Below are 124826 nucleotides of genomic sequence, written 5' to 3'. Positions count from 1 at the left end.
CAGGAATCCCAAATGCCTCGCTTCTGTGCCATCCAGAATTGTAGCCTCGCCTGCAGCATCCCAGAGACGGACTAACCAACTAATTATGGATTCATCAGGTCGTCGGGTGTAATCCTTCCGTAAGCCATGAAGGTCCTTTAGGGAAAAAGACCCAATATTTGCATCTGATCTTGCACTGGCTGCTTTGACTCCTGATTTTATGTCAGGAGGCACTGAGGTTCCTTCTCCTGCCTCATCATCATCATCATCCCCTGGTCGATTGGTCTTGTCCGTGCATTTCTCACTTCTAGTACTGGTAGCAGCAGCCATTGGTTTAGCTGCTGGCTTAGGCTCGCTATCTGGTTTGGCTGCTGGCTTCGAGCCTGGGCTGTTGGCTGCAGCCTGAGTGACTGGGATAGCTGCTGATTTATCTCCCTGCCCCCCTGCCTCTGTCTGCTGTCCTACAGTCTCCAACAGAGTGTGATAAGCATATGCCAGGGCCCAGCTCACTGCAATGACCTTTCTCTCCTTAGGCTCATCCTGGTATTTCTCTTTCAGATATTTCCCCCCTCAGCTGGTGTCTGAATTTGTTAATGGGGAAAATCCCAGACTATAGGGTCAGAGAATTCCTTCAGGATTTGGCCCATATCCTCCCATTTCCCACACCACTCAGGATGTTCCACGCCTGGGTCTACTCCTGAGTCAGGGGTCTCATCAGCCCGTCTAGAAATCTCAGCCCTCATTCTGGAGAAGCAGCAGACTGTATAGAGGAAGGTTACCAGGTTGAATACCAGAAAGATGGTTTCTTTAACATTCATGGGAAACTGAACATCCTTCACTACTGATGCAACCGATTCATAGGAGAAGAAGGAAAGCAAAGGCTGAAAAGCCTCATTCCCTGCTGCTCCTCCTCTAACAGACTGGATGCATAACCATAGACAGGAACCATTCATACCTGGAGCAGACCCCAACATGTTTATAAACTCCTTACAAATCATTACCACCAAGCCCAGCAGGAGAGCTATTCTGGTCACTGCCCCTCTGCTGTAAAAACTACCTATTAGGGACAATACTAGAGCTGTTTCTGGATAAGATAATAAACCTAGGGACAGACCATAGAGGTATTAAGATCTCAAAAAACCCTAGGGACCAGAAATGCATGCAAGCCTTCACCCCAATAGACATTATGACTTCAGAAAACATGGCGATTAACTGCTATATACCAAGATAGAATAATGGCAGCCAAAATGTACTCAAAGCAGGGTTTTTCCACTCTCTCTTGAGCCCCACGCGTTGGGCATCAAGATTTTGTCCTGGTTTCGGGCAAATTTGGTAGAGAATCTCCAAAAGGGGGCCCCTCCAGTAAGCAAACCCACATGGCCCCTCCCCCAACCAGTTTGGGAAGAATTCCTCAGAGAGAAGTGGAAAGAACCTGTTTATTTAACAGGCACAGCACCCCCCAGCACACAAAATGAAAAATACCAGGTGACACCACTCTGTCACCGCTCTGAAAAAAGATGACAAATTCAGAAAGTCTCTCTTGGAGGTGGTCGCTCTGTTATCAGTCCGTCCTGTGCTGGGGTAGCTGCTGCAGGCCACAAGGTGCAAACTCTTGGTGCTCCCAGGTCCCAGTCCACAGCAGGTTCAAGCTGGTTCAAAAAAGGAAAGAAGAAACAGTCCAGGAAGAAATTTGGACTGTTTAGCTAAACTAGCTAATGAGCAGAAGCAAGAGCAAGCAGAAGCAAGGAAGAAGCAAGAGCGAGAGAGCAAAGCGAAAAGCAAAAGCAAAAAGCAAAAGCAGCACCATGTACTGCCCTGTCTCTGTGTCCTGCCAGGTTGATAAGAAAACCCAAACAAAACTTTCACTCTTCAGAGTCAGTCTTAAAGGCACAGAACATAACAGCCAGCATAAACAGAACACATGAATGGGGATACAAGCATCATAACGTCACCCTAGGACACACGGGGACAGGGGCCAGGGCCCTGGGGGTGGTACAGGGGGACAGGAACCCCCCGGCAGCCTCCCCGTGTCCCCCAGGGCCAGAGCCTGGGCCAGGGCTCCTTCACCCTGCTACCAACGAGGCCTTGAGAGTGCTGAAAAAATCCCCAGCAAGGGAGCAGCAAAAACCAGATTTAATCTTAAGGGACAGCAGCACAAAGTTCCTTGGCAAGAGTCATTCTGCTCCTGACTGGGCACTTCAGGCACACCAGGGAAACAAAGCAACAAGAAAACCAAACAGAATCCAGGCAATCAAACCAGAAATGAACCGAGAACTGTCCCTCTGTGTGTGTGTGTGACAAAAGGACAGAGAGGACAGGGATAAAAGGAATACAGCCTAAAAGCTTAACAGAGCTCAAACTTAACCTATACTGATACTTTCAACTTCACAAATTTGCAAAAGAGCAGAGTGTAACAGCATTTAACCTAACTTAAACCTATGACTTTGCAAATTTAACAGAGGAATAACTCTTTACAATATTTAACTTAGCTGATAACTTATATTAAAGGTAACAACTTAGCAACTAAGAACAACTCTTAGCAGCAGGTAACTTCACTTAGACCTTGTGATTTAAGCTTCCCTACAGGCCTGACTGACTCAGCTATCCAAGGCACTCCAAGCCCTCAGAGAGCAGCATTTCTGCCACATTTCCCCAGCACAGGCACTCCTGTGTGCACACAGACACAAAGAGTCAGTGCAAGGCACCTGGGAGCAATTCCCCTGAGGGCAGGGAATGCTCACTGCTGATGCTTTGGCATCTCCCCAGCAGGCAAAGGGTTGAGCCTGGAGGAGTGGGGGGATCGGCCCAGGCTCTGTGCTTGTTCAGGATCCCCGAGTGCAGCAAACGGGAGAGTTCCCGGCTGGGAGAGGCCCCGCTCAGAGGGAGTCGCTGGCCCAGGAGAGCTCCAAGGGCTCCTTTTGGAGCGCTGTTTGCAGGGCCCCAAGAGAGGGGCTTCAGTCCCAGCAATGGCTCATCCTGGCCACACTGGGCACCAACAGCTTTCTTTGGCAGGGTGAGAACAGGGATCGTGTGCCACTGAGGGAACAAAACCAGTTCCCAGGGCTGCTGCTAAAGGAACCAGGAGCTGGTTGGGCAGCAGCAGTGCCTGGAGCAGACAGTGTTTGTGATGAGCTGCAGAGGAGCTGAGCCCAGGGGCTGTTGGCCAAGGCCGAGGCCCAAGGAGCATTTCTCATCTGGCAGGGCGGCCTGAGAAGGGCAGGGGGGAATGCACCAGCACAGGGCCATGGAACCAAGGGAGCATTGTGACACTGTGGGGCCTAGTGACACCAAGGGACCATTGTGACACTGTGGGGCCCTGTGAGACCAAGAGACCACTGTGACATTGCTGGGCCTCATGGAATCATGGAGACTACTGTGACATTGCTGGGCATCATGGAACCAAGGGGACTGTACTGACACTGTGTGGCTCCATGGAATGTAGGGATCATTGTGACACTGAGAGGCCTCATCAAACCAAGGGTCCATTGTGACATTGCAAAGCCTCATGGCACCATGGAGACCATTATGACACTTTGGGGTGTCATGGAACCAAGGGGCCATTGTGACACTGCAAGACTCCATAGAACCAAAGGTTCATTGTGACATTGCAAGGCCTCATGGAACCATGCAAAGTCAATTAAGACACTTTATAGCCTTATGGAACCAAGGAGCCATTGTGACACTGAGAGGCACCATGGAATCACATAGACCATTGTGACACTGAGGGGCACCATGGAATCACAGAGACCATTGTGACACTGAGGGGCACCATGGAATCATGGAGACCATTGTGCCCCTGGGGGTCCCCACAGAACCAAGGGCCCATTGTGATATTATGGGGCCTTGTGAAACCAAGAGGCCTTTGTGACACTGCAGGGCTGCATGCAACCAAAGGTCCATTGTGACACTGCAGGGCCTCATGTCATCACTGGTCCATTGTGACACTGGGCAACCAAAGGAGACCATTGGGACACTGCAGGGATGCATGGAACCAAAGCTCCAGGGTGACACAGAGTGGCCTCCTGTCATCGATGGTCCATTGTGACACTGTGCAGCCAGAGGAGACCATTGTGACACAGCAAAGCCCCAGGGTCCAAAGGTCCATTGTGACATTGCAGGGCTCATGGAACAGAGGAGTCACGCGACATTGTGGGGCCTGGGGAACCACGGAGACCATTGTGACACTGCAAGGCCTCATGGAATCCTTGGGACCATTGTGACACTTCGGGGCCTTATGACACCTGGGGGCCACTGTGACATTGTGGGACCCCATCGAACCTGGGGGCCAGTGTGACACTGCAGGTCTTCTTGTAATCAAGGGGCCATTGTGACAATGCTGGAACCCATGGAATCAAGTCACCATTATGACACTGTGGGGCCCCATGGATCCAAGGCACCATTGTGACACTCTGGAACCCCTTAAAACCAAGGGAACACAGAACAGCTCTGGCTGGTTTGGCCTCCCATGGGCTGCCTGACTGCTCCAAGGGACCTTTGCATGTTGAGGGTCACTTCTCATCTGCTCCTGAAACACTGGGGCTCTGTGCTTTCCTTCCCAATGGAAAAGAACTGTCCTTCTGCTCCAGGCACCCATGGCCAGTACTGGGATTTCACCTCCAAATTTCCTTCTATCCAGGGATTGTTCCATAGGAATATTGCCAGGACAAGTCTGGCTGGCAGTGGTTTCACAATGGTCACCTCGCATCTGTCTCCAAAACACTTGGGGAGGCTCCATGCTCTCCTTCCCATGGGAAAGAACTGTCCTGCTTCTCCAGGTGCCCATGGCCGAGATTGGGTTTCCACCTCCAGAATTCCCTAAATCCAAAATCTGCTATTACTGACAAGTCTGTCTGGCCTTGGCCTACTGAGGCTCTCACCTGCCTTCCAGACCTTGGGGATCTGTGCTTTTCTTCCTATGGAAAAGAATTGTCCTTCTCAGCCAGGTGCCCATGGCCACAATTGGGATTGCACCTCCAACATTGCCTGTTGTGACAGACTGGAGGAGATTGTTGGCTCCAAACATTTTGTGTGTGGCGGAGGAAGGGGCAGGTCGGGCCTTGCCCTGCCCTGTAAGCCCAGCCCTGCCCTGCCCTGTGACCCCAATGCCCCCAGGGGCCTCCAGTGGGTTTACGGTTTCTACCTGAACCGCGGCACACTGAACCCCCAGCACCGCCGTCCGAGCCTGGGCACTGGGGCCCTCTTGGCTCTACTCAGTGCTGCTGCTGTACTCGGGGCACCCCAAACCCCGGTAGGGACCCGTGTCCCCCCACTCCAGGGATTGTGCGCACACCACCGCTCCTCCCGGGACGGCGTGGAGGAGAAGGAGGTCAGCTCTGTCCTCCAGCAGAGCTGGGTCTTCTTTCCTCACAAGAGTCTCTGAGTAGACGCCTATTGGTTTCAGGTTCATAATCTTTATACTGCTCTTGGCCCACTCTGGTTAGGGTGATGAAGGCTAAAAGTTCTGACCAGGATCTTTGATATTGTCTTAGGTTCTCTTTGTTTAGAGGTGTTATTTTGATCCTTTATTTGCATGGTGGTTCGTTGTTCTAGGAGTTTTTGTTATGTAATCCTTTTCTGCTAAGTCTTATGGGAGTATCCTATTTGCTTATTAGGTGATGTAATCATCCTCTTTATGGTCTTGGTTGGTTTGCCATTTTAGATGAGAGTGGGAGCAGCGGGGGTACCGGCACTTTACATAACTATAAAACATTAAACAAACAATCTATACCTATCATTGGAACTTTCTATTAACTCCTTTACCAATGTATTCTCTACGACACTCTGGGAAGTAGTGGAACCAAGGGGATCATTGTGGCACTGTTGGGGCCCATGGAATCAAGGGGCCAGTGTGGAAACAAGAGGCCATTGTGAGCCTGTGGGGTGTAACAGCCCAGAACACTGAAATGCTGCAGGTAACCAAAGGCTCCTTTACTCGAGTCGGGTGCACAGGAGGAACACCAGCCAGATATTCTCAAGAGGTCAAAATGACACAGAATTTTACTGGCAAAGTACAAAAACACAAGAAACTTTGGAAAAGGATTTCATGCAACATCCAATTACACAGAAAACACTTTTCATAGCAGTAACTTCATTAACTTAGCTCATTTAACCTAGAAATCATTGAGCACGTAAACTGCTGAGGTACCCAAAAAATGTTGCATATAAAGAGCATTAGAAGGAGAAGAAAGAGAGAGAGACAGAAAGACAGAAGCTCTATAGAAAGACATGCATATGACTATCAGTTCCTAGGGTTCCAGTGTGGGTGAGACACAAACCCCAGGAGAAGGCAGAGTCCATACCAGGGGCTGACCTTGTGCTCCGTGTTTTTAAGCCCCCGGGCCTTTGTGGGCCTGCCCCCAGGTGGGATTTCTGATCGCTCAGGCAATCAGGGCTGGGTTAGCACTGTCCCCACTGTGTGACTGACTGACAGCTCATCCCACGGTGTCTCAGGACATTGATCTCATCCAGCCTCTGACAGTGACCATGGTGACACCGCGGAACCTCATGGAACCATGGGTCGGTTGTGACCAGGTGGGTCCAAGGACACCATGGTGACACTGGGGAACCTCATGGGAACAAGTGGCCATTGTGACGCTGTGGGTCCCCATGGAACCAAGGGAACATGGAACAGGCTGATGCCTTCAGTTTTAGCTGTCATATCTCCAGATTCTGTACTGCATTAGTCTGTAACTCTGGATTTCATACAGTGTTAGCAAGTTCTCTTCACAGTGTAGTCAGACAAAACAATCCTTTTCCAGCCCCAGAACCAGATGCTGTTGCAGCTTCAGGCCCCAAAAGGGCAAACAACAGCAAATTGAGGAGAGCAAACTGGGAGGATGGGACTGCATCACCTGAAGCTGTAACTGGACATTTAGCCCCAATATTTAAATGGACCAAACCTTATAAAAGTGGGAAAACTCCTGACCAGTCATCCATTTTGAGTGTAGCCTTGGCTGGGCTCTTGTCCTGCTCAAGGGGAATCCTTTGAACGCCTTTTAATAAATCCCTACTTTATTCCTTTAACTCTGCCCAGCCTCTGTTCCAGGGAGCCTCTCCAGGCATCAAGCTGATCAGTGCCCGGAGAGCAAAGGATTGCTCAGGAAGTCTCCCTCACCCTCGGACAGTCCCATCTGACCCGGGCAAAAATCCAGTGGGGAGGAGAACATTATCTTGGGCCCTGGAAGGTGTGTTCTGCCTTTGCTTTGCACTTCCTTTCCTTGGACATTTGTGACATCCACTTTGAGGAACTGAGGCTCATGGAGTTGGCACCAAATCTCCCATGGGGCTCCTCAGAGTGCACAAAGCCCAAAGGAGCTGCACCTCGACCAGAATTATCTTCAAGAATTAGTTTTGTCAGGAGTGGAATTAATGAAAAAGATTTCAATGAGCAATTACATTAAATTTTTTTTCCCCCATTTTCAGGATTTTCTCTCATTAGTTTTCTTTTCATAAGAAGCAATATAACATTATTTTCTAATTGATATAGAAGCAGGGTGTTCCCTAAGGAAGTCTTGATTGGTAGGAAACGTCTTCCTTGAGGTCAGGCATTGCCTCTATGGATAAAACTTTGCTTCTCACATTTTCAATACTGCCATTTCTCTCCTGGACCTCTGGGCACCTGCATCCCTTTTCACCTTCTAGAATGCAATGATCTGCGTCTCAGCTGCTTTTATTTTTTGGGACAGGAATGATGTTTTCTGTGGGGGTGAAACAGCAGCCAAAGGCCGACAAACTGAATCCTGACCTGAGCCGACAGAAGCCATGAGAAAGCTGACAACTCTTTGTGAGAACAGAGTTGTGCAGCAGTGAAAAACAACTTGTTTTTCCTGAAAAAGAGCTCTAGGACTGTGCAAAACAACCGACTTTCCCTGAAAAAGAGCACTAGGACTGTGATAAACACTAGCCACCCACATAAACTGTTTTTTCACTCTTAGATAGAAAAATGAAAACTATCTCTCACAAACAACTTTTCCTGCACTTACACACCAGGGGATTGAGTGACCAATCAATCACCTGTGGGTAAACCATCTCCAAACACATTCTGCACAGGAGCCCAACACAGGAGAAGCAAATGAGATAAGCATTGTTTTCCTTTTTCTCTGAGGCTTCTCAGCTGCCCAGGAGAAAAATCCTGGGCGGAGGGATTTTTTCAGAGAATGTGAATGCCCCAGTGTTAGAGATGAGTAATGAGATGGTTATCTCTCCCAATTAAAGGGTGAACATGATCAGTATGTTAAGAGAAGTTGTACAGATGTAGAGTTCTGTTACTGCAATGTGTCCCCCCGCCCAGCATTGTTATCCCGGGATGATCTTGGTAGTGCGGGCATTTGGGGAAGGGCAGATTGTTCCTAAGAGGCACGGCTTAGCAACAGCTGAGCTCCAATCCAGTTCCAAGAAAGCAGTCTGCACCAATGGACAGCGACCAAGAGTCAAGAGACAGCCTTTGGGAGGAGCTAGGGCTGCCTGTTGCAACAGCAAGGATATAAAAGGGAGAGCAGCCATTGTGTGGATGAGCCAGCCACGTGGTTACCAGCCACAAAGTGGGGGAGGCTCCCAGCACTGTCACTTTTTCCTTATTTAGTCCCTTTGTTGTAAGTTTTGTTAAGTTTTTAATAGACTTTTCAAAATTTTGAGACGTGAACAGTCATTTCTCACAGGGAGAAAAGGTTTTAAAAGAAAGGGGTTTTTTTTAATTTTTTTTTTTCTTTTAAACCCAGGCCATTCCGACTTCTCTCACAGTGAACCACAGCCTTTCTCAGCACCTGCACAGCCACCCCTCCACTCAACCCACTCCCCCTGGACTCTGCACAACTCCCAACACACCATTTGTCTGGGGGAAAGCACAGACTGTGTCAAGGCAGCAGAGCCCAGACCTGGCCTGACTTCCCCAGACCACTGGAGAGGAGGAAATCCAGACCCACAGACACACACACGGACACAGAGCAAAGCTTTGCTCAAAGGGTTTATTGACTATTGATTGATTATTCTTCAGGGGAAATGGCCCAGGGCTCAAAGGGTTCAGGGGGTTCCTGCAGGGATGATCATCTCCTCATGCCACTGGAGAGGAAAAAGGACACTGGTCCTTGCAAGCCTAAAAGACAAAGCCCAGAAGGTGACCTCTGGAGCCCACTGGGCCATGGCTGGGCTTTGTCCCCAGCCCTGTCCCTGCAGGCACGGCTCACCTAGGCATCCAGAGAGGCAGCCAGGCGCTTCTGCCGCAGGAGAGCCCGCAGCTCTTCAGCCACAGGGGGCTTGGGACAAAGGCAGCGTTAGAGACACACTGGGGGCACTGGGCTGCACTGGGAGGCAGGGGAGAGCAGGGGCGCCTTGGGGAAGGGGCTGTGGGAGCAATGGGGTGCAGGAGCTGCTGTGCTGCTGCCCAGAAGCACTGGGCTCCTGGCCAAGAGGCACAGCTGGGGCAGGGGCTGCGTCCTGGCTCATCCAGGGGCTCCTGGGCTGACAGGGATGGGAATGCAGCAGGGCCCTGGGCAAAGGCTTCCCTGGGGAGCAGCCCTGGGCCAGGGCATTGTCTGGGCTGTCAGGAGGGGTGCACTGGGCTCTGCTGGGACAGACTGGGATGGCCTGGGCTGTGCTGGCCAGGCAAGGGGAGGCTCTGACAGCAGCAGAACTCGTGGTACCCACCAGAGGCGTCTCCAGGACCGCGACATTGTCTAAATCCAACTGCAGAGAGACCAGGAGACCTCGCTGGTCACTGGGATGTCCCCGGTGCCAGCAAGGGATGGGGGGACACCACTGCCCCCCAATGCCCTGAGGGGATGCCCTCCCATGCCAGCAGCCCACTCACCTCCCGCAGATCATCTTGGGTTCCCTCCAGGAGTGCCTGGAAAGGAGAACAAAGGCTGGGTCTGGACTGGACCTTGTGGGGCTGGGGGGGACACGGGTGCAGGGAGCAGGGTGCAGGCAGAGGGATGGGAATTCAGGGCCTCCAAGGAGATCTGTTTGAGGTGGGGGGACACCCAAAGACACTGATCTGGGGTCAGTTGAGGGCCCAGGGGACAGGGCTGGGGGTGTGGAAGGAGCAGGGTGTGAAGTACAGGGGAGGAGAAAGGAACTGAGGTGTAGGGACATGGGTGGGCAAGGGAGGGACTTGGTGGTGACAGGAGAATGAGGACAGGTGGGGACAAAACCAACGGGACTGGGAGATGGTGTGCGAGTGGGGGTGAGTCAGGGAATTGTACAGGGGGACCCCTCTGCAGTGGCCAGGAAGAAAAGCAAAGGATTGAGGGGGGACATGGAAGGAAAGGCCTCAGGAATGGTCAGTGGGAGGGCGTTTGGGGACCCTGAATGGGACCCAGAGGAGAGACCAAAAGGGTGGGAAGGGAGGCCAGAAAGGGCAGGATGTGGGGACAGCGTTTGGCTGGTGCCTCACCTTGGCCTGTGCCGGGGGGCACAGCAGGATGGAGAAGAGCAGGGCCACGCTGAGCACAGCCACCTTCATCTTCCTCTGGCTCTGGGCAGCGCTGCCTGAGGCTGCAGCAGGTGAGGAGCACCTTTATCCCTGCCGGGACTCCTCCCTGCACCCTCCCTGCCAGCCCCCAGGCCAAAGCCCGGCTTGGCACAGCCCCCAGCCCTGGCCACAAGCCCAGCCCTGGCACAGAGTCCACCCCACCCCACCTGTGGCACGGATCCAGCCCCCTTGCCCGGCATCCCTCCAGCTTCCTGCACGGGGCAGCTGCCCCTGGAAGGGCCCAGGCACCTGGGGGGCCAAGGGGGGCAGGCAGGGAGCCAAAGGCACCTGGGGACCCTGTGGGCACAGCCCCCAGTCCAACACAATCCATCCTCCAACAGCCCCCAGTGCCAGATCCCCCATCTCCTGCTGCCCCTCCCCTGCCAGAGCTTTCCCCGGGGGACACCCCAGAGCTGAGCCCGGCCCCAAACCCAACATGTGGGAGAACAAGGGGAACAAGGGACATGGGATCAGGTGGCTGATTGGCATCTCAGTCACTGCAGACACTGGGCAGCACTGGGCAATGCTGAGCACCTGCAGACAAGGCTGAGGCCTGGGGAATGCCTCAGGAGTGACAATTCCCACATCCACACAACCCGATATCCCTTTCCCTGCAGATGCCAAACCCCACCAAGCTCCATGCCCACAGCACTGTCCCGAGGGGAATATGCCCTGCCCTGCCCCTCATCCTGTCACACCTGCAGCCACAGAGCCCTCCCAGAGCACCTGGTTCATGGCCCCGGCTCTGGGCCCAGGCCAGCACTGGCCTGAGCAGGATGTGCCCATCCCAGGCACATGGGGAAGTGGGCACCTGTCCCCAGGCAGCCACTCGGAGCTAATTGGGGTAACAGAGGTGCCCTGTGAGGAGGAGGGGTGTTGGTGCCCCGCCAGCCTCTCTGACAAGCCCTGTTTACCCAGGCCCTGAGGCACCAGGAGCACGTTCAGACATCTTGGGCTTCCAGGAAGGAAAATCCACAGTGAAGTGGTTCCTGAGACCTGTCCATGGCTGTGAATCCTGTTTGACATTCCAGGGCATTAGTGAAGGGTTCTGCACATCTCTTTCCCCAGGGACAATGTGCATCCATCAGAGAAGTGTTATGGCCCAGCTGGGAAAACATTTCAGGCCACTGCCTTGATTGTTTGCTCTGGAACTCACCCAAGGAGGCGCAGGGCCCACGGGGGAAAATTTTCCTCAGGGATTTTGCTGCTTTGTGCCCTTGGAGGAGAGACCAGAGTGTCCTCGTGGGAGATTCTTGACCAGATGGACAAGAGCTGTGATGTCATTGGTTTTCTGAGGTCAACTTGGAGAGAAATTGAGGAAGTGTCTGCAGGACCCTCAACAGTGAATGAATGGATGAAGGAGATTCTCACTGTCCTGACCCACTATCCAGCAAAACCCCAGCCAAGGGAAGAGGCCTGGTGGAATCAGGGGGGGAAGGAGACCTTGTTGAGCCTGGTGCACACTGGGCACTGTGGGGTGATCCCCTGCTGGTGTCCCAGCTGTCAGTGCAATACCACTGCTCTGGTAAGACTGGGTCCTTAAGAAACAAAAGAAGTGTTCAAGCTCAGGGGAGGAGGGGATCTGGTCGCACTTCTCTTCCCTGGCAGTTTCTCTCCCAGGGGGACATTACATGAGAATTGGGATGCGGTAAAGGACAGGGCTGAGGGCAGCTGCTCCCTCTCTCTCTGGGCTTCGCAGGAGGACGCTGGGAGCTGCTGCCTGGGAAAAGGAATTGGTTGCTGCGGGTGGCCAGAGCAGCTTCCCCAGGCAGGCGCTGTCAGGCGCCTGCAGCACCGAAAGCGTCTCCACTTGGGGCTGCCTTGACAACTGCCCCAGCCCAGCAGACGCCTGAGCCCGGATGGTGCAATCAAAGCCTCACCAGAGGGACGAGAGGACTCCTCGCAGAGCAGATCCAGCCGGGTTTAGTAAGGGAAAATCCAAGGGCCCAGCTGAAGTGAGGGGGAAGAGGGAAACAGGAGCAAGCAGGAACACAACCTCTGCTGAAGGGAACCAGAGGCAAAGAGCCAGGAGCAGGGCTGGGGCCAGGGTATATAACTGGAGGAAGGCAGGAGGGCTCGGGGTACAAATTATCCAATGGGGAAGGGAGTCAGGGCTGGAGTTAAGGTGGGGTGACACGGGACGCACCAACGGGGGAGCAGAGTGGGAGGGGTCTCTCAGGGAAAGCCAATGGAGGAACGGGGAGTACAGAACATTCTGGAACTGGGGGATGAGCAGCAGTCGATTGACAACAGCACATTCACATTAACAAGCAAAGAACCATGGGGAATTGCACCAGTCTCTCACCTTAACTTAAACAGTGGTGTTCTCCAATGACATCCCAGGTTTGTCTTCTCCATGCCTATGTCTCACATCTCCCCCTTTTTTATTTATTAAATAAACATTTCCCAGTCTTTTGTGAATTCTTTTCTTAAAACACATCAGTGCTGCTCAAACGATAACAACTATGAGAAGGACGCACAATAAACTTTTAAGAATGGGGGCACCCACACAGGGAGGCTCCACTGCATGAGAATTTTGTCCATCATGTCCACAACTTTATTTTCAGTAAGGGTCTTCATTTGCTCTGGCATTTGTTTGATGGTGGCCTGGATCGATGTGCTTTTCCATGACAGGTTAAAACAACAAAGTCCTTTGAAATCTTCACAACCATGGCCACGGGAGAGGCGCAGGAAGTCAATGGCCGCTCTGTTCTGAAGGGTGGCATGTCTGGTGCTTTCCTCGTCCACTAGAAGGTCTGATAAGGCAGCGGATGTAGCCTTGGTCTGCTTACTAAGCCAGCACTCCAGGTGAGAAAGCTCACCGAGGGCCTTCGAGCTGCAACCCATGGTAGAAAGATGGAAACAGCGACCCTCTTCGTCTTGCCCCAATTATAAATTTGGCCATCACAATTTTGATTGAATTGGGAGTACGATCTTTTCTGGGGTGCCAATTGAGTTTCTTGTTTCCAATTTTTAATTTGGGTAGTGTTTGGGGTGAGGGTAGTAAGCTGACCAAGACTGCAGGGGCCCCCTTTGATCTTCGAGGGGATCCCTGCCCACTCCCTGTCACTACAGATGAGAAACACTCCCTTGGGAAGCACTCTGGGAAACAGAGAGGACTTAGATAATGTTTTGGCAGTATAATTGCACCAGTCAACATCATTGTATCTCTTATCATTTGGTGATCTATCTTTTCTCACTATCATCTGTGGTTCAGATTTCTCATGCCAATTTTGTTGGGGTGGCTTGTCGAAAAAGTTGACACAAGAAGTCGCTTTGAGGAGCCCGGTAGGTCTCGTTCTTGGAGGTCCTGTGGTGCATGGGGTAAGATCTTCATCCACTCGTCCCAGGTGTCTACCAGGGTGGGCTTCTTACCTGCACAGGCATATTCATTTGGGGACAGGGGGATTCCCACCAGACATGTAGACAGCGGGTTTTTGCACCTCCCATGGCCGTGCAAAAGTTATCCTGCTTGAGAGATTTCCCCAGTGTGACCCATAGGTTTTCTGTTGGTTGTGGCACGACCCATCCAACCGCTGTTTGGATGCACAGGAGCACAGTGACGGTGGCAGCAGCTGTTAAGGTATTTCGGGGTGTCCTGGGAGTGGCCATCTGGTCTCCAGTGAGTCAGTTATCGACTGTTCGAGCACTGATAGAAACATGAATGGTCAAGTTAGTTGTCACTGTAATTTTCTTCGTTTTGTCCCTATGGAAGGGAGGGCGAGGGATTGGCAATTGGGGCAGGTGGAGACAATTGCCTTGGCTTGGTCTCTGGAAATCTTAAATTGACCTACTAAAGCTGGAGCATTCTGAGGGAAGAATCCATGGCTTAGACAAGCCTGTTGAAAGACATGTGGTGCAGCAGGGGAAATGTGGGTGGCACTTGCTGCCATTGCTAACAAGTCTGCTCTCCGCTTGCCCTCAGTGATGTATCTTGGCAGCTCTGTGTGCGACCGGACGTGCAGGATGTGATAAGGTTGCTCTCGTTGGGAGATGAACCAAATTAATTCAGAGAGCAAGCTGTAGAATTTTTTATTTTGGACTTCCTTGATCAGGGCACGCTCTGCCCGCTCTGCTATCCCAGTGGCATATGCAGAATCTGTGACTGAATTGAAGGGTTGTTGGAATGTTCGAAACACCCTCACAGCTGCAGCAAGTTCTGCAGTCTGGGGGGAACCTTCAACAACCTGGATATCAGACTCCCACTTCTGAGTGTCCGGGTCCCTCCAGGTGAACACTGACTGGTGAGATTTGCCTGAACTGTCAGTGAACTCCATGATAGCGTTTTTGAGTGGAGTTTTACTTTTATCTGATTTTGGGGCCAAATGCAGTGAATCTTTAAAAAGTCTGTGTTTAGGATAATGAATTGAAGTTTTTCCAGGATAGCTGTCTAATGGAATTTGCAGATGTTCATCTGTTTGTAATAGAGAATCCAATTGTTCCAAAGTATAAGGGAGGAAAATGCACGCCGGATCGCAAGCTGCGAGGGTCTGGAGGTGATGTCGGCCTTTAATAATAAGTTTGGCTACAAGTTCTGGTGGGGTGGTAACTGTTTGATGTGGTTGGTGCGGCAGAAAAAGCCACTCGATGATGATGAGTGGGGTTTTTGAAGTGTCATCCCACTGAAAGAGCAGCACATGGAAGTTTGGGCACTTACCAAAAATACCGAGGCTGAGGGGAAGGCGATGTGCCTGGCGGTGTTTGATGGCGCTGGCGACTCTCTGCAAAGCCTCCCAGGCTTCTGGCGTTAGCGAGCGTGGGGAAGCCAGGTCGCCGTCTCCTCGTAGAAGGTCGAAGAGCGGTGCCAGTTCTTCTGTGGTGGGGCCCAGGAGAGGTCGGATCCACGTGATGATGCCGCACAGCTGTTGCGTGTCTCTTAATGTCTGGGGGTGCTCGTTGATGGACAGAGTTTGAGGCACGACGGTCCTTCCTGTGATTAAAAACCCGAGGTACTTCCATGGGCTCCATAGCTGGATTTTTTCCTGAGCTATCTGAAACCCCACGCTTTCGACAGCTGCGACAGTCTTGGAAAGTGCTGCGTCTGAGTAAGACTTGGTGGAAGCACAGATTAGTACGTCGTCCATGTAATGTAGGTGTGAGACTCTGTCCAAAGTTTCTCTCATCTGCCTCACGATCGTCATTGGGGACCACTGAAGAAAAGCCCCTTGTCTGAAGTTTCTGGCCCTGGTGGAGAAAGTTACATGCCAAGGGCCCCGAGACCTGAGCACAGCTGCTGGCATTGCTAAGCTATTGTTCACAGGTGTGTTTGCTGTATGCTACACTGAACCCAATGAAAGGAAGAAGGGGCCCCTTGCCTTTTTGCAACAATAGCCTTGGAAGTTGTCCCACCTCTCAGCCTGGCTGGACTTCTCCTGAGTTTTGGGTGGTCCCCCACAGAAGACCCCTCACTTGTCTTACAACGGCCGTGACAGACAGACTGAGATGTACAAGGCCTCTCCATCAAAGACCGAGACATGAAATCCCTATGTGAAAAGGCCCCCCCACACTCTTTCCAAGGACTGGGACTGAGACCCCTAACCTGGGGGAGGTGTGTGGGGGAGGCAAGCTAACCAAAGCAAGATGGATGTTGCAGGTGCGAGCAGTGGACCAAGAAGACAATGGCCTTCGCCCACTGCAGAGAACATGGACTGTGTGTACCCTTCTCTAAATACCATTTTTTCTCCCAAAAATACAATAGACTACCTTTGATTCAGTTTCAAGTTTTACCCCTTCCCCCATCAACAAAAAGAGTATAATAAGAGTTCAGATGAACTGCAACCCTGAGATCTCCCCAGACGTGACCTGGTGAACTCCATTGGCGGGACATGAAAGGACTTTGCCATTTCTACGTTTGGTAGCTCTATACCTTCCTTCCTCTTCCTCCCTCTTTTTCCCTTTTCCCCAATTCCTCCCCAATGCATTCTCTTGTGGTTATTCAATAAAGGTACATTTGTTTTGATTATCACTGCAACCCCCTGTACTGTGTCGGTGTTTTTTGCACTCTGAGATCAACCCACGAACCATCACGAAACCCGTTCGTAAGGATGGATTGTGACACTTGCATACATACTATAGAAACCTTCTATCAAACCTTAAAAATTCTCTACAAATTCATTTCCAACATTACTGGGTCTGGCACCGCCCAGATCTGGTGTTTGCTGCCACCTCCAGTGCCCAGATCTGGAAATTCCCTTGTTCCGGCAGAGCCAAGTCCAGCAATTTTCTGGTAAAGAAAGCCAAAATCTGGCAATTTCCCACTGACGGCACTGGCAATGCCAAGATCTGGTGTTTGCTGCCACCGCCCGTACCCCAGTCTGGACATTTATCGGTTCTAACACAGCCCAAGTGCAGCAGTTTTTTGGAAAAAGAAGACAAAACGCAGCAATTTCCTGGTGCCAAGACTGTCACCACCCACACCTGGTGTTTGATGGCACCGCCCATGCCCAGATCTGAACATTTCCCTGTGCCGCCACAGCCCAAGTCCAGCAATTTGCTGGCAAAGAAAGCCAAAACCAGGCAAATACCTGGCGCCTACATACTCCGATCTCGTGTGTGCTGACACCGCCAGTGCCCCGATCCGGAATTTTTCAGATGCCTGCACAGCACAATTCCAGCAGTTTGCTGGCACAGAAAGGTCACATTTGGCAATTTCCCAGTGCCAGCACATTCCCCGCCAAGATCTGGTGTGCGCTGGCACTGCCAGTGCCCTCATCTGGCAATTTCCCAGTGCTGGCACAACCCAAATGCAGCCATTTTCTGGCAAAGAAAGCCAAAACCCGACAGCTTCCCGGTGCTGCCACCAGCACCACTGTCTCTGTCTCTCTGGGAGCCTCTCAGGAACCCTGGGCCAGTCCCGAGTCGGCAGACACCGGGGGCAGCCCCGACACGGCCGACAGCGGGGAGACACTCTCTGTGCCCTGAGGGTACTGAGGGCACCTGGGCTGGCCGCCTTTGCAGCACAAGAGACACCAGAGACAGCGGTAGAAGAGAAAGGGCCGACTCTTAGCAGGGGTTAATCCAAGGTTTTATTCCAGGTGTCCCAAAGGAGCCCCTACACCTCAGGGGCCTCCTGCTGAGAGCCCGGGAGATGTGCCAAGGTTACATTTAAAGGGAGGTGGAAACCCAAAGTAGAGAACATTTGACTAACCAAGAAGTGCCCGTAAGGGATGGGTACTGGGGGATGGACATTTAGGACAGCGTATGGGGCAAGGCTTGGGGGGCTGACCCCTGGCCTCTGGCTCATCACTCGACATCCTGGACCGAAGCTTCTAGAGGGAGGGGATGGGATGCTGAGTGATTGACAGAGAGCCAGGGTGGGGATTTGGGGATGATCTCAGCAAGGGCAAAGGATTACACAGGGAAAGGGAGGGAGGTACCATCTGGGATGAACCATTTGGGAAAAATACGGGGATACAAAACCAAAACTATCACAAAGTATATAAAAACACACTACAACACACCACCCAGATCTGGTGCATGCTGCACAAGTGCCCAGATCCGGAAATTTCCCAGTGCTGGCACAGCCCAAGTCCAGCAATTTGCTGGCACAGAAAACCAAAATCCGGCAATTTCCTGATGCCAATACAGGCGCCCAGACCTGGTGTTTGCTGCCACTGCCAGTGCTCACATCTGGATATTTCCCCGTTCTGGCAGAGCCAAGTCCAGCAGTTTTCTGGCAAAGAAAGCCAAAATCTGGCAATTCCCTGCTACCGTCATTGGCAATGCCAAGATCCGGTGTTTGCTGGCACCACCAGTGCCCAGATGCGGGAATTTCCCGGGGCCGGCAGAGCCTGAGTCGAGGAATTTTCTGGTAAAGAAAGCAAAAACCTTGCAAATACCTGGTGCAGGCCCCACCCAGATCTGGTGTTTGCTGGCACTGCCAGTGCTCAGATCCAGCAGTTTCCCAGTGGCAGCACAGCCCAAGTCCAGCAGTTTGCTGGCACAGAAAGACAAAACCTGGCAATTTTCTGGTGTCAGCACCGGCACCACCCAGATCTGCGGTGAGCTGGCACCGCCAGTGCCCACATCTGGCAATTTCCCTGTGCCAGCACAACCCAAATGCAGCAATTGTCTGGCAAAGAAAACCAAAACCCGGCACCTCCCAGATCTGGTGTGTTGGGGTTGGTTTAAAAGAAGAAGGAGACCTCAGCTTAAGGCTGTGGGAAAACCCTCTTTAGCTGGGGTCAGCAGGAGCTCCCGCCCATAATCCTCTTGTTCAGTTATGCAGATTGTTACTAGAAAGTTCTGAGTTCTCTTTGCTACCATTGGTTACATTTTACTGCAAAAATTGTAATATTCATAATCCTTCCTTCCTCTTGGATCCTTCCCTCAGATCCCACCTTAACCCCTCCCCATATATAAATGGATAAATATCCCTGCAGGACCCTGGACCCAGGCTTTTTTCTGCTTTGCTCTCTGTACTGTGCACGCCGTCCTGTTTGTTGTGTTTGCCTGCATTAAAGTTCTGTTTCCAGACAAGCAGATGAAAGCAGTCTCTGTCTGTAAAGTGGCCAGAGCTGGTTCTCAGGGAAACCACTGGCCAATGGTCTGGACGAGGACCAGAAGGTTTCACTGGTGTTTGCAGGCACCACCAGTGCCCAGATCTGGAAATTTCCCTATTCTGACACAGCCCAAGGGCAGCAATTTGCAGGCACAGAATTCCAAATCCCAACAACTTTCTGCTACTGGCTCTGGCACTGCCCACATCTTGTGTTTGTTGCGCCAGTACCCAGATTTGGAAATTTCCCGGTGCCAGCAGAGCCCAAATCCGGCAGATTTCTGTCGCTGCCAACGACACCACCCAGATCTGGTGTTTGCTGGCAGCGCCAGCGCCCAGATCTGAAAACTTCCTGGTGCCAGCACAGCCCAAGTGCAGTGATTTGCTGGCACAGAAAGCCAAAAGTTGGAAATTTCCAGGTTCTGGCTCCAGCACCATCCAGATCTGGTGTTTGCTGGCAGCGCCAGTGCCCAGATTTGGAAATTTCCCGGTGCCTTCACAGCCCAGGTCCAGCAATTTGGTTTTAGCTAGCTTAGGCAGAGAAGTTCCTGGGACTGTGACTTTCCTTTTTCTTGCTCTGGACTGAAAACCCAGAAAAACACCTGCAGCTCACACCTGTGGCCCACCGAGGTCTGGGACGCTGCATTCCAGCACCAGAGGGACTTAGAAGAGACCGAGTGAGCCAACTACAACCCACAAAAAAGGACTTTCTGAATTTGCCATCTCTTCAGCACTGTCAGAGGTTTTATTTAGTATTATTCATTTTTCATGCTTGTGAATACTTTACTTGATAAATAAACTGGGGTTTATTAACTTTTCCCGAGGGGAGTCTTTTTCTGAACTAGTAGGAGGAGAGGCCACTGGAACTTGCTTTCTAGACTGACCCTTTTTGGAGGTTTCCTCCCAAAATTTGCCCTAAACCAGCAAAACAGTCACAATGGAAACTTCACCAGTGGCATAATTTCCTGGGGGCAAATCGTGTGACAGAAGCTTGAGCTTGTTCTCCAGGAGAGATTCTTGGCAAGAGCAGACAGGAGAAGATTGCCGGAAAACTGAAACAGCTTTCCAGAAGCAAAATTAAAATGAAAGAAACAATCCAAGATATTTTTCTCTATTTATTTCTGTGCTCCCCTTTTCCATGTTGCACTACTCCATCCCAATAATTCCAGATGCACTGCACCTCTAAGATCAGTGGCTTAGTGATTTTTAGACACTCTAAAATACCATGAGCCATACTGAGTTTTCCTTCCCCTGTTTTTACTGGAAGGCAACACTGGAGATGTAAGTGCAGTGCTGGGCTCAGGTAGGAATCCTAGCCCAAGGGAAGGTGTCCCGACAGTGTTTGCCCCTCAGCCAGGCCAATGCAGAGCAGCAAGCGAGGGGATTGCTGTGCCAGTGTGCAGGAGTCAGGGCTCTGCACCTGGGCTCAAGGCTGCAAAGTTCCCGTGTTTGGACAGACTCAGGGGCTGTGCCCGGGGCGCGCGGGGCTCGAACGTGGGGCTCGTGGGGCGAGCGGGGAACGGACACGGGGACGAACGGCCCCGGTGCTTCAGTTGCAGCGGCGGCAGCGGCGGCGGCAGCAGCGGCGGCAGCAGCGGCGGCAGAAGAAAAACAGATAGCCTAGAACGATCTTTATCGTTCTCTATTTCTTCCTCTTTCTCTCTTTCTGTCTCTGAGTCTCCCTTTCCCGCTGTCGGGCACCCTTCTCCCGGGGTCCCTTGCCCGGCGTCTCTCTCCTCTCCCCGCCTCCCTCTCGTGTCCCCGCCTCCCTCTCCCCCTGCCGGGCCGGGCCATGCCCCCGGCCCGCCCCCGGCCCCGGGCGGGGCTGCCCCGTGCCCGGCCCCGCCCGTCCCGCCGCGGTCTCGCCTCCGCCCGGCTCTGGCCCTACTGGCGGTGGCGCTGCTGGGCGGGCATCAGTGCCTGGTGCGGGGGCGGCATCGCCGCCCTTCGCCTCCGCCTGGCCCGAGCCCGGCCCCGGCCCCGAGGCAGGCTCCAGCCCCGAGCCCGGCCCCGGCCCCGGCCCCGGCTCCTGCCGGGGCCCGCGGAGGACACAGGCGGCGCGGCCGCTGCCGCCGCCTCCGCTGCGGCTTCCCCGGCCCGAGCTCCGCCGCTCGGCAGCGCAGCCGCCGGCCCCGAGCCTCCCGTGCCGCGCTGCGAGGAGCGAAGGCCTGGGCATGGCCGGCCCGGGGCGGCTGAGGGGTGCTCGGGGGCCGTTGCTGGCCCCGGACCGAGCGCTGACAGCCGCGTCCCGCCCGCAGGGACGGCGCCCGAGGCCCTGCAGGAGCGCTACCGCCTGGGTTCGCTGCTGGGGCGCGGAGGATTCGGCAGCGTCTTCGCGGCCACGCGGCTCTCGGACGGCGCCCCGGTGAGCGGCGGGGCCGGCGGCGGGCGCAGGAGGAGGGGGCGGAGGAGGAGGAGGAGGAGGATGGGGCTGGGCAGGGCGGGCGGCGAGCTGAGCCCGCTGCTGTCCTTGGCTTGCAGGTGGCCATCAAGAGGGTGCCACGGAACCGCGTCCGGCACTGGGGCGAGCTGGTGAGTGAGCGGGGCCAGCGGCAGCAGCCGGGGCTGCCGGGCGGGGATGAGCCGAGGCCCGGCACGGTGGAAGCCGCCAGGACGCCTCGAGGGGGAGCGGGCGTGGGCCCAGCGCAGGGCTCAGAGCATCCCGGGCTGGCTCAGGGCTTCCCCAGGCCTGGCACGGCATCGGCCCCACTGAGGGCATCGTGCTCCTCCCGCAGCCCGACGGCAGCAGGGCCCCGCTGGAGATCGTGCTGCAGTCCAAGGTGTCCACTGGCTTCCCCGGCGTGGTGCAGCTGCTGGAGTGGTTCGAGCTGCCCAACCACATCGTCATGGTTCTGGAGCGGCCAGAGCGGTGTCAGGACCTGCAGCGTGTCATTCGGGCATGGCGGTTCGTGCCCGAGGAGGTGGCGCGGGAGCTGTTCCGCCAGGTGCTGGAGGCCGTGCGGCACTGCACCAGCTGCGGGGTCCTGCACCGCGACATCAAGCCAGAGAACATCGTGCTTGACCTGGCCACCGGGCAGGCCAAACTGATTGACTTTGGCTGTGGCACCTACCTGCAAGACACAGCCTACACCCACTTTGCAGGTGAGCCCACGTAAGGGTGTACTCCTGGTCCCGGGATCTCATGGCCCAACATCTCCCAGCCCAAGCTGGCTGTGGCAGCGGGGATTCTCCCTTTTGCTGCCAGTCAGGGGACTGAGTCTTCAGCTGAGTTGCTTTAGAGCGGGGCTGGGTGGGGAGCCATCTTCCAGCCCTGCTGGCAGCCTTTGCCAGCCACTCTGCCCAGGACTGGGGCTGGGCTGGGGCAGCCAGCCCGACCAAAACCCCCGTGGGTGGGGGTAGCAGAGAGGGGGGCGGAACCTGTGCCCCAGCCAGTTTGGTGTGCAGGCGAGAGGAAGGGCTTGCACTGCTCCACTCGCCCTGTTTGCCTTTGCTTCCTAATATTTTTGGGGCAATGCAGACAGGGAGGAAAAGGGCATGTTTTCCCCAGCACAGAGAGGGTTTTTCCTTTGCATGTCATGGTCAGGCTTAGCCGGGGCTTCCTCTGCCCTCTTCTGACACCAGTGGCTTCTTTTCCAAGCCTTAGTTTGTGCACAAGTCCCAGGTGCTGGCGAGAGGGCAGTGGTCACCCTGTGTGCCACTGATGCAGCCCCCGCAGGCCCAGGGATGCTGGGGCCAGGCTCTGGGAGCAGCAGCATCCCCCTGCTGAACTCCATCTGTATTCCATAGGAACACTGTCCTACAGCCCCCCGGAATGGACCCACTTTGGCTGGTACCATGGCGAGGCAGCAACGATCTGGTCCCTGGGCATCCTGCTGCACCAGATGGTCTGCGGGGAGCACCCTTTCAGGAGAGGCCGGAACCTCAGCTGGGACCAGCTCCCGCTGCCACAAGGGCTCTCTCAAGGTGGATCCTCTTCTCTGGGCACGGGGGGAATCCCAGTGCTGGGAGCCAGCAGCGGGCTCGTGAGCATCCCGCTCTGGCAGCTGCTGAGGAGGTGGCACATGTCCTGCTCTCCTCCAAAACAGGGAATGGATGGGAAAGTTTAGGCCCAGCCCTGAGTGCATCCAGAATGGCCTGGGCATGGCAATAGTGGGGCAAAGCAGACAGGAGCCTTCTCTGGCTGACCGGCACTTTCTGCTTTCTCTGCCCAGAGTGCAAAGATCTGATCAGGTGGTGTTTATCCGTGAACTCCTTGGAAAGACCCACATTAGAAGACCTGTTCTCTGATCCTTGGGTGCAGGATATTCCTCGGCCATAGAAGAAGGGAGAGAGCCACAGGCACACTTTGATCCAGGGCCCTGGTAAGTTGCAGCTCCACACATGCCTTGGCAATCAGAAGCAAAGGAACCCAGACCTTTTTGTGCTGCCTGTGTCACTGCACCGGGGTCATGGAATGGGCACACGCAGCCCTTGTGCTGGAGCTGAGCTGCTCTGCCCAGAACTGGTGGCTGCCCTCTGAGCTGGCTTTGCTTGTCCTGGTTTCCTGACAGCTGGGGCCCTGGGCAGAGCCCTGAGAGCCTGGTCTCCCCCCAGGGAAGGAGAAGGAGCCCCTGGAGAAGCTGTACCGGGTGGGAATGCTGCTGCTGCTGCTGCTGCTGCTGCTGCTGCTGCTGCTGCTGGAGACAGCCAGGATGACATCAAGGATGAGAAGCTCTTCCTCAGCCTGGCCACTGGAGGCTGAAGGTGATGGACTTTGATTCTGGCACCTTCTTCAAAGCCAGACTCCACAGGGAATTTGCAGGTGAGTCCCCACCTGGGGAAATGCTGCCAGATTTGGGCATGGCCCAGCCTGGCTGGGAAGCAAAGGTTCCCCCTGTGCTGGGGCAGATGCAACTCATTCTTCAGTCACTGCCCAGCTGCTTTTGGCAGGGCTGGGGCATGGGCTGGGCTGGGTACAAATGGGAGTGGGCTCCTGGCCCTGCCAACAGCCCCCAGCAGCCACCGTGGCCTGGGCTGGGGCTGGGGCTGGGGCAGCCAGCCCGACACAAGCAAAGCCCCATGGTGGGAGCAGAGGTGGGACTCCAGAAGCTGTGCAGGGGCTGCTTTGCTCTGCAGGCAAGGAAGGGCTGGGCTGCTGCACTGCCCTTGTTTGCTTTGGGATCACCGTGATTTTGGGGGGCAGTGCTGGGTGGAAGTGAGAAAGTGTGGGCTTCCCTCAGCCATGGCTGGGTTTTTCCCTACCATGTAGGAGTTGGGCCTTCCTCAAGGCCCTGACAGAGATAAGATTTTTTCCCGTTTTTCTTGTTTTCCCTTTTTCTCTCTAATCTCTTTTCAAGAATGTGTTGTTTGTTTTTCCAGAGGAAGCGTTCCAGGTGGTCCAGTGTGGATGGGGAAGTGCTTGGGAGCAGCTGTGGCGTGGATGGGCGGTGGCCTTGGAGAAGGCTGAGGACGTGGTTTGGGAGCAGCTTTTCTTGCAGCCGTGGCTGGCGTGAGGTGGGTCCCTGTGTGCTTGGCAGGGTGGGATCAGAGCTTTTGGGAGATGGCAGCGAGCACAGGAGCATCCTGCTCTGGGCAGCTGCTGAGGGCTGGATGTGCCGTGGCTGGCTGCAGGCTGGGCACATGTCCTGCCCTCCTGCTCTGCTGCCAAAGGCAGCAGGGATGGGCAGCTCTGGGCACAGCTCTGGGCACAGCCAGCATGGCCTGGGCACCGCAGGCCTTGGCACAAGGGCACAGGAGCCCTCAGCTGACGGGCACTTTCTGCTTTCTCTCCTTGCAGCCGGGCTCTGCGGCTGCTGAGGCTGCTCTGGGCTCTGCCAGGGCTCTGCTGGGCTCAGCCCTGGGCCCAGCTGGGCTGGCTCTGCCCTCACATTGCTCTGACAGCTTTGCATCAGACGAGCCCCTTGCGAGCACAGCGCCTGAGCTTTCTGCTTTGGCAGCTGAGTGAGACTCTGCTGCAGGCCCAGAGATTGCAGCTGGGGACACACATCCAATTGGCAAGAAGCCAAACCCTCCACAGTCCCAGCTGAATGCCTGGATCTGCACAGGGTGTTTGTCTGTCCCATTCTTCCTTCTTGATTGGCTGGAATTGTGCAATTGCACTTTCTTCCTCCTCTAGAAGTGCCTGAGTGGGCCAAAGCTGGCGAGTGGGCCGTGTTCCTGAGGCAGTGCAGTCTGGAGCTGATGGATGGAGAATTGCCCTTCGGCACTGCCAAACCAGAGCAAAAAGCCCTAAGTGGCACTTTGTGTCTCTAAGAAATCCCTGACAGTTTCAAAGGGAATGTGCAGCTCCTTCCCAGGCTGAGAAGGAAGGGCATCTTCTAAAGGATTTGGGCTTTGACAGAGTTTCCATTCCCAGTCCTGCTTGGACCGGGAAGGGCACAAAGCAATTTCCTCTTGCTTTGAGCACAATTTCAAATGACAATGTTGGAAACAAAGCCCAGAATCTTTTCAAAGGCTGCTGAGGTCAGTAAGATGGATCCATGCCCTCAGCACATTTACAATGTAAATAACTGAGTTCCCCTTTAAAAAAGATCATTTACCTCTTAATGCAAAGTTTCAGAAGTTTTTCACTAACACTTGGGTTTTGTTTTCATCTTTCACATTTTATATAGTTCTTTTTCTTTTTCCTTTTTTTCCTTTAAATAGAAAACATGTCCTAGAGAAGGAATGTCCTTTGCTCCTGGTTCCTGTGTGGAGCAGCTCCCTTCCTGCTGGCTGAGCTGCTCAGGCAGAGCCCGGCAGCTCCTGGCCCTGCAGGGCTGAGGCTTTTCCCCGTTGCTGGGCACAGACTGATGGAGCAGCACTGCTGAACACGGGCACACACAGAGGGCCCAGCAGCAGCTGCCTTTGGCCACCTGAGGCTCCAAGGCCCAACCTCTGAGCAGCCAGGGCTGGAAGAGACTGGCAGCATCTGATCCCTGACTCTGGGCCAGGGCTGCACAAATGACCCCACAGCAGCAGCAGCAGCAGCAGCAGCAGCAGCAGCAGCAGCAGCAGCAGATGGAGCTGACTTTCAGCACAGCCCCTGGCCCTGTTCCCTCCCGTGTGCAGCGGTGTCACAGCAGCCTGAGGCACCTGGGAGCCCCCAGTGCCAGCAGGGACTTGAGATGGCAGCCCTGGGCTCCTGGAGACTGTGCAAGGAACGGAGCTGGGCACTCCCTGTCCATGGGGAGCTTGCAGATGGAAAAGGCTGCTGTGCCCAGGCAGCTCCAAGGGCACAGAAAGGAGGCTCTGGAGCACTGGAGCTGTGCCAGTGCCACAGTCCTGGGCAGCAGCCAGCCAGCCCTGGGGGAACAGAGGGCACAGCAAGAGGGACAGAAGCAGGCAAGGGCAGAGACTGGGAAGAGCCAGGCCCGCGAGCAGGAACAGCTGCTCCATTGCACTCTTGGAGAAAGCTCTTGGCTGCTTCAAAGCGCTGAAAGGCGTGAAGGGCAGAGAGGAGGCCACAGCAAACAATGCTCCTGTTTGCACAGCCTCCCCTCTGCGTGTCCCAGAAGGAATTGGATGGACTGGATTCGTCTCTCCGAGTGGTCTCGTTCAGCATGAGCAGCTCAGCACCAGGAGCTGAAGGAGCTGAAGCCTCAGGCCACAGGAGCTGGGCAAGAGGGAACTTCTGGAGCAAAGTAATGCTGCTAAAATAGCCCCAGCTGAATGCAGCGGATATCATCATGGAATCACAGAATCCTTTCTGTTGGAAAAGCCCTCTGAGCTCACCCAGTGCAGCCGCTCAGCCAGCAGTGCCAAGCCCAGCACTAAAGCACGTCCCTGAAGTGCCAAGGCCTGGACAGCAGCCCTGAGTGAGGCCTGGACAGCAGGCCCTGAGCCCAAGGTGGCCTCTGGAGGAACCTTCCAAGCAAAGGTTATCTTTGTATCTGCTCCCTGCTGAGATATGCATGGTCATTAGCACTGTGATAGATGTAGCCACTCCTTAGTGAAACATGGATGGACCTTTGTGTATTTAGAAGCCAGAGAAGGCCATGAAATCTGACATCTGGCCTTGTGTGGGGCTGAAGGATCAAAGTCAGCTGCCTTGGCTCCTCCTTGAGGCCTGGCCAGGCTTTGGGAGGGAGCCAAGAGGAGGATGAAAGCAGATGTTGGCACACTAGCAGTGCTGTCAGTTTGTTCATGCAGCACTGCCAGAGCTGGGCCCTCTCCCAGCGGGCTTGGAGCCTCAGCTGGGGCTGGAGGCACCTGCAGGAATTGCCAGTGCCCAGGAGTGGCTCTGCAGCCCTTGGCTGTGACAGCTTCCCCAGCTGCTGTGTGCATCTGGGGGATGGCAAAGGCTGAGGGGAAATGCTGCTGCATCTTTCTGAATCAGTGCAGGCAATCTTTGGTGGGGATGATTGGGTGCATTGCTGAGCTGCTCCTTTTGTCATTCTTTGCTGCTCTGAACTGCAGGAAATGACACTGATTCCTCCAGTTGGAGTCTGTGTCTTTGGTGCTGACTTTGCCCACTGGTCAAACCAAACTGGCCCAGTCTGGCCAGATCCCAACCAAATGTCACTTGTTCAATGTCAATGTGAGGCATCAGTGCCATCAGAATTTCCCAGATGGGAAGCCCTTCCCTGGAGTTCCCTGGCTCTGGAGTGGGCTGAGGTGGGAGCCCCGTGGGAGCAGTGGGGCAGTCGGGTAAAAGAAGCTGCAGCCCTGAATGTCTTCAAATGCATCCAAAAATTGTACATGGAAAAGGAAAAGAACTTGTGGGTTTGGGCAGACAAAGATGAATTTGTTAAGAGTCCATTGGAAACAGCACCTTCAGAAGGAACAATTATTGTTGGAATGCTCCCACATGGAGCAAGAGAAGAAGGTTTTAATCTTGAGCTCAGCTGCATTTGTACCAGTGAAATATCAATATAATAAATAACTATATGTATTAATTGTATACTAAGACCTTAATATATATATATATAGTTGTGTATTTATATATATATATATTATATATATATATGTCTGTATTTATCTGTCTATATGTATATCAATATGTATATCTACATATGAAATAATAATAATGTGATAGGATATTGTTTTACACATGCTGCCAGACCAAATCTCCCTGTTTGCCCCAAGGGCCCCTTTGGCAAATGCTCTGATCCACGGGGCTCCATGGGAAGGCTGCTGTGACACTGAGGGACTTGCACAGGAATTGCATCCAGGAGCCTGGGAGCCCCTCAGGCACTGGGACCCGGCCCCTTCCAGCCAGAGGGGAAAGGGCCCCCCAAGCCTTGTTAGCCCCAGACAACATGGTAAAGCTGAACAGCAAAGGGCCTGGGGGCATTATTCTGGAATTCAAAAGGTGCCAGCTCCATGGACAACAGAATTCTTGTTCCTAACTCCAAGGAGATTGAGAAAAAAGAATGAAGAACGGTGTCACTGAAGTACTGCTGATGTCTGTAAGGTGTACCTTGATAGTCAGCCAGAATCTTTGTCTGCCACAAACACCTCTAGTGTTTGACCAAGGGGTTAGTCATCAAAATGTAATGATGAGTTCTGATGGATTGCTGAGCTTATCCTTTTGTAATTCTTTGCTAATGATGATGTGCTTTGCTGAGCTTATCCTTTTGTAATGCTTTGCAGCTGTGCATGATATAAATGCCACAATTCCTTCAGTTGGTGTCTGTGTCTTTGGTAGTGACCCTGCCCACTGGTGAAACAGGGCCCCCTCTTGCCTAAGTGTTACCTGGGAAGGCAAAAAGCCTCCCTCCAAAATTCCCCCCTTCCTCCTTGTTCCCCCCTTCATAGCCTGAGCATGATGTGCTCTGGTCTGGGCTGTGCCCGGGGTCAGTTGGGGTCACCTGTCCTGGCTGTGTCCCCTGCCAAGCTCCCCCGCAGCCCCAGCCCCTCCCCAGCGTGGCTGGACGAGGGGCAGGACAGGCCTTGGCTGTGCTGCAGCTCAGCAAGAACAAAACCATCTCTGCGTGCTCAGCGCTGTGCTCAGCACCCGGCCCAGCAGTGTCTCAGTGCCAGGGGCTGTGCCCTCAGTGCCTGCCAGGGCTTTCCATGGCAACTGCCAGGCCAGGTGACCTGGGTGTCCCCCCCAGTGCCGGTTGCCATGGAAACAGTGCCCAGCCCTGCCCCTTTCTGTCTGGCTGACCTGGCCTTTGGCCCTGGCAGTGCCCTTGGCTGCTGGTTCCTGGTGCCCGAGCGGCCAGCGCGGCACAGGGCAGGTGGCCATGGCACAGCCCCCAGCAAGGGATCCCCTCTGGCTCTGGGCACTGACACCAGCCCTGAGCAAGGGGCCCAGGCCAGCTTTCCATGGCCACCAACCATCACAAGGCTTTTGCCCAGAAAAAGGTACTTGGACATCTGTAACTCTTTGTTCTTATTGTCTCGTATTCTCCTAAATCCTAATTGTCCAAATTTTTATTACTTTAATTATATTACTGTTTTATAAAGCAATTTAATTGTTTTATAACAATTTTTTAAAAGTTTAAAAACAAGTGATTGGTGTTTTTCACACAGTGCCCAACACACAACATCCCATGTACTGATCTTTCTGGGGGAGCCATTTACAACACCGCGGGGTCACAGGATGTGAAAAACGCCAATCACTTGTTTTTTAAATTTTTAAAAGTTTCATAGTTAGAAAATAGCAATATAATTTGAGTAATAATAACTTGGATAATTTGGATTAGGACAATATGAGGCAATACCAAGAAAAAGTTATGGACATCTGGGTACCTTTTTCTGGGTAAAAGAAGCCTGAAAAAAGACACACTTTAAGAGAGGATTCACCCTTAAAAACAATAACCTGTTGCATATTCATACACCTCATACATGATGCATAAATTCCATTCAAACCAAGGAGTCTGTTCAGTGTCAACTTCTTCCTTTGAATCCTGACAGCGTCTTCAAGGCTGAGCAGGCAGGAAGAAGTTCGTTTCCTCTGATAGGAAAGCAATAAATTCTCTTTCTCTGAAAGATTTAGGTGTCCTGTGGCTGCTATCTTGCTGCAAGTCCTTTCTTTAAAAAAAAAGTATCTCACATAGCATAGTTTTTATTTTAACATTATGTTATACCCTAAAACTAGATTTAACACACTACTTAAGAAAATTAATACAGCATAACTTTCTGACATAAATACATATAATATTGATTTGAGTATTTGCGAAAAGCCAGTCATAAAATACGCATTTTTCACACAGGAGGACTGAGCTCCCCCAGTTATTCCCGTACAGACGGGACCTCCCCTTCCCCTCAGACCTCTCCCGCCTTCCCCGCGACGGCCAAAGTCCCGCTGTGCTGCCCCCGGCCGGCGACCACGGCGACATCGCCAACCCGCCCGGGCCCCCGGGCTGCCCCGAGACCTCTCTGGCGTCCACGGGCTACGAGCAAGCCCCGCCGATGGCCCCGATGGTGCCGATGGCCCCGCCGCTGGCCCCGCCGATGGCCCCGCCGATGGCCCCGCCGATGGCCCCGCCGATGGCCCCGCCGATGGCCCCGCGGCCGCCGCTCTGTCCGGCCGGGCCGTGCCCGGGCCGTGCCCCGCGAGCTCCGCTAGGCGGCGCCCCCGCCCCCGCGCTGAGGGGCCGCTGCCGCTTCCCGCCCTTCGCGCCCGCCCTCAGCGGCCGCCGGGAGCTGGGGCCGCTCCGCCCGCCCTTTTATCGGAGCCATGGAGAAGGAAAACCGCTTTAAATTGTTCATGCCGCCGCGCCTGAGCGCTGGGCAGGTGTCTGCGGGCAGATCCCAGGTGAGCGCTCGGCCGCGGGGCCGCTGAGGGCGGCCCCAAAGCCCCCCTCCCCGGCCGCCCCTCGGGCTGGGCTGCTCTGGAGGCCGCGGCTGAGGAGGGGACGGGGGGAAAGCGCTGGGGCCCTTCCCCGGGGACACGGGGACAGTGCTGGGCCCGGGGAGTGCCCGGCAGAGCCCCGGGCTGGAGCACACACACACCTGCCCCTTGCCCCGGCACAGCCCCGGCCTGGAGCACACACACACCTGCCCCTTACCCCGGCACAGCCCCGGCCTGGAGCACACACACACCTGCCCCTTGCCCCGGCACAGCCCCGGCCTGGAGCACACACACACTTGCCCCTGCATGGGCCGAGACGGCTCCTGCCTACTCGTTTCTGGTATATGCACAGACATCTTCGGTTTGAATTTCAAAGACTTTTGTTGTTTTCTATCAAAACTGAAAGGAATCATCTTCTCGAGCATCCGCTCTGTGCTGTAAGTCCGTGTTTGATGTGGGTAATTGAGCCCAGAGAGCGAGCAGGGCTCTATCGCCGGCCGGGCTCTGTGTACAAATCACAAACGGGACGGGACTGCTGAGGAACTGCCTTGAGCTGTTTTCTTTTCCAGCATCAGTCTCATTACGTGGTGATGACAATGGGAAGATGTCAGCAGCTCACATCCCAGGCAGCAGACAAAGAACTTAATGTTACTACTTACTTTCAAAGTTTTTTGACCAATCACACAAAGCAAAAGCATATTGACAGTAGTTCTATCCAACCACTGTAAGCACAGGTACCTTTGGTTCAAACAATGCTTGCCTTTTTTGAATACAATACCTGCTGCTTGTAAGCCTTAAAACACAATGCACAGAGCTCCATTATTAAGCTTAGAACTTCCTAATATCTCGCTAGATAAACTTCTCTGTAACTTAGGGAGTTATTCTAGACAAGCGTTAATACACAGACCATTGTTCTATTTACCCTTACTTTTCTACTTTTTAAATAATTTTTCTGCTGACCTATCTCATGGCTACTGCTTGGCTCTAATCACAGTTCTGTTGTCTCTGAGGCTGCCTTTTGCAGCTTTCCCAAACCCCTCTGATTTGATGGATTCCCACAGGCCCCACTCAGATGCTCGCACTGGTGTTGGTGTCTTGGTCTCACCAGATCAGGTGTGCAGTGAAAATGTTCTGTCCCCACACTGAGTTATGGGAATTCAACAAGTTATTTTTTCATGTCAAAGCTCCTTATGAAATATGTTGAGATTCAACAGGATATTCTCACAGCAGATGAGTTAGCTGTTTACAGGATGAACTTCTGTGACTTAAAAAACCTTGTAAAAGGGTATTTTCATGCTGAAACATAATCAGATATAGTTTAGAAGTGCCCTTGGAAGCAAAGCAAGAAAGAAATATCAACTACTGGTCTTCAAAAAAGTAATTTGTCTCCTTGAGTCCTTTGCCATGCACCAGGGCCCAGCCAGGCAGGAGCTGCTGAGTTCCCTGCATTGAAAGCTCCCCTTTGGCCACAGTCTATAAATCAAACTGCAGGACACCAACAGTTTGATCAACCACTGGGCAGGAAGAAGTGAGTTCCAAAGCCATTACCAATACCTTGGGCTTTGAAATTTGTAGGCAGTTGTTTTATTAATGACCAATTCTATTTTCACATCATCTGTAGGGATTTTTTATGGATTTTATAATTCTTCTTTACAAATCTACTCATAAGGAACTAATGTTTAAATTTGTGCAGGGTTTGAACAGATGCTCAGATGATGACTTTAAGCTGCCATTTGATGTGTCGAACCGTGGTGAAATCACTGATTCAGGTACGATTGGAATATTTGCCATGCACCTTCTTTAGATTTTTATATCTTGTCAAGGTTTAATTTTCATGAGTAGTCTCACAGTTTCATATCTGTAACTGTTAAATACAGTTTCACTGTTACTGTTTTTAGAAAGACATTGATCAAAATCTCTTCATGTTTCAGATACAATTTCACAGCAAGTGAAACTTTGCTCTGAAGTAGATGAAGAGGTCAGCTAAGTATCAACTCTGCACATCTAATTCCTTGGGGTCTTTTGAATTTGTTCCCAAACAGTGCCTAAAGCAAATTCAGTAGATATTTCAGGGCTAAAGGAAGTAGTTAAAAGGGAATAATGTTTTTTGTCTCCTGTTTAAAGCTGAATCACTTAGAGGAGATATTTGTGATTTAGTGAACATGCCTGGAAACAAATCTTTAAAAATTAAGGTGATTGCAGTATTGCTGTTGTTCTTTCTTTGTTTGAAGTGCCTGTGAAGTCCATGAGCTTTAATTAGAGTAAGATTTAAACACTTGAGTATCCTTGTGGAACTGGTTCTGAATATTCTGTTGAGGGGCAGAAGGGTTGAAGTCAGAGTATTCTTTGGAAATCTGAAGTAGATTATCCCCATTGCCTTGTCTGGCTTTGTTTTATCTGTAAAACAATGAATTCAGTGGTTTCCTCAAGCACTGGATTCTTTTGACAGTGTCTTTACCAGCAGATCTCTGCTTTAGCACAACTCAGTCCAGCTCATTTTTTTTGCAATAGCTTCTGTACTTTGCAGCTACAAAACACTCTTTGCTACCACAAAATAAAACACATTTCTAGCACTCTCCCTGCTGATTTTCATATCCCTGACAACTTTTTAGACTTTTTTAATCCTAAGCTATTAAAGCACCATCAGGACTGGAACAAAACTGTGATGCAGCCAAAACAAGGATGGTGTTTGGGGGTGTTGTAAGTGAACCAAAGGGCCCTTTGGGCTCGTGTGTTGCTCTCCCTGCCTCGACCACTGGCCCAGCACTGCTTGTAGGACACTTTCAAGGTGTTCTAAGGGCACAAGGGTGGTGGTTTTCCTTCCTGCTGCGTGTGTGAGCAGAGAACTGCTGGGACACTTGGGTATTTGTAAATCCCTGGGTCCAGATGGGATCCATGCCAGGGTGAGGAGGGAGCTGGCAGATGAGCTTGCCAAGCCTCTCTCCATCATTTATCAAGAGTTGTGGCTCACTGCTGAGGTTCCAGATGATTGGACACTGGCCAGTGTGACACCCATTTACAAAAAAGGTAGGAAGGAGGATGCTGGTAATCACAGGCCAGTTAGCCTGGCCTCAGTGCCAGCAGGTGAGATAATGGAGCAGTTCATACTGAGTGCTATCCCACAGCACTCACAGGATGGCCATGCTATCAGACCCAGCCAGCGTGGCTCTACGAAGGGTAGGGCATGTCTGACCAACCTGGTCTCCTTCTGTGACCAGGTGACCGCCTGGTGCATGCAGGAAAGGCTGTGGATGTTGTGTATCTGGACTCCAGCAGGGCCTTTGGCACTGTCTCCCCCAGCACACTCCTGGAGAAGCTGCAGCCCATGGCTTGGACAGGAGCACTCTGTGCTGGGCTCAGAACTGGCTGCATGGCCGGGCCAGAGAGTGATGGTGAATGGTGCTGCATGCAGCTGGCAGCCAGGCACCAGTGCTGTCCCTCAGGGCTCTGTACTGGGACCAGTTCTGTTCAATGTTTTTATAGACGACGGGGATGAGGGCATCGAGTCCTTCATGAGTAAATTTGCAGAGGACACTAAGCTGGGAGCTTGTGATGATCTATTGGAAAGAAGGAAGGAAGGGAGGGCTCTGCAGAGAGACTTAGATCAGTTGGATGGATGGGCAGAGTGCAGCAGCATGAAGTCCAATAAGTCCAAGTGCTGAGTTCCACATTTTGGCCACAAAAATCCCCCACAACGTTCCAAGCTGGGGACAGTGTGGCTGGACAGTGTTGAGGCAGAAAGGGCCCTGGGGGTGCTGCTGACAGCCGGTTGAATATGAGCCAGCAATGTGCCCTGGTGGCCAAGAAGGCCAATGGCTCCTGGCCTGCATCAGGAATGGTGTGGCCAGCAGGAGCAGGGAGGTCATTCTGCCCCTGTGCTGGGCACTGGTGAGGCTGCACCTTGAGTGCTGGGTCCAGTTCTGGGCCCTCAGTTTAGGAAGGATGTTGAGGTGCTTGAGCACATCCAGAGGAGGGCAACAAGGCTGCTGAGGGGTTTGGAGCACAAGCCCTGTGAGGAACGTTGGAAGGAGCTGGGCTTGTTTAGCCTGGAGAAGAGGAGGCTTAGGGGTGACCTTATTGCTCTCTCCAACTGCCTGAAGGGAGGTTGTAGCCAGGTGGGGTCGGTCTCTTCCACCGGGCAGCACTGACAGAACCAGAGGACACAGTCTCAGGCTACAGCAGGGGAGGGATAGGTTGGATATTTGGAGGAAATTTTTCACCAAAAGAATAATGAAGCACTGGAATGCTCTTCCCAGGGAGGTGGTAGAATCACCATCTCTGGATGTGTTTTTATAAAAAGACTGGACATGGCACTTGGTGCTATAGCCGAGGTGTTGGGGCAGAGGTTGGACTCGATGATCTGAGAGGTCTCTTCCAACCTCGTTATTCTGTGACTCTGTGATTCTGTGTGTGTTCATGGCAAGATCACAGGTACTCTTGGGCAAAGTCTCTGAAGCTGCTTTTACTTAACTCAGCAGTGTCTGTCAGAAGGAGAGGACAGAAATGGTGTGAAGAACCTGCTAGAAGGAATTTTGGCTTCACTGATAATTCTGACAAAACTTTTATTGATTTTGGTGGACTGCAGTTATCCATGTCTTTAAGCCCATCTATTTGGTGATGTCTGAAGGGGGTTTGGGATATTTCATTGTATTTGTTTCTCCTGTGTGCTCTGTAATGCCTTTTGATACATACATAGAGGATGCACAAAGATTTGTGCATCCTGTGCATAAACTTGGGCTCCTGATCATATATCAACTTATATCACCATCTGTAGAAAAATATTACTCTTGTGATGTTTCTAAGAGATAAATACATTATCTCCAACAGTATGAATTAGATATTATGTACTATTAATTAGATAGTATTTGAGATTAAATTGTGGAACCTGTTTCAATAGAATACAGAAACAATGAATGAATTGTTCTCAAAACTCTACAAAGAGGCTGAGAAGATCAAGCAGTGGAAACTGACTGTGGAAACTGAATTAAACCAGAAAGAAAGAAAGCTCCAGGAAAATAAAAAGACTATTGAAGCACAGAATAAAGCCATTGAAGAATTGCAGGCCAGTATTGTATAGTATACATTCAATAAACAAAGTTAAGCGCTTCCTGATTCAGTATGACACTATTATTGATACAATTAAATCTTAAAGACTGTTGCAGTTTGGTTTGTGCCTTGAGAAAATGATTATTTTGAGAAGTTGCAGGCACCTGTCCCGTGTGAGTGTTTGTCTGAAGAATATACCTGTAAGTGTCTCATTTGCTGCTAAATTATTGTTCATTAATGATTGCATCTTTCATGCAAAAGATGACTCAGCATGTAATATCAGATAAAACAGACTTCTGTCTACTGATGCCCCAAATTACTTTTTCATGAGGGATTTGAGAAGTCAAAGTGCATTTCTAATCTATTTTTCAATAACAGTGTCTTTTTGCATTTGTTCCCTATGAAATTAGTTTGAAAATTAAAAACTCCATTTGAAACTGGAAGATGAGATATGTGAAAATAAAGATCTCTTGAAAGAGTAAGTAATAGAACCAAGTATATATTCTTGTGGTGGAAAGAATCAGTTTCCATGTGGGCAGTTTTATGTAGCTGTGAAATTTTGAAGGTCATTTCCATTGTTACTCCTTAGGCACACAAAGTACTGTGCACTCCTGTGCAAACAGGATATTTTTTCCCTCCTTTAGAGCTGCTGCTTCGAGGCATCTGTGTAATGTGCTCAAGGAAACCTGCACTCGCTTCACAGAGAAGACCAGCAAACGTAAATGCTTTTTTAGCTTTTATTGATCAGAGTAAATGTACTTCTAGCTTGCTCTAAATTCACAAACAGAAGAAAGAAGAAGAAATTTCTCGTGCTGTTCAGAGAAGTTCTCCAGTTGGGATCGACTGGATGTGGCTCTCAGAGTGAAAAGTGAATTTTAAGTGGCTCACAAAATTGGAAGTGAAGCCCCAGGTCTAACAGACTTTTGGTGTGTAATGCTGAATGCAGAGGGCTTTTGAAGCCAGTGAAATTGTTTGCTGAAAGGTGCCAGCCTGGGAGCTCTTTGGGTGCCCAAACAGTGACCCAGGGTTGAGGCCGTGCCCACAGCCCTGCCTGGCCCTGGCAGCCGCTCCAGAGCAGGGCAGGGCTCCTCAAGGCTGCTCAGCCCATTGAAGGTTTGCAGGGCCACCCACACACTGGGAATCTATTAAGACAGAAGAAGTGACACTTCATGCCTGTTTTTAGGCAGTAGAATCTACTCTAAATTCCCAGCACTCTCTAACAAATTTCCAGAGCTGACATTTCCTGTTTTCAGCCATCACACATTTATGGGGAGAAAAGGTCTTAACCCCAAGGTACAATGAGTAACTGGAATTCTTCTCATGCAACTGAACAAGCCAGAACAGTTGGATAACTTAATGCAGTTTAAATTCTTGAGGTTTTAAAATATGTTCTTGATTGGAAGTTCTACTTTATATGCAATTTAGAATTGTTATTCTAATCATTAGAATTTTACTAACTTGATCCTGGATACTTAAGAAGTGTCGATTTCTTTTTAGCCTTAATTCTACAAACACTTGTATATAGATGGACTGTTCTTTTTTGATAGCTGTTTCTTTTACTGTTCTCTTTTTAATTGTTTTCTTAGGAAAAAAATAATATCAATTACAAAAGTGAAAGAAGGAAAATATGGACATGGAGTGTTGCAATTTTCTAATGACAGCTCTGTGGTTATAGGTATCTGCTGATAGGAAGAAATTCAGTGCTAAACCCTAGATTACAGTTTAGAAATACTAACAGTGTTGATACATTATTATTCAACAGCATTAATGCTATATTAATTAATATGGTCACATCAACTGATCCAGAATTAAACTTTTCACAGAAAAAAGTATCTTAGGAAGGAAATTTAAAAGCTGAGCTTGCTTAATGTTTCAATGAAATGCACATTTTCCCTAAATTCTGTAACTTTTGGCACCATGCTTCATAAGGACTTATTTAATAAGAATGGAGCTGGTAATTCCTTTTTTAATTCATTTTGCTGATTAAGTATAATGACTTGGACAGCTGGCATTCTTGTTCAAAAGAAAAACTTTCTCATATGTTCTTGCTTTGATAGATGAACAGGAAAAGGCAGAAACAATACAATTGTATGAGGAACTTCATAGCAACATAGAAGTAAGTGACCAGGCTTGATGAAAGGAATGTGAGTTATGTGAGCTGAGCTGAGTTCCATGTTTATGTTGGGATACTGTTTGTATCCATCATGTGTGGGTATCATGTCGTGTGTGATGCAGGAAGTTGGGTTTTCAATCCCTTTTCAAGAATGATTTTTGTGTTCCATAAAACACATTCAATGGAGAAAGTGCAGCAGTGTGTGGGATGTGGATCCCTGTGATCTGTGGGATGGGTGCTTAGTGCTGGGTCACTGCCACAACTTCTGGCTTCCTTTTGGGCTCTGTTTCACCTCCCTGCTGGTTCCTCAGAATGGCTGAGGTGGGCAGCAGCCCCTGGAGAAGTTCCAGGGTTTCCAGGATTGAACTTCAGATATTAAATTTTGTTTTTTTAGAGAATGACAGCGGCATTTGAAGAGCTTCGTGTGCAAGCAGAGAACGACAGATCGGAAATGAGTTTCAAATGTGAGAATTCAGTTTATTGTGTTTATGCAGCTGGCTCAATTTTGTACTTCATAGCTTGTGTTCCACATGCAGGGCCAGGGCAGACAGATGTGAAGGGCTGGAATGGTGAGCAGGTCACCCTGAGACACTGGGACCCTTCTTTTATTCAGGCAGCCTTTGTTCACTGCCTGGCCCCTTCTGTTGCTGTTCCACTGGGCCAAATTGGGAACTTTATTTTTCAAACTGTCACTCAACATTGAAGTTTTGTCTGTGAAGTACAGTCTAGAGATCAATACTTATTTCACATAGTTGGTTTATTTAAATGATAATGCACTAGTGTATAGCTACAGAAACTTTAGCTAAATGCTCTCTCTCTGTATGTATAGCCTGGTGTGTTCCTGTTTCATTTTCACATGCTCTTTTCTGTTTGTATTTTGATTATAAAATCAAACATTGCCTCAACAATTACTCTTGGGAAACAAAAGGTACAGCTGTACAATTCCAAGCAATCTTAAAGTGGAAGTTGTATTGAACTTGGAGTATATTTCAGCTAGAATGTTAACTGTGGATGTTACTGTATCTCAAAAGTAAAAGAAGAAGCAGAAAAAGTGGACAAGTTTGAAAAAGAATGCAAACTGGAAGTCAGTCAAAAGGAAAAGCAGGTTTGCTCATTTTACCATCTCATATGTAGAGCTTTGTTTGTGACTAAAGGGGCAATGCAAGAGCCAAGAAGTGTTTCTGGGTATTAGTAAAAAAGACAAAATAACATCTGACGCTGCATTTAAGTCAAATTCTGCTAAGTTTAGTGATCTTTCAGTACCTTTAGTCTACTGGAATTTATGGTTTGATTTTGAATTGGAGAACTTTTTTCTTTAGAGTAATGTGACTTGATCAATATTTGGCTAAGATTATATCTAGCCAAATATTTTCTATCTGTCTGTCTGTCTATCTATCTCTCTATCTATCTTATCTAATCTAACTTGAATGACAGCAAAATGTCTGCTTATCATACCTGGGGTACAAATGAAAATTAGCATCTGTCCCTTTTCCAGACTTCATGATGATATTTCTTGCATTTTTCTAGATTTCAGCTCTCACCATAGAGAGAGATGAAAAAGATGATGTCATAAAAGACATGAAGGCTCAGCTGCAGACGTCACAAAATAAGATTGCTGACTTAATGGAAGCAAAATGTAAGAGTTCTGCCTGCTGTGTTTAAATGTAATTGTTTATAGAATTTAAATGTAATTGTTTATGATTGTTTATTTATGATATGTAATTCTTTATAGAAGCATAGGAAACAGGGTCCTGATGGTTTTATTCTGTTGCTGGTTGGCAGCAGAATTTTGGGGCCTTGAAGGCCTTATTTTTGTTTGGAACAGGAGCTGCTCCTGTGGGAGCAGGACTGGCAGGGTCGTTTTTAGGGTGAGTCAAGCACTGAGAGCTTTGGAAGATTGCAAGGGGAAAATATGTTGCTTCAGTTTTGCAAATTTACAGTCAGGCAGATGTCACTGAGGAAACTTACTTTTCAGAACTTGATTTTCAATATTTTTAAACCATCTATATTCAAATTTTATCTATTATTTTATACTATATGATGTCAGTACCATTGGTCTTTGTTAAATTCTTTAAATGTATGTAATTTTCCATTTTTGGCAGTACTTTTATATACATATATATAAATATATTTATATATTTTTATATATTTATTTATATATATATTTATATTTGTATTTTATATATTTATTTATATTTTTATATAATATATTTATTTTATATTTATATTTATATTTATATATACTTTTATAAATATCCTATTTTTAAAAATATTAACATCTTTTTTTGTTTAGTACATCATGAAGAAATGTTAAAGGAATCCCAGGTCAGTAAAGAACATTTGAGGACAGAGCTGGAAGAGGCTAAAATGTCATTGCAAAAGGCAGAGGTACCCCTTGCTTATAGTTTTACAGTAGAAATAGACTAGAGGAGTATTTGCATCAATAATTATGGATACTTTAGACATGAAACAGCTGTAGCTGTTTGTGCAAAGCATGTTTAGAAATGATATCATGTCTTGAAGGTTACTCAAAAGAACTTGGAAACTGAGCTCCAGACTAGAGTGAAAACATTAATTCAGGTTACTGGAGAAAAGGAAGAGCAGAAGGAAGAATGTAAAAAAATGAAGGCTTTGCTTGCAGCCCTGACAGAGGAGTTGGAGACTTCTGTTGCCAATTTGAAAAGCTTGCTGCAAGAAGAGCAAAATAGGTAAATTAATGAGTTTCAATTCCAAGAGTGATCTTACAGGTTGCAGTCTATGACAAAATCAAGAACAATTGGAAATGAAGCTGAAATTTGGGGGTTTTTTCCCCACAGTGGTCTAAATGCAGAGAATTGAATGTAAATTTTTTTGTTGGTGATAGTTGATACTGGTCTATAAAAAGTAAATTTTTTGCCCCCTCCAACTTTCATAACTCTGTCTTTAAGAAATAGAGATTTCTGTAGGTATAGATTTGTTTACTTTTATGTCTACTGTTCTGAGGTTGTAAAAGTGTAATTTGATGTGTGCTGCAGGCAGATAGATCATCTGCCTGTTGAAAGGTAAATGTTCTTAAAGTGCTTGTGCTAAGACTTTGTCTTATTGTCCTTGAAGTTTCAAATGCAGTGAGTGCTTTGTACCCTACATTTGGGGTTTTTAATTTACCATTTTCTTAGATTAAAGAAATATGAAGATGATTCAAAGCTGCTTACCTTGGAGCTCCAAAAGAAATCTGCTGAACTGGGTAAGGCTTGTAGAAAGGCAGAAAATGAGCCAGGCAGTAATAAAAATGTTTTCTGCTGTTGTCTGGAAATGGACTGTCTCTAGTAGGTGGAGAAATGATTTTACAGTACCTGTACCTATCAGGAATGCCTGAATTTATTTTGACTCAGCTGATCCCTTTTCTTTGGGGGTCATTGGTGCTGGCAGCAGCCAAAGGGCAGTGCTGTGCAGAGCTCCAATAGTGAGACCATTCCTGCATGAATTCTTCTGGAGGTAATTTTGGTTTCCAGCTAAGAGCAGCAGCACTGCAGGTGCCAGGAGTGACTTCTGCAGCAGAGATAAAACCCTCCCATTGAGGTTTCTGGGACCCTCCCCGTGCTGGAAGTGGAATGATGCTGGCAGGGGTTGTCTTTAAATATCATCAATGTGATATCCTGTGCTTTCTAGGGATGTGCTCCTTAGTCCCCAGAGTGAGAGCTCTGCCTTGCTGCTGAGAACTTGCAAAAAATACCAGCACTGTCAATGTGCACATAGAAACCATTTGGAAGTCAGTAACAACTGGTTTCCTTTCTCAGCATATCCATGTGGTACCTTCAGCAGTTCAGATTTTTTTCTGGAACAATGCAGGTGCAGCAATACTTGCAGAATACTCTAGTCTAACAGTCCATGGTTTATTTGAAGCTATAATTGTGGAAAACATAGAAAGGCCCTAAATTTTATTTAAGATAAATATTTAGTTTCTCTTCCGATAGAGATTTGCTAATGTCTGAATCATTTTTCAAGTCTACATTTAGATTAAGTCATAAATTAGCTTTTCAGCTTCTTAACTTAATCCAACAAGTTTTGAGAACTGGGTATTGCAAAAGGGTAAATGTTTTATACTGCCTGCTAAATCTGAAAAATCATTTTTGTTCCATTAATTTTACATTCCATGTGCTGTAGAAGAGATGACTAAAGTAAAATGTGATAAAGAAGTGCAACTTGAAGAGCTGTCAGAAACTCTGGTAAATATTCATTTTATTAATCTCATGGCATTTGCTCTTCATATGAAATTCCTCTTGCTTTGTAAGTATCTTAAATGTCATAAATAAACACCATCTAGTCTACCTTAACATTTCTACTAAACTTTGTCACACACAATTTCAGTGTTTTCTTTGGAGAACTTTTTTATTGCCACTGTTTTTCTTGTCTACTGTGCTTTTGGTTTTTCTTGTCTCCCATGTTTTTGGTTTTCCTTCTCTAGGTTTTTGGTTATTTCCTTCTTTGTTCATGCCCATTCAAATGCCACTCCCTGTGGATATAAAGTTTTCCCGTTTGTTCTTCCTTACAGGAAGGTAATTAGCTCTGGCCTCTGTGAACCCTGCTGTACTGTGACACAGGCCCATTTTCTGTCACAGAAGTCTCAGCTATATGAAATACACTCTGAACAGAGGTTTCTTTTCATTATGATTTTAGATTTACAAGCCTAACAAGAATCCATATCAACTCAAGTTAAGATAGTGGGAAATCAGGTGTGCATTTCACTGTGTTTGCTTGTTGTTCTAATCTGTGCATTGAGTGTTCTGAACTGAGTTTCACTCATTTTCTAAAATGGGCAAATTGGAGGACCTTGACTGAAGAAGAGTCTTGAGGCTACTGTAGAAAATATGCAGAGAGGGAAAAACGTGGAGAGAGCAATGAAAATGCTCTCCAGATGAGAGTGGTCTGAAGTAGGGCAATTGTAACATGTTTTTAGAAATAGTGAAGTTACACATCATGACTTGGACACAAGTTTATGCATAAGAAACAGCACCCAGAGCAGTGTCCCACCCTAATTTTGCAGCCCAGGTAATTGAACTCACAGCAGGGGACAGACATGAACAGCACTGGTGTCACAGTTCACTGTCTCACAGCACTTCCAGATCCCAGCAGAGACTGGAAAGATCCAACCTGGATAATCCATGACATGGATGTTGTTGGGTTCTTCTGAAAGCCTTGTGCTCTTAGTTCATGTCTGATAACCTCCAGCAGTTGGAGTTTGCACATGGATACTCAAAACTCTTCCTTTTCATTTTGCAGAAAGAATTCCAGGATTTGAAAGCACAGCTGACAAGTACAGCTGAGAAGGAACAAGATTATTTAAAGCAGCTTGTGACTCTGAAAACAGATCTTGAACAAGAGGCGTATGACCATTTTGAAAATATAATATTTAATTAGTTTTGGTGGAGCTGCTTTAATCCACAGTGAAATGAACTAGGATTGTTTTCTAATGAAAGTTTTGAACCACATATATGCCATTAATTCTAGACTTACATTTCTAAATTCCACATTCTCCATTTGTATGTATTCTATGGCATATGTAGTTGTTCCATATCTCTTTGACTTATTTAACAAGAAGAGAAAGTTTCTGAATTCATGGTTAATCTTGCTTTGAACTACATCATCTTCACTAACCATGAGATTTATATAAAAGTTGACTCTGATTTTCTTTCCTTCTTCTGTCACCTTTTTACATCTCTCTGACTCTGCTGCAAAGCTTATATTTGTAGACAAAGGCCTGGACTTCTTTCAGCATGGAATAAGACTTGATAAGGGGTATGTTTAATTTAAAAGGAGATTTCAAAATGCATCTTCTTATTCCTCTTGGCCATTTGTTTGAAATTAGGTTAAGGAATGAACAACTAACAGTGTATCTCAGTAAGCTTTCACTAGAGAAAGAACAAACAGCACAAGAGAAAAATGCTGTGGCTGCAGAAGTCAAGAAACTGCAAGAACAGCAAGAGGCAAGTTGTAAACTTCCAGGTTTCATGAAAGGACAATACTCAATTTGACAAATTACTCAGTTTTACAAATTAGATGATGAGCTGCAACATGACTTGGGTCTGTAGAGTACCTGAGCTGTTTTTTGTGTTTGAGTTGGAAAGGAAGTGTATTTACACTTGTGAGCAAGGCAGGTCAGTGTGCTTTGGATGTCTTTGAATTTTTTAAGAAGTCACTTTGAATTTTATTTCTTTGCTGACACATGGGTCTTTATTTAGGATAGTAAGAAAAAAGAAGAAAATACAAAGCAGTTAGTTGAAAATCTAGAAGAGGCAAATAGCCAGCTAAGGCAAGTGAAAACAAATATTAATAACTGATATTGTGAAAGGAAGTAGACTCAAATAGTTAATTGTGTTCAAATGCTGCTTTCTGGGATTTTTTTGATTAATATTTTTTCTAGATTATATAGCTAAACAGAAACTATTCAGAATTGCTGTTGGCCAAGTAGAAATTTTCTCAGATCAGAAATACCAATTGCTGCAGGAACAGTGTTTGCCATCATTTTGTATTACATAGTAGGAGCTGTCTTGTTGTGCATTAGACACCTCAGGTGAGAAGGCAATGAAAGTGGAAGGTGAAGGTTATGGATTAAATGTGACAAGGCAAAACTGGGTAAGAGTTACTCTCTGTATCACCAGTTCAATAGACAGGCAGCTCCCATGTTTCACAGCTGCATTGCAATAGTCCAGGTGAGGATGTATTTTCCTTGGTTTAGCTGGAACATCTTTTCCTACTTCAAAAAAGTATGGACAGTTCACACATTGACTTACTGGGCATGCTGCTGCATTTTAAGAACATTTTCATTGAGCAGCTTATGAAGTTCCCATCAGCATTAGCAGCTCTTTTTAGAAAATAAAAGAAGGGTTTCTTAGAAGTACTGAAAATAAGTTAAAGGCAAGAAGGAAATATTTACTAATGCTTGTTAATTTGGCACTTAGAAATGAACTGGAGTCTTGGAAGGAGAAAATGGCAAAGACAGGTGAAGAGATGAGAAGTACACTGGATGAAAGAGAAGAAAATGTATGTCATGTGTCATGCAAATATCTTACAGAACCTGTAGGACAGCATTAATGTAAAATCTGTGTTGGGATTTTTCTGCAAAGCTCTGCCTGGGGGATGTGATCTCTGCCAGAGGTTTCTTCTCTCTCAGCTGCTGCCAGCTGTGCCATTGTGTGTGCCCATGCTGAGCCCTGGTATTTCAAAAGACAAGCACAGTCACGGGGATCTTCACTCTTTGCTGCAAGTTTCATATTAAAGATTTGGTTCTTTTCAGGCAAACAGAGAACCTGCTTTTCTGATTTTTCATATACCCACACAGTGATGGATGGGCTCTGGATTAGCTTTTTATATGTAGCATGAATTTTAGCTTAAATAGATTCAAACATTTTTACTTTTCTTTCTGTTGGTTCAAAGCAACCTGGGGTTTTTAGCAAATTTCAGAATTTCATTGTAACAGTCAAAGATTTACAATTGTCATTTCAGGTTAAGAGTACTGAAAATGAAATTTCAAGAAAGGAAAACCATTGAAGATTCTAGAAAATAATTGGGAAAATTTATTTTTTCATGGATGTAGGGAACTTCCTACAAGTGTATTTTTAAATTGTGAAGATATTGGGGTATTTTTCTTCTTCTTTCTTAATTCCATAACCACTAAGGAACTGGTTCACTGCTATTAATTAACATCTTGTGGTACTTTATGGCTAAAACTCTGATTATTCTAACATGTCAGCTGGTGTTGCAGTCCCATTGGAACAAACCAGACTGGTGCAAGTGCAGGTTTGAGAACATTTACAGGAATTGCTCACATAGGGAGTCATTTGTAGAACTTACTAATGAATGTCTGAAATCTCTCTTTCAGATGGACAATTTAAAGAAGCAGGTGGAAAATAAAACCAAATGCATTGAAGAGTTGCAGCAGGAGGTGGGTAGAGATTTTCATTTCACAAATACATAAACACATTATATTTTGGGTTGCCTTTTCAGCAGGTTTGTGTCTGCTGTGATGTCTTTAGATACACCTATGTAATTTAAAAATTCTCCTTTCTTATCCTAACCCTGAGCAAATTAGGGAGTCATCTCAGGAATCACTTGATTTGTTAAATGTGCCTTAATTTGAAAAGAGCAATTACAAAAATAATATCTTTAATGAACTTCTACTCTTTTTCATTTAGTGCATGGTGTTATTTTTGTACTTGTAATAAGTATCTCAGTTACCACTAGTAGAAAATAATTCTGCACTGGCACAAACTGTAGTAACTTCACTGTAAATATAAAGAACTTGTATTTTTTGTCATGACATCTTCACACCTTCTGTCAGCAGCATCTTAGTTGTAATTCCCATTCTGCACCTCATTTGTTATTCCCTGCTCTTGCTCAGGAGGAGCCTTTCTTAAGGTCCTGAAGAAACAGTAATTATCACAGAAATGAGTTGAACATTCATTTGTTTGAAGAATTGTTCTGGAACCTGAGCTGCACAACAGAGAGTTATTTGCCTGATGAGAGCTGGAATTTCTTGATGCAGTTAAACCATTACATAATTCTATTTACTTATTAAGGTACAGTGCTTGTTTTGTTTTATTTCAACAGAATAAGGTGCTGAAAAAGAAACTTACTGCAGAAAGCAAGAAAAGCAATACTTATGAAGGGAAGGTAGGTTTAAATAACATCCTGTAGAAGATGAGGTGAGTGTTTTTAAGTGCCACTGTAAGTAATGATAATACTTGTTCAATACGTTCTGAGCTGCTTTGGGATCTGGGATACAGACTTTGCAGGAATGAGCTCACAGTTTTTAGAAGATGCTTCCATTTTTAATCATTGGGCACTGACTGTTGGACATTTAAGAGATGGATTCACGTTGCAATTAATGATGTTTCTAATCTGTTCCTTTTTTTTTTCCTTTTGTTGATAGTGGACTGAACAGGGTTCAGCAACCTCATTGTAACAGAAAAGCATTTAAAAGACATATACATATATGTATATATATATATTACTTTTTTAAGGCTGTTCTTTAAATGTGTTCTGCAGTGGCAATCCCTCTGATGGGAATATTGTGTCCAGCTTTGGGTACTGCACTTGAAGAAAAGTGGACTTCTTTGAGGATATTCATATGATAACCTTAAAAGGAAAAACTGTAATCAAGATGCACAGCTGGGAGAAAAATGTACCATAAAAGCTGTGAAAATCTGATACAGATTTACAAGAGAGGGAATCAAATCTCCATCTGTATTTGTTTTTTTCTGAGGCATTCACAGCATTTAGGGTGACTGCTTAGGGCAGTCTTCCCCACTGGGCTGTTGCCATTCTTTCTTTGAGTATTTTCCAACTCACTTCAGGCCAAAGTTCAACTCTTTATTAAAAAAAAAGCTGAACTTTTAAATAGGAAACACTTTATTCATATACCTGAACAGTAACAGTGTGTTTGTGCTCAAAAACAAGAGGTAAGAAAAAATCATTAACACAGTAATTCCTAAACAAATAACAGCAGCAATTCTGCATTCTCAAAAGGTGAATAAATTGCAGTTAGAGATGGAAAATATGAACAAGCAACATAAGGAAGCAGTTGACACCTATCAAAAAGACATAGAAACAAGAAAAGGAAATGAAAATAAACTTCGTGAAGAGGTGAGAGGTGTTAATTTTTACTGCAATTTAATTTTTTTTAATTTAAAATGTTTTTATGAAGCTTTATTGGCCAGAGTCCTTGCTCTTCCATTTCAGACATAAATGGAATTTGTGTATACCTGTGAGCAAAGCTTCAGTACATGAGGTGCTTAGGCTGACGTATTTGAATATGTCTTTGAAAATAAGAACTCCATTAAAACTTCTTGCTTTCAAGATATAGTTCAAAGAAATTCCACCCTTGGTATAAAGTCAGCATAGTTAAATTAGATTATAACTTCTCCCATATTAGTATTTTTTCTGCCCACACTTTTTTTTTTGATGGCAATGCTAAGAAATGTTAGGGCAGAGTGCTTGAAATGGCCTTTTGGTTTGAAGTGAACTTGCCTGCCATGGCTGTACCTTTGATCCTGCCCATTTTAACAATCTGCAGAAAAGATGAGGGATTTGAAAGGGATCTGAAAAGCAAATAAAGCCCAAGTGGGACTGCAAACTTTGCACCCACAGGGGAAAGAAGAAATTAAGATTAAAAAGAAATATATGGTTATGTTGATGAATGAAATGCAATTTATTACTGACAGGTAGAAAAGATGAGGTTGCTTTGTGATGAAACAGCAATGATACAGAGAGAAACTGATGCCAGATGTCAGCACAAGATAACTGAGATGATGGCACTGATGGAAAAGCACAAGGGAAGAGATTTTCCTGCTTGCTGTGGTTTGCAGTGTGTGATACCATGTTAACAGCATGTTTATAACTTGTGATACCACGTTCATGACCTTTCCAAAGCAGAAACAGGCCTGAATCTGGGAAAAGGAAGCTGAACACATGCTGGACTTTGCATCATCTGAAATCAAATTCATTTGAAGATTTTCAAAAGATTCCTGTGGGCAGATAAATTCCATTCATCCAAACTTCTGGGATTTGTAGATTTTTTTCAATTCAGGCTTCCTTTGATACCATCTGAGTGCAATATTTTTCAGTATCAGTTTGGCTCTTTCTCTGAGATGCCTTAGTGACTGTCAGCAGTTTAGCTGACACATTTTAGTTTTCCTTTCTGTTCCTCTATTTTGCAATATCTTTAGCAGATACATTAATAAAGATGGCACAGCTGGCTCTTAGTGCTGAGCACATATTGCTGCACAGAAATCAAGCACTCTCTGCCAGCCCACAAAATAATACTTGAATTGAGCATTTTCTGGTTTACAGTTTCTGCAGAAGCATCAATGAATCTTTTCTTTCTGAATCTTAAGAGCCTGGTTTGAAAGAAATGATGTTTTAAGACTGGATAACTCTATAATTGTAACATTTAGTCACATGTTTTGAGTTTGTTGTTGGTTTGGTTTTTTTAACCCAGAATGAATATGATAAAATGGTTGAAGAAAAAGATGCAGAGTTAAAAGTCTATAAAATGAAACAGCAAAAGCAGTTCTCATCAGCAAGAGCACTGGTAAGGAGTACTTTCCAATGTTCAGTAATTCAGTGAAGGGGCTGATGTCCTTGTGGAGTGGTTTTATACTGGCTAAGGGCCAGGCACACACAACAAAAACATTCACTCATTTTTCTCTGCTGTAGTTGAGCAGAGGAGGGGAAAGAAAAATTCAAGTTGAGATTAGGATTAGGAGAAAAACACTTTGAGGGTAAAGCAGATTCAAACTTAAATAGCATCAAATATTTTATTATTAATAGAATTAAAATGGGTAATGAGAATTAAAATAAGCCTTTAAAACACCTTTTTTCCCAATCCCTGCCTCTTGCCCACCAACAGCACAGAGAGACAAAAGATGTGATCTTCAGTCAGTTTGTGACTTCTAAAAATCTTTTTTCAGGTTGCTTAGAGAGTTTCTTTTTCCTGCTGTGCTCTGGGGTCTTTCCCACCAGAGACAGTTCTCTGGGAACTTTTCCAGTGTGGTTTTAATTTTTGCCAGTAGCAGTCCCACCCAAGCTGCTGCAGCAGATCTTATTCTGGGCACTAAAAACTCCAAATGTTTCTAGAAATGAATTGGAGTGGCAGTGTGTTTGTGTCTGCTCTTGCAGACAGTGTGTCATGCTCTGACTTCCCACTTGGAATAGGAAACTTTTGTTTTAAATATTTCGATTGTGCCCTCTCAGCCCTGTTCTCCCAAGTGTTTTAAGGTCTTACCTTGAACATTTCTGATCAAGTTCCTGTTTCTTATAGTGCTTCAGTCTTTTTAAACAAGCTAAAGCAAAGCTTCAAGTATAGGGCTGAAAAGCAAATAGAATTCTCTTGTGTATCTAATGAGTGTCCCTATTAATTACTGTCTCACTTGGGACTGTTTTCTTTTTTCTGGGCTGTGCATAGTTAACCCTGTCCTTTATTTAATGGTTTGTAGGAAAATGAGCTGTCATGTTTGAAAAGTGAACTGGCCTCCCTTAAGGAACAACTGAAAGCAGAAATTGAAGAGAAGGTGGAGTTTTTTATTCACTGAGCAGTGGGGGTGAGAGGTGTGGCCTGGGCTTGTGCTGTGGGAGGAGTTGGATAAGAAATGAAACTGAACAGAAAAACAGGGACTTTTGAATGCTGGGGTTGTGCTAAACCTGGTCATATATTTGTGTGAACTTTGTAACAGTCTGTGATTATAGATTATATATAAATTAACAACAAAACAAAACTCTCCTTTATTTTAGTTAACTTTAACTAGCTAAAGCAAAAAAGTTCCCTAAACTGTAGGGGTTTTTTCAGTGACTTTTGAATGCTGAGGTTGTGCTAAACCTGGTCATATTTTTGTGTGAGCTTTGTAACAGTCTGTGATTATAGACTGTGCTCTGTAATTACACCAAGAAGATTTTTAACAACTGAATTCAAAGAAATATTTCCTTGCTGTCACATAACGCTTTTGTAATCTTGTAAAAGAGCACTCTCACAGCATGATTCCTGAAAGTGAAAAGAAACACAAGGTAACTTCAACTTTTTAATTGCTTTTAGAATTTGGTAGTGTTTATATGTGTAGAATCAATTGAAGTGCCAAGATAATTTATTTGCATTCAACAAAAGACACTGGAATGCTTTAGACTTCAAACTTTTTAAAGAAAATAAAAATTTATGTTCCTGGGACTCCTAAACCTTGTTTAAATCTATACAGTGAATCTACTCATGTAAAAATAGAAAGTCTCCAAATTATATTCCTAAAATAAAAAAGATAAAAATAAAAAATATCTCCTTCAGTGCAGGAAGCCCCTTGGGCAGTCCAACACTGAAGTTTTGTAACTCCTAACAGTGAATTTTTCTTGTTGCATTTTTCTGCCTGTATTTCTTACTTCTCTGTAGATGATTTTTTTTCCCCTGGGATAAGAAGGGATTTTAAAGGGTCCTACCATTCCATGGAGATATTAGACAGCAGTTTCTGGAAGGGCTCCCACTGTGTAATTTTTCTTGCTCCGTTGTTGATTTTTTTATGTCTCTGGAATTGTTTTACTCAGTCTTAAAAGTGTCCATTTGTAAAGGCACTTTTCCTCTATGGAAGAGAACAAAGCTGATCTAGCTGTAAAAATGGTCAAAGTGTCAAAGTAGTCCTGACTGCAGAACTTACCCTTCTTCCCTGTCAGGAGTTCACTTGTGGGTTTCATATTGGAGCAATGGAATCCAGCACCACTTTGATGTTATCTGTCTGAAAAAGGACTGCACTGGACCATTCAAGGCTTCTCAGTTTAACTTCTAGTGAAAAGACTATTTTAAGTAACACCAGTCTTGATATAGCTATCAATCTTTCTCTGAAAGCCTTTCCCTGCAGTTTTGTTTGTTCCCATTTTCTTTGATGTTTGATATAGTCCACATGTAGGGGCTACAGTTCAGAATAACCTGAATTTCTGCAGATAAGCATGAAGAACTGAAATACAATGTGCCATGAAACTCAGCTCTTCCATAGCTTCCCCTTCATTCTCCTCATTTGGCAACAAAAATAATATAAAAAATGCTATTTCCACCCCACCCCACTTTGTTTGGGTCACTGCTTCATGTTTGGATGGAAAGAGAAGAGTTCCACCATTTCTCTCAGGTGAATTCTTGGACACTCAGACTGTAAACTGGCTCCTGAGTTTGGCTTTAGATTCCATTCTTGCCCCATAAAACAAAATCTAAAAATAGAAACGTTTTCTTTCGCAGACATATGCTATCAAGACTCCTCCAATGGATAAAATGCACAGTGGAAGAAGCACAAACCTGCCTTCAGAGCAGAGCAGCAGGAAAAAGCAGAAAGTGCTTGTGCAGCTGGACACTCAGTCAGACAGCTCTGAGCACACTGACCTCCTGGGAAGAGTCAGAGAGCAAATCCTGTGCTGAGCACTTCTTTGTGCTCACTGCTGGCTCTGAGAATGAAAATAAACAGTTTGGGCTTCCACATTCAAGCCAATATTTATGTGTATATTTTTAATTGATTGGTTCTTTCTGGAATTGTATGTACATAATTAACATGCTTTTTATTGAACTGTTTTGCCTTATAATGACATCTTAATGTTTTTTATTTTTCATAGTTTAATATCCTTAGGGGGAAAGAAAAAGTAGTTTTTAATATAGTGTGAGTAAGTAACTTTTTCATTTATTAGAGCATAGTCTCGGAAGAAGAAATGTTTAAATATTTGTACAAAGATTTTCCACAAGCTTCACAACTACATTCCACAGCACCAAAAAAGGTATGTTAGCCTTTCCTAAGAATAAAGCAAGCAGTTAATCAGATTGTTTCTGAAACTAAAGGATGGCTTTATTTTCCTTCCTGGACCCCAGCTCCATCCAGTGTGAAATCTCCAGGCTCTGCTCTGAAACTCAAAACCATGAGGAGAATGCGTGAGGCGGGCTGGGCTGCGCTCTCCAAAATGGACAGGAAAAGGAAAATTAAAGATGTTGTAAAGTTCTTTGCTTAAAATGCAGAAATACCCAGTGCCCTGGCATTGCTTGCAGGGTTGTTTTTCTCTCAGAGTTAGTGCTTTGTTGCATTTTTCTGTCATACTCAGTGTGTTCAATACTGTGTTCATTCCTTTACAGATATGAACTTTATAGATCTATAACTGCAACCCCTGCAGAGCATTTTCCACCTTTCCTCCCTTGTGCTTCAAAATGTTGGGACAAAAATTGGCCAATTTTAAATTTTGAAATAAATAGAACTGCATAGAAAGTTGTTTCCAAGCTGTTTCTGGCATTAGAAATTCTGGTTTTAAAGTACTTCTGTTCTTTTAAATTTACTCCATTTTTCTTAACACATAAATCATAGTGGAAGAAATGTTGCTGTTCAATGTATGCTCTTTTACCTGAAGTCCTCTTGCTTTTTCCCGCATTTTAATGGCTGTTAGACCTGTCTTTTTAGACTGTTTTGTTTTCAGTATGTTAAAATGGTTTTGAAACTTCTAAAATTGCAGTAGAATTGCTTGTATTTAAAAAGATTTCAGCTTCATAAGGAGTAAAAGATGCACGTTATAAGATTGTGAAAACAATGTTAAGATGCCATTAAATTGTTTATCTGAAATATCAAGTATGGGACTATTTGTTATTGCTTTAAATATTTGAACACAGACAGAAATCACCCACCAGCTTTCCTAGGGACCAGCAGAAGTCCAAGGATAGATTAGAACATCTATTTCTGTATTATTCCTTGATTAATCTTGGTTTCACAACAGCGACAAACCCTACTTCAGAGCCTAGACATAACAAGAAAACTACAAGTACATGTTAAAATATAATGAAAAATCAAAAATCCCAAATGCAGGTGAAGTGGGAAGCAAAATAGATTTGTTTTCTTCTTTTTGTGTAGTCTTAGGGATAGGCCAGTAGTTTGGGCTCCTTATGTTGAGCTGTTGAGCAGCGATGTAAATGAGATTTGTTATTGTACGTAGCTAACAAATATTGTGCAGAGATCTGGAAGAATCTGCTGTGCTTTCCCCATGAGCACTTGAAAGTGAAAAATGGAAGTTTGTACTGCCCACTTCTGGACTCAAACAGTAACTAATCAGCTAGAGCCTTGGTATTTCCTAGGGACATGAATCCATGGGATATCACAGAATTCTCCTGATCCTGTGAGTGTGTCCTGTGAGGTGTTGTGTAAATCACCTGAAAAAGTACAAAAATATTGCCAGCAACACTGCAGAAAGCTTGCAGGAAATGCAAGCAGCAGGGAAGGGTGTAAAATCTCATCTGCCCGTTTCTGTGCCTGATTTTATTTATGGGCTGAGGGTGCCCTGCTTGCTGCCATGGCCACAGTGCACAGCTCCATCTCTCCTGTCTCCTTCTCTGGCCTCAGGCCCAGTTCCTGGGAGCACCCCATGGGGGAGAATCCAGGCAGTGAAAGAGACAAAAAGCCCAAACTCCTGGGCTCAGACTCAGACAGGTCCATGGGGGAAGGAAAAGCTGTGCAAGGAAGCAAAACCAGGAATTCATTCCCTGCTTCCCACGGGCAGGTGGGTGTTCATCCGTGCCCAGGTGAGCAGGGCTCCAGCCCAGGCAATGGTGACCTGGGGACACAAATGCCATCACTGCCAGCATCCCCCCCTTTCTGCTTCTTCCCCCTCTTTCCAGACTGATTCTTCTTCCACATGGTCTGGGAATGCCCTGGGGTCAAGTCAGGTCACTGTCCCAGCTGCGTCTCTGCCCCTTTCTGGTGCTCCCCAAGCCCTCGCTGCCAGGGCAGGATGAGGAACAGGAAAGGCCTCGGCTCTGGGCAGGAACAAAACCCTCCTGGAACCTTCCCTCTGTTTCCAGGCCAAATCCAAGCCCTGCCCCAGAGAAGCCCCTGGAAGGAAGTTCAGTCTCCCCAGCCCAAAGCAGTCCCCAGTGCCCATCCCCAGCACCAGGCACTGCCTTCCCCAGGGCGTCTCCTCTAGGAAAGGGATGGCTCAGCGAGCACCAGGCCGATGGCGATTGCAGCTCGGGGGGAAAACAGGCGGGAGGGGATCCCTGCTTGGAGTTCCAGGGGTGCTTTATGGGCCAACACACCCGAGGGGTCCAGGCACCAAGAACCAAGAACAAAGCAGGGTCCAGGCTTTTATATGGGACAAGGGAGGGGGAGCTTTGGTGTCGCCATGATATTTTCTGAAACTGAGAAGCTGAGAAGCCTCACAGGAAAAGAAAAACAAGAATTATCTACTGCTGTGGAATGCAACAGGTGCATCTTTGATTGGTCCATGTTGGTTGTTTCTAATTAATGGCCAATCACAGTCAGCTGGCTCGGACTCTCGGAGAGTCATGAGCTTTTGTTATCATTCTTTTCTATTCCTGCTTGCCTTCTGATGAAATCCTCTCTTCAATTCTTTTAGTATAGTTTTAATATATCATTTTCTTTTAAGATAATATATATCTTCAATAATAAATCAGCCTTCTGAAACATGGAGTCAAGATTCTCGTCTCTTCCCTCGTCCTGGGACCCCTGCAAACACCAGCGCACTTTGGGCCTGAGGGCCAATGGGCAGAGGGAACAAGGGTGGTGCAAAGGCGGGACAAAAGGGCAGCAACCAACTGGGATTCAGGGGAGGAGCTGCAGGCAATGGGAACCAATAGGAAAGCGGGAGTGGGGAACATTCTAGAACTGAGGAGGAGAACAAGGATGATGTAACTTGGGTCATCAACATGTAAGGGACATGATGCCACCAGGACACACAGCAGGGGACAATGTCACCACACCTGTGGGGACGCTGCCACCAGGACGCCTCCAGTGACACCCAGCATGGGCCCACATGGCCCCTGTGGGTGACACTGACCCTTGCCCTGTCCCCAGGGACAGTTGGGGTCCCCCTGAGCGCGGTGGCCCTGGGACACCCTGGTGGCTGTCACTCACTCCTGGGCCACTTGTCACCAGCTGAACAAGTTCCCATCCTGCCCTGGTGGGTGGTGACATTTGGCTGGGACACCACAATGGTGGCAGGGGGGACGTGGTGGCAGGAACTGCATCAGGCAGCGCTATGGCTGAGATGAAGGTGCTGGTGGCACTGTGGTGGCACAGGTGGTGGCCTTGATGCTGTCCCAGTTCATGTCCCCATCCATGTTCATGTCCTCCCATGTCACCATCCATGGCTGTGTCCCCCCATGTCCCTGTCCATGGCCACTTCCAACTCAGGTCCCCACCCAGGGCTGTGTCCCCACGTGTGCCCATCCAAGCCTTAGTTCAATGTCTTGATTTTTACCCCAATTTCAGGACTTTCAAAGGTATGAACAGAAACCTTTGTGTTTGAAGGCAAAACCAAAAGGATTTATGGGTCCTTGCCAGAAAAGCATCCACATGCTTGGGTGGGTGGGAAGAACCTTTTTGGGAGGGGTTTCCACCCCACTGTCTCCAAAATCATGGGTTTTGCCCCAGTCTGACCCGATTTGGTTGTAGAAGATGCCTGTGGGGCAGAGAGAATTAAAATGATGGATTTGTATTGGAGAAGACCTCCAAGGCCACCCAGTGTTACTTGATGCCACCAGGAAGACGCAAGAAGTGAGATTTTTCTGGGGTCAGAAGTCGACAAATCTGCTCCATGTCGCTATAGGACATGAAACAACACGAGCGCACACACCACTGTTCTCAAGGTGAAAAAGGGAAGTTTATTTCCTGACTCCAATATTTATAGTTTTCCAAAAGTGACAGTGGATCGAAGGGTGACAGTGCCACCTCTCCAATGACACTGGACAAACCAACAGTCCATCAGATTTCTTCTCCTCCATAAAAGAATGCAAAACAATAAGTTATTTACAGGAAGTATGTGAAAAAGTTTGCTACAAGAATGTAAACATCAGAAGGCTTAGAAAAATCTTCAAAAGTCAGGGCGACAGCTCTCCACAATGGATTTCTGATGTTGGTCTGTGGATGTGTCCAGGTGCTTACGGGGAGCCAGGAGCCAGCCAGGTGTCTTCCTAACACAAATCAGCAGCACCACAGATCACCAGGGCTCTGCCCAACGGGGTCACTGGGGATCATCCAGTGCTGATCCTCCAATGAGGGATGGAGCTGTGGAGCTGGAGCAGCACACAAAGCTCTTCCCGCCCTGGGAGCACTCCCACAGCTTCCCTCAGTGCTGGATGAAGCGGTCCAGCTGGAGGAAGATTGATTGATTGTCCTTCTCGGACGTCCCGGCCGGCTGTCCAGCACCGCTAGCAGTAGGGGGGCACTATCCCGATCTCCGTGGTTCGGGACAGCACCTAAGGCAAACGCTCTGTGCCGTGACAGCAGTGTTACCTTGTGGCAGGACGTGGCTTGGCTTATGGCTACAGTCAGCAGAAATGAGAGAGTGCTCTCCAGCTGTGGTGAATCCAGGTTTATTGGGTCCCAGGGGAAACTGACAACCAAAGAGAGCAAGAGGGGGAAGTTGCAAGAGCTTATAAGGAGGGAGGGACACAGGGGAGGAGTCAGTCCTTGGACGAATAGGGTTTCAGAGGGGAGTGGGATACAAAAGATTGACTTAGGGAAAACCCCAATGGGGATAACTTGAGGGTGGGGCCCCGGCCCCTGAGCCAATCACTCGACGCTCCAGCTGAAAGTTTCTAGAGAGTTCTAGAGAGAAGGGTGGGAGCGCCGAGTGACAGACAGGGCACCGGGGAGGGATTTGAGAAAGGGTACATTAATCTCCAAGGCAACTGGGGAGGAGTTGGGATAACTGGCAGCATAAAGGAGGAAAGGGAGAACCAGGGCAGAACCATTGCATGATAGGGGGAACAGAACAGTCCAACTTATACAGACAACACAACAGCTGGATGCGTTGGTGTTGGGTCAAGGCTGACCTCTGGGAGAAGCTCTTCCCACAGCAGGCACACTCATAGGGCCTCTCCCCGCTGTGGATGCGCTGGTGGGCACTCAGGTGGGCGCTCGTCCTGAAGCTCTTCCCACACTCCCCACACTCGTAGGGCCGTTCCCCCGTGTGGCTCCTCTGGTGGACAGTCACTTCATAGCTGGTCTTGAAGCTCTTCCCACACCTGGGACACTCGTAGGGCCTCTCCCTGGAGTGGATGAGCTGGTGCCTGAGGAGGCTGCACTTGTCCCTGAAACTCTTCCTGCAGTCGGGGCAGCGGAAGGGCCTCTCCTCTGTGTGAGTGCGCTGGTGATGGAGGAGATTGGAGCTGATCTGAAACCTCTTGCTGCATTCATCACACTCGTAGGGCCGTTCCCCGTGTGGCTCCTCTGGTGGAAAATCAGGTTGGATTTGGCTCTGAAGCTCTTCCCACACTCAGGACATCCATAGGGCCTCTCCCGGTGTGGACGCGCTGGTGGTGGATCAGGTTGGAGTTGTGGCTGGAGCTCTTCCCACACTGCCCACACTCATAGGGCCTCCCCCTGGTGTAGATTCCAATGTGGGAGTTCAGGTGGGAGCTCCACCTGAAGCTCTTCCCACACTGCCCACACTCATAGGGCCATTCCTCTGTGTGGATTCTCCAATGGTTGATCAGGGACGATCTCCACCTGAAGCTCTTCCCACATTCTGAGCACTTGTGGGACTTCTCCCCAACCTGAAGCTGCTCAGGGACCCCCAACTCTGACCTGTGGTCACCTTCCCGACCCAAGGTGGGTCTTTCCTCCTCGGATCCCCGTGATCCACGTTTGCAGCCCCTCCTTGTGTGGGATCTCGGGGACTTTTCCTCCCCGTTGGATTCCTGTGCCCTGGAGCCACTCCAAACGGCCTCAGCCACCAGGTTCTGCTGTGGGGATTTGTCCTCCCTGCTCTCCATGCTCAGCTCCTTCCCTGGGGGAGGAAGGACAAGGAGAGGATGGGATTTGCCTCCGTGCCACAGGGAAGGGGAAGGAGATCCCCCCAGTGCATCCCTGGCTGGACAGCATCAGCAGTGGGGCTGTCCTGCAGCCGGGGGCCGTGCTGGGCTGGGAGATGGAGCAGGACAGAGGGGGAAAGGGGCACTGACTTCCTCCTCACCTGCCTGGGTGTCCTGGGGCATCTTCTTCCTCCTCGCAGCCTCCTCCTCCACCTGGCCAAGGTTTGGGAATGGGAAATCCTGGTTTGGGGGGCAAAACAAGGGCTGAGCGTGTCGGGTTTGATGGTCCCGGTGCCCAAGTGCAGCTGGAGAAGTCAGCGCCCCTTTCAGCCTCGGGGGGCCCGGACCCCGCTCATCCCCAGCCTCCCCCACCCCTCCAGGCTGCCGGGGGTCCCTCTGCACCGGGATCGCCCCTCTCCGCCATGGATTTGGGGCGACTCCCCCTCCCCGCTCACCTGCGGCTTCCGGAGGGGGCGGAACCGGGGCAGCCGCGGCCCGAGCGGGGGAACCGCGTGGGGTTGGTGCTGCGGCTCCTCCTCCCGCTGCTCCTCTTCCTCCTCCTCTGGCCCTCCTCTTCCTCTTCTTCCCGCTCCTCTCTCTCTCTTTCCCTTTCCTTTTCCTCCTCCTCCTCCTCTGTCCCTGCTCTCCCTCCCGCTCCTCCTCCGCTCCCAGCCCGGCCCGGGCAGTGCCGGCACCCAAAAGCAGCCGCGCTCTGCCCTGGGGGGTTCCAAAGCGGCCCCGCCACGCCCGGCACTGGGAGCGATACTGGGAGCACTGGGAACGATAGTGAGAGCAGCGGGCGGGAACGGGGAGCGCTCTCCCTGCCGGTCCCGCTCTTACTGGGAGCACTGGGAGGGAACTGGGAGCAAACAGCGCCCGGACGCGGCTGCAGCCGGCGGGGGCGGGGCCTAATCTGAGGGCGTGGTTATGCAAATCAGGGAGCGATCGCGCGCTGGGATTGGTGGGCGCGAGCAGGGCGGGATTTGCACGGTCACGTGAGGGCCGAGGCGGGTCGGAGCGATGGCGGCCGGGGAGAGGGGACCGGGAATGGGGAATGGGGACAGGGAATAGGGAATGGGAACGGGGAATGGGGACAGAGAATGGGAATGGGGACAGGGAATGGGAGATGGGGAATGGGGACCGGGAATGGGGAATGGGGACAGGGAATGGGGAATGGAATGGGGACAGGGAATGGGGAATGGGGACAGGGAATGGGAATGAGGAATGGGAATGGGGGATGGGGATAGGGAGTGGGGAATGGGGACAGGGAATGGGGTCCATACTGGGAATGGAGCAGGACGGGACTGGGAGTGGGGTGACACGGGAAAAGTGGAGGAAAGGGTGGAGGGGTGCAAAGGGGAGTGACAGCAGGGAGGGGGGTATCCGCTACAGGGAACACCAGGAAGCGGGACAAGGGGATACAGGGACAGTTCTAGGCCAGGAGGCCCTTGATCAGCAGCCCCAGAATCTCCACCAGCATCTTCCAAAGCACCCGGAGCCGCTCGGCCTCGTGTCCCCAAAGCCCTGAGCAAGCCCCAAGTCCTTCCCAGGAACTCTCAGCTCCCTCGGACCCAGCATCCCCCACACCTCTGGAACAGCCCCCCACTTCTCTAGCCCCATCTTAGTTCAACATCTTTATTTTTACCCAGGTTTTGAGTGTTTGGAAAGAATGAAGAAATGTGAAAAGAAGACCCAGGCCATGAGGAGCCAGGAGGATGTGGAGCCCTCAGCCAGGTGTCTTCCCACCAGGGATCACCGGCACCACGGATCACCAGGGCTCTGCCCACCGGGGTCACTGGGGATCATCCAGCGCGGATCCTCCCGTGGGGATGGAGCTGGAGCAGCGCACGGAGCTCTTCCCACACTGGGGGCACTGGCAGGGCTTCCCTCAGTGCTGGCTGCGTTGGTGTTGGGTCAAGGCTGACCTCTGGGAGAAGCTCTTCCCACACCCGGTACACTTGTAGGGGCTGTGACATCCCAGGAACAGGGCTGGGATGGGCTCTGGTGCCTGGGACATCCCCAGCAGCAGCAGGGCTGGGATGGGCTCTGGTGCCTGGGACATCCCCAGCAGCAGCTGGGCTGGGATGGGCTCTGGTGCCTGGGACATCCCCAGCAGCAGAGGGGCTGGGATGGGCTCTGGTGCCTGGGACATCCCCAGCAGCAGCAGGGCTGGCTGTGATGCTCTCCAGTGCCTGGGCCGTATCCAGGGGTGCTGCTGGCTGGGGTTGGGTTGGTGCCTGTGCAGTGCCCAGGGCAGGGTCACAGCGGGGCAGCTCTCAGTGTCCCCAGCAGGCCACGCTGTCCAGGGCAGCCGTGCCAGCGCTCACTGCGCACTCGGGGCAGGCTGGGCTGGACGGGGCTCGGGGCACAAACGCCGCCCCCGGGGCTGGGCTCTGCCCCTGCCTCTGGGGCCCAGCCCCTGCTGGCAGCGCCTTGGGCAGGGCACGGGGCTGCTGCTGGCCCAGGGGGACAGGCCTTGCCCCCTGCCAGCTGCCCGGGCCCCTCGGGTGCCTGTGCCACAGCCCTGTGCCTCCTGTCCCCGCTACTCCCCGCCACCTCCACTGCCTCCATCAAAGCCCCACTCAACCTCTGCACTGTGACCTCTGGAAAGAACAAAAGAACAGGAAAGAAAGAATGAGAGAGAAAAAGGAAAGGAAAGGAAAAAGGAAAGGAAAGGAAAGGAAAGGAAAGGAAAGGAAAGGAAAGGAAAGGAAAGGAAAGGAAAGGAAAGGAAAGGAAAGGAAAAAGGAAAGGGGAAAGGAAAAAAAGTAAAAAGAAAAGAGAAACATGTAGCCATTTGGCCCTGCCTGGATGCCAGGCACCCACCAAAGCTGCTCTCTCACTCCCCTCCAGAGATGGACAGGAGAAAAAACAGAATGAAGGCTTCATGGCTTGAGTTAAGGACTGGGACAGATCATTCAGCAAATGCCATCATAGGCAAAACATTTTTGAAATTACAGGTATTAATTGAATTTATTTCTATCCAGATCAGGGCAGGATAGTGAGAAGTAAAATAAAGCTTCACAAACACCTTCTGCCTGTTCCTCCCTCCTTCCCAGCTCTGCTCGTCCCCCAGTGGTGCAGGCAGACAGGCACTGGGGGCTCTGCTCCGTTCATCACCCGTTGTTTCTCTGCTGCTCGGGGAGAGGAGTCGTTCCCCTGCTGTGCCAGGGGTCCCTCCTGAGACACTTCTCCATGAACTTCTGCAGGGTGAGTTCATCTCACGGACAGCAGCTCTTCACAAACTGCTGCAGCTGCCTCACTCTCCCAGGGGCTCACAAGTCCTGCCAGGACCCTGCTCCAGCGTGGGCTCCTGTCTCCACGGCTTTGCAGGTCCCTGCTGGGTCCCTGCTCCAGCACAGGTTTCTCATGGGGTCCCAGCCCCTGCTCAGGCACCCCCTGCTCCAGCACGGGCTCCTCCAGGCGCTGCAGGTGCATCTCTGCTCTCCGGGCCCTCCATGGGCTGCAGGGGCCCAGCTGCCTCCCCAGGGGCTGCCCAGGGAATCTCAGGGCAATCAGCTCCAGCCCCTGGAGCAGCTCCTGCCCCTCCTCCTGCCCTGCCCTGGGGTGTGCAGAGTTGTTCCTCTCACGTGTTCTCACCCTGCTCTTCCCTGCTCGCAGTTACACCTACACCATCACCCATTTTCCTAAATCTCTTGCCCCAAAGGTGTTACCACCATTTCCAACTGGCCCAGCCTTGGCCAGCGGCCGGTGCATCCTGGAGCTGGCTGGAATTGACTCTGTGGGACACAGAGGAGCAGCTGCTTCCAGCAGCCTCTCACAGAAGGTGCTCCTCGAGCTCCCCTTACCAAAACCTGGCCATGCAAACCAAGTATAAGCATGGTAGGGTTTTTATTACCATTATTAATTCTTCTTTTTGCTATTGTCACTATTATTGCCCCTGTGATGTCACACTTTCCCTGTGATGTCACGCTGCCCCTGTGATGTCACAGAGCCAACTCTATGTCACCTTGTGATGTCATACAGCAGTGCTGTGAAATCACAGAAGACTGATATCCCAAAGTCACCCTGTCATGTCACAATCTGTTTTGTGACGTCACAGCCTGCTCTATGATGTCACACAGCCACCAGGTGATGTCACAACCCACTCTCTCGTGCCACAGAGCCACCCTCTGTGATGGCAGACTCTGCTCTATGGCCTCATAATATGCTCTGTGACATTACAGCCAGCTCTGTGATGTCACAGCCAGTTCTGTGATGTCACCATCCCCTCAGTGATGTCACAAAACACTCAAGAACTCAGCTATAATAAAACACTGAAGTTTCTTGTACTTTGAAGAGATCCCTGTCAGGGACACAGCTGAGAAAGTGTCCTCAGGTTCCAGCTAGAGCAGAACACTGCAGGCGGTGATGCCAGGTGGTCACAAGCAAGGCAAAGGTGTCTCTGGTGCTGAGCACACCTGGATGTGTTTCAGGAATGCAAAGGGCCAAGGCCTGAGCCCCAGGGCCTGGCCAGGCAGATCCTGTCCCTCCCTCCTTGCTCAGGGCTCTTCCCGGGATGGGCACTGGCATGTGGGGATGTGCAATGCCAGGGGCAGGAGCGTGGGGCGGCCCCTGCCAGGCTGCTGAGCAGGGACAAGGAGGCAATGAGGCCCCAGGCCTGCAAGGGTCACTTGTCCCCTCCTGGCCCCAGGCCCAGCAGCCATGGCCAAAGTGCTGCCCAAGCTGGCTCTGGCAGGGCTGTCTTGCAGCTGCTGCCCATCCCTGTGCCCTGTGCAGCCCAGGCTGTCCCACGGTGTCCCTGCCCTGCGCCTCTGTCCCTGCAGGCTGTGGGCATCCCCCGGCTGCCCCACCTGGCTGGGCCCTTCCTTTGCTGACAGCTCTGCCTGGCCACTGCACGGTGTTTGCAGGGATTGAGCAATTAGGGCAAAGCTGTATCGCACTGTCTGTAAGGGGAGGAGTTCCTTAATAAGTACAGTAGGATATGATATAATATAGTAGAATAAAGCCATGGATCAGCCTTCTGCAATCATGGAGACAATGCTAATTATTACCTGGCTTGGAGCCTGCAACAACAGGCAAACACTGCAGTACTGATAAACAGAGGTAGAGCCAGGGGAGGGAGGCAGGTGGAAAAGGCTTTGTGCTGTCCCTGCTCTGAGGGGATGCTCAGCATGGCCTGAAGGTCTGCATATAGGAGAAAACAACAATGAACACAGAACAGCCAAATGATAAACAGGCACAAACAGCAAGAAGCCCAAGTTCCCTGGGGTTGGAAGTTGAGGATCTGGGGGATTTCACAGAAGAACTGGCCCAGGGCATTGCCATGGCACAGGGGCAGGGAAAATGTATTGGCCATGTACAGCAGAGCAGTGAGAAAGCCCCTGGCCCAGGCAGCTGCTGCCATGTGGGCACAAGCTCTGCTGCCCAGCAGGGTCCCGTGGTGCAGGGCTTTGCAGATGGACACGTAGCAGTCGGAGCACATGAGGGTCAGGAATGAAAGCTCTGCTGTGATAAAGAACAAAAAGAAAAAGTCCTGTGCAGCACATGCTGAGTAGGAGATGGTGCTGGAGTCCCAGAGGGAATTGTGCATGGCTCTGGGCACAGTGGTGCAGATGGAGCCCAGGTCAGGGAGGGCCAGGTTGAGCAGGAAGAAGAACATGGGCGTGTGCAGGTGGTGGCCGCAGGCTACGGCGCTGATGATGAGGCCGTTGCCCAGGAGGGCAGCCAGGGAGATGCCCAGCAAGAGGAAGAAGTGCAGGAGCTGCAGCTGCCCCGGCTCTGCCAATGTCAGCAGGAGGAAGAGGCTGATGCAGCTGCTGTTGGACATTTGCTGTGGCTGCACGTGGGCACCTGTTCATGGAGAAAAGGACAGTGAAGGGTTAGAGGAGATACCTGTAACCAAAATCAAAGCCACTTCCCACGCACCCTCCTTTGTAACACACACGGACCTGCTCTTGTGTTTCAGAGTTCTGATGTTTTCTTTTTAAGCTCCTTCCATGGACTTCCTGGTACTCTTGGATATGAGAAACCCTCAGCATTTCTGCTGCCCTCTGGTAGAACAGAGTGATTTCCCTGAGGCAAGATAATGAGTGCAGACTGGGGGCAGATGATCTGTCACTTCATTCTGTTTGCAGTTCCTCTGGGCTTTCACTTTGCTCAGCTGGAGGATGTTCACACTCCCACATTCCTCTTACAAACGCCCAGGTACTGTGAGAGCAGATGGATCCAGCACAGCCCAGCTCCACTTCTGTAGCCAAGGACTCACGTTGCTCATTCCACCAACCCAGCAGCATTTTCAGTGTCACAACACCTCTGCCTTTGACCATGGATGTTATCACTCAGAGATGCTCCAGGACAGGTTTGCATGCTGGGGTGAAGCTCCCAGCCTGGACTGAAATGTCAGAGGGACTTGCAAGTGTCCTTCTGCTGGCATTGGCTGAAGGGAGATGCAGCTCCTTCCCTGGCTGCCCTGACAGCATTGCCCAGAGCCGGGCCCTGGGGACAGCGTCACCCTGAGCCAGCTGTGCCCCTCCAGAGCCCCCAGGGCCGGGCAGCTGCTCCCAGCCCTGTGCTCTGCAGAGGGAACTGGGCCCGGGGCTGCAGAGCTGCCCCACGGCTCTGCTGCAGCTCTGCCTGCACAGGAGGGGCTGCACACCTTGGAGCCCCGGGCCTGAGGGCAGAGGCTTGGCTGGGGCACAGGAGGGAGGGGGCTTGTTCAGAGGGAGGGGCTGCACTGCAGGGGATCCTGTGCACATCTCTCAACTCTCCCTGCCACAGCATTGCTGGGTTCTGTTTTCTCTCCTTCCCTGATCTTCTCTCTGCCTCCTGGAGCTTTTCCTCCTGCAGGGGTTTCCCTGTGCCTGATCTCTCCCTGCAACAACTCACAGAGCCCAAAGCTCTGTGCACTCTCCTTGGCCTGACAGAACCCTGCCTGTTTGCAGGGCACTGCCTGGGGGCAGCTTCTCTTTGCAGCTTGCAGAAAGGACAGCTCAGACTGAGCCTGATGGCTCCAGCAAAGCTGCTGCTGCTGCTGTCCATGGGCACAGTGGCTGAAGGCACATTAGGGATCTCCTGTGAACCTGCTGGTCACTAGAAGGAACAGTTTGGTGGTCTCAGGCACCACTTGCCAAAATTCAGAACTAATAATTCATAATCATCCTTTAATAATTATCCCCCCTCCCTGCCACTCTCCAGTAGTAGGAATCTGAAGACAAAGTCTTAGGAAATTGCCTCATTTCCATCAAAATCCTTGTCTTGGAAATATTCTGTGAGTGATCAGCATGTGAGAGCTTCATGAGCATTTCAGCTCCCCTGCAGCAGAAATGCTCAGAGATGCACTCCCAGAGTCTGCAGGCATTGGGATGTTGCAGCTTTAGGAGATCAGTGCAGGAGCTGCAGCTGCATTGTCCTGCAGCCAGAGGTTGCTGTGCCAAGGGCTGGCAGTGATTGTGCCCCAGGCACTTCCCAGCCCCTTCCCAGCCCTGCCTGCTTGAAGCTCTCTGTGCCTCTGTGCTGTGCCCGGGCTGGCTGCAGGCAGTGCCCCAGCCCTGCTGGGCTGTGCACAGGAGCTGCTCCTGCCCAGAGCTGTCTCTCTGCAGCTCTGCTGCCCTTGCCAGGAGCTGCCTCTGGGCCAGGAGCCCGGCCCAGCTCAGCAGCACAGACACAGCACAAGGACTTTAGGAGCCTCTGGGCCTTTGTGCTCAGGCCCTGAACATCAGGCCCTGAGAGGGAGCTGAAGAAGCCTCTGCAGAACTCCAAGTCACAATCCAACTCCAAAGTTTCTGGGACTTGTAGTGGCTCCCACTGAGGGACACGACAGAGAAAGTGTCGCCAGGCCCCAGGCAGAGCAGAGAACTGGAGGCACTGATGGCAGCTGGGGACAAAGAGAAGCCAAGGCTTGGTGCCCTGGGGCACAGCAGGGTCTGTGCCAGCAAGGGCTGGGAGGAGACACCTTGTGCTGAGGCCCTGGGGCCTCCTGGCCCAGCCCCAGCCAGGCTGGGCACTGCCAGCCCCTTGTGCTGCCCTCTGCATCCCCCCCTGGCCCACATCCCAGTGGCCTCAAGGATCTGCTGCAAGGAGTCCCTGGGGAGCCTTGCTCAGCAATGTCCCTGGCGGCTCCTGAATGCTCCCTGCAGGGGCTGCAGCTTTTTCAAAGGACTTGGGGTTTGGCTTTGGCCTTGCAGTCTCTGAGAGCTTTGTGCAATCATGGCCTCCAATTACCTGCTGTAATTAGTCCCTGCAGGGGCTCTGTCAGTAACACCACTCAGTGGGGCTCATGAATGCTTCAAGGTGCTTCAGTTCTTTTAAGGTACTTGGTGTTTCCCTGTCGTAACGGCGGGAGAGATGCGACACACCATATGCGATGAATAGCAAATCTCGAAGTTTATTGAAAGCTTACACATTTTTATATTAGTGTTAATGAAGCTTATGCATATTGCAAAATCTGTGCTCATTATTGGTCAAAGCACACTATAATCAAACACACCTACTTCTATCTCTTAACAATTATTTTGCTTCTATGTGTACATTCTTCTAATTTCTCTACCCTGGGATAACTACATTTTCTGGCAAGCAATTTTCTCCCCCGTCTTCTCGTTTTAGAGAAGGTCACTGTGACCTTCGTCAGTAATTAGGCACCGGTTGCTCAGTTCCCAGCTTGTTTCTCTTACCCTTATCCATTGGTATCACATCGGAATGTCCTTTCTCAGCTAACCAATTCTCCAAAAAGCTCTCTACATCTCCCCTGTTTTTCTGTTGAACAAGCATAGTTTGATTAAATGCAGTAGTTATCATCTTTCTCACCATATTCTGCAAGCATATACAAAAACAAGGCAAGACTAATACTAACAGCAAAACTACAATAGCTACTACAATGCTAACCTTAATAAGTGAACGTAACCATGATCCTAAGTTTAAAGATTTGAGCCATCCATCAATACCAAGGCCTGATCTGTGTGAAGCCTTTGTTTCAGTGAAGTCTAACGTATCAACAAAGTCTTTCAGCATCTTGGTTAAACACAGGAAACAAAGAAAAATAACTCAGAACTAACTCACCTATAAAATATTAAGAAATACAAATCAGATGATGTGTTTCAGATTGGATATTTGAGACAAATAAGCAGTGTAGAATAACTCATGTGCTTGTGAATCTCCTTATGCAAACCAGTGAAGAACTTAACACATGTGAGACAAGCTACAGCTCACACTGGTTATTTTCAGAGGGAAAAAAATATAAGAAGTGATGGAGAAGTTACAAGTTGAGTCAGGTGCTTAGAGTATTACAGGTTTGCTTTAAATTGAACAGGTACAAGAAATATGTTTCTGAGTACAAAGGGACGTTACTGCTGTGGTATGATTTTTTAAACTCATATTCTCTTTCAGATTAAAATGTAAATTAAATGAGAGAATATTTTAAATGACATATTGTGTTCTCACTTAGACAAAGAAAAAGGATAACAACTAAGTACAAAATACTCTTTGTTCGATGTTACAGGAAAAGCTAAGCAACAGTTTTCCTGTAGACTGAAATCATTATTCAAACAATAGAATGAATGTTTTCTAGGCCTCAAACATCAGTGTTTATGCTTTATGTTTTAAAAGTCAATTGATGCTTAAACAGTAGGGATGAATATATTCTTTTTGGTAATTATTTATCAAAATTGTCCACAATAATAATAATAATAATAATAATAATATTAATATTATGGTTGGAAGTCTATTATATATTTTAGTATCTGTTTTGAGTGGAAGTTTTGTTGTTTTTGTTGTTTGGAGGGAGTTGTTTTTTTTTTTTTTTGTGCAAACTAATATTCAGGTTAAATTATAATTCTAAATGTTACATGACATCCAGTCCAGTTTTCTAAACGTATAAATGTATACAATGAGTAACAGTTGTTTGGATTTTCTTCCTGCATCTGTATAAGCAGTTATAGCATCCGATAAGGGCTTTAGTGATCTTTTTGGGCATTAAATCTAACTCCACTGTCCTATCACGACCTTTTTTGAACAAATCAGTTAAAATGTCAATTTTCTAAAAAAGGGTTTTATGTTATTGAAGTGGAGGAGATATCCATTCCAAGGCCCATATCTCCCCCGTTTTTCTGTTATGCTAAGTAAGTGCACCCAGTAAAAAATTTTTGTCTACACCAAACTGTCAGCTGTACAGGGAGATCAAAATCACGTCTGTGAACACTGCCTTGTGTAACACGGTCTAATATCTGCTGCAGTGTTTCAGCCCGTTCAGGGGTTATACGAACAGGCTGTGCTGGATCAGTTCCCTTTAACAAAGGTCAAAGTGCATCTAACAGTTCATTGCTCGATTCGCATAGGTGGAAAAAGAATATACAGCATAATAGAACTCTCTCTTACATAGCCAGCGTCCATTATTCTAGATAAAACAAACAATCCCAACACTGTAGCCGAGAAATGTCCTAAAAGCAAAACTCTCACAGATAATTCATCAATAATGAGTGGTCTCTTTACTCCTGTTGGGACTTTTGTGGGTGAATATTTACCAAAGTCACTGTCTGCTGCTGTTGCTAGGTCTACCCCGAGGCTCCCGGCGGTTGCGGGCTGAAGGCAGGTTTAGCCGAAGTGGTGATAGCTGCGGGCAGCCGCGGGGCGGGCGGACTCACCGGAGCCCGCTGCTCCACGGGGGGTGGAAGGCCTGTCCTGCCGTCCCCCCCTCGGCTCGGGGACGGGGCGGCTGCGGAGCGGTGCTGGCGGCTGCGGAGCGGGAGGCGGCCGCGCTGCAGCTGCTGAGTCGCCCAGGGCCGGGGCCGGCACGAGCCTCTCCGGCGGGGCGGCTGCGGGCTGTGCGCTGCGGCAGAGAGGCTGAGGGTGCGGGTCCGGAGCGGGAGGAGGCGGAGGCGGTGCAGGGTTTAACACCGGGGCAGGCGGCGCGGACGGCACGGCTGGAATACGCGCGGGGGGCCGCCCGAAGCAGGAGCTGATAGCTGCAGGGAGCTGCTGTCTGGAGCGGGAACTCGTGTCGGCAGGGAGCCTCCGCTTTAACGTAGATCCCGGTGCCGGCAGGGGACCACCGTATGGGGCAGGAACCGAAGTCGGCGAGGGGGTGCCACTTAAAACAGGCACTGATGTCGGCGGGGCCGTGTTGCTTAGAGCAGGCACCGATGGGGGTGGGGAACTGCCGTTTAGAGCAGGAGCTAGTGTCGGCGGGGACCCAAACCAGTCTCTGTAACTCCTGTTTCTTTCACGGGCTACGCTAGCCTGCTGGGCAGCTCTTTCCCCTGCTTGATATTTCAAGAATTCAGCATGCACGACCCGTCATAAATTTCCCAACTTTCTCGCGGCTTTATCAGCATCTATGACCGCCTGCCACAACTAATCCCCAAATATACGGCAGTCTGATAACGTATGCACTGTGCAAAGAGTCCGAAAAAGTCTTTGAGCATACGCACGAGCTAACAACCCATGAAGCTCTTTCTACAAATGTATACCCGTAACCGTACGCTTTTATAAAAAGCTAGGAAATAAATCATATGCTGCTTGCCTGACTTTATCCGTGTTGAACGATAATAGCGCGCTTCTTGCAGCCCTTTTCCAGCTTCGGCAGCACGTATCAGCCGGGCCCTGCTATCAGGTCGCCCGGGGCCGGCACCTTCCCTTTTTCAGCGGTGCTTATTGCCGTCCTCGGCTGCGATAGGACCTGAACTTGACTTTTACGCCTCCGACCGTGGCTAGTCCCGAAGGAACACGTCCGGGGTCACCATTTGTCGTAACGGCGGGAGAGATGCGACACACCATATGCGATGAATAGCAAATCTCGAAGTTTATTGAAAGCTTACACATTTTTATATTAGTGTTAATGAAGCTTATGCATATTGCAAAATCTGAGCTCATTATTGGTCAAAGCACACTATAATCAAACACACCTACTTCTATCTCTTAACAATTATTTTGCTTCTATGTGTACATTCTTCTAATTTCTCTACCCTGGGATAACTACATTTTCTGGCAAGCAATTTTCTTCCCCGTCTTCTCGTTTTAGAGAAGGTCACTGTGACCTTCGTCAGTAATTAGGCACCGGTTGCTCAGTTCCCAGCTTGTTTCTCTTACCCTTATCCATTGGTATCACATCGGAATGTCCTTTCTCAGCTAACCAATTCGCCAAAAAGCTCTCTACATTTCCCTTTGGATCCAGACTCTGGGAGAGCTTTGTGCAATCATGGCCCCAATTATCTGCGTTAATGAGTCCCTGGAGAGCTTTGTACTGACACTCAGTGGGGCTCATTCATGCTCTGAGACACTCAAGGTGTTGAAGGTACTTTGGATTTTCCTTTCCACACTGAGTGTCTGAGAGGTTTTTGTGCCGTCCTGGCCACCAATTCTCTCCTCCAAGGAGTCCATGAGGAGCCTGTGTTGGACAGGGACCTCAGTGGGAGCCATGAATGCCTGGAGACACTTTGGGTGTTTCCTCTGACTCCAGGCAAGGTTTGTGCAATCTCCTCCCAGGCCCTGAGGTTCAAGGGCTCAGCTCCAAATGCACAGTGAGGCTCATGAGGATCAAGCAAGTCCTGACAAACCATGGCTCTGGCTTGATTTCCCTCTGCTCCAGTGCAGTTCATTAGGAGGGTTTCCTTTGACAGTTATGGAGAAATAGTTCAAAGAGCTTCTAGGAAATATGCATTTCGATTTTCAAGGGTGTCTTTTATTGCTTTTCTTATTACACAAGAAGTGACTGCAGCATTCAGTGACTGCTATTGATGCAGGGACTGTCCTAAGGAGGTCTGGCCTGCTCAGAGAAGCTGTGCCTTGAGCTCTGAGCCAGTGTGGACAACCTTGCTCCACATTCCCCAAGCCCATGGTGTCTCTCCTCACTCACCTGGGAGCTGCTTTGCTTGGAGAAGTGGCTGCACTCAGGCAAAGAGGGATTTTCCTTCTTTGAGTTTTGAAGCCATCTAAAACTCCTGAGTTTCCCCATTGCAAGCAGACATCCTCCTCAAGTGTGTGCCAAGCCCAAGGTGGCACCAAGAGCACTCCAGCCCTGCCCTGGGCCAGCTGTGAGGGTGGATCATCATCCCAACAGGCAGTGGGCCATTGCAAGGGGCTGTTGCCATGGACACTGCAGGGACCCCAGTGCTGGGTTTGGGTGCCATGGCAACCGCCATCAGTTCAGGTTTCCTTGGAAAGCAGCCCCAGGAGCCATTTCTGCAGCCAGGTTCCATGGCCCCTTGCCTGCAGAGCTGCTGCTGCCCTGGGCTGCCATGGCAACCCTGAGGCCAAAACGGTGCCAGGGCTGTTCCAGGCACAATTGCAGTGACACTGGTTGGTGCCAGCAGGTGCCATGGCAACGGCCACGGGGACCCGTTCCTTGGTTTGGTGCCATGGCAAGCAATGCCCAGAGCCGTTGTGATGGTTGGTGGGCATGGAAAGCTGCCCTGGGCCCCTTGCTCAGGGCTGGTGTCAGTGCCCAGAGCCAGAGGGGATCCCTTGCTGGGGGCTGTGCCATGGCCACCTGCCCTGTGCCGCGCTGGCCGCTCGGGCACCAGGAACCAGCAGCCAAGGGCACTGCCAGGGCCAAAGGCCAGGTCAGCCAGACAGAAAGGGGCAGGGCTGGGCACTGTTTCCATGGCAAGCGGCACTGGGGGGGACACCTGGGGCACCTGGCCTGGCAGTTGCCATGGAAAGCCCTGGCAGGCACTGAGGGCACAGCCCCTGGCACTGAGACACTGCTGGGCCGGGTGCTGAGCACAGCGCTGAGCACGCAGAGATGGTTTTGTTCTTGCTGAGCTGCAGCACAGCCAAGGCCTGTCCTGCCCCTCGTCCAGCCACGCTGGGGAGGGGCTGGGGCTGCGGGGGAGCTTGGCAGGGGACACAGCCAGGACAGGTGACCCCAACTGACCCCGGGCACAGCCCAGACCAGAGCACATCATGCTCAGGCTATGAAGGGGGGGAACAAGGAGCAAGGGGGCAATTTTGGAGGGAGGCTTTTTGCCTTCCCAGCTAACACTTAGGCAAGAGGGGGCCCTGTTTCACCAGTGGGCAGGGTCACTACCAAAGACACAGACACCAACTGAAGGAATTGTGGCATTTATATCATGCACAGCTGCAAAGAATTACAAAAGGAAGAGCTCAGCAAAGCACATCATCATTAGCAAAGAATTACAAAAGAAGCTCAGCAATCCATCAGAACTCATCATTACATTTTGATGACTAACCCCTTGGTCAAACACTAGAGGTGTTTGTGGCAGACAAAGATTCTGGCTGACTATCAAGGTACACCTTACAGACATCGGCAGTACTTTAGTGACACCGTTCTTCATTCTTTTTTCTCAATCTCCTTGGAGTTAGGAACAAGAATTCTGTTGTCCATGGAGCTGGCACCTTTTTAATTCCAGAATAATGCCCCCAGGCCCTTTGCTGTTCAGCTTTACCATGTTGTCTGGGGCTAACAAGGCTTGGGGGGCCCTTTCCCCTCTGGCTGGAAGGGGCCGGGTCCCAGTCCCTGAGGGGCACCCAGGCTCCTGGATGCAATTCCTGTGCAAGTCCCTCAGTGTCACAGCAGCCTTCCCATGGAGCCCCGTGGATCAGAGCATTTGCCAAAGGGGCCCTTGGGGCAAACAGGGAGATTTGGTCTGGCAGCATGTGTAAAACAATATCCTGTCACATCTACTTGTTCTCACACACAATCCTTGGCTGCAGGGACACATTCCCATTGCTCCTGCCCAGCTTTCAGGACTCAGAGTTGTCTTTCCCAGGAGCTGCTCCTTCAGCTGCCTCGGGAGGGCCATTTGGCCTCCGGACCCACACTCTGGCTCCATTATTAGGACTGCTGCATCCAAACCCTTTATCTCCACAAACGGTGGTGATTGGAGCTGGAGCTCCTTTTTTCACAATCGTTCTCAAAATTGAAATATCAATAATTGTGCTACCCTGTCCTGGGGTTGAATAATCCAATCCTGGTCACTATTGTTTCACAGAACTACTGTAATTTCTCCTGGATATTCTGCATCAATTCCTCTTGCCATGACATGAACACTTTGCAAGGCCAAGCTCCAAGGGAGCAGTTACCAAAGCAAAGTGTCCTGGAGGAATCTGAATTCCTGTTTCAGTACTGATAGCTCTCATTTGCTTTGAATTCATCCTCATGAATTCCAATGCATGAAGGCCCAGCCCTGCAGCCTCTGGGCTGGCCCTGCCAGGGGCCATCACAGCCAGAACAATTTCCCAGGCAGTCCAAGTCTCACTGCCCATGGTTGGATTTGCAAACTGGGGGCAGCCGTGCACAGCCAGGGGGTTTCCATTTCCCCCGTGGGCCATTGTTCAGGGCATGGAGCACATCTGGGAGATGGGTTCTCCATGGGCAAAGGTTCCCATCTCCTCATTTTTTCAACTGCTCTTTTAACAACCCCTTCACCCATTCAACCAATCCTGCAGCTTGTGCATAGTCTGGTACATGAAAAACCCTGCAGGCTTCATCCCTGTATTTTTCACAGCAACAGACAAAGCCCTCTGCATCACAGTATCACAAAACCCTGGGGAAATAGCCAATTTCCTCCCTTCCTCCTTTTTACATTGTATACAATCTCACATAGTTGACCACTGACATGAGGGTCCTGGCCAATCCTGTTCTGTAGGGTATTTAGAGTTACATCCCTGAGCAGCCAAAGCTACCAAATTAGTATTGTCAGCACTATTTCACATTATTATTATTTCATATGTAGATATACATATTGATATACATATAGACAGATAGATACAGACATATATCTATAATATATCTATAATATATATATATTAAGGTCTTATTATACAATAAATACATATAGTTATTTAGTATATTGATATTTCACTGGTACAAATGCAGCTGAGCTCAAGATTAAAACCTTCTGCTCTTGCTCCATGTGGGAGCATTCCAACAATAATTGTTCCTTCTGAAGGTGCTGTTTCCATTGGACTCTTAACAAATTCATCTTTGTCTGCCCAAACCCACAAGTCCTTTTCCTTTTCCATGTGCAGATTTTGGATGCATTTGAAGACATCCAGGGCTGCAGCTTCTTTTACCCGACTGCCCCACTGCTCCCACGGGGCTCCCACCTCAGCCCCCTCCAGAGCCAGGGAACTGCAGGGAAGGGCTTCCCATCTGGGAATTTCTGATGGCACTGATGCCTCACATTGACATTGAACAAGTGACATTTGGTTGGGATCTGGCCAGACTGGGCCAGTTTGGTTTGACCAGTGGCCAAAGTCAGCACCAAAGACACAGACTCCAGCTGAAGGAATCAGTGTCATTTCCTGCAGTTCAGAGCAGCAAAGAATCACAACAGGAGCAGCTCAGCAATGCACCCAATCATCCCCACCAAAGATTGCCTGCAGTGATTAAGAAAGATGCAGCAGCATTTCCCCTCAGCCTTTGCCATCCCCCAGATGCACACAGCAGCTGGGGAAGCTGTCACAGCCAAGGGCTGCAGAGCCACTCCTGGGCACTGGCAATTCCTGCAGGTGCCTCCAGCCCCAGCTGAGGCTCCAAGCCCGCTGGGAGAGGGCCCAGCTCTGACAGTGCTGCATGAACAAACTGACAGCACTGCTAGTGTGCCAACATCTGCTTTCATCCTCCTCTTGGCTCCCTCCCAAAGCCTGGCCAGGCCTCAAGGAGGAGCCAAGGCAGCTGACTTTGATCCTTCAGCCCCACACAAGGCCAGATGTCAGATTTCATGGCCTTCTCTGGCTTCTAAATACACAAAGGTCCATCCATGTTTCACTAAGGAGTGGCTACATCTATCACAGTGCTAATGACCATGCAGATCTCATCAGGGAGCAGATACAAAGGTAACCTTTGCTTGAAAGGTTCCTCCAGAGGCCACCTTGGGCTCAGGGCCTGCTGTCCAGGCCTCACTCAGGGCTGCTGTGCAGGCCTTGGCACTTCAGGGACGTGCTTTAGTGCTGGGCTTGGCACTGCTGGCTGAGCGGCTGCACTGGGTGAGCTCAGAGGGCTTTTCCAACAGAAAGGATTCTGTGATTCCATGATGATATCCGCTGCATTCAGCTGGGGCTATTTCAGCAGCATTACTTTGCTCCAGAAGTTCCCTCTTGCCCAGCTCCTGTGGCCTGAGGCTTCAGCTCCTTCAGCTCCTGGTGCTGAGCTGCTCATGCTGAACGAGAGCACTCGGAGAGACGAATCCAGTCCATCCAATTCCTTCTGGGACACGCAGAGGGGAGGCTGTGCAAACAGGAGCATTGTTTGCTGTGGCCTCCTCTCTGCCCTTCACGCCTTTCAGCGCTTTGAAGCAGCCAAGAGCTTTCTCCAAGAGTGCAATGGAGCAGCTGTTCCTGCTCGCGGGCCTGGCTCTTCCCAGTCTCTGCCCTTGCCTGCTTCTGTCCCTCTTGCTGTGCCCTCTGTTCCCCCAGGGCTGGCTGGCTGCTGCCCAGGACTGTGGCACTGGCCCAGATCCAGTGCTCCAGAGCCTCCTTTCTGTTCCCTTGGAGCTGCCTGGGCACAGCAGCCTTTTCCATCTGGAAGCTCCCCATGGACAGGGAGTGCCCAGCTCCGTTCCTTGCACAGCCTCCAGGAGCCCAGGGCTGCCATCTCAAGTCCCTGCTGGCACTGGGGGCTCCCAGGTGCCTCAGGCTGCTGTGACACCGCTGCACACGGGAGGGAACAGGGCCAGGGGCTGTGCTGAAAGTCAGCTCCATCTGCTGCTGCTGCTGCTGCTGCTGCTGCTGCTGCTGCTGTGGGGTCATTTGTGCAGCCCTGGCCCAGAGTCAGGGATCAGATGCTGCCAGTCTCTTCCAGCCCTGGCTGCTCAGAGGTTGGGCCTTGGAGCCTCAGGTGGCCAAAGGCAGCTGCTGCTGGGCCCTCTGTGTGTGCCCGTGTTCAGCAGTGCTGCTCCATCAGTCTGTGCCCAGCAACGGGGAAAAGCCTCAGCCCTGCAGGGCCAGGAGCTGCCGGGCTCTGCCTGAGCAGCTCAGCCAGCAGGAAGGGAGCTGCTCCACACAGGAACCAGGAGCAAAGGACACTCCTTTTGTAGGACATGTTTTCTATTTAAAGGAAAAAAAGGAAAAAGAAAAAAAACTATATAAAATGTGAAAGACGAAAACAAAACCCAAGTGTTAGTGAAAAACTTCTGAAACTTTGCATTTAGAGGTAAATGATCTTTTTTAAAGGGGAACTCAGTTATTTACATTGTAAATGTGCTGATGGCATGGATCCATCTTACTGACCCCAGCAGCCTTTGAAAAGATTTTGGGCTTTGTTTCCAACATTGCCATTTGAAATTGTGCTCAAAGCAAGAGGAAATTGCTTTGTGCCCTTCCAGCTCCAAGCAGGACTGGGAATGGAAACTCTGTCAAAGCCCAAATCCTTTAGAAGATGCCCTTCCTTCTCAGCCTGGCAAGGAGCTGCACATTCCCTTTGAAACTGTCAGGGATTTCTTAGAGACACAAAGTGCCACTTAGGGCTTTTTGCTCTGGTTTGGCAGTGCAGAAGGGCAATTCTCCATCCATCAGCTCCAGACTGCACTGCCTCAGGAACACGGCCCACTCGCCAGCTTTGGCCCACTCAGGCACTTCTAGAGGAGGAAGAAAGTGCAATTGCACAATTCCAGCCAATCAAGAAGGAAGAATGGGACAGACAAACACCCTGTGCAGATCCAGGCATTCAGCTGGGACTGTGGAGAGTTTGGGTTCTTGCCAATTGGATGTGTGTCCCCAGCTGCAATCTCTGGGCCTGCAGCAGAGTCTCACTCAGCTGCCAAAGCAGAAAGCTCAGGCGCTGTGCTCGCAAGGGGCTCGTCTGATGCAAAGCTGTCAGAGCAATGTGAGGGCAGAGCCAGCCCAGCTGGGCCCAGGGCTGAGCCCAGCAGAGCCCTGGCAGAGCCCAGAGCAGCCTCAGCAGCCGCAGAGCCCGGCTGCAAGGAGAGAAAGCAGAAAGTGCCCCTCAGCTGAGGGCTCCTGTGCCCTTGTGCCAAGGCCTGCGGTGCCCAGGCCATGCTGGCTGTGCCCAGAGCTGTGCCCAGAGCTGCCCATCCCTGCTGCCTTTGGCAGCAGAGCAGGAGGGCAGGACATGTGCCCAGCCTGCAGCCAGCCACGGCACATCCAGCCCTCAGCAGCTGCCCAGAGCAGGATGCTCCTGTGCTCGCTGCCATCTCCCAAAAGCTCTGATCCCACCCTGCCAAGCACACAGGGACCCACCTCACGCCAGCCACGGCTGCAAGAAAAGCTGCTCCCAAACCACGTCCTCAGCCTTCTCCAAGGCCACCGCCCATCCACGCCACAGCTGCTCCCAAGCACTTCCCCATCCACACTGGACCACCTGGAACGCTTCCTCTGGAAAAACAAACAACACATTCTTGAAAAGAGATTAGAGACAAAAAGGGAAAACAAGAAAAATGGGCAAAAATCTTATCTCTGTCAGAGCCTTGAGGAAGGCCCAACTCCTACATGGTAGGGAAAAACCCAGCCATGGCTGAGGGAAGCCCACACTTTCTCCCTTCCCCCCTGCACTGCCCCCCAAAATCACGGTGATCCCAAAGCAAACAAGAGCAGTGCAGCAGCCCAGCCCTTCCTTGCCTGCACAGCAAAGCAGCCCCTGCACAGCTTCTGGAGTCCCACCTCTGCTCCCACCATGCGGCTTTGTTTGTGTCGGGCTGGCTGCCCCAGCCCCAGCCCCAGCCCAGGCCACGGTGGCTGCTGGGGGCTGTTGGCAGGGCCAGGAGCCCACTCCCATTTGTACCCAGCCCAGCCCATGCCCCAGCCCTGCCAAAAGCAGCTGGGCAGTGACTGAAGAATGAGTTGCATCTGCCCCAGCACAGGGGGAACCTTTGCTTCCCAGCCAGGCTGGGCCATGCCCAAATCTGGCAGCATTTCCCCGGGTGGGGACTCACCTGCAAATTCCCTGTGGAGTTTGGCTTTGAAGAAGGTGCCAGAATCAAAGTCCATCACCTTCAGCCTCCAGTGGCCAGGCTGAGGAAGAGCTTCTCATCCTTGATGTCATCCTGGCTGTCTCCAGCAGCAGCAGCAGCAGCAGCAGCAGCAGCAGCAGCAGCAGCAGCATCCCCACCCGGTACAGCTTCTCCAGGGGCTCCTGCTCCTTCCCTGGGGGGAGACCAGGCTCTCAGGGCTCTGCCCAGGGCCCCAGCTGTCAGGGAACCAGCACAAGCAAAACCAGCTTGGATGGTGGCCACCAGTGCTGGGCAGAGCAGCTCAGCTGCAGCACAAGGGCTGCGTGTGCCCATCCCATGACCCCCGTGCAGTGACACAGGCAGCACAAAAAGGTCTGGGTTCCTTTGCTTCTGATTGCCACGGCATGTGTGGAGCTGCAACTTACCAGGGCCCTGGATCAAAGTGTGCCTGTGGCTCTCTCCCTTCTTCTAGGGCCGAGGAATATCCTGCACCCAAGGATCAGAGAACAGGTCTTCTAATGTGGGTCTTTCCAAGGAGTTCACGGATAAACACCACCTGATCAGATCTTTGCACTCTGGGCAGAGAAAGCAGAAACTGCCAGTCAGCCAGAGAAGGCTCCTGTCTGCTTTGCCCCACTATTGCCATGCCCAGGCCTTGCTGGATGTGCTCAGGGTTGGGCCTAAACTTTCCCATCAATTCCCTGTTTTGGAGGAGAGCAGGACATGTGCCACCTCCTCAGCAGCTGCCAGAGCGGGATGCTCACGAGCCCGCTGCTGGCTCCCAGCACTGGGATTCCCCCCGTGCCCAGAGAAGAGGATCCACCTTGAGAGAGCCCTTGTGGCAGCGGGAGCTGGCCCCAGCTGAGGTTCCGGCCCCTCCTGAAAGGGTGCTCCCCGCAGACCATCTGGTGCAGCAGGATGCCCAGGGACCAGATCGTTGCTGCCTCGCCATGGTACCAGCCAAAGTGGGTCCATTCCGGGGGGCTGTAGGATGGTGTTCCTATGGAATACAGATGGAGTTCAGCAGGGGGATGCTGCTGCTCCCAGAGCCTGGCCCCAGCATCCCTGGGCCTGTGGGGGCTGCATCAGTGGCACACAGGGTGACCACTGCCCTCTCGCCAGCACTTGGACTTGTGCACAAACTTAGGCGTGGAAAAGAAGCCACTGGTGTCAGAAGAGGGCAGAGGAAGCCCTGGCTAAACCTGACCATGACAAGCAAAGGAAAAACCCTCTCTGTGCTGGGGAAAACATGCCCTTATCCTCCCTGTCTGCATTGCCCCAAAAATATTAGGAAGCCAAGGCAAACAGGGCGAGTGGAGCAGTGCAAGCCCTTCCTCTCGCCTGCACACCAAACTGGCTGGGGCACAGGTTCACCCCCCCTCTCTGCTACCCCCACCCAGGGGGGTTTTGGTCGGGCTGGCTGCCCCAGCCCAGCCCCAGTCCTGGGCAGAGTGGCTGGCAAAGGCTGCCAGCAGGGCTGGAAGATGGCTCCCCACCCAGCCCCGCTCTAAAGCAACTCAGCTGAAGACTCAGTCCCCTGACTGGCAGCAAAAGGGAGAATCCCCGCTGCCACAGCCACCTTGGGCTGGGAGATGTTGGGCCATGAGATCCTGGGACCAGGAGTACACGCTTACGTGGGCTCACCTGCAAAGTGGGTGTAGACTGTCTCTTGCAGGTAGGTGCCACAGCCAAAGTCAATCAGTTTGGCCTGCCCGGTGGCCAGGTCAAGCACGATGTTCTCTGGCTTGATGTCGCGGTGCAGGACCCCGCAGCTGGTGCAGTGCCACACGGCCTCCAGCACCTGTCGGAACAGCTCCCGCGCCACCTCCTCGGGCACGAACCGCCGTGCCCGAATGACACGATGCAGGTCCTGACACCGCTCTGGCCGCTCCAGCACCATCACGATGTGGTTGGGCAGCTCGAACCACTCCAGCAGCTGCACCACGCCGGGGAAGCCAGTGGACACCTTGGCCTGCAGCACGATCTCCAGCGGGGCCCTGCTGCCGTCGGGCTGCGGGAGGAGCACGATGCCCTCAGTGGGGCCGATGCCGTGCCAGGCCTGGGCAAGCCCTGAGCCAGCCCGGGATGCTCTGCGCCCTGCGCTGCGCCCACGCCCGCTCCCCCTCGAGGCGTCCTGGCGGCTTCCACCGTGCCGGGCCTCGGCTCATCGCCGCCCGGCAGCCCCGGCTGCTGCCGCTGGCCCCGCTCACTCACCAGCTCGCCCCAGTGCCGGACGCGGTTCCGTGGCACCCTCTTGATGGCCACCTGCAAGCCAAGGACAGCAGCGGGCTCAGCTCGCCGCCCGCCCTGCCCAGCCCCATCCTCCTCCTCCTCCTCCTCCGTCCCCTCCTCCTGCGCCCGCCGCCGGCCCCGCCGCTCACCGGGGCGCCGTCCGAGAGCCGCGTGGCTGCGAAGACGCTGCCGAATCCTCCGCGCCCCAGCAGCGAACCCAGGCGGTAGCGCTCCTGCAGGGCCTCGTGCGCCGTCCCTGCGGGCGGGACGCGGCTGTCAGCGCTCGGCCCGGGGCCAGCAACGGCCCCCGAGCGCCCCTCAGCCGCCCCGGGCCGGCCATGCCCAGGCCTTCGCTCCTCGCAACGCGGCACGGGAGGCTCGGGGCCGGCGGCCGCGCTGCCGAGCGGCGGAGCTCGGGCCGGGGAAGCCGCAGCGGAGGCGGCGGCAGCGGCCGCGCCGCCTGTGTCCTCCGCGGGCCCCGGGAGGAGCCGGGGCCGGGGCAGGGGCCGGGGCCGGGGCCGGGGCCGGGCTCGGGGCTGGAGCCTGCCTCGGGGCCGGGGCCGGGGCCGGGCTCGGGCCAGGCGGAGGCGAAGGGCGGCGATGCCGCCCCCGCACACGGCACTGATGCCCGCCCAGCAGCGCCACCGCCAGTAGGGCCAGAGCCGGGCGGAGGCGAGACCGCGGCGGGACGGGCGGGGCCGGGCACGGGGCAGCCCCGCCCGGGGCCGGGGGCGGGCCGGGGGCATGGCCCGGCCCGGCAGGGGGAGAGGGAGGCGGGGAGAGGAGAGGGAGGCGGGGAGAGGAGAGGGACGCCGGGCAAGGGACCCCGGGAGAAGGGTTCCCGACGGCGGGAAAGGGAGACACAGAGACAGAAAGAGAGAAAGACCAAGAAAGAGAGACAGAGAAAGAGGAAGATCGTTATAGATTATATATGCTTATGCTGCTTCTGCCGCTGTTGCCGCCGCTGCTGCTGCCGCCGCTGCCGCCGCTGCAACTGAAGCACCGGGGCCGTTCGTCCCCGTGTCCGTTCCCCGCTCGCCCCACGAGCCCCACGTTCGAGCCCCGCGCGCCCCGGGCACAGCCCCTGAGTCTGTCCAAACACGGCAACTTTGCAGCCTTGAGCCCAGGTGCAGAGCCCTGACTCCTGCACACTTGCACAGCAATCCCCTCGCTTGCTGCTCTGCATTGGCCTGGCTGAGGGGCAAACACTGGCGGGACACCTTCCCTTGGGCTAGGATTCCTACCTGAGCCCAGCACTGCACTTACATCTCCAGTGTTGCCTTCCAGTAAAAACAGGGGAAGCAAAACTCTGTGTGCCTCATGGTATTTTAGAGTGTCTAAAAATCACTAAGCCACTGATCTTAGAGGTGCAGTGCATCTGGAATTCCTGGGATGGAGAAGTAGTGCAACATGGAAAAGGGGAGTATAGAAATAAATAAAGGAAAACATCTTGGATTGTTTCTTTCATTTACATTTCCCTTCTGGAAAGCTGTTTCAGTTTTCCAGGAATCTTCTCCTGTCTGCTCTTGCCAAGAATCTCTCCTGGAGAACAAGGTCAAGCTTCTGTCCCAAGATTTGCCACCAGCTGCAGCTTCTCTTGGCTTTCCACACTGCACAGTGTCTGCAGCAGGACTTTTGCAGCAAAGCAGGACAACTGTTTGGAGAACTTTACATGTCCTTTCTTTTCCTGGTGGGCTGGGGTGTTGTGCCACTGGTGAAGTTTCCATTGTGACTGTTTGTGCTGGTTTAGGGCAAATTTTGGGAGGAAACCTCCAAAAGGGGTCCGTCTAGAAAGCAACTTCAAGCGGCTCCTCCCCCTACTAGTTCCGGAAAAAACTTCCCTGGAGAAAAGTAATAAAACCCCAGTTTATTTATCAAGTAAAGTATTCCCAAGCATGAACAATGAATAATATTAAATGAAACCTCTGACAGTGCTGAAGAGATGGCAAATTCAGAAAATCCTTTTTGTGGGTTGTAGTTGGCTCACTCGGTCTCTTCTAAGTCCCTCTGGTGCTGGAATGCAGCGTCCCAGACCTTGGTGGGCCACAGGTGTGAGCTGCAGGTGTTTTTCTGGGTTTTCAGTCCAGAGCAGGTTTCAACAGTTCCAAGAAAAAGGAAAGTCCCAGTCCCAGGAACTTCTCTGCCTAAGCTAGCTAAAACCAAATTGCTGGACCTGGGCTGTGAAGGCACCGGGAAATTTCCAAATCTGGGCACTGTCAGTCCCAGCAAACACCAGATCTGGATGGTGCTGGAGCCAGAACCTGGAAATTTCCAACTTTTGGCTTTCTGTGCCAGCAAATCACTGCACTTGGGCTGTGCTGGCACCAGGAAGTTTTCAGATCTGGGCGCTGGCGCTGCCAGCAAACACCAGATCTGGGTGGTGTCGTTGGCAGCGACAGAAATCTGCCGGATTTGGGCTCTGCTGGCACCGGGAAATTTCCAAATCTGGGTACTGGCACTGCAAACACAAGATGTGGGCAGTGCCAGAGCCAGTAGCAGAAAGTGGCCAGGTTTTGGAATTCTGTGCCAGCAAATTGCTGCCCTTGGGCTGTGTCAGAACAGGGAAATTTCCAGACCTGGGCGCTGGCAATGCCAACAAACACCCTACTTCAGGCTCCAGACTCTAGGAAGGACTGGATCTGGATCCCTTCCTCTTTTCCTTCCTTCTTTCCTTCCTTCCTGGGATCCTGCTCCCAGATTGGGCAGTGCTGGCAAGGGGAAATTGCCAGGTTTTGGATTTCTGTGCTAGCAAATTGCTGCCCGTGGGCTGTGTCAGAATAGGGAAACTTCCATATCTGGGCACTGGCGGTGCCAGCAAACACCAGTGAAACCTTCTGGTCCTCGTCCAGACCATTGGCCAGTGGTTTCCCTGAGAACCAGCTCTGGCCACTTTACAGACAGAGACTGCTTTCATCTGCTTGTCTGGAAACAGAACTTTAATGCAGGCAAACACAACAAACAGGACGGCGTGCACAGTACAGAGAGCAAAGCAGAAAAAAGCCTGGGTCCAGGGTCCTGCAGGGATATTTATACATTTATATATGGGGAGGGGTTAAGGTGGGATCTGAGGGAAGGATCCAAGAGGAAGGAAGGATTATGAATATTACAATTTTTGCAGTAAAATGTAACCAACGGTAGCAAAGAGAACTCAGAACTTTCTAGTAACAATCTACATAACTGAACATGAGGATTATGGGCGGGAGCTCCTGCTGACCCCAACTAAAGAGGGTTTTCCCACGGCCTTAAGCCAAGGTCTCCTTCTTCTTTTAAACCAACCCCAACACACCAGATCTGGGAGGTGCTGGGTTTTGGCTTTCTTTGCCAGACAATTGCTGCATTTGGGCTGTGCTGGCACCAGGAAATTGCCTGGTGGGCACTGGCGGTGCCAGCTCACCACAGATCTGGGTGGTGCCGGTGCTGACACCAGAAAATTGCCGGGTTTTGTCTTTCTGTGCCAGCAAACTGCTGGACTTGGGCTGTGCTGCCACTGGGAAACTGCTGGATCTGAGCACTGGCAGTGCCAGCAAACACCAGATCTGGGTGGGGCCTGCACCAGGTATTTGCAAGGTTTTGGCTTTCTTTACCAGAAAATTACTCGACTCGGGCTGTGCCGGCACCGGGAAATTCCCGCATCTGGGCACTGGTGGTGCCAGCAAACACCGGATCATGGCATTGCCAATGACGGTAGCAGGGAATTGCCAGATTTTGGCTTTCTTTGCCAGAAAATTGCTGGACTTGGCTCTGCCAGAACGGGGAAATATCCAGATGTGAGCACTGGCAGTGGCAGCAAACACCAGGTCTGGGCGCCTGTATTGGCATCAGGAAATTGCCGGATTTTGGTTTTCTGTGCCAGCAAATTGCTGGACTCTGGCTGTGCCAGCACTGGGAAATTTCCGGATCTGGGCACTTGTGCAGCAGGCACCAGATCTGGATGGTGTGTTGTAGTGTGTTTTCATACATTGTAATACTTTGTGATTGTTTAGGTTTTGAATCCCCGTATTTTTCCTAAATGGTTCATCCCAGATGGTACCCCCCTCCCTTTCCCTGTGTAATCCTTTGCCCTTGCTGAGATCATCCCCAAATCCCCACCCTGGCTCTCTGTCAATCACTCAGCATCCCATCCCCTCCCTCTAGAAGCTTCGGTCCAGGATGTCGAGTGATCAGCCAGAGGCCGGGGTCAGCCCCCCAAGCCTTGCCCCCTATGCTGTCCTAAATGTCCATCCCCCAGGACCCATCCCTTAGGGTCACTTCTTGGTTAGTCAAATGTTCTCTACTTTGGCTTTCCACCTCCCTTTAAATGTAACCTTGGCACATCTCCCGGGCTCTGGGCAGGAGGCCCCTGAGGTGTAGGGGCTCCTTTGGGACACCTGGAATAAAACCTTGGATTAACCCCTGCTAAGAGTCGGCCCTTTCTCTTCTACCGCTGTCTCTGGTGTCTCTTGTGCTGCAAAGGCGGCCAGCCCAGGTGCCCTCAGTACCCTCGGGGCACAGAGAGTGTCTCCCCGCTGTCGGCCGTGTCGGGGCTGCCCCCGGTGTCTGCCGACTCGGGACTGGCCCAGGGTTCCTGAGAGGCTCCCAGAGAGACAGAGAAAGTGGTGCTGGTGGCAGCACCGGGAAGCTGCTGGGTTTGGCTTTCTTTGCCAGAAAATGGCTGCATTTGGGTTGTACCAGCACTGGGAAATTGCCAGATGAGGGCACTGGCAGTGCCAGCGCACACCAGATCTTGGCGGGGAATGTGCTGGCACTGGAAAATTGCCAAATGTGACCTTTCTGTGCCAGCAAACTGCTGGAATTGTGCTGTGCAGGCATCTGAAAAATTCCGGATCGGGGCACTGGCGGTGTCAGCACACACGAGATTGGAGTAGTGTAGGCACCAGGTATTTGCCTGGTTTTGGCTTTCTTTGCCAGCCAATTGCTTGACTTGGGCTGTGGTGGCACAGGGAAATGTTCAGATCTGGGCATGGGCGGTGCCATCAAACCCCAGGTCTGGGTGGTGACAGTCTTGGCACCAGGAAATTGCTGCGTTTTGTCTTCTTTTTCCAAAAAACTGCTGCACTTGGGCTGTGTTAGAACCGATAAATATCCAGACTGGGGCACGGGTGGTGGCAGCAAACACCAGATCTTGGCATTGCCAGTGTCAGCAGTGGGAAATTGCCAGATTTTGGCTTTCTTTACCAGAAAATTGCTGGACTTGGCTCTGCCGGAACAAGGGAATTTCATGATCTGGGCACTGGAGGTGGCAGCAAACACCAGATCTGGGTGGTGCCAGACCCAGTAATGTTGGAAATGAATTTGTAGAGAATGTTTAAGGTTTGATAGAAGGTTTCTATAGTATGTATGCAAGTGTCACAATCCATCCTTACGAATGGGTTTTGTGATGGTTTGTGGGTTGATCTCAGAGTGCAAAAACCACCGACACGGTACAGGGGGCTGCAGTGATAATCAAAACAAATGTACCTTTATTGAATAACCACAAGAAAATGCATTGGGGAGGAATTGGTGAAAAGGGAAAAAGAGGGAGGAAGAGAAAGGAAGGTATAGAGCTACCAAACGTAGAAATGGCAAAGTCCTTTGATGTCCAGCCAATGGAGTTCACATGGTCACGTCTTGGGAGATCTCAGGGTTGCAGTTCATCTGAACTCTTATTATACTCTTTTTGTTGATGGGGGAAGGGGTAAAACATGAAACTGAATCAAAGGTAGTCTATTGTGTTTTTGGGGGAAAAAATGGCATTTAGAGAAGGGTACACACAGTCCATGTTCTCTGCAGTGGGCGAAGGCCATTGTCTTCTTGGTCCACTGCTCGCACCTGCAACATCCATCTTGCTTTGGTTAGCTTGCCTCCCCCACACACCTCCCCCAGGATAGGGGTCTCAGTGCCAGTTCTTGGAAAGAGTGTGGGGGGGCCTTTTCACATAGGGATTTCATGTCTCGGTCTTTGATGGAGAGGCCTTGTACATCTCAGTCTGTCTGTCACGGCGGCTGTAAGACAAGTGAGGGGTCTTCTGTGGGGGACCACCCAAAACTCAGAAGAAGTCCAGCCAGGCCGAGAGGTGGGACAACTTCCAAGGCTATTGTTGCAAAAAGGCAAGGGGCCCCTTTCTTCCTTTCATTGGGTTCAGTGTAGCATACAGCAAACACACCTGTGAACAATAGCTTAGCAATGCCAGCAGCTGTGCTCAGGTCTTGGGGCCCTTGGCATGTAACTTTCTCCAACAGGGCCAGAAACTTCAGACAAGGGGCTTTTCTTCAGTGGTCCCCAATGACGATCGTGAGGCAGATGAGAGAAACTTCAGACAGAGTCTCACACCTACATTACATGAACGACGTACTCATCTGTGCTTCCACCAAGTCTTACTCAGATGCAGCACTTTCCAAGACTGTCACAGCTGTCGAAAGCGCGGGGTTTCAGATAGCTCAGGAAAAAATCCAGCTATGGAGCCCATGGAAGTACCTCGGGTTTTTAATCACAGGAAGGACCATCGTGCCTCAAACTCTGTCCATCAACGAGCACCCCCAGACATTAAGAGACACGCAACAGCTGTGCGGCGTCATCACGTGGATCCGACCTCTCCTGGGCCTCACCACAGAAGAACTGGCACCGCTCTTCGACCTTCTACGAGGAGACGGCGACCTGGCTTCCCCACGCTCGCTAACGCCAGAAGCCTGGGAGGCTTTGGAGAGAGTCGCCAGCGCCATCAAACACCGCCAGGCACATCGGACAGAGCGGTCCCTTCCCCTCAGCCTCGGTATTTCTGGTAAGTGCCCAAACTTCCATGTGCTGCTCTTTCAGTGGGATGATACTTCAAAAACCCCACTCATCATCATCGAGTGGCTTTTTCTGCCACACCAACCACATCAAACAGTTACCACCCCACCAGAACTTGTAGCCAAACTTATTATTAAAGGCCGACATTGCCTCTGGACCCTCGCAGCTTGTGATCCGGCGTGCATTTACCTCCCTTATACTTTGGAACAATTGGATTCTCTATTACAAACAGATGAACATCTGCAAATTCCATTAGACAGCTATCCCGGAAAAACTTCAATTCATTATCCTAAACACAGACTTTTTAAAGATTCACTGCATTTGGCCCCAAAATCAGATAAAAGTAAAACAACAATTAAAAAACTCTATCACGAAGTTCACTGACGGTTCAGGCAAATCTCACCAGTCAGTGTTCACCTGGAGGGACCCGGACACTCAGAAGTGGGAGTCTGATATCCAGGTTGTTGAAGGTTCCCCCCAGACTGCAGAACTTGCTGCAGCTGTGAGGGTGTTTCAAACATTCCAACAACCCTTCAATTCAGTCACAGATTCTGCATATGTCACTGGGATAGCAGAGCGGGCAGAGCATGCCCTGCTCAAGGAAGTCCAAAATAAAAAATTCTACAGCTTGCTCTCTGAATTAATTTGGTTCATCTCCCACAGAGAGTAACCTTATCTCATCCTGCACGTCCGGTCGCACACAGAGCTGCCAAGATACATCACTGAGGGCAGCCGGAGAGCAGACTTGTTAGCAATGGCAGCAAGTGCCACCCACATTTCCCCCGCTGCACCACGTGTCTTTCAACAGGCTCGTCTAAGCCATGCATTCTTCCCTCAAAATGCTCCAGCTTTAGTAGGTCAAGTTAAGATTTCCAGAGACCAAGCCAAGGCAATTGTCTCCACCTGCCCCAATTGCCAATCCCTCGCCCTCCCTTCCATAGGGACAAAACAAAGAAAATTACAGTGACAACTAACTTGACCATTCATGTTTCTATCAGTGCTCAAACAGTCGATACCTGACTCACTGGAGGACCAGATGGCCACTCCCAGGACACCCCGAAATACCTTAACAGCTGCTGCCACCGTCACTGTGCTCCTGTGCATCCAAACAGCGGTTGGATAGGTCGTGCCACAACCAACAGAAAACCTATGGGTCACACTGAGAAAATCTCTCAAGAAGGATAACTTTTGCATGGCCATGGGAGGTGCAAAAGACCCGCTGTCTACATGTCTGGTGGGAACCCCCCTGTCACCAAATGAATATGCCTGTGCAGGTAAGAAGCCCTGGTAAACACCTGGGACGAGTGGATGAAGATCTTACCCCATGCACCACAGGACCTCCAAGAACGAGACCTACCGGGCTCCTCAAAGCGACTTCTTGTGTCAACTTTTTCTACAAGCCACCCCAAAAAAATTGGCATGAGAAATCTGAACCACAGATGATAGTGAGAAAAGATATATCACCAAATGATAAGAGATACAATGATGTTGACTGGTGCAATTATACTGCCAAAACATTATCTAAGTCCTCTCCGTTTCCCAGAGTGCTTCCTGAGGGAGTGTTTCTCATCTGTGGTGACAGGGTGTGGGCAGGGATCCCCTCGAAGATCAAAGGGGGCCCCTGCAGTCTTGGCCAGCTTACTACCTTCACCCCAAACACTATCCAAATTAAAAATTGGAAACAAGAAACTCAATTGGTGCCCCAGAAAAGATCATACTCCCAATTCAATCAAAATTGTGATGGCCAAATTTATAATTGGGGCAAGACGAAGAGGATCGCTGTTTCCATCTTTCTACCATGGGTTGCAGCTCGAAGGCCCTCGGTGAGCTTTCTCACCTGGAGTGCTGGCTTAGTAAGCAGACCAAGGCTACATCCGCTGCCTTATCAGACCTTCTAGCGGACGAGGAAACCACCAGACATGCCACCCTTCAGAACAGAGCGGCCATCGACTTCCTGCTGCTCTCCCGTGGCCATGGTTGTGAAGATTTCAAAGGACTTTGTTGTTTTAACCTGTCATGGAAAAGCACATCGATCCAGGCCACCATCAAACAAATGCAAGAGCAAATGAAGACTCTTCTTACTGAAAAGAAAGTTGTGGACATGATGGACAAAACTCTCATGCAGTGGAGACTTCCTGTGTGGGTGGCCCCATTCTTCAAAGTTTATTGTGCGTCCTTCTCATAGTTGTTATCATTTGAGCAGCACTGATGTATTTTAAGAAATGAATTCACAAAAGACTGGGAAATGTTTATTTAATAAATAAAAAAGGGGGAGATGTGAGACACAGGCATGGAGAAGACAAACCTGGGATGTCATTGGAGGACACCACTGTTTAAGTTAAGGTGAGAGACTGGTGCAATTCCCCATGGTTCTTTGCTTGTCAATGTGAATGTGCTGTTGTCAATCGACTGCTGCTTATCCCCCAGTTCCAGAAAGTTCTGTACTCCCCGTTCCTCCATTGGCTTTCCCGGAGAGACCCCTCCCACTCTGCTCCCCCATTGGTGCGTCCCGTGTCACCCCACCTTAACTCCAGCCCTGACTCCCTTCCCCATTGGATAATTTGTACCCCGAGCCCTCCTGCCTTCCTCCAGTTATATACCCTGGCCCCAGCCCTGCTCCTGGCTCTTTGCCTCTGGTTCCCTTCAGCAGAGGTTGTGTTCCTGCTTGCTCCTGTTTCTCTCTTCCCCCTCACTGCAGCTGGGCCCTTGGATTTTCCCTTGATAAACCCGGCTGGATCTGCTCTGCGAGGAGTCCTCTCATCCCTCTGGTGAGGCTTTGATTGCACCATCCGGGCTCAGGCGTCTGCTGGGCTGGGGCAGTTGTCAAGGCAGCCCCAAGTGGAGCCGCTTTCGGTGCTGCAGGCGCCTGACAGCGCCTGCCTGGGGAAGCTGCTCTGGCCACCCGCAGCAACCAATTCCTTTTCCCAGGCAGCAGCTCCCAGCGTCCTCCTGCGAAGCCCAGAGAGAGAGGGAGCAGCTGCCCTCAGCCCTGTCCTTTACCGCATCCCAATTCTCATGTAATGTCCCCCCTGGGAGAGAAACTGCCAGAGAAGAGAAGTGCGATCAGATCCCCTCCTCCTCTGAGCTTGAACACTTCTTTTGTTTCTTAAGGACCCAGTCTTATCAGAGCAGTGGTATTGCACTGACAGCTGGGACACCAGCAGGGGATCACCCTACAGTGCCCAGTGTGCACCAGGCTCAACAAGGTCTCCTTCCCCCCTGATTCCACCAGGCCTCTTCCCTTGGCTGTGGTTTTGCTGGATAGTGGGTCAGGACAGTGAGGATCTCCTTCATCCATTCATTCACTGTTGAGGGTCCTGCAGACACTTCCTCAATTTCTCTCCATGGTGACCTCAGAAAACCAATGACATCACAGCTCTTGTCCATCTGATCAAGAATTTCCCACAGGGACACTCTGGTGTCTCCTCCAAGGCCCAAAGCATCAAAACTCCCAAGGGAAATCATCCCCCTTGGGCCCTGCGCCTCCTTGGGTGAGTTCCAGAGCAAACAATCAAGGCAGTGGCCTGAAATGTTTTCCCAGCTGGGCCATAACACTTCTCTGATGGATGCACATTGTCCCTGGGGAAAGAGATGTGCAGAACCCTTCACTAATGCCCTGGAATGTCAAACAGGAATCACAGCCTTGGACAGCTCTCAGGAACCACTTCAGTGTGGATTTTCCTTCCTGGAAGCCCAAGGTGTCTGAATGTGCTCCTGGTGCCTCAGGGCCTGGGTAAACAGGGCTTGTCAGAGAGGCTGGCAGGGCACCAACACCCCTCCTCCTCACAGGGCACCTCTGTTACCCCAATTAGCTCCGAGTGGCTGCCTGGGGACAGGTGCCCACTTCCCCATGTGCCTGGGATGGGCACATCCTGCTCAGGGCCAGTGCTGGCCTGGGCCCAGAGCCAGGGCCATGAACCAGGTGCTCTGGGAGGGCTCGGTGGCTGCAGGTGTGACAGGATGAGGGGCAGGGCAGGGCATATTCCCCTCGGACAGGGCTGTGGGCATGGAGCTTGGTGGGGTTTGGCATCTGCAGGGAAAGGGCTATCGGGTTGTGTGGATGTGGGAATTGTCACTCCTGAGGCATTCCCCAGGCCTCAGCCTTGTCTGCAGGTGCTCAGCATTGCCCAGTGCTCCCCAGTGTCTGCAGTGGCTGAGATGCCAATCAGCCACCTGATCCCATGTCCCTTGTTCCCCTTGTTCTCCCACATGTTGGGTTTGGGGCCGGGCTCAGCTCTGGGGTGTCCCCCAGGGAAAGCTCTGGGAGGGGAGGGGCAGCAGGAGATGGGGGATCTGGCACTGGGGGCTGTTGGAGGATGGATTGTGTTGGACTGGGGGCTGTCCCCACAGGGTCCCCAGGTGCCTTTGGCTCCCTGCCTGCCCCCCTTGGCCCCCCAGGTGCCTGGGCCCTTCCAGGGGCAGCTGCCCCGTGCAGGAAGCTGGAGGGATGCCGGGCAAGGGGGCTGGATCCGTGCCACAGGTGGGGTGGGGTGGACTCTGTGCCAGGGCTGGGCTTGTGGCCAGGGCTGGGGGCTGTGCCAAGCCGGGCTTTGGCCTGGGGGCTGGCAGGGAGGGTGCAGGGAGGAGTCCCGGCAGGGATAAAGGTGCTCCTCACCTGCTGCAGCCTCAGGCAGCGCTGCCCAGAGCCAGAGGAAGATGAAGGTGGCTGTGCTCAGCGTGGCCCTGCTCTTCTCCATCCTGCTGTGCCCCCCGGCACAGGCCAAGGTGAGGCACCAGCCAAACGCTGTCCCCACATCCTGCCCTCCTTTCTGGCCTCCCATCCCACCCTTTTGGTGCCTCCTCTGTGTCCCATTCAGGGTCCCCAAACACCCTCCCACTGACCATTCCTGAGGCCTTTCCTTCCATGTCCCCCCTCAATCCTTTGCCTTTCTTCCTGGCCACTGCAGAGGGGTCCCCCTGTACAATTCCCTGACTCACCCCCACTCCCACACCATCTCCCAGTCCCGTTGGTTTTGTCCCCACCTGTCCTCATTCTCCTGTCACCACCAAGTCCCTCCCTTGCCCACCCATATCCCTACACCTCAGTTCCTTTCTCCTCCCCTGTACCTCACACCCTGCTCCTTCCACACCCCCAGCCCTGTCCCCTGGGCCCTCAAGTGACCCCAGATCAGTGTCTTTGGGTCTCCCCCCACCTCAAACAGATCTCCTTGGAGGCCCTGAATTCCCATCCCTCTGCCTGCGCCCTGCTCCCTGCACCCGTGTCCCCCCCAGCCCCACAAGGTCCACTCCAGACCCAGCCTTTGTTCTCCTTTCCAGGCACTCCTGGAAGGAACCCAAGATGATCTGTGGGAGGTGAGTGGGCTGCTGGCATGGGAGGGCATCCCCTCAGGGCATTGGGGGGCAGTGGTGTCCCCCCATCCCTTGCTGGCACCGGGGACATCCCAGTGACCAGCGAGGTCTCCTGGTCTCTCTGCAGTTGGATTTAGACAATGTCGCGGTCCTGGAGACGCCTCTGGTGGGTACCACGAGTTCTGCCGCTGTCAGAGCCTCCCCTTGCCTGGCCAGCACAGCCCAGGCCATCCCAGTCTGTCCCAGCAGAGCCCAGTGCACCCCTCCTGACAGCCCAGACAGTGCCCTGGCCCAGGGCTGATCCCCAGGGAAGCCTTTGCCCAGGGCCCTGCTGCATTCCCATCCCTGTCAGCCCAGGAGCCCCTGGATGAGCCAGGACGCAGCCCCTGCCCCAGCTGTGCCTCTTGGCCAGGAGCCCAGTGCTTCTGGGCAGCAGCACAGCAGCTCCTGCACCCCATTGCCCCCACAGCCCCTTCCCCAAGGCCCCCCTGCTCTCCCCTGCCTCCCAGTGCAGCCCAGTGCCCCCAGTGTGTCTCTAACGCTGCCTTTGTCCCCAGCCCCCTGTGGCTGAAGAGCTGCGGGCTCTCCTGCGGCAGAAGCGCCTGGCTGCCTCTCTGGATGCCTAGGTGAGCCGTGCCTGCAGGGACAGGGCTGGGGACAAAGCCCAGCCATGGCCCAGTGGGCTCCAGAGGTCACCTTCTGGGCTTTGTCTTTTAGGCTTGCAAGGACCAGTGTCCTTTTTCCTCTCCAGTGGCATGAGGAGATGATCATCCCTGCAGGAACCCCCTGAACCCTTTGAGCCCTGGGCCATTTCCCCTGAAGAATAATCAATCAATAGTCAATAAACCCTTTGAGCAAAGCTTTGCTCTGTGTCTGTGTGTGTGTCCGTGGGTCTGGATTTCCTCCTTTCCAGTGGTCTGGGGAAGTCAGGCCAGGTCTGGGCTCTGCTGCCTTGACACAGTCTGTGCTTTCCCCCAGACAAATGGTGTGTTGGGAGTTGTGCAGAGTCCAGGGGGAATGGGTTGAGTGGAGGGGTGGCTGTGCAGGTGGTGAGAAAGGCTGTGGTTCACTGTGAGAGAAGTTGGAATGGCCTGGGTTTAAAAGAAAAAAAATAATTTAAAAAAACCCCTTTCTTTTAAAACCTTTTCTCCCTGTGAGAAATGACTGTTCACGTCTCAAAATTTTGAAAGGTCTATTAAAAACTTAAGAAAACTTACAACAAAAGGACTAAATAAGGAAAAAGTGACAGTGCTGGGAGCCTCCCCCTCTTTGTGGCTGGTAACCACGTGGCTGGCTCATCCACACAATGGCTGCTCTCCCTTTTATATCCTTGCTGTTGCAACAGGCAGCCCTAGCTCCTCCCAAAGGCTGTCTCTTGACTCTTGGTCGCTGTCCATTGCTGCAGACTGCTTTCTTGGAACTGGATTGGAGCTCAGCTGTTGCTAAGCCGAGCCTCTTAGGAACAATCTGCCCCTCCCCAAATGCCCGCACTACCAAGATCATCCTGGGATAACAATGCTGGGTGGGGGGACACATTGCAGTAACAGAACTCTACATCTGTACAACTTCTCTTAACATACTGATCATGTTCACCCTTTAACTGGGAGAGCCAACCATCTCATTACTCATGTCTATCACTGGGGCATTCACATTCTCTGAAAAAATCCCTCCGCCCAGGATTTTTCTCCTGGGAAGCTAAGAAGCCTCAGAGGAAAAGGAAAACAATGCTTATCTCATTTGCTTCTCCTGTGTTGGGCTCATGTGCAGAATGTGTTTGGAGATTGTTTACCCACAGGTGATTGATTGGTCACTCAAACCCCTGGTGTGTAAGTGCAGCAAAAGTTGTTTGTGAGAGATAGTTTTCATTTTTCTATCTAAGAGTGAAAAAACAGTTTATGCGGGTGGCTAGTGTTTATCACAGTCCTAGAGCTCTTTTTCAGGGAAAGTAGGTTGTTTTCCACAGTCCTAGAGCTCTTTCTCAGGAAAAACAAGTTGTTTTTCACTGCTGCACAGCTCTGTTCTCACAAAGAGTTGTCAGCTTTCTCATGGCTTCTGTCGGCTCAGGTCAGGATTCAGTTTGTCAGCCTTTGGCTGCTGTTTCACCACCACAGAAAACATCATTCCTGTCCCAAAAAATAAAAGCAGCTGAGATGCAGATCATTGCATTCTAGAAGGTGAAAAGGGATGCAGGTGCCCGAAGGCCCAGGAGAGAAATGGCAGTATTGGAAATGTGAGAAGCAAAGTTTTATCCATAGAGGCAGTGCCTGACCTCAAGGAAGACGTTTCCTACAAATCAAGACTTCCTTAGGGAACACCCTGCTTCAATATCAATTAGAAAATAATGTTATATTGCTTCTTATGAAAAGAAAACTAAGGAGAGAAAATCTTGAAAATGGGGGAAAAAATCATTTAAAGTAATTGCTCATTGAAATCTTTTTCATTAATTCCACTCCTGAAAAAACTAATTCTTGAAGATAATTCTGGTCGAGGTGCAGCTCCTTTGGGCTTTGTGCACTCTGAGGAGCCCCATGGGAGATTTGGTGCCAACTCCATGAGCCTCAGTTCCTCAAAGTTGATGTCACAAATGTCCAAGGAAAGGAAGTGCAAAGCAAAGGCAGAACACACCTTCCAGGGCCCAAGATAATGTTCTCCTCCCCACTGGATTTTTGCCCTGGTAAGATGGGACTGTGCGAGGGTGAGGGAGACTTCCTGAGCAATCCTTTGCTCTGCGGGCACTGATCAGCTTGATGCCTGGAGAGGCTCCCTGGAACAGAGGCTGGGCAGAGTTAAAGGAATAAAGTAGGGATTTATTACAAGGCCTTCAAAGGATTCCCCTTGAGCAGGACAAGAGCCCAGCCAAGGCTACACTCAAAATGGATGACTGGTCAGGAGTTTTCACACTTTTATAAGGTTTGGTCCATTTAAATATTGGGGTTAAATGTCCAATTCCAGCCTCAGGTGATGCAGTCCCATCCTCCCAGTTTGCTGTCCTCAATTTGCTGTTGTTTGCACTTTTGGGGCCTGAAGCTGCAACAGCATCTGGTTCTGGGGCTGGAAAAGGATTGTTTTGTCTGACTACACTGTGAAGAGAACTTGCTAACACTCTGTATGAAGTCCAGAGTTACAGACTAATGCAGTACAGAATCTGGAGATATGACAGCTAAAACTGAAGGCATCAGCCTGTTCCATGTTCCCTTGGTTCCATGGGGATCCACAGCGTCACAATGGCCACTTGTTCCCATGAGGTTCCCCAGTGTCACCGTGGTGTCCTTGGACCCACCTGGTCACAACCGACCCATGGTTCCATGAGGTTCCGCGGTGTCACCATGGTCACTGTCAGAGGCTGGATGAGATCAATGTCCTGAGACACCGTGGGATGAGCTGTCAGTCAGTCACACAGTGGGGACAGTGCTAACCCAGCCCTGATTGCCTGAGCGATCAGAAATCCCACCTGGGGGCAGGCCCACAAAGGCCCAGGGGCTTGAAAACACAGAGCACAAGGTCAGCCCCTGGTATGGACTCTGCCTTCTCCTGAGGTTTGTGTCTCACCCACACTGGAACCCTAGGAACTGATAGTCATATGTGTGTCTTTCTATAGAGCTTCTGTCTTTCTGTCTCTCTCTCTTTCTTCTCCTTCTAATGCTCTTTATATTTTTAGGTACCTCAGCAGCTTACGTGTTCAATGATTTCTAGGTTAAATGAGCTAAGTTAATGAAGTTACTGCTATGATAAGTGTTTTCTGTGTAATTGGATGTTGCATGAAATCCTCTTCCAAAGTTTCTTGTGTTTTTGTACTTTGCCAGTAAAATTCTGTGTCATTTTGACCTCTTGAGAATATGTGGCTGGTGTTCCTGCTGTGCACCAAACTCGAGTAAAGGAGCCTTTGGTTACCTGCAGCATTTCAGTGTTCTGGGCTGTTACACCCCACAGGCTCACAATGGCCTCTTGTTTGCACACTGGCCCCTTGGTTCCATGGGCCCCAACAGTGCCACAATGATCCCCTTGGTTCCACTACTTCCCAGAGTGTTGTAGAGAATACATTGTTAAAGGAGTTAATAGAAAATTCCAATGATAGGTATAGATTGTTTTTTTAATGTTTTATAGTTATGAAAAGTGCCAGTGTTAGTTTCAATTGTTTTTTAAAGGTTTTATAATTATGTAAATCCCCTTACTGTTGGGTATTCCCCCCGCTGCTCCCACTCGCATCTAAAATGGCAAACCACCCAAGACCATAAAGAGGATGATTACGTCACCTAATCAGCAAATATGAAACTCCCATAACACTTAGCAGAAAAGGATTACGTAAAAAAAATCCCTAGAACAACCAACCACCATGCAAATAAAGAATCAAAATAACACCTCTAAACAAAGAGAACATAAGAGAATGTCAAAGACCCTGGTCACAACTTTTTGCCTTCATCAACCTAACCAGAGTGGGCCAAGAGCAGTATAAAGATTATGAACCTGAAACCAACAGGTGTCTACTCAGAGACTGTCGTGAGGAAAGCAGACCCAGCTCTGCTGGAGGACGGAGCTGACCTCCTCCTCCTCCTCCACGCCGTCTGGGGAGGAGCGGTGGTGTGCGCACACCCCATGGGTGCCCTGCCTAGACTGTTTCCAGTAAAGCTGAAATCACTAAAGAGCTGCTCACGGGCCATTCATAACAGTCTGGGGGACTGGTCCGGGACAGGCCACACCCGAAGAGGACTGAGGGCCCCCGGGATATCTGGCCCTATCTGGAGCGGTCGGCAGCAGCCTAGGAGCAAAGAGTGTGGAGGAGCATGGGTAAGTAAAGGCGGTGTCAGGAGTAGGAGGCAAGCGAAAGAAGTGTGTGTGAGACGGGGCCCGGCAGCTCGGAGCCCCGAAGCAGCTGTGGGCCTCCGAGTACCGCGGTTCCGGACTCCTGCCAGGGGACCGGCCAGAAACGGAGGGAAGCAGGAGAAGCCTGAGTGAGTGAGACGCCTCCCAGGGGGATAAGGTGGGCCCCCCTCCGGGCGTGGGAGGAATAGAAATGTGAGTGGCACGCAAGGGGTCGGCCTTCCCCCTTCAGGCTTGGTAGGCGCCCTTAGGGCGTGCTGAGGGTGGCAGACGAATTGGTGAGTTGGCACGCAAACCCCGAACGGAGCTCCGGGTGCGGGGAGGATCGGGGCAGTGTGAGTCGCGCACAATCCCTGGAGTGGGGGGACACGGGTCCCTACCGGGGTTTGGGGTGCCCCGAGTACAGCAGCAGCACTGAGTAGAGCCAAGAGGGCCCCAGTGCCCAGGCTCGGACGGCGGTGCTGGGGGTTCAGTGTGCCGCGGTTCAGGTAGAAACCGTAAACCCACTGGAGGCCCCTGGGGGCATTGGGGTCACAGGGCAGGGCAGGGCTGGGCTTACAGGGCAGGGCAAGGCCGGACCTGCCCCTTCCTCCCCCACACACAAAATGTTTGGAGCCAACAATCTCCTCCAGTCTGTCACAACAGGCAGTGTTGGAGGTGCAATCCCAATTGTGGCCATGGGCACCTGCCCGAGAAGGACAGTTCTTTTCCATAGGAAGGAAAGCACAGAGATCCAAGGTTTGGAAGGCAGGTGAGAGTGTCAGTAGGCCAAGGCCGGCCAGACTTGTCAGTAATAGCAGATGCTGGATTTAGGGAATTTTGGAGGTGGAAACCCAATCTCGGCCATGGGTACCTGGAGAAACAGGACAGTTCTTTCCCATGGGAAGGAGAGCACGGAGCCTCCCTCAGTGTTTTGGGGACAGATGAGAGGTGACCATTGTGAAACCGCTGCCAGCCAGACTTGTCCTGGCAATATTCCTATGGGAACAATCCCTGGACTGAAGGAAATTTGGAGGCGAAATCCCAATTCTGGCCATGGCTGCCTGGAGCAGAAGGACAGTTCTTTTCCATTGGGAAGGAAAGCACAGAGCCCCAGCGTTTCCGCAGCAGATGAGAAGTAACCCTCTACATGCAAAGGTCCCTTGGACCAGTCAGGCAGCCCATGGAAGGCCAAACCAGCCAGAGCTGCTCTGTGTTCCCTTGGTTTTATAGGGCTTCAGAGTGTCACAATGGTGCCTTGGATCCATGGGGCCCCGCAGTGTCATAATGGTGACTTGATTCCATGGGTTCCAGCAGTGTCACAGTGGCCCCTTGATTACAAGAAGACCTGCAGTGTCACACTGGCCCCCAGGTTCGATGGGGTCCCACAATGTCACAGTGGCCCCCAGGTGTCATAAGGCCCCGCAGTGTCACAATGGTCCCAAGGATTCCATGAGGCCTTGCAGTGTCACAATGGTCTCCGTGGTTCCCCAGGCCCCACAATGTCGTGTGACTCCTCTGTTCCATGAGCCCTGCAATGTCACAATGGACCTTTGGACGCTGGGGCTTTGCTGTGTCACAATGGTCTCCTCTGGCTCCACAGTGTCACAATGGACCATTGATGACAGGAGGCCACTCTGTGACACCCTGGAGCTTTGGTTCCATGCAGCCCTGCAGTGTCACAATGGTCTCCTTTGGTTGCCCAGTGTCACAATGGACCACTGATGACATGAGGCCCTGCAGTGTCACAATGGACCTTTGGTTCCATGCAGCCCTGCAGTGTCACAAAGGCCTCTTGGTTTCACAAGGCCCCACAATATCACAATGGTCCTCTTGGTTCTGTGGGGACCCCCAGGGACACAATGGTCTCCATGATTCCATGGTGCCTCTCAGTGTCACTATGGCCCCTTGGTTCCATGAGGCTGTAAAGTGTCTTAATTGTCTTTGCATGGTTCCATGAGGCCTTGCAATGTCCCAATGAACCTTTGCTTCCATGGAGTCTTGCAGTGTCACAATGGCCCCTTGGTTCCATGACACCCCAAAGCGTCATAATGGTCTCCATGGTGCCATGAGGCCCCCTGGTGTCACAATGGACCCTTGGTTCGATGAGGCCTCTCAGTGTCACAATGATCCCTACATTCCATGGAGCCACACAATGTCAGTACCGTCCCCTTGGTTCCATTAGGCCCACCCGTGTCACAATGGTCCCTTGGTTCCTTGAGGCCCCACAGTGTCACAATGGTCCATTGGTGTCACAGGGCTCCACAGTGTCACAATGGTGCCTTGGTGTCACTGGGCCCCACAGCGTCACAATGGTGCCTTGGTTCCATGGCCCTGTGCTGGTGCATTCCCCCCTGCCCTTCTCAGGCCGCCCTGCCAGCTGAGAAATGCTCCTTGGGCCTCGACCTTGGCCAACAGCCCCTGGGCTCAGCTCCTCTGCAGCTCATCACAAACACTGTCTGCTCCAGGCACTGCTGCTGCCCAACCAGCTCCTGGTTCCTTTAGCAGCAGCCCTGGGAACTGGTTTTGTTCCCTCCGTGGCACAAGATCCCTGTTCTCACCCTGCCAAAGAAAGCTATTGGTGCCCAGTTTGGCCAGGATGAGCCATTGCTGGGACTGAAGCCCCTCTCTTGGGGCCCTGCAAACAGCGCTCCAAAAGGAGCCCTTGGAGCTCTCCTGGGCCAGCGACTCCCTCTGAGCGGGGCCTCTCCCAGCCGGGAACTCTCCCGTTTGCTGCACTCGGGGATCCTGAACAAGCACAGAGCCTGGGCCGATTCCCCCACTCCTCCAGGCTCAACCCTTTGCCCGCTGGGGAGATGCCAAAGCATCAGCAGTGAGCATTCCCTGCCCTCAGGGGAATTGCTCCCAGGTGCCTTGCACTGACTCTTTGTGTCTGTGTGCACACAGGAGTGCCTGTGCTGGGGAAATGTGGCAGAAATGCTGCTCTCTGAGGGCTTGGAGTGCCTTGGATAGCTGAGTCAGTCAGGCCTGTAGGGAAGCTTAAATCACAAGGTCTAAGTGAAGTTACCTGCTGCTAAGAGTTGCTAAGTTGTTACCTTTAATATAATTATAAGCTAAGTTAAATATTGTAAAGAGTTATTCCTCTGTTAAATTTGCAAAGTCATAGATTTAAATTAGGTTAAATGCTGTTACGCTCTGCTCTTTTGCTAAATTGTGAGGTTGAAAGTATCAGTTAAAGTTAAGTCCTGTTAAGTTTGAGCTCTGTTAAGCTTTTAGGCCGTATTCCTTTTATCCTTGTCCTCACTGTCCTTGTGTCACACACACACACACAGGGACAGTTCTCGGTTAATTTCTGGTTTGATTGCCTGGATTCTGTTTGGTTTTCTTGTTGCTTTGTTTCCCTGGTGTGCCTGAATTGTCCAGTGAGGAGCAGAGTGACTCTTGCCAAGGAACTTTGTGCTGCTGTCCCTTAATATTAAATCTGGTTTTTGCTGCTCCCTTGCTGGGGATTTTTTCAGCGCTCTCAAGGCCTGGTTGGTAGCAGGGTGAAGGAGCCCTGGCCCAGGCTCTGGCCCTGGGGGACACGGGGACGCTGCCGGGGGGTCCCTGTCCCCCTGTGCCACCCCCAGGGCCCCGGCCCCCGTCCCCGTGTCAGGCTCTGGGGTCAATCTCGTGGAACATCCTCTGGGGGAGGCTGCGGGGCCGGGGGCGGGGGGACCCGGGGGGACAGGGGACCCCACTGTGCACGAGCAGGGTTGGACTGCTCTGGGGGGAACTGTGAGGGGGCCGGGGCAGAGTGACCTCCCCAGGGACCTGACACAGCCCCTGTGATGTCACACAGCCCCTGTGATGTCACAAAGCCCATGTGATGTCACACAGCCATCACAGTGATGTCATACAGCCCCTGTGATGTCACACAGCCCCTGTGATGTCACAGAGTTAACTCTACGTCACCTTGTGATGTCATACAGCAGTGCTGTGATGTCACAATGTCACCCTGTGATGTCACCGCCTGCTCTATGATGTCACAGAGCCACCAGGTGATGTCACAACCCACTCTCTGATGCCACACAGCCACCCTCTAATGCAGACTCTGCTCTGTGCCTTCATATCCTGCTCTGTGATGTCACAGCCAGCTCTGTGACATCACAGACAGTTCTGTGATGCCACCACCCCCTCAGTGATGTCACAAAACCATCAAGAACTCAGTTCTACTGAAACTCTGAAGTTTCTTGTACTTTGAAGAGATCCCTATCAGGGACACAACTGAGAAAGTGTCCCCAGGTTCCAGCTGCTGGGCCTGGAGCTGCCCCTGGGCCAGGTTTCAAGCCAGGGCCTGCGGCAGGGAGATGCACTGGGGGAAGGGGGATGGAGAGGCAGCCTTGGGGCCAGCAAAGGCCAGTTAGAGAAACTCACAGCCAGGCCAAAGACACCCGTTTTGTCCCCATCGGCGGTGCACGTGCTGTGCTTGGGCCAGCTCCCCAGCACATGCAGCAGTATCAGCAGCGCCGGCTCTGCAGTCCTGGGCGAGCACATGATGCTCTTCCACATGGTGAAAGCAGCTCTGTGGGGTTAGAGCTCTGTCTCAGGGGGGTCTCAGACACAGCAGCAGGGCCTGGGCAGCAGTGGGGACCCGAGCTGGCTGCCAGCTCTGCCTCTGCCCAATGCCACTGGCCAGCAGCAGCCAGGCAGCCCAGGCCTGTGGGGACAGGCCCCTGAGGGGCAGCGAGGGAGCATGGCAGTAGGCTCAGGGGCTGACGCGCCAGGGCTGGCAAAGGGAGCAGCCAGAGGGCCCTGGAACTCTCTGTTGCTCAGGCCAGGCTACAACCTGTCCAACCTGGGCCAGGCTGTACAGCTGCCATCCCCGCACTCTGAGCACCACCCTCAGGGGGCTTCTCCGGACTGAGGCTGGGGCTTGCAGGCCGTCCTTACCAGGCACTTGCTGAACTTCCACAGATTCTGGCTCTTCAGCAGTCTTTCAAGATCCCTCCTCTTCAGGAACTTGGCCACACAAAGCAGCGTTTCCTGAGAAGCCTGGAGAGCAGCAGAGCCGCGCAGATGGCCCCACAGCCCAGGGCGCAGGGACCCACGTCCCTGTGCCAAGGCCTGCAGGAGGCTGCAGCCCGGCAGGCGCCAGGGCAGGAGGCAGCCGAGCCCCCTGCCAGGGGGACAGCAGCAGCCCACGAGTCCTCACCTGTGCCACAAGCCGATTGTCATCATGGCAGTGGAAGAAGAGGGGCAGCAGGCTCTGGCGCAGGGGTGTCTTCAGGGCCTTTTTTTCCCTTTCCTGTGCAAGAGTCACCAATGTTCGGAAGAGCAGGATGGAGATCAGCTGAACCTGCCAATTGTTCTGGATGGAAGCAAGAAGACAAGAGCTCAGCATTGCGGCTGCACGGGGCTCAGCTTGGCGCAGGCCTGCAAATGCACAGGGCACAAAGTGTCCGGGCAGCAGCCAGTGGCCGTGGCTGGGGGCAGTGAGCCTTACGTGGTCAAAGAGTGGCAGGAGCGCCTCAAGCAGCTGCAGTGTGATGGGGCCGGGCATCAGCGGGGCATTGTCCAAGATGATGAAGCTGAGTAGCATGACTGTCATGAAAACTATCTCTCCATCTGCATCCCACAGGAAGTGCACAAGACTTTCAGTCAGGCTCCACATTTTTTTGGTCTGTGCGGAAGACAAGTTGGTGAAATGCCGTCCTGCTGCCACCGCAGGGCCCAGAGGCCAAAGGCCTGTTGCCAAGCACTGGGGCAGCTGCACTGGGAGGCAGGAGAGCTGGGAGCAGCTGCCCCAGCGCCCAAAGGCCTGCCAAGCCCAAGCGACTGCATTGCCCAGCTCAGCCTCAGCCCCTGCCTCCTTCTCACCATGAAGGGCTCCTCAATGAGCTCAAGAAGGGCCCTGAGCGCCAGGCGACGCCTCTCTCTGCACTCGCTCTGCAGCTGCCTTGTCAAGATTTGCAGGACTCTTTTAGCACCACGTTGACTCAAGTCCAAGAACTGGAGGACCTGAAAGGCACAGGCCAGTGACAGGGGAGCTGGCCAGCAGCAGCCCAGAGCCACACAGGGCTGGGCCCAGGCAGCAGCACAGGGCGCGGGCACCGTCCCAGGCAGCTGCGGCTGCGAGAGGGCAGAGAGCTGGCAGGCAGCTCAGGCAGGCGGCGCTGGCCATCAGGCTCACCTCCACAAGGAAGGCCAGGGCGGGCAGCTGCCAGCGTGGCTCCTGTGTGCTGAGCAGCCGGAGCAGGTAGCGAGCGATGCGGGAGCACAAGGGGATGGAGACACAGCACATCTCCCTGGCAGGAGGAAAAGGAGCCAAGGCTGTGGGCCAGGGGGACAAACCTCTGCCAGGAGTGACTCACAGAGCTCTGCTCTTTGCCCAGCATCCTGCAAGAGGCCCTGGGCTATTTGGGAGGCAGCTCTTTTGGGCACCCTCCTCTGCCAGCCTTTTCCAGTCTGCTTGGCCATCCCTCGGTGACAAGGCCCTCTGGCCCACGACTCGGGGACTCTGTGGAGCTCCCTGGGCACACATGTCAGAGGCTGTGGGGAAAAGGGGCTCTCACCTGGCCAGCAGAGCCAGGGCATAGTGGTGGCTGTCAGCACATAGCAGCGTGTCCCAGCCACAATGGCTTTCCATTGCCACCACCACATCCTCGTGCTGCATTCGGCAGAGCAGGGACTTCAGGGTCTGCACTGCAAACCTGCGTGCACAGCAAAGGCCAGGTCATGCTGGGAGCACTGGCTCCTGGCCAGGGACGTGGCAGGGACAGGAGGAGTGGGATGGAGCACCTGTTGGGGCTGGTGGCAAGGCCGTATTCCTCCTGGCATATCCCCTTCCAGAAGGCATCGACCTCCTCTGGCATATCCAGAGTGCTGAGGAACACTTGGGAGAGCAGATGCACAAAGAGGCGGGGGAAATGCACCGTCACCCTATGTGGCACACAGGGCACCTGGAGGATCTTCCACATCACCACGGTTGCCTGCAAAGGACAAAGCCCCCCGAGAGAGCGCTCAGTGCCCAGGTGTCCGTGTGGCAGGGCCCGAGCTTGGCAGGGAGAGGCCCGGAGAGAGGCAGCAGGAGCACGGGGCCTGCTGGGCCTGGAGCTGCCCCTGGGCCAGGTTTCAGGCCAGCGCCTGCGGCAGGGAGATGCACTGGGGGAAGGGGGATGGAGAGCTGCTGGAGAGGCGGCCTTGGGGCCAGCAAAGGCCAGTTAGAGAAACTCACAGCCAGGCCAAAGACACCCGTTTTGTCCCCATCGGCGGTGCCCGTGCTGTGCTTGGGCCAGCTCCCCAGCAGGTGCAGCAGTATCAGCAGCGCTGGCTCTGCAGTCCTGGGCGAGCACATGATGCTCTTCCACATGGTGAAAGCAGCTCTGTGGGGTTAGAGCTCTGTCTCAGGGGGGTCTCAGACACAGCAGCAGGGCCTGGGCAGCAGTGGGGAGCTGAGCTGGCTGCCAGCTCTGCCTCTGCCCAATGCCACTGGCCAGCAGCAGCCAGGCAGCCCAGGCCTGTGGGGACAGGCCCCTGAGGGGCAGCGAGGGAGCATGGCAGCAGGCTCGGGGGCTGACGTGCCAGGGCTGGCAAAGGGAGCAGCCAGAGGGCCCTGGAACTCTCTGTTGCTCAGGCCAGGCTACAACCTGTCCAACCTGGGCCAGGCTGTACAGGCTGATGGGCTGGGGAGCCCTGAGCCCCTCTGGGCACGTGGGCCCCATACCTGTCACAGGACGGGGCCACGCGCAGGAGCGTCACGACTACGTCAGCGGGCTGTGCTTCCGTCAGATCCAGCAGGCTCCTGTTCAGCCTGTGCTCAGCAAACTGATTGGCCAGGAGCCACTGGTGGATGTACCTGACCATGGCAGGCACCTGGAGAAGGCACGGGGAGACTTGGAAAGCTGCCAGAGGGAGGAATGGCCCCAGCTTCTCCAGACAAGTGCTTCCCTTGCCACCACGCTGCAATGGCCTCCAAGATTTCCAGTGAGCAGCAGGCTTGGGAGAGCAAGCAATTCCTGGCAGGATCAAAGCCTGGCCACAGGCTGCTTACTTGCTTTGGCTTGGAAAAGCCCTCCTCTACCAGCATATCCAGCAGAGCAGCACTGGTCTTGCTTTTGAAGATGTGCCAATAGGCTCTGAGCCCAGTGCCCATGGTGCTGGTCTCTTCCGCCCGAATTTTCTTGATGAATTTGCAAACCAGCTGTAGGAGAAGGGCAAGAAGCCAGGCATGTTGCAGGCAATGCTGCAAGCGCGGTGCCAGCAGGCCCAGCCCAGGTGGGGATGGCTGCAGCTACCTGCGCTGTTCTGCGGAAGAGGCCACGGGCGGGCTCCTGCTCTTGTGTGCGCTCCAGGGCTGCACCTGGCAAAGAGCGAGCGCAGCCAGAGCTGAGGGGCTGCGGGAGAGGCCGGAGAACACAGCCCAGCCCTGCGCTGCCCAGGCAGGGAGAGCCCCGGGATGCCCCAGGGGATGGAGCACAGCCTCTGTGGGGTGTCTGCCCGGCCCCTTTTTTGTCCTGTCCATGGGCATGGCCCAGGGGATGGGATGGGATGGGATGGGATGGGATGGGATGGGATGGGATGGGATGGGATGGGATGGGATGGGATGGGATGGGATAGGATGGGATGGGATGCAAAGGCGCCAAGCTGGCTGCAGGCACCAAGCCTGTGGCCCAGCTCTGCCACTCACCCTCCTGCGGCAGCTCAAATGGCACCACCTCTTTGGTCTCCTGTGCTGGGGCAGCTGCAGGGCCTTCTTCCTCCTCTTCCCCCCAGGGCACCTTGGGCTCTCTCAGGGGTCTCTGCTCCATGTTAGTGCCTGGATTTGTGGCTACTTGCAGGAGAGATGCCTGGGAAAAGCTCCGAGTCAGCAAGTCCTGCAGTTGTGCCTGGAAGGCACCTTCAAGACAGAAGCCTCGGCAAGGCTACAGGACAGCAAGTCCTGCACTCTGGTCTCGAGGGCTCCTGCCACAAGGACAGGAGACTCCTGTCAACGATTGTGCTCGGGCCTCGAGGGCACTGGTGACAGGGATGGGAGATGCCTCTGGGGCACCAAGTCCCACACCCTGCCCTCGAGAGCACCTGCAGAAGAGAAGTCTCGGCAAGGCCACGCGTCACCAAGTCCTGTGGCCTGGCCTGGAGCTCAGCTGCAGGAATAAGGCCTCGCAAAGGCTGCGGGTCAGACAGGAACGAGTGTGCTGTGCGGGGGCTCCTCACGGCACCGCTCTGTCCTGTTCTGCCCCGTTGCGTGCTCCCAGCAGCCGGGCAAGCTTCTATTTCCCACGTGTCACAAAGGGGCCTTGGTCACCGGGTTCCGTTCCATGGCACGCTGAGCGTGCTGCAGCGTGCCAGCCAGGGCCCTTGCACACACTGCCTTCTGCCCTGGGGCCGCCTCCAGCCCAGCCCAAGTGGCCCAGCTTGGAAGGAATGCCTGGCCCCAGGTGTCTAAGATAGCCCGCACAGGATCTTTAGCAAGGGCTCAGAGCATCAGTAAACGCTGCCCGGCTCTGCGGGCTCATTCCTCTCCCCATATCTTTCACTAAGAGCATTTGAATTTCTAAATTAGAATCATTTGAAGGGAGATGATTTCCATTTTCCATTTCAGAGAAGCCTTCTGCCTTCATTAGCAGACGCCTCTCTCTTCAAAGCAAGACAATTGTTTATCATCTTGCAGATCTGCAGTTGCTGGGGAGCCCCGTTTTACACCAGGCACCTGGAGAACCATTCCCAGCAAGTGGGAAAATCCGAGCTGGTCCATCCACCCATAGATGAGGTCTCCAAATTTGCCCCGAATTTTGCTCCAGCTCTTAGAGGCCTAAAAGAGCAAGTCCAAGTGACTTGATGATATTTTTAGCCCAGAAAGCCCTGCAGCTGATGGCACACTTCAAAAGCAGCAGCAGGGGACAGAGCTAGGCCAAAGGCCAGACCTCTGCTGGGAGCCTTTCTCCTCAAACTCCCTCCAAACAAACCTCCATGCAAGTCAGTTGGGAAAGTTTCTTCAAATGACACATTTCTGGCACACAACTCCACAGGCTTATGGGAAAGATGTTAGAGCAGCTGCTCTGCAGTCCAAGAGCCAGTACTAAGAGTCTTTGTCATCTATTTGGAGCTAAATCCCACTTTGGGGGATTTGAAGGAGTTTGGAAGGAGCTAGAGGGCGGACCTCGGAGTTTTTTAGATGATGCCATTGCTTTTTCTTCTCTTCTACATAGCCAGGAAGGGTGAGTTTGGCTCACATCTCCACTGCATGGCTCACAAGGCCGCAAGAGGTAGTTGCAAGAGCTTTGAAGGATTTCTTGGCCAAGAAGACACTGCCAACAGGGATATTTATGTTTTGGAGCCAATGCTTCAATATTTCCTCTGATGGACTCATGCTACAGTGGAAGCTTCCTTAGCCAACCATGTTAGGACACACAAACCTACAGCACTGCATCCCAAGCTTCTTGTTTACCATTGGAACTACTTTGATTTTTTCTAGATCTTCAGCCCTAAAACTCGAAACTTTCCCCCACTTCAACTTTCCTCCCCGTGTCTCTGCTCTAATAAACTAGAAATCGGCATGCTCGCTTCTAGCACCTAAGTTTGGAAGCCCTCTCCAAGGTCTCCAGTCAAATGCTGTGTTTAATTCTAAGCTTTGCTGACAAGACCAAAGGTCTGAGATTTCCCTGCCTTTGGCTTTCCAACAACACTGATGCTGTTAGCTCCACAGTGCCCAGAATCCCTCTTGCAAGTCAACTCTGGCAGGAAGAAGGCGACTCCCAGGGGGCTGCTTGGGGCCTCTGACAGCCCCATTGCTCAGGGCTTGCCAGCGGCCCAGCCCCTCAGGGGCTGCCCCCGCCCGGCCAAGCTGCCCGGCAGCAGCGCCGCGGCCCCACAGCAGCTCCAGAGGAGCCCCATCCAGAGGCACCCGGGAGCCCTCAGCAATGCAGCCAGCAGCAGACGGGCAGGAGGACACAGAGGGCGCTTCCTGCCTGGCCCAGGGCTTGTGGCCATCTCCAGGCACCGCTCTCACAGGGATCTCACTGGCCATTTTCCCTGCAACACTGCACGCCGGGACAGCTGGCTGAGCCCAGGCACCCTTCTCCCCCTCTTCCCCTATGCCCTGCAGAGCCTGGGTAGCAAAAGAAAGCTGCTGGGAGTCTGGGTATTATAACACACTCTATATTCATATAAGAAAGAAAAACCAAAAAGAAGAAAAGAACAATCTTAGAGAAATGGAAAATTCCCACTGGCTCAGGTGGCCCCAGCAGACAGAGCCTCTGCGATCAGCTCTCTGCAGAACTGCAGCAGCGCAGCCAGCCAAGCCTGGACAGATGAGGCCGAGTCCTCCATGCCCTGCGGAGCTGATCTTGCAGCCTCTGGAAGATGGAATATGGCTCACTCTGCAGTGCCTGGAGGACATCCAATGTTGGAAGTGCCACGTCTGACACGGCACTGCTGGTGTCCTCTGTCAGGTGTTGAAGGGGTGAAAGAGAGAGGGTCAGAGCCATGGTCAGATCCCGGATCTGCGGGGAGTCGAGGAGAGCCCCCTGGCAGGGCCATCCCAGCCAGCTCTAGCCATGGGCAGGAGGGAGCGGGGAGCAAGGGGACCAGCCCGACGCTGCTGGCCACGAATGCCCCGGGTGGCCCTGAAATCTCGGTGTGCTCTGGCCACGCCGCCCCTGGTGCGCACAGGGAGCAGAGCCCTCGGCAGCCGGGGCAGGGCTTGCAGCTCCCCCGGCAGCCGCCGCTGGCCTCACTCACCGCTGCAGATGAGCCGGAGCTCTTCCTTCTTCCCCCTCAGGTGCCGCGCAGCCGTGCCTGTGAACACAGAGCCTGTCACGGCGCCAGCGGCAGAGCTCCCTGCCAGCGGCGCTGCCGGCGCTGCGGCCACACGGGCTGCTGGCCCGGCAGGGCTCAGCCCGGCCCTTGGCGCACGCTGCCGCCCCAGGGCACGGCTGCCAGAGGGCGGCAGCAGCAATGCCCAGGCCAGGCGGGGCTCCACGGCGCCGGGCCTGGCTGGCGCTGCCAGGGCAGCAGGCGGGGCTGGGGCCGGGCTGCGGCGGGCCGGGCCGGGGAGGGAGCCCGGGCTCGTGGCTCACCCATGAAGCTGATGGCCGCCGCTCGCAGGGACTCCTGTGGGCTCTGCAGGTAGGGCAGGGCCCGGCGCAGGTGCTCGGCCGCTCTGCTGCTGTTCTCTGCCAGCTGGAGAGAGCGGCAGGAGGGAAGGCTTGGCGCGGGCTCAGCCCCTGGGCCGGGCACTGCCTGCGCCCAGCCCCGGCCTCCCCTGGCCCCACAGCCCTGAGGCGCGGCCAGCAGCCGCCGGCGCCGGGCTCCCGAGGGGAGAGGGCAGAGCGCCGGCTGCTGCCCGGGGAGACGCGGGGCCGGCCCGCCCCGCAGCAACGCCGGGCCCACGGGAGCCTGGAGAAGAGCCCGCGCGGCCTCTGGCTGCAGCAGCGGGCAGGGGCACAGCTGCCAGCCCCACACTCTGAGCACCACCCTCAGGGGGCTTCTCCGGACTGAGGCTGGGGCTTGCAGGCCGTCCTTACCAGGCACTTGCTGAACTTCCACAGATTCTGGCTCTTCAGCAGTCTTTCAAGATCCCTCCTCTTCAGGAACTTGGCCACACAAAGCAGCGTTTCCTGAGAAGCCTGGAGAGCAGCAGAGCCGTGCAGATGGCCCCGCAGCCCAGGGCGCAGGACCCGCGTCCCTGTGCCAAGGCCTGCAGGAGGCTGCAGCCCGGCAGGCGCCAGGGCAGGAGGCAGCCGAGCCCCCTGCCAGGGGGACAGCAGCAGCCCACGAGTCCTCACCTGTGCCACAAGCCGATTGTCATCATGGCAGTGGAAGAAGAGGGGCAGCAGGCTCTGGCGCAGGGGTGTCTTCAGGGCCTTTTTTTCCCTTTCCTGTGCAAGAGTCACCAATGTTCGGAAGAGCAGGATGGAGATCAGCTGAACCTGCCAATTGTTCTGGATGGAAGCAAGAAGACAAGAGCTCGGCATTGCGGCTGCACGGGGCTCAGCTTGGCGCAGGCCTGCAAATGCACAGGGCACAAAGTGTCCGGGCAGCAGCCAGTGGCCGTGGCTGGGGGCAGTGAGCCTTACGTGGTCAAAGAGTGGCAGGAGCGCCTCAAGCAGCTGCAGTGTGATGGGGCCGGGCATCAGCGTGGCATTGTCCAAGATGATGAAGCTGAGTAGCATGACTGTCATGAAAACTATCTCTCCATCTGCATCCCACAGGAAGTGCACAAGACTTTCAGTCAGGCTCCACATTTTTTTGGTCTGTGCGGAAGACAAGTTGGTGAAATGCCGTCCTGCTGCCACCGCAGGGCCCAGAGGCCAAAGGCCTGTCGCCAAGCACTGGGGCAGCTGAAGTGGGAGGCAGGAGAGCTGGGAGCAGCTGCCCCAGCGCCCAAAGGCCTGCCAAGCCCAAGCGACTGCATTGCCCAGCTCAGCCTCAGCCCCTGCCCCCTTCTCACCATGAAGGGCTCCTCAATGAGCTCAAGAAGGGCCCTGAGCGCCAGGCGACGCCTCTCTCTGCACTCGCTCTGCAGCTGCCTTGACAAGATTTGCAGGACTCTTTTAGCACCACGTTCACTCAAGTCCAGGAACTGGAGGACCTGAAAGGCACAGGCCAGTGACAGGGGAGCCGGCCGGCAGCAGCCCGGAGCCGCACAGGGCTGGGCCCAGGCAGCAGCACAGGGCGCGGGCACCGTCCCAGGCAGCGGCGGCTGCGAGAGGGCAGAGAGCTGGCAGGCAGCTCAGCCAGGCGGCGCTGGCCATCAGGCTCACCTCCACAAGGAAGGCCAGGGCGGGCAGCTGCCAGCGTGGCTCCTGTGTGCTGAGCAGCCGGAGCAGGTAGCGAGCGATGCGGGAGCACAAGGGGATGGAGACACAGCACATCTCCCTGGCAGGAGGAAAAGGAGCCAAGGCTGTGGGCCAGGGGGACAAACCTCTGCCAGGAGTGACTCACAGAGCTCTGCTCTTTGCCCAGCATCCTGCAAGAGGCCCTGGGCTATTTGGGAGGCAGCTCTTCTGGGCACCCTCCTGTGCCAGCCTTTTCCAGTCTGCTTGGCCATCCCTCGGTGACAAGGCCCTCTGGCCCACGACTCGGGGACTCTGTGGAGCTCCCTGGGCACACATGTCAGAGGCTGTGGGGAAAAGGGGCTCTCACCTGGCCAGCAGAGCCACGGCATAGCGGTGGCTGTCAGCACATAGCAGCGTGTCCCAGCCACAATTGCTTTCCATTGCCACCACCACATCCTTGTGCTGCATTCGGCAGAGCAGGGACTTCAGGGTCTGCACTGCAAACCTGCGTGCACAGCAAAGGCCAGGTCATGCTGGGAGCACTGGCTCCTGGCCAGGGACGTGGCAGGGACAGGAGGAGTGGGATGGAGCACCTGTTGGGGCTGGTGGCAAGGCCGTATTCCTCCTGGCATATCCCCTTCCAGAAGGCATCGACCTCCTCTGGCATATCCAGAGTGCTGAGGAACACTTGGGAGAGCAGATGCACAAAGAGGCGGGGGAAATGCACCGTCACCCTATGTGGCACACAGGGCACCTGGAGGATCTTCCACATCACCACGGTTGCCTGCAAAGGACAAAGCCCCCCGAGAGAGCGCTCAGTGCCCAGGTGTCCGTGTGGCAGGGCCCGAGCTTGGCAGGGAGAGGCCCGGAGAGAGGCAGCAGGAGCACGGGGCCTGCTGGGCCTGGAGCTGCCCCTGGGCCAGGTTTCAGGCCAGCGCCTGCGGCAGGGAGATGCACTGGGGGAAGGGGGATGGAGAGCTGCTGGAGAGGCGGCCTTGGGGCCAGCAAAGGCCAGTTAGAGAAACTCACAGCCAGGCCAAAGACACCCGTTTTGTCCCCATCGGCGGTGCACGTGCTGTGCTTGGGCCAGCTCCCCAGCAGGTGCAGCAGTATCAGCAGCGCTGGCTCTGCAGTCCTGGGCGAGCACATGATGCTCTTCCACATGGTGAAAGCAGCTCTGTGGGGTTAGAGCTCTGTCTCAGGGGGGTCTCAGACACAGCAGCGGGGCCTGGGCAGCAGTGGGGACCCGAGCTGGCTGCCAGCTCTGCCTCTGCCCAATGCCACTGGCCAGCAGCAGCCAGGCAGCCCGGCCCTGTGGGGACAGGCCCCTGAGGGGCAGCGAGGGAGCATGGCAGCAGGCTCGGGGGCTGACGTGCCAGGGCTGGCAAAGGGAGCAGCCAGAGGGCCCTGGAACTCTCTGTTGCTCAGGCCAGGCTACAACCTGTCCAACCTGGGCCAGGCTGTACAGGCTGATGGGCTGGGGAGCCCTGAGCCCCTCTGGGCAGGTGGGCCCCATACCTGTCACAGGACGGGGCCACACGCAGGAGCGTCACGACTACGTCAGCGGGCTGTGCTTCCGTCAGATCCAGCAGGCTCCTGTTCAGCCTGTGCTCAGCAAACTGATTGGCCAGGAGCCACTGGTGGATGTACCTGACCATGGCGGGCACCTGGAGAAGGCACGGGGAGACTTGGAAAGCTGCTAGAGGGAGGAATGTCCCCAGCTTCTCCAGACAAGTGCTCCCCTTGCCACCACGCTGCCATGGCCTCCAAGAGTTCCAGTGAGCAGCAGGCATGGCTTGGGAGAGCAAGCAATTCCTGGCAGGATCAAAGCCTGGCCACAGGCTGCTTACTTGCTTTGGCTTGGAAAAGCCCTCCTCTACGAGCATATCCAGCAGAGCAGCACTGGTCTTGCTTTTGAAGATGTGCCAATAGGCTCTGAGCCCAGTGCCCATGGTGCTGGTCTCTTCCGCCCGAATTTTCTTGATGAATTTGCAAACCAGCTGTAGGAGAAGGGCAAGAAGCCAGGCATGTTGCAGGCAATGCTGCAAGCGCGGTGCCAGCAGGCCCAGCCCAGGTGGGGATGGCTGCAGCTACCTGCGCTGTTCTGCGGAAGAGGCCACGGGCGGGCTCCTGCTCTTGTGTGCGCTCCAGGGCTGCACCTGGCAAAGAGCGAGCGCAGCCAGAGCTGAGGGGCTGCAGGAGAGGCCGGAGAACACGGCCCAGCCCTGCGCTGCCCAGGCAGGGAGAGCCCCGGGATGCCCCAGGGGATGGAGCACAGCCTCTGCGGGGTGTCTGCCTGGCCCCTTTTTTGTCCTGTCCATGGGCATGGCCCAGGGGATGGCATGGGATGGGATGGGATGGGATGGGATGGGATGGGATGGGATGGGATAGGATGGGATGGGATGCAAAGGCGCCAAGCTGGCTGCAGGCACCAAGCCTGTGGCCCAGCTCTGCCACTCACCCTCCTGCAGCTGCTCAAATGGCAGCACCTCTTTGGTCCCCTGTGCTGGGGCAGCTGCAGGGCCTTCTTCCTCCTCTTCCCCCCAGGGCACCTTGGGCTCTCTCAGGGGTCTCTGCTCCATGTTAGTGCCTGGATTTGTGGCTACTTGCAGGAGAGATGCCTGGGAAAAGCTCCGAGTCAGCAAGTCCTGCAGTTGTGCCTGGAAGGCACCTTCAAGACAGAAGCCTGGGCAAGGCTACAGGACAGCAAGTCCTGCACTCTGGTCTCGAGGGCTCCTGCCACAAGGACAGGAGACTCCTGGATTGTGGAGGAGTCACGGATTCAAGGAGTCAAGGATTGTGGTCAGGCCTTGGGGGCACTGGTGGCAGGGATGGGAGATGCCTCTGGGGCACCAAGTCCCACACCCTGCCCTTGAGAGCACCTGCAGAACAGAAGTCTCGGCAAGGCCACGCGTCACCAAGTCCTGTGGCCTGGCCTGGAGCTCAGCTGCAGGAATAAGGCCTCGCAAAGGCTGCGGGTCAGACAGGAACGAGTGTGCTGTGCGGGGGCTCCTCACGGCACTGCTCTGTCCTGTTCTGCCCCGTTGCGTGCTCCCAGCAGCCGGGCAAGCTTCTATTTCCCACGTGTCACAAAGGGGCCTTGGTCACCGGGTTCCGTTCCATGGCACGGTGAGCGTGCTGCAGCGTGCCAGCCAGGGCCCTTGCACACACTGCCTTCTGCCCTGGGGCTGCCCCCAGCCCAGCCCAAGTGGCCCAGCTTGGAAGGAATCCCTGGCCCCAGGTGTCTAAGACAGCCCAACAGGGTCTTTAGGACCGGCTCACACTATCAGCAAATGCTGCCCTTCTCTGCACACTCAGGGCAGCAGAATGAGCCCCAGGGCTGCCGTCGCAGCTGCGCTGGGAAGGTCACAGGACCTTCCAGAGAAGCTGGCACAGCCTCCTTGGGAGACGTCCCAGCTGGTGGCCATCCTAAACCCGCGGGTATGACATGGACAGGGAACGAGTGGGCCAGGGCATGAATGCTGCTCTGACCCCTGGGGCCCAGGGAGTGCTGACATCAGCAGGTGTGGCAGAGTCCCTGCCCAAGCAGAGCTGCCACCCCCTGAGCCCTGGCAGTGCTGGTGCCCATCTCCTGCCCCAGAGACCTGTGCCCCCAGGGGGCTTCTGTGCCACAGGGAGCCAAAGCCCACGTTCATTTGGGGCTGTGCTCCTTCCTGCAGGGGCTGTTGGCAGCAGCACCTGGAGCAACTGCTGGCAACACCTCGTCTCTGCCAGAAGGTCTCACTTCCTGCTGAAATTATTTTCTCATTGAAGTATTTTCCTTCAGCACAGAAACATCTTACTGAAGGCACAGAAGAATCGGGGGTTTAAGATTCCTCAATTCAGAAAAGCTTTACTTTCCATTGCTCAACTCAAGGAGTTCCGAAATGTTGCAAACTTCCCAAATTCATTGGGATGGCCTGAGAAGGTGGAGAGTTGGAATTTTGCTTCCCAGTGTTATAAATTATCAAATCGTGAGCCAAAATTATCAAAAATTTAGCAAAGATTCATTAATTTGTCTGCGAGACCGAATTCCGATGTTCGAAACCACCACAGCCAAAGAGACAGCGTCGAGCCCGAGTTTGGCGCTGGGTGAACCTGGACCTGACCCCTCGAGTGTCAGAGTCTCCCCCATTCACGCACGCTGCTTCTTGCAGTGAGGTTTTATACAGTTCATTGTGCCCGAGGCAAAGATGACCAAATTTCCTTTGTAACTCTTCACACGCATCGCTGTTTCTTTCCATGTGCAGAGCTGGACAAAAGCCGGGTCCAGGTGTGCCTTTGGTGTCAATCGGCTCCGGGGAAGCCGTGTATGCAGATGTATCAGTTTGGCGCCACTGAATGTCTTGATGGATGCAATTGGCAAGGTGATAATCGCTCTTGGGTGGCTCCTGAGGACTCGAGAAACCGGTGATCATCGCCCTGGACGCTTCTATCCTTACCTTAAGGCATCGATCGTTATCTTAACGTGTGTCCGGGAACTAGTTGAATCTAAATAGACAGCTGCTCCCGGCTGGGATGGTCAAAGACATGCTTTTGGATTTCATAATATTTTTTACCATACATTAATAGCATGAATTATCCCTACCATATATTACAATCCCTCCCCTTTTATATCACTAATTTAATTCATGCTTCTTTTATAGCCCAAATTGCTAATTTCTTTTTATATCTACTTCTATTTGCCACCATTAAGTGTCTTTCACAAAGAGAGTAACCTCTATTAAACTATTCTGTACTCCCCTTGGGGAATACCCTGATACTCAGTATTGTTTACACTCGTTTTCGCTCGTTTCTTAAATTTTGCCAATACTTGGGCAGCATTGCTGGCATACTTCTTTTCTCCCAGGCTCATGATCTTAGGTGTGTTGCTTCCGGAAGCCAACTCCGGGTCCATGGGCACTATTGCTATCTGCATCCCCTATACGACACAGTGGATCAGTCTAATAAAACAAGGAATTACACACGGCAGGAATAGGATTCCAGCTACTGAACACAGCACGAAAAACATAGTTGTATTCCACCAGGCCCCATCAAACAATTTGTCCCACCATGAAGATTGCAAAATTGAATTCCATATTTGAACAGGGACATGGGCCACTTTCTTGATTTTGTCTGCCAATCCTCTAATGGTCTCCCCATAACTGTCAATCTCAATACAGCATTCTGATTCATTGAACTTTCCACACACTCCCCCGTCCTCGGCCAGCAAATAGTCTAAAGCTATTCGATTTTGGTACACAAATGCCCATACCTGGGTGTGCTGCTGACTAAGTAAATCCAGGGCCTCAGAGGTGTGATTTGATACAATTTCCACCACTGCCTGCAGCCAAATCAGCCGGCTCAGTAGGTAAATCGGAGTCCTATACCCGTAGCTTCCATCTTGAGCCCACGTGCTCGGTCCATAATAATCAATCATTCTTGCAGCCGGCCACTCTTCCTCCCCCCAGGTTTGTTTACCACTTGTTACAGGTATCATCTTTTTCAAGCTTCTCCTCTCCCTCCTCAGGGTCTCATACAGAGGAGCCCCTAGTAGGTTACTTTTCATTCAAGGGAGAGTAAAGAAGACTGGCTGGATCATGCCCAGAGTGCATGATCCCTTCCACCTCAGGGGTAACTCACTGTATGCCTTTTTCCTGCAAATTCAATCAATTCCATCTGGGGCTTTCCATCTGATATTCGTCCTCCCTGGGTGTCCCCAGTATTCTCTCAGGCCCTCCAAGGATTGGAAAGGGTTGGCTCCAGGATTTTTGACTCAGCACAGTCCTATCCTTTTGTTCCATTCGCAATTGGTCTCATTCTTCCGGCTCCAGTACCCCGTAGGGGTTCTGGTTGCCAGACCTTGCCCTTGTTGTTTGAATTTACCGTCAGGGTAGTTACACACGGAGTGTATCCCACCATCTCAGTATATTTCTTTCCTTCCTGACTGATGCAAATAGTTCCAATTACCCTCTGGTCCAAAATCTACCCCTCAGGCCTCTGTGCCAACTTTGAGACTTTTGGACTGTCCCATTTCAGAAGCTGTTCCGGAGCCAAACCTTCCCCTTTTCATGGCCATTGCTGACTTCAGCCCCTCACAAATCCAGCAATTTGACAATCCCAATTCAGTTGCAATTTCTTGCATCAAATCAATCGATTTCTGTCCGGGGAAGGCAATTCCCCATCAGCATATTTTTTCTCAAGTAATTCATTCTGTTCTTCCAGAGTTTTTAATCTCTCTTGTTCAATTCGTTTCTTCCTCAGTTCTGACTCCCTTCTCTTCAATTCCTGAGTGATCTCTCTCATTCTTCCCTCAGGATCCTCACCATCTTGATTTTTCATGAAACAGACAACCCGGTCATATTGCAGGCACACCCTATCATCATTCACCTGTGCCAAATCCAATATGACTGGTTCTCTGCTTAAGGTAAACTTGCTATCAAATTTAACAATTCTTCCCATCCAATACATTTTCCCGTTCATCGTGCATATCCCCAGCCTCGCATTGTCATAACACAATGAGTTCACATGGTGATACACAACAAAGATCCATTCAGTTTTTCCCCCAACCCACATGGTTCGATTGCATTGGTTACAAACGGGGATTGACATTATTTCTGCACTCTGTTTCCATATCTGATGCGTGTGCTCATCTGACTGCCCGTTCCTTGACCCTGCCTCAGAATTGATACACCAAATCTCCTTGTCCAATTTACATAATTTGACCCTTGTGCCGTTCACCCAACAGTACCTGCCAGGCTCCTTGATGCATTCTTCCAGGGCTTGGTATGCTGAGGGTTTCCCATCCCCTTGCACAACTGGGACCACCTGAGTGCAACTTCCGCACTCATCTGCAGAGCTCTCGTTTCCGCCTCTCATCGGGACCTCAATGTGCAGACTGCGTCCTGCACATGGCCAGGCTCAGGCCAATCAGGATTCCCACCAGGCGTACTCCTCTGCCTTTGCCTCCTCCCCCTGGGGTGCCACCAGCGGTGGGGCAGACCATCTTCGCAGCAGCAGGAGTATTCTTCAGGGAACACATTTTCTGACCTAGCCGCATACCTCCTTTTAAAGGCGCCTCACCGTGAAACCTTGAGGGCATCTGAGCTGCACGGTACCTTGATTGATTTCCGGCACTCCACATCCAGAATCTCTGCCTTTGATCTAAGCTTTCCACGCACGCCGTTCTGAAAAATCTGAAACCACTCCTGTGAATCTAATTCAATGATTCCTAGATTTGTGGCTAGGGTTAGGATTCGGTCAGGCAGCTCAAGCTCCTCCTCCAGACACTGAGTGCACAACCCCTTTGGCCTCTGTCCCCTTCTACAGTGTACAACAAACACCCCCTGACAGTATTCACATTTGAAATGTACAAACAGATAGCATACACAGTCAGACAGTCTACAACCTGTCCGATCACTGTTGGTCATTTACAAGGATGTTGGAGTCTGAGTTTCAAGTCACCTGGGGAAGAAGTGACCTTCCACTCGGGCGCTTCCTCCTGATGTTTGACTTTCTTCACCCTAGATGCGTGCGTCCAGCCTTTCTCCGCCATCCGAATGGCTGTGTCTGTTGTCAGGAGCACAAGAAAGGGGCCTTCCCAGTGAGGGGAGAGGGGTACATCTTTCCACACTTTCACAAGCACTCTGTCACCCGGTTGGATTTTGTGGATAGTGAATCCCAGAGAAGCACTCTGAGATATTATCCCTTGTTTCCTGAGTTCTTGCAAATTTTTGTTGATTGTAACCAAATATGGTTGAATCTGACAGTCCTCAAGCCTGGGGTGTCCCACCGGCATCCCATGTCTATATGGCATCCCATACAGCATTTCAAACTGTGAGAGTCCCGTCTCTGAATGAGGCATCATCCTGATATTAAGCAATGCTAGAGGCAGGCATTTCAACCAAGACATCCGAGTTTCTAAAATTAATTTAGACAACTGCACTTTCCAGGTCGGATTCATCCTTTCCACTTGTCCTGAGCTCTGGGGATGCCACAGAGTGTGGTATTCCCACCGAATGCCTAGCACATCAGCCATCTACTTAATAATCTTTGATGTAAAATGTGTTCCTTGGTCTGAATCAATGCAATTCACCACCCCATATTGGGGTACAACTTCCTCTAGTAATTTTCTGGACACTGTCTGAGCCCTTGCCCATGGGCTAGGAAAAGCCTCCACCCAATGGCTCAATTTGTCCACGATCACAAGCACAAATTTGAATCTCCCCACTTTTGGCAATTCTGTGAAATCAACTTGAATTCTTTCAAATGGTCGGTACGCTACAGGGCGATTATCCAGGATGGCCTGTTTTGCCCTTGTCGTTGACTTTCTGGCAAATCAGGCATCCTTGTACCTCTTGTTTGGCCAATTCGTAAATTCCCTTGCACTCGAAAAATTTCAAAAATTGCTCTGCCAGGGCCTGTGCCCCCAGTGTGTTCGCTGGTGCAGTTTCCACAAAATCCTCCTGGTAAAACCTTTAGAAACTATTTGTCTCCCATCAGGTAATCTCCACTTACCTTCTTTCAGTTTTCCTCCAATCTTCTCATAACATTCAATCTCCTCTTGAGAGGGCTGTGGAGGATCATCTGGGACCTCAGTCCCTTTGATCTCCGGGGTATTCACCGTCATCAGTGCCACGGTCTTGGCTTCCTGGTCTGCCAAATTGTTTCCCCCAGTTCGGAACTGAATTCCTGCCTGGTGTCCCTTTACATGCAGCACCGCAGTTTCCTCTGGCCCCCTTAGAGCTTCTAAGATTTGCCGGATCAATTCTCCGTGCATCAGTCCCTTCCCCCTTGTGTTGATCAGCCCCCTTTCCTCCCAGATTTTCCCAAAAGTGTGAACCACTCCAAAGGCATACCTAGAATCTGTAAAAATTGTTCCCTTTCTCCCTTTCAGTCCCTTCAAGGCTCTCAGAACTGCATACAGTTTGCATGCCTGTGCTGACCAACTCGCACTCAGGGCACCTGCTTTAATCACTTTTCCCGTCTGTCCATCCACGACTGCATATCCTGATTTCCTTTTCCCATCAACTACCCTGCTTGATCCATCCACAAACCACTTCTCTCCTTCATCCAACTCTTCCTCTTCTAAATCCTCTCTGATCTTTGTTTGTAATTCAACCACCTCCATGCAATCGTGAACAAGCTCCTCTGAAGCTTCCCCAAACAAAAACTCTGCAGGGTTCTGTGCGGTCGTTGTTCTCCATTCCAAATCCTGCCAGTGAATCAAAATGGCCTCATCCTTCAGCAATCTAGCATCAGTGAGCCATTTGTCTGCCTTCTGCTGTAGTATGTCCCGCACGGTGTGCGGTGCAAATACTACCAACAGTGCGCCGGAGGTTGCCTTCTTGGCTTCCTCCACCAGCAATGCTACAGTGACAATCGCCTGCACGCAGGTGGGCCAGCCCTGCTGACCGGATCCAAAAGCCTCGACAAGTAACCCACCGGTGTCCTGACCCCTGCCCAGTCCTGTGTCAGCACCCCATGTGCTGCGTGACTGCTCACGTCCACAAACAACTGAAAGGGTTTCTTCACATCAGGGAGGCTCAGCACTGGTGCTGCTGTGAGTGCTTCCTTGACTCCCCTGAATTCTTCTTTGTCTTTCTCCACCCATTTGATTCGGTCTGTGGTGAGTTTCTCGTATAGAAACTTCACCTTTTCGCTGTACCCTTCAATCCACTGCTGGCAATATCCCAACAACCCCAAAAGCTGTCTGACCTCCCTTTTTGTTTGCAGGGGTGGTAAGGCAATAATCCCTGCCACCCTCTCTGGATCCAATTTCTTTTTTCCCCTGCTTAACCAGTGTCCCAAGTACCTGACCTCGGGCTCTGTAAACTGCAACTTCAACACCTTCAACCCCTTTTCCCCTAAAAAGTTCCAAAGCTCAATGGTGCTCACCCTTACAACCTTCTCCCTTGGGCCTGCAACCAACAAATCATCTACATATTGTAGCAATTTTGTCCCCTCTGTTGGTACAAAATGACTCAACACCTGCTCAAGTGCATGCCTGAATAAATTCAGGGAATCCACGAAGCCCTGAGGCAACGATGTCCACCTGAACTGCTGCTTTCTGTTCGTCTCCGGGTCTTCCCACTGAAATGCAAAATAATCTCTGCTGCCCTCTGCTAAAGGACAGGTCCAAAAAGCATCCTTCTAGTCAATCACGCTGTAGTACGTGTCCTAAGGAGAAATGTTATTCAACAAAGTGTAAGGATTTGAGACCACGGGGAACAAAGTCTTAGTGCTCTGATTCACAGCCCTTAATTTTTGCACCAGCCTAATGCTCCCATCTGTCTTTTTCACAGCCAAAATTGGGGTGTTGTGCCGACACATGCATGGCTCCAAGGTTCCTTTCTTTATCAATTCGTCACTCACTGGTTTCAATCCCTTTCTCCCCTCCATGGCGGTGGGATATTTTTTGACCCGTATATTGTTTGACCCGTATAGGGTCTTCTGGTCTCCCAATTTCGACACAAATCCGCTCTATGTCCAACCTCCCAGCTTCCCCTTCGACATACCACACCTTCGGGTCTATTTTCTCCTCTTCCTGAACGCTGAGTTTATACATTCTCGCCCTGAGCCGGGAATTCTCCACTGCCAAGCCGATTTCTAGGGCTACCATCATGTCCCACCCCAGTAAATTAAAATCCTCATCCCGTATCATTAATATATGTCCTGTACATCTTTTGTTTTCCGTTTCTATTTCTACATCTTTTATGATCAGAAGCTCAAAGGGTTCCCCTTTTGCCCCGATTACCATCAGTGAGTCGTCACTCAGAGAGCACCCTTGTGGCAGCTGCTGCACCACTGTCCGTTCCGCCCCCGAGTCGACCATAAACCACATCTCCTGCCTGTGGGGTCCTACTTTTAATTTTATCAAGGGCTCCCTCGGTGTTCTGGACCCCAAACTGAGAAGCCCCTGACACCCCTAAACTTCTTGAAACATTGCCTGGTCCTTGGCATTGTTGGGACAATTCCTTCGGATGTGTCCCTTTTGCTTGCAGTAATAGCACTCGAAATCTCTCCTCTGATCATTCGATCCTTTTCCTTGGGAAGAGTTCTGTTTCTTTGCCAGCGCCTTCTTCGCCGTGTCTCTGCCCTGCTCCTGTTTTTGTGCTTTCCTTACCACAGCTACCAATACATTAGCTTTGATCTTCTGTTTCTCTTCGTCTCGTCTCATGTCGACTTTCTGGGCTTCCTGAAGCAGCTCCTGCAACCCCTTTTCCTGCCACCCATGTATCTTTTCTAACTTTTTCCAAATGTCCTCCCAGGATTTTCCTACAAACTGAGTTTTTAGCAAAACCGCCCTGATCGGAGAATCGGGATCCATGCCCAAATACATTCTCAAGCCCTTGCGGAGCCTCTCCAACCATTCCGTGGGAGTTTCATCTTTTCCCTGGCACTCTCTGAGTACCTTACTCATGTTCTGTCCCTTGGGTACCGCTTCCCTGATACCCTGAATTATCATATTACTTAAAATTATCATTTTCCACCTCCCCTCCTCCGTCTGGGCATTCCAGGACAATTTTTGGTTTGGCCGTCTCTCATCCCCGCTTTCCCTGTTGGGGTTTCTCTTTTCCCAGTCTTTGATCACTGCTAGTCTGATCATGTCCCTCTTCTCATTGTTGAACAGCGATCTCATGATCGCTTGGAGATCCTCCTAGGTGTAGGTGCTGGTCCCTAGAAATTCATCTAGCCTTTCTGCCACCCCCAAAGGACCATCCATTAATTTTCCCATCTCTTTCTTGAACGCTCACACATCACTGGTGTCTATCGGGGCGTGTACAAAGCCAATAACTCCAGGAGCTGTCGGCACCTCCTGTAAAGGGAAGAAACAGGGCTTCTCTTCCTCATCGTCACTGTCTCCCGTGGTTGTCCTCCTCATTCGCTGCCTCGTTCAATAGGCCATGGGAGATCTGACTTTGGGGATGGTTACCTGTTTTTCTTCAGTTTTGGGAAGGGTCGGCAGCAGCGGTTGCTCACATGGGAGCGGAGTCGCCGCCGCTTGTTCACGTGGAGGGGAAGGCACCACAGCCTGCTCCGGTGGGAGCCTGGAGGAGTGGGGGGATCGGCCCAGGCTCTGTGCTTGTTCAGGATCCCCGAGTGCAGCAAACGGGAGAGTTCCCAGCTGGGAGAGGCCCCGCTCAGAGGGAGTCGCTGGCCCAGGAGAGCTCCAAGGGCTCCTTTTGGAGCGCTGTTTGCAGAGCCCCAAGAGAGGGGCTTCAGTCCCAGCAATGGCTCATCCTGGCCGCACTGGGCACCAACAGCTTTCTTTGGCAGGGTGAGAACAGGGATCTTGTGCCACTGAGGGAACAAAACCAGTTCCCAGGGCTGCTGCTAAAGGAACCAGGAGCTGGTTGGGCAGCAGTAGTGCCTGGAGCAGACAGTGTTTGTGATGAGCTGCAGAGGAGCTGAGCCCAGGGGCTGTTGGCCAAGGCCGAGGCCCAAGGAGCATTTCTCAGCTGGCAGGGCGGCCTGAGAAGGGCAGGGGGGAATGCACCAGCACAGGGCCATGGAACCAAGGGACCATTGTGACACTGTGGGGCCATGTGAGACCAAGGGACCACTGTGACATTGCTGGGCCTCATGGAACCAAGGGGACTGTACTGACACTGTGTGGCTCCATGGAATGTAGGCATCATTGTGACACTGAGAGGCCCCATCAAACCAAGGGTCCATTGTGACATTGCAAGGCCTCATGGCACCATGGAGACCATTATGACACTTTGGGGTGTCATGAAACCAAGGGGCCATTGTGAAACTGCGGGACTCCATGGAACCAAAGGTTCATTGTGACATTGCAAGGCCTCATGGAACCATGCAAAGACAATTAAGACACTTTACAGCCTCATGGAACCAAGGAGCCATTGTGACACTGAGAGGCACCATGGAATCACAGAGACCATTGTGCCCCTGGGGGTCCCCACAGAACCAAGAGGACCATTGTGATACTGTGGGGCCTCGTGAAACCAAGAAGCCTTTGTGACACTGCAGGGCTGCATGGAACCAAAGGTCCATTGTGACCCTGCAGGGCTGCATGGAACCAAAGCTCCAGGGCGACACAGAGTGGCCTCCTGTCATCAATGGTCCATTGTGACACTGTGCAGCCAGAGGAGACCATTGTGACACAGCAAAGCCCCAGGGTCCAAAGGTCCATTGTGACATTGCAGGGCTCATGGAACAGAGGAGTCACGCGACATTGTGGGGCCTGGGGAACCACGGAGACCCTTGTGACACTGCAAGGCCTCATGGAATCCTTGGGACCACTGTGACACTGCGAGGCCTTATGACACCTGGGGGCCACTATGACATTGTGGGACCCCATCGAACCTGGGGGCCAGTGTAACACTGCAGGTCTTCTTGTAATCAAGGGGCCATTGTGACACTGCTGGAACCCATGGAATCAAGTCACCATTATGACACTGCGGGGCCCCATGGATCCAAGGCACCATTGTGACACTCTGGAGGCCCATAAAACCAAGGGAACACAGAACAGCTCCGGCTGGTTTGGCCTCCCATGGGCTGCCTGACTGGTCCAAGGGACCTTTGCATGTTGAGGGTCACTTCTCAGCTGCTGCTGAAACACTGGGGCTCTGTGCTTTCCTTCCCAATGGAAAAGAACTGTCCTTCTGCTCCAGGTACCCATGGCCAGAATTGGGATTTCACCTCCAAATTTCCTTATATCCAGGGACTGTTCCCATAGGAATATTGCCAGGACAAGTCTGGCTGGCAGTGGTTTCACAATGGTCACGTCTCATCTGTCCCCAAAACATTGGGGGAGGCTCCATGCTGTCCTTCCAATGGGAACACACTGTCCTGCTTCTCCAGGTGCCCATGGCCGAGATTGGGTTTCCACCTCCAAAATTCCCTAAATCCAAAATCTGCTATTACTGACAAGTCTGGCTGGCCTTGGCCTACTGAGGCTCTCACCTGCCTTCCAGACCTTGGAGCTCTGTGCTTTCCTTGCTATGGAAAAGAACTGTCCTTCTCAGCCAGGTGCCCATGGCCACAATTGGGATTGCACTTCCGACACTGCCTGTTGTGACAGACTGGAGGAGATTGTTGGCTCCAAACAATTTGTGTGTGGGGGAGGAAGGGGCAGGTCCAGC

At 51.8% G+C, this 124826-nt stretch overlaps 2 protein-coding genes, 1 long non-coding RNA gene and 1 pseudogene across 3 annotated transcripts; 2 read left to right on the top strand and 2 right to left on the bottom strand.

Annotated features, from left to right (window-relative positions):
• Positions 1-15151: 15151 nt before the first annotated feature.
• LOC143696400 (serine/threonine-protein kinase pim-1-like) lies at positions 15152-30426 on the top strand. The gene is made up of 5 exons (XM_077192533.1): positions 15152-15292; positions 21680-22046; positions 22692-22868; positions 30103-30257; positions 30403-30426. Exons 1-5 carry the CDS (start codon positions 15152-15154, stop codon positions 30424-30426), a joined length of 864 nt encoding a protein of 287 aa, XP_077048648.1.
• Positions 30403-52850, top strand: LOC143696399 (synaptonemal complex protein 1-like; annotated as a pseudogene).
• Positions 52851-57929: 5079 nt separating this feature from the next.
• Positions 57930-58839, bottom strand: LOC143696365 (uncharacterized). Its single transcript, XR_013185809.1, has 3 exons — positions 58541-58839; positions 58247-58325; positions 57930-58060 (listed from the first exon to the last, which is right to left on the bottom strand). It is a non-coding gene; the product is annotated as an uncharacterized LOC143696365 (long non-coding RNA).
• Positions 58840-60627: 1788 nt separating this feature from the next.
• On the bottom strand, positions 60628-121285 carry LOC143696398 (serine/threonine-protein kinase pim-1-like). Its single transcript, XM_077192531.1, has 8 exons — positions 121093-121285; positions 119236-119373; positions 118183-118287; positions 80293-80399; positions 80126-80176; positions 79556-79922; positions 78735-78911; positions 60628-60686 (listed from the first exon to the last, which is right to left on the bottom strand). The coding sequence occupies exons 1-8, from the start codon at positions 121283-121285 to the stop codon at positions 60628-60630; spliced, it is 1197 nt and encodes a 398-aa protein (XP_077048646.1).
• Positions 121286-124826: the final 3541 nt, after the last annotated feature.

This window comes from Agelaius phoeniceus, chromosome 34 (assembly GCF_051311805.1).
Source record: "Agelaius phoeniceus isolate bAgePho1 chromosome 34, bAgePho1.hap1, whole genome shotgun sequence".
NCBI classification, from domain to species: Eukaryota; Metazoa; Chordata; class Aves; order Passeriformes; family Icteridae; genus Agelaius; species Agelaius phoeniceus.
Note: the sequence above shows the minus strand (reverse complement) of the source record. Positions and strands in the feature narration are given on the sequence as shown.

Bases quoted from the DNA above. Each gene is read 5' to 3' on its own strand.
- LOC143696398 (XM_077192531.1), bottom strand. From the start codon at position 121,285: ATGTATAAACTCAGCGTTCAGGAAGAGGAGAAAATAGACCCGAAGGTG. The intron at 79,923-80,125 runs GTGAGTGAGCGG...CTCCTCCCGCAG, and splicing joins TCCGGCACTGGGGCGAGCTG to CCCGACGGCAGCAGGGCCCC. The intron at 78,912-79,555 runs GTGAGCCCACGT...TGTATTCCATAG, and splicing joins AGTCTACACCCACTTTGCAG to GAACACCATCCTACAGCCCC.
- LOC143696400 (XM_077192533.1), top strand. From the start codon at position 15,152: ATGGCGCTGGCGACTCTCTGCAAAGCCTCCCAGGCTTCTGGCGTTAGC. The intron at 15,293-21,679 runs GTGATGATGCCG...CTCCTCCCGCAG, and splicing joins CCAGGAGAGGTCGGATCCAC to CCCGACGGCAGCAGGGCCCC. The intron at 30,258-30,402 runs GTGCCGATGGCC...GAGCTCCGCTAG, and splicing joins CCCCGCCGATGGCCCCGATG to GCGGCGCCCCCGCCCCCGCG.